Source organism: Cololabis saira, chromosome 10, assembly GCF_033807715.1.
Source record: "Cololabis saira isolate AMF1-May2022 chromosome 10, fColSai1.1, whole genome shotgun sequence".
Taxonomy (NCBI): domain Eukaryota; kingdom Metazoa; phylum Chordata; class Actinopteri; order Beloniformes; family Belonidae; genus Cololabis; species Cololabis saira.
In genome coordinates this window covers 40663636-40782444 of record NC_084596.1, presented here as the reverse complement: position 1 = coordinate 40782444, position 118809 = coordinate 40663636, and the positions used below count along the sequence as shown (strand labels likewise).

At 40.2% G+C, this 118809-nt stretch overlaps 4 protein-coding genes across 5 annotated transcripts; 2 read left to right on the top strand and 2 right to left on the bottom strand.

Annotated features, from left to right (window-relative positions):
- Positions 1-15945: 15945 nt before the first annotated feature.
- On the top strand, positions 15946-18390 carry LOC133452258 (myocilin-like). The gene is made up of 3 exons (XM_061731478.1): positions 15946-16476; positions 16647-16745; positions 17588-18390. Exons 1-3 carry the CDS (start codon positions 16005-16007, stop codon positions 18388-18390), a joined length of 1374 nt encoding a protein of 457 aa, XP_061587462.1. The 5' UTR covers positions 15946-16004.
- An 18470-nt stretch (positions 18391-36860) lies between these two features.
- Positions 36861-43356, bottom strand: LOC133452096 (polyisoprenoid diphosphate/phosphate phosphohydrolase PLPP6-like). Its single transcript, XM_061731294.1, has 2 exons — positions 42867-43356; positions 36861-38680 (listed from the first exon to the last, which is right to left on the bottom strand). Exons 1-2 carry the CDS (start codon positions 43258-43260, stop codon positions 38241-38243), a joined length of 834 nt encoding a protein of 277 aa, XP_061587278.1. The 5' UTR covers positions 43261-43356; the 3' UTR covers positions 36861-38240.
- Positions 43357-44309: 953 nt separating this feature from the next.
- LOC133453065 (peroxiredoxin-6-like) lies at positions 44310-58716 on the top strand. Its single transcript, XM_061732916.1, has 5 exons — positions 44310-44638; positions 46353-46509; positions 48893-49042; positions 54375-54521; positions 56221-58716. Exons 1-5 carry the CDS (start codon positions 44544-44546, stop codon positions 56398-56400), a joined length of 729 nt encoding a protein of 242 aa, XP_061588900.1. The 5' UTR covers positions 44310-44543; the 3' UTR covers positions 56401-58716.
- A 3021-nt stretch (positions 58717-61737) lies between these two features.
- On the bottom strand, positions 61738-115195 carry fggy (FGGY carbohydrate kinase domain containing). 2 transcript variants are annotated; one of them, XM_061732915.1, is made up of 16 exons: positions 115060-115195; positions 112922-113162; positions 108550-108661; positions 105356-105507; positions 103446-103534; positions 98726-98845; positions 96632-96756; positions 92862-92965; positions 90333-90440; positions 83924-83985; positions 70366-70528; positions 68968-69042; positions 68694-68814; positions 65732-65826; positions 63712-63773; positions 61738-61953 (listed from the first exon to the last, which is right to left on the bottom strand). In XM_061732915.1, exons 2-16 carry the CDS (start codon positions 113102-113104, stop codon positions 61872-61874), a joined length of 1653 nt encoding a protein of 550 aa, XP_061588899.1. In that variant the 5' UTR covers positions 113105-113162; positions 115060-115195; the 3' UTR covers positions 61738-61871. The 2 variants fall into 2 exon arrangements, with proteins under 2 accessions (XP_061588899.1, XP_061588898.1); XM_061732914.1 differs by having other exon boundaries at positions 115021-115187.
- Positions 115196-118809: the final 3614 nt, after the last annotated feature.

Sequence of the window (118809 nt, the reverse complement as noted above, 5' to 3'; positions counted from 1 at the left end):
GCGGCTCGGTGGGGGATTGTATGGCAAACTGTTTTAATATTTAACAGCTAGACTGGATATTTGTTGCTGATATCCGCGATTCAATTCTTCCTAGTCAAAAATAGCATTTCAGATATCTACAATTACATTCTTCCTGTCCACAATTGTTATTTCAGATATCCACAACGTCATTCTACCCAGGACAAATGACGTCACTTTTGCCATTCATGTGTTTGGGGTTTCTAATTACAGATATCTACAATTCAGTTGCAGATATTTGCAATGTGAATTACTGATATCTGCAACTGAATTAAGACTAGCTGTAATTCCAGTTTCAGATATCTACAATTTAATTCTGACTAGTCCTAATTCCAGTTCAAGATATCTTTAATTCCCCTCAATTCAAGATATCTAGACCGTCCTTTGTAGATATCTTAAATTAAGTTTTGACTAGTCAGAACCAAGTTGTAGATATCTTGAACTGGAATTATGACTAGTCAAAATGACATTGTAGATATCTCAAACTGGAATTACGGATTGTCATAATTTAATTTTACATATCTATAATCAAGTTATAGATATCTTGAAATTAATTTTAAAATAGAGCTTTGTCAAATTGGAGATATCTTTAACTTCCATTCTGCCTAGTCAAAATGTAATTACAGATTTATAGAATTAGACTTTTGACTAGTCAAAGTGACGTTATAGATATCTTGAATGACGATTCTGACAATGTAATTACGACTAGTCAAAATGCAATTGTAGAAATCTGTAATGTTAATTCCGGATAGTCAAACTTAGCCATGAAATGAAAACAGCTTGCCATAGAACTGTCACTGCAGGCCCAGGCTGGTGCAGGCAGTCATGCAGAAAGGGCGCTGCCACTCCGTCTTACCCTCTCACTGGGTGACATCTGTGCCTGCTGGAGAGGTGTCAGGCTGTTATCTGCAGCTAGATCCTCCACCATTCCTACATAGCGTTGCCAACTCCCTGAAAAATAAATAAGGGACACCTCCTCTGCAGGCCAGCCAACCCGATTGCCTTCACCTTTCCTGGCATGGTGATATTTTTTAATCCCTTTTTTTGAGTGAAACAATTTTTTAACTATTTGACTCGAACCTGAATTGATTTAGATGCATGTTCTTGAATGCCATGAACACATGGAAAACTAATTATTATCCAGCAATTAACTTTAATACAAAATAACAAAATGAACTGAATCAAATAAGTATCTTTCTTACACAGAAATCTGTCCTGATTAACTTAAAATTGTATAAATTAATATAAAACAATAGAAAGAAAGCAAAACGTCCATTCTGTAATAGTGCACATTTTTAGTGCAACAACAAACTGCAAAGTAGAAAATCTGTAAACATATTTGTGCCTCAAAGGCCATGACTGTAGCTACAGTTGTAGTAAAACAGAAAAAAATAACTTATGAACTCAACAGCTCAATGCCATTTTCCATTGGCATTTTAATTCTATTTTTTGACTCTCACAGTAATACGGGACAAAGTGCGTCCCTTTTCAGCTCAATACGGGATGCGTACTTTGGTTTTCTAATACGGGGCGATTCCGTTTTTCAAGGGACGGTTGGCAAACCTATTCCTACAGGAGATCTCTCATTTGGTCTCAAATAGGTTTTGTATGGGAGGATAAAAGGGAGACCTTGTGCACAACAGAGACATAACAAGGACAGTTCTACTCATAAACTGTGACGGGGTCAGAGGCATTTGCCCCTATGAAGACGTTTCCAGAGGGTCGACACATGCTGTCATGAGCACTAGATGGCAGTAACAATCAAAGTAACCAATTGCCCCTAAAGTTAAGGAAACCCACTTTAAAATACCATCAGCTATATATCCTGTTAATGATTTGTTACACAGAAGGTTTAAATTGGAAGTTGATCCTTGCATATTTTGTTCTTCTGAGGCCGAGACCATTGAACATCTTTTTTTCAATTGCTCTTTTACAAAGTCCTTTTGGTCTGACATTCATAATGGGTTATCTTTAAAAATTTATGAAATTCCTGTTTTTACTTACAATGCTGTTCTCTATTATATGGATAACTTGGATCCTAAATATTCAAACATTATCAACCTGGTAATTATTTTGGGTAAATATCGTATTCACACTTGTAAGTGGATATTTTTACTTTTTTTTTTACCAACAACTTTAAATCTATGAAAAAGATTGATAATATGAATAGGGTTGCCAATAAACTGTACTCATCCATAACTCCGTCTTTGCTCTTTTGATTCTATTGTACCTTGCTGTCCTTGTGCTTGTGAGGGCAGAACTGGACCCTCATTAATTTTTTTTTTTTTATTCTCATTAAATCATGGAATCATTTTTCAAAATGTTTCAAAATATGCCTATTTGTGGAAAAATATGTAGTATTTGAGTTACATAAAAGCTTATTTTTTTTCTTCCTAATTGTCCTTGAAATAGTGGTCAAGAACCCCCACACTCCCAACACAAAAATGGTTTGGCCGCTGATCAAAATTTGATGTTATCATTTAATTCAACCATTAGAATGGTCAAAATGTCCGATCAGCACAAGTCCGGTGCCCAGAAAAGAAGAGAAAAGAGAAGAAGAGAAGAAGAAAATAGAGGCCTCAGAGATTCTCTACACAAATATTTTAAAAAGGGGGTGACGGTGAAGCTGGAATTAATAAAGTCAGCGTAGAGCAAGGTAAGAAACAGCCCAGCCAACGTTTACCAACCTTGTAACTTAACCTAACTGGCTAGCTCTAATGTTAACGTCCATTAGCTTGTATAAAAACCTGAAGAGCAGAGGGAGAGGACAGGAAGAGGAGAAGGAGAGATCCGTGCGCAGGGGGGCCCATCTTAGATTATTTTGTCCGGGGCCCCGGCAAGACTGTCAGCTGGCCTGGTGCAGGGGCAGCATGGAAACAAGGAAGTAAACATAGTCAATCCAGAAATCATACCTGTATAGAGATTTAATGGCTTGGGGTATAAAGGACTTGTTTGACGTGTTTTTTACGAACAAGGGGGGGCAATAACGCCAAGCTGATGGCAACAGTTTAAAACTGGAGGTAAGTGGGGGCTTCTCATCAGCCACAATGACATTTGCCTTGTTTGTTACCCGGTCTCTGTATCTGCTTTCAAGCTGGGTAGGGTGGCTGTTGTTACCGTCCTCCTAACAGAGCTCTGTTGTGCCTCAGAGGCAAACCAGCAGATGATGCAGAAAGTTCAAACACTTTCAATAAAAGCACAATAAAACTTGTGGATCATTTTGCCATTAACATTAAAAGACAACAGAGGTGCTCCTCTGGTCCTGGGGGGCCGCTTTCGTGGGGGCGGGTGCACCTGCCTGCGTCGGCGGACAGGGCGGCCCTGTCTCTCCGGGCAGGCTGGCCCCTCGCCGGGTGGGGGTCGTTGGCCTGGGGGGTGAGGGCCTCCTGGAGGGTGAGGGCCTCCTGGCCACGTGTCTGGCCCGGACGGGGTGGCCGTGGATTGCCTGGGTCGCGGTCCGCCACCGCGGGATCCCTGGCTGCTTCTTCCTGTGTCGTGGGGGCCCCGCCCGCGGGCCCCCTCGGCCGCCGCCGGGGGGGGTCCTTGCTGGCGGTGGGTTGCCTCCCACCCTCTTCTCCCCTCCGTGGGATTGCTGGTGGCCTGGGTTCCGGGTTCTTCCTTGTCGGCCTCTGGTCTCTCGGGGGGGGGGGGGGGGGGACCCCCGGTATAGATACACACACACACACGCACACACAGCTACACAGACATACACATCTGCTCGTTCACCTGCATGCTCGCTCTGCAGTTTTGGGGGTCAGACAGTCATGGTAGCCTAGCCTAGCCTAGCCTAGCCTAGCTGTGATTGGGTCCTGGGGACCTGGGATAGTTGCTGCTTGTGTTCACAATTGGAACTGTATATTTCTGTAGAGAAGGGTCTTAACTATTTAATCATGTAAAGGAACAGGTTCTAAATAAAAACACAAAAAAATAAACATGTTTCACTTTAGAACTTGATTTGTGTCAACTCATCAACTCATTTGTGTCAACTCATGTGTCAACACAAGAATCTTGTTCTGAAGTCCTGAAGTATGTCGGTATAGTGTTTAGTTACTCTGATATGTAATAAAATACAATATATAAACTCATGTTGTGATTTCACACTATTCTGAAAACCCAGATATCTAAATGTCTGCATTTTCAATCTTTGTTTTTAATTTTAAAATGAAAAAAATAATTTGTTTAGATAAATAAGACATACGAGGATGTAGGTCAGATGGCCATTCATTACATAAACAACATAGAATAGAATAGAATAGAATAGAATAGAATAGAATAGAATAGAATAGAATAGAATAGAATAGAATAGAATAGAATAGAATAGAATAGCCTTTATTGTCGCTGAGCTGGCGTCCCAGCACAGTGAAATTGAACCAGTACAACCCATCAAGACAACAGACAAAACAATAACAACATGAGACATGAGTCAACTGGCGAAATCAGATCAGAGAAAGGATGACATTGGGGAGGGAAGAGGGAAAAAAAGGCATCTTCATACTGTGTATAAATACACAGTGTGAAAGTGCAAAAAAAACCCACCTCAGCACAGAAAGCAACATAACAATTTAACATCATCATCACAAGACTTGCACATGTGTGTGGAGGGGGTGGATCTAGGGGCGGGGGGATCCCGACACAGTACCCCAAGTGAGCACCGCAGCCATTGGCACAGCTCTCAAACCTGTTGACTGTGTTGGGGGGCTGATAAGAGGGGGGGCCGGGGAAGGCGTTGACTTTAAAGGAAGGTGTATTTATCATTGTGTGTGTGTAAGCGGTAAGTCTGTGAACTTCGCCCCAGAGCTGATCCTCAGCCATTGTCCTTGATGTTATCAGACGGCCCGGTACAGTTCTGGTACAGTCCGCAGGTGTTCTTGGAATGGGGGGGTCTAGGGGGGCAGAGCGTCTTGTTTTCATTCCTACAGGGAGATTGTGACTGGAGCGGCCTGCCAGGCTGCTCTGTCAAGGTCGGATAATAACATCAACAATTGTATTGAAAACAGGCAGATCCCAGTAATTTTCCATCTGCCTTAAGTCTCTGGTTCATCATTGGCGACTCCAAACAGACGAATTATTGATCAATTCCCGCCAAGCCAAGCTTCCAACTTCTCCAAGGTCTTATCCAACGTTAAAGGGAAAGTTCGGTTTTTTACAACCTGGACCTCATTTCTGACATTTTTTATGGTCGTATACTCACCCAGGCAAGTTTGGTGTCATTTGGAGTCCTTCGGAAGATATTAGGGGTTTTTTTGCGAGCCGCTTCTCCATATAATGGTAGCGAACGGGGCACAGCGGGACACAGACGATGCAGCGTCTAAATAACACATGATTGCCGCGAAACTCTTCATTTCTTTTATGAATCACTAGATCTGCTTCCAGGACCTGTTGTAACATTGTGGCGCTGTCTGTGTAATAAATAGAATAAATAAATCAGTTTGTAAACAAGACCTCTGAACTCATGACGTCATCTCTGTGCGCGCACTCTGTCCTCCGTTCAGTGAGCTCTTCAGCCGTATACTCTGGCTCAAAACGGTAAGGACGTCCATCATATTCAAAGTCGTCGTCCACAACCTCAGAATTTGACAAATATTCAGACATGTTTCAAATAACTAACAGTAAACTAACAGTAGCGAACTCCAGCTGTATACGGAGCTGTGTCTGGGACGCGCGCACAGAGATGACGTCATGAGTTCAGAGGTCTTGTTTACAAACTGATTTATTTGTTACACACAGCCCCGGATGTAGACAACAGGTCCTGGAAGCAGATCTAGTGATTCATAAAAGAAATGAAGAGTTTCGCGGCAATCATGTGTTATTTAGACGCTGCATCGTCTGTGTCCCGCTGTGACCCCATGCGCTACCATTATATGGAGAAGCGGCTCGCACAAAACTCCTAATATCTTCTGATGGACTCCAAATGACACTAAACTTGCCTGGGTGAGTATACAACCATAAAAAATGCCAGAAATAAGGTCCAGGTTGTAAAAAAACGAACTTTCCCTTTAAAGTCTGAGTGTTGGTCGCTGTGCTTATCCCCTCAGCAACGTCGATCAGCTTAGAAAGGGCCAGAACAGCTGTCGATGACTTACGCGTTTGTCGATATACCAGGAATCCACCAACTCCAAACAGCAGAAATCCTGTTATCATTAGTCCAATTATGAAGGGCATCTTCAGCGTCCTCGTCGGACAGGATCGACAGACACAAAATCCTCCAATAGGAGTCCATCATGTGTCCGGCGAAAAATGTCCCGTCGGGGCAGGAGGGCTCCCTTGTCTCCTGACTTCCTGTCGCAAAAATTTGGTCAATTGTGCTGAGAGACCAGGTAACCAATTCCATGATTGTAGAGTTTCGGAGGAGTGAAAAGAGAGGCTCTGAAAAGACAAGACAGGACAAAAAGCAGCAGCAGGGCAGATAGGGAGGTGAGGAGCAGAAAAAGCATCCGCCTTCACTGAGAGCCGGAAGAAGAAGGTAGACTGAACAAAGAATAACATTTTTTTTCAAAAATGAACAAAAATATACATATGACGGTGTTGACAAAAAACTGACGGTTATTACTCGGTGCTAGATGCAGAGAGGCATCTAGGACCTCGGAGATAAGTGTGCAGTTTAAGCTGCCACTTTTGATTTATATGCACTAAAATAATGATGCTACAGATTACTTTTGTAATACTGTATTTGACCCGGTCTTTGTACGTTTTGACCGTATAGAAACGTAGAATGAGAGATGTGTATCTGCTGTACTCTACTGCCCTTACTTTTTAACATCTTTTGATTATTATTATTTTACCTCTTTTCTTATCATTTTATTTCATTTTATTTGTTATTTACTGTTTAATTGTGTCTTGCAGCTTTTAATGTTGATGTAAAGCACTTTGAATCACATTGTGTTGAATTGTGCTATACAAATAAACTTGCCTTGCCTTGCCGTAAAATTCCTAATTCCTTCAGTTTTTTTAAATGGTATCATACATTTCAGTAGGAAATGCCCTTCCAAGCTGTGTCTCAGGATCCATTACGCAACACAAAGCTTTAACGTCGTGACAGAGTTTGCGTGTTCAGATGGAAGATTTACTGACATTTCTGAATGTGCACATTAGAGCCACTGGAATCCTGTCAACCTATACTTTAAATCCACATGCCTGCAAGGTGATGCTCTGCGAGGAGGTATTTGTCAGAATTACAATCCACAGGTACGGCTTTATTCTCACGCTCTGTACTTAGATGATGTAATGCCACAAGAGACATGGACGCAACACGAGGCTGGACCAACGTGCCACGTTTCTGGTAAAACGCCAGATATATTTGTCATAATTTCAATCTCAAAAACAACTAAAACTAGATTTGTAAGCGGGAGAGGCTGTAATGAGACAGGATATTACTCAGCTTTGACTTCTGATAACATTTCTTACTCTACATACTTGCCGGTAGCCAAGCTTTAGACATAACTGATTATAGTTTGGGGGTTTTGATGTTGTATATTGTTGAAATCGGCTGGATTTAATGGTTTGACCTCGTTTTTCCTGTGTTCAGTGCCTCTTGTAGAGCTCTGGTTGTGTGTTTAGTCACCATTAGCCTCAGTACCTTCTTCCACTTTACATTTGCTGTTAATTTATTACATTGCTGCTTAAGGGAGTTTTAACCTGCCATTGTTTATTTAATAATTGCTCAAGGGGTCATGCTCTGGGTCTCTGGAAAGTGCCTAGAGACAACTTGTATAATAATAAACGCTATATAAATAACATTGAATTGAATTATTTTGTAGAACTTGCTTAACCTTCTGTATTTTATCTCAGATCTTATACCTCCAAAAATATTGGCCATAAAAACCTCTGAGGGTCAAAACTGAAATGTCATGACTCATAATTTTGAGGAAAATTGCTTCATCACAATTCTCTTATTAACTTTTCATCAGTGTTACGTGAAGATGATTAATGGCAAATTTTATGACAACTTCATGTCCTCTTAGATGAGTTTGTTCTGCCAGTTTTTTAATGATTTCTTTTTTGTTTTCACTGCATGAACCATTAAGAAATTGTAAATGTGACTGGAGCAAATAAATTGGACCTGGGAAGGATTCAGGGGCATTGAGTCTTGAACGTACGAATCCACTTTGGTTTTTCTACAATGTATTGTATTTTCTGCCCAAACACTTTCAGGGCAGAAAAAAAAGTAATGTACAATAATCCTTACAAAAGCCAAAGGTTTCCAGACCCTTCCCTTCTTGGACCTCCTTGTTACACTGCAAAAACTCAAAATCTTAACAAGAATATTTGTCTTATTTCTAGTTAAAATGTCTCATTTTTAGTCAAATAAATCTCATTATACTTCAAACAAGACTCATCACTGGAAAAAACAACAATTTTCACCTGTTTCAAGTAGATTTTCACTTAAAATAAGTAGAAAAATCTGCCAGTGGAACAAGATTTTTTTGCTTGTAATGAGAAGATAAATCTTGTCCCACTGGCAGATTTTTTACTTATTTCAAGTGAAAATTTACTTGAAACAGGTGAAAATGGTCAAAATTATTTTTCTGGTAATGACTCTTGTTTTAAGTGTAATGAGATTTTTTGACAAAAAATTTGACATTTTAACTAGAAATAAGACAAATATTCCTGGTAAGATTTTGAGTTTTTGCAGCGTACTGAACAGTCGTGTCAGTCAGAGAACTGAGGTGTGTTGAAATAGAGCCATGGCCTGTACTGAGGTGAAAGTCTCTGCTCATGGTTGATAAATCAACGACAGCCTGCTTCATGTCAGCATTATAGCTTCCATCAGTGTCGGGGAACATTTTTAGCTCAATATTTCCACAGTTAAAGATGCAAATTGGATGTTTTGGTTGAAATATGTGCTAAGTTTACCAGCCTGGTTATGTCATTCCTTTTTTTCAAAAACTAATGGTGAGATAAACATTTGCTCAATTTCACAAGTTTGTGTGACAGCTTTTTATTTATTAGCACTGATCATTTTGGGATGCTGGAATTTCTTTGCAGACATATTATTATAGAAAACGCTTCTCCCCTTCATCATGTCAACTTCTAGTTTGTGCTTGCTTGGAAGAAAAATGTCTTGATGTTGTCTTTAAACATAGCGACGTTCAGGTAACTGAATCGATACCGATGATCAATCACAGACTTAAGTCTCAACCTCCTGCATCAACTGTTTCATTTTCTGAAGCATTGATTCCAGTCGGGGTTCCAGGAGCGATGCTGACCTGTATGGCAAGCTGTTTTAACATGTAATGGCTAAGTTTGACTATCCGGAATTAACATTGCAGATATCTACAACTGCATTTTGACTAGTCAGAATTGTCATTCAAGATATCTATAATGTCATTTTGACTAGGTAGAATGGAAGTTTAAGATATCTCCAATTTGAGATCATTCTAATTAGAATTCATTTCAAAATATCTAGAACTTGATTATAGATATCTAAAAATTAAATTATGACTATCCGTAATTCCAGTTTGAGATATCTACAACGTCACTTTCACTAGTCATAATTCCAGTTCAAGATATCTACAACTTCGCTCTGACTAGTCAAAACTTAATTAAGATATCTAAGAAGTACGATGTAGATATCTTGGATTGGGGGGAATTGAAGATATCTTGAACTGGAATTATGAATAGTCAGAATTATATTGTAGATATCTGAAACTGGAATTACAGTTAGTCTTAATTCAGTTGCAGATATCCGTAATTCACATTGCAAATACTGTATCTGTAACTGAATTGTAGATATCTGTCATTAGAAACCCCATACACATGAATGGCAAAAGTGACGTACCGTATTTTCCACACTATAAGGTGCACCGCATTATAAGGCGCACCTTCAATGAATGACGCATTTTAAAACATTTTCCATATATAAGGTGCACCGCATTATAAGGCGCACTAAATATCTGGTAAAATACCGTACTATAGTGGCTGGGGTTGAGTTACGTATCTACCTGATGGAGCTGCGCTACAGGAAATGCTACAAAATCCTACAGCAAATGCAAAAAAAAAAACAAGAAGAAAAGTACCGTATGTCAAACTTTATTAACAAAATAAAAACCAGCTTTGCTCCGTCTCGTCAAAGTCTCCATGATGCGAGTCAGCGTCGCTGCTGTTGTCTTGAACGTCTGTGACGATTCCTGACTTTTTTAGCACCGTTACTTCGGCGACTCCAACTACACTAGCTACAATCCCCCTGACTACAGTAACAGAAATTACCATAATGATCATCAATCAATCAATGTTTATTTATAAAGCCCTTTACAACACACAGGGTGACCAAAGTGCTTTCTATTAAAATCCACATTAAAACAAAACAATTTAAAAACGACATAATGAAACCATTAAAATTAAATGAAGAATATTTCACATCAATACTGTGTATTACAGTAAAAGCCAGTCAATCATATATAAGGCGCACTGCCAGTTTTTGAGAAAATTAAAGGCTTTTAGGTGCGCGTTATTGTGCGGAAAATACGGTAATTTGTCCCAGGCAGAATGACGTTGTGGATATCTGAAATGACAATTGTAGACAGGAAGAATGTAATTGTAGATATCTGAAATGCTCTTTTTGACTAGGAAGAATTGAATTGGAACGCTGGTCCGGTCTAAACTAAGACCAGAACCTGGTCTTTGCTGTGGTGGTCATTATATGGCAGTATGAAGTATAGATTTTGTTTTCAGTTGTTTCTTTTATTTAAATAAAGGTTTGGGTTGTATCATTTGTTTTATGTAAAGAGGACTGGATTTGGATATAGACCCATATGTTGTGTTTTCCATCAACTAGTGAGACTCGCCTCCACTTCACCCCTGGAAATGCATGCATGTTCAGTGCCGAGCGCCGTTCAACCGTGCAGTCACCACTTTAACAACTACAAGAAAGTCATTACGAGAGGAGAAACACATCACTTCATTTCCCAACACACCTACTTTTCTTCTCTTTCACATGAATCAAACTGCGTCTGAGGAGCAGAGTATTTTTATTTTCCACATTTCCTCTCGATTCTGCAACAAACTTGAAACTGTTTTGTTTGTATTCTGTAGCGTTGACAACCAAACTGCCCTCCTCTCTCTTTTCCTGTTGCACGAAATTATATAATTCCTATTCAAACAGATGTTACAAAAAAAAAAATCTTCTGAAATGAATACTGGAAATCAAGCGCTGCCAAGGATTGTGGGATTGTGGGATTTTAAAGGCCTTTAGAAATAACTGCCAACATTCCTCTGTTTTTCCCCTTCCTCTATCAAATGTCCTGCATTAAGCATTTGTTATTCATTACACTGTAATTTCTACTGACAGCTGAGACCAGGTTGTTTTGATAAAAGCTGCACATCGTAGTTCCCAAAATATCTCACTGTTCCCTTAAGACATGCTTCATGCTGAAGTTATATCCCTTTACTGTCCGAAGTCACGAGGGAAAATGCATGCAATCTGAAACCCTAACCCTAACCCTAACCCTAACTCAGAGTAAGAGTAATGAACTTCTTTTCAGTACTGTACATGTGTTCTTCTCTGAACGCCAGCCTGATGAGCATTTCAGCAGACAAACACTCGGCTCCTGGAGGAGCTGTCTGCTGGAAAAAGTTATGCACTCCGTCCGATCCTGTCAACGCCAACGGAGGGTCTGGCTCTTGGATTTTACAGGATTCCTGAGATGCGATGTTGCGTAAGAAACACACATCTGTTGCAAAGCATTTCGCAATCTTACTGTCTTTCCACTCACTGTAAAATAGACTAATTGACTGGACAGCAGACTGATATGGAGGAAACTAAACATAGATGTGCACCTAAAGCTGTTGCTTGTCTGGGAGTTCAAACGAGAACTGGAGAAAAACTGAGGAACAGCCGTTAGCTTATCATCGAAACCTGAGAGACAAAGATTCCGGTTTTCCTCCTCCCGAATAAGTCCCAGATTCATCACGTCCCTTCTCTTGACCCAGACATTTTAGCTAATTATAGACCAATTTCCAACCTTCCATTTGTATCCAAAATTATGGAAAAGGCCGTTTCAAGCCAGTTATGTGACTATTTGTATAGAAATGATCTGTTTGAAGTCTTTCAGTCAGGGTTCAGAATGCATCATAGCACAGAGACAGCACTGGTTCGAGTCACGAATGACCTTCTTATGACCTCAGATAAGGGACTAGTGTCCATACTGGTTCTACTGGACCTCAGATAAGGGACTAGTGTCCATACTGGTTCTACTGGACCTCAGATAAGGGACTAGTGTCCATACTGGTTCTACTGGACCTCAGTGCTGCTTTTGACACTGTAGATCAGCATTTTACTGCACAGGTTAGAGCATGTTGTTGGGATTAAAGGGACAGCTCTACGTTGGTTTAAATCATATCTATCTGACAGGTTCCAGTTTGACCATAGGTGAGGGTAGGTGCGTAGATTGACCGGTAAATGTTGGATACTGCCAACATTTCAAACCAAAAAAAGATCACAGTCCACAAAGAGAGACCACAGGAGACACTGGAGTTCTGAATCCCAGGAGACGGTCCGGTTCAAAACATTCATGTTCGCGAGACGTCCGGCAGAAATGACAGTTTCACTCTTCACTTTCATTTCTGGACGACCGAACTTTGGGTAGTGACCGAAAGAACAAGATCGCGGATACAAGTGGCCGAGATGAGTTTCCTCCGCAGGGTGGCTGGACGCTCCCTTAGAGATAGGGTGAGGAGTTCGGTCACCCGGGAGGAGCTCGGCGTCGAGCCGCTGCTCCTTCACATTGAGAGGAGTCAGCTGAGGTGGCTTGGGCATCTGTACCGGATCCTCCTGGACGCTTCCCTAGGGAGGTGTTCATGTCCCTCCGGGAGGAGACCCCGGGGAAGACCCAGGACACACTGGAGAGACTATGTCTCTCAGCTGGCCTGGGAACGCCTCGGACTCCCCCCGGAAGAGCTGGAGGAAGAGCTGGAGGAAGAGCAGGAGGAAGTGTCTGGGGTGAAGGAAGTCTGGGCATCTCTGCTGAGGCTGCTGCCCCCGCGACCCGGGAACAGATAAGCGGAAGAAGATGGATGGATGGATGGAGGTTCCAGTTTGTTCATGTACACGAAGTTTCTTCAGAACAGTCGAGGGTCTGTTATGGTGTTCTGCAGGGTTCAGTGCTAGGGCCAATCTTGTTCAGTTTATACATGCAGCCGTTGGGAAGTATAATCCAGAATCACGGCATACACTTTCATTGTTATGCTGATGATACGCAGCTCTACTTGTCTATGAAGCCGGATGAAACAGAACCGTTAGTTAAACTTCAGACATGTCTTAGCGACATCAAGGACTGGATGTCCGGACATTTTTTGCCTCTAAATTCAGATAAAACAGAGGTTATTGGTCCAGAGCATGGTGCTGTTATCGACCAGGATTTGTCGTTTAAACCATATCTTAATCATTTTTCCATCTCCGTAATATTGCAAAGTATGAACGTAAAGATTGGTGGAGTCATTTTGGTGCTAAAACGATTGTTTTTTTCAGCACCAGAGGTGTCAAGTAACGAAGAACAAATACTTCGTTACCTTTAAGTAGAAATTTTGGTTATCTATACTTCACTGGAGTAATTATTTTTCAGACGACTTTTTACTTTTACTCCTTACATTTTCACGCAATTATCTGTACTTTTTACTCCTTACATTTTAAAAACAGCCTCGTTACTCTATTTCATTTCGGCCTTTAAATAAAAACTATCCAGTTAAATTGCTCCATCCGGATAGAGTGAATTTGGTTGTGGTTGGATGAGAAGTATAAACATAATACCATTCCGACACCCTATTGGTTTGTACACGCCTGCTCTCTGAAACACATGTTAATGCTCAATAGTACACAAATATGGTTCTTTAATATATTTGCATTATACTAAGATGCATTCATTTTCAATGGCTTTTGTCCTTAATTGCTTTTTTCCCCCTTACATTACTTTTACTTTTATACTTTAAGTAGTTTTGAAACCAGTACTTTTATACTTTTACTTGAGTAAAAAACTTGAGTTGACACTTCAACTTCTACAGGAGTATTTTTAAACTCTAGTATCTATACTTCTACCTGAGTAATGAATGTGAATACTGAAGACACCTCTGTTCAGCACCGTCTACGCTGCAGCTTCACAGAACTACAACGTATTCCTGTAGTTTGTTTAAAACACTGCATCACTGTTTCCAGCCGGACTGCCTCCTGCGCCAGACATCCTGCCCGGCTGTTCTAGCTGCCGTAAGTGCAGCAGCATGTTCCCAGGTCTGGTGCACCAGCACGCCTTGATGTTGATCATGTCCTTCCCCTCAAGCCCCTGTTTCACCTGGCGCCGAGGTCATAAACCGGGTTTATAGTCAATCACACGGCGGTTTATTGGGAAGGAAATAAACAGACGTACAGCGGAGAGCCACCAGACACATTAGGAGATGCTGTCCAGTCAAAACAACCTGCACAGATTGCTTTTAAATGTTTCTTACTCACTTCATGTTCAAGCACGCTGCATCGCCTTGTGCATGAAATGTGCTGCACAGATAACTCGCCTCATTTCAGCTCATGAAAAATGAGAACGCAAGGTGGGTAGAGTAGCCAAAAATTGTACTCAAGTAAAAGTACTGTTACTTCAGAATAATATGACTCAAGTAGAAGTAAAAAGTAGTCATCCAAATAATTACTTGAGTAAAAGTAAAAAAGTACTTGGTGAAAAAACTACTCAAGTACTGAGTAACTGTTGAGTAACGTCTGATTTATTTTTTTAACACAACCATTCAAACAGACAAAAGTACAAAATAATCATCTTCAGGCAAATTAAATCAATAAACTAATAAAATAAATTAAAATTAATTTTAAAAAAAATCATCTTCAGGGAAATAAAAAAATAAAATAAAAGTAATAAAAATAAAAAATAGCTTAAATTAAAATAATCTTAAAGTAAATTCAAGTACTTTAATAAATAATAAAATAATAACAGAATTAAAAAAATAAATGAAGCACAAGTAGCACAACATTTCAAGCCTTTGTACTTTTCTTTTTTAACCAGAACTAGAACAAGCACATAAATTCATAGAAACTCTGTGTGTGTTTGAGTCTGTGTAAATGTGAGAAAACATCTAAAAATCAACATTTTTCCCAAAGAATCCCTGAGTGATGTGATGAGATTGACGCGTACGCGGATAAAAGGGATAAAAGAAAAGTAACAGCTCAATAGCCTAATGTAGCGGAGTAAGAGTAACAATTTCTTCTTCACAAATCTACTCAAGTAAAAGTAAAAAGTATAGTGATTCAAAACTACTCCTAAAAGTACAAAATTTCCCAAAACTTACTCAAGTAAATGTAACGGAGTAAATGTAACTCGTTACTACCCACCTCTGTAGATATATGAATACTTTTACCATGGATCTAAAACATTCAAACTGTTTTAATTCAAATTACAATGTCAGGGTGAGGAATTTGAGGAGAAAGTAAAAAATAAAATAAAAAAACCCAGCTTGCCTTGATGTTGATCATGTCCTCCCTCCACAGCGCTTCCCCTCAAGCCCCCGTTTGTTTCACCTGGCGCCGAGGTCATAAACCGGGTTTATAGTCAATCACACGGCGGTTTAATGGGAAGGAAACAAACAGACGTACAGCGGAGACACATTAGAGATGCTGTCCAGTCACAACAACCTGCACAGACATTCCTACTGCTGACATACGATGGAGGAATTTATGCGACAGACAACAAACAGTTTATTTTTCCACTCATAACGTGTGGTTTCCACAGTGTCTGTTTACCAGCGCGCCTCGCTCCCCCGGCAGCAGTAGACCACATGGAGACCTTTACATAAGCAGTCTTTGCCCTCCGGCGGTACCATCCCCTCCCTCCCCCTGACAGTTACCTGTATAAATATCTCCCTTAGAGCTCCGCTGGCATTCAGATCTGACCTGTGCTGACCAGATTTATATGAGAATAGACAAGCTGAAGGTTGTAAGAAGAAAAATTCGTGTTTTTTTTACTCAAATCAGTTCAGTTTCTGCAGTCAGGTGGTCCAGAATGTGGCCCGGAGTGTCCCTCCTCTGTTTGACGCTGCTGTCGTGTTTGTGCCACGGCCGTGGCCAGGAGCAGGCTTCCCTCAGCAAGGTCAGCGACCCCGCCGGCCACTGCCTCTACACCTTCACCGTGGCCCGTCCGGAGGAGGCCAGCTGCCCCGGGGGCAGCAGCTCCGGAGAGGAGACGGAGAAGGTGCTGGCCCGCCTCACGCTGCTGGAAGCCGTGGTCAGCGGGCTCGTAGCGGCCGGGGCCAAAGCCGGGGACGTAGGGACAGAGGGTCTCCAGGAGGCGCACGCCCGCGTGACGAGGGAGAGGAATCAGATGCAAGAGGAGCAGAAACGCATGAACCGGCAGGTCCAGGAGCTGCAGAGCAAGCTGCTCCAGCTCAGCCAGGAGGCCGACGGCCTCAGGACCAGTCGCTGCCCGCAGACCGGGAGTACAGGGGGAGGCCAGAATGACAACAGACCCATCAGTGGTAGGTGCATGCAATTGGAAAGAAAAGAAGGAATTCATGGCAGAGACTCCTCTCTAAATCTTCTGACAGACTTTTATAGTTGGTTAGTAGCTGTGGGAGTTGCTTCTTCATCGCATTCCTGCTCAAACACAATTCTTTAGGCGGTTTCTTGTGTATTCTGTCTCTCCCAGACCCTGCGTACGACCCAGGCACCTACCGTGAGATGAAGGCTGAAGTGGTGACGGTTTCATCAGCTCAGCTCAGTCCTGAAGGGAATCTCAGCCTGGCAGGTAAGCAGTAACAAGTGTCTTGGACGTTGACGCAGCTGCTAATGAATGAGTGTGAGTGTGTGAATGAACTGAATTGAATTGAATTGGATTGTTATTTTGAACATGAAACAGTAGTGAAAACAAAACAAAACAATAATAATCAATAATAAATAAATGTAAATAAGAAAACTAAAAGACAAATATATAAATAAAAACATGCATCCGTCATAATTAACATGTTCGAAAAGGAGTAGGAAGAAGTAAAAACATGTTAAATCCTACCCCCTAAACTCTATTTCATTATAATCAAAATACATTTAATTTCTATACAAAAAACAAAAGATATATATATATATATATATATATATATATATATATATATATATATATATATATATATATATATATATATATATATATATATATAGATATATATAGATATATATAGAGATATATATATATAGATACATATAGATATAGATATATATATAGATACACATATAACACATTACAGTACACAGTATATATATATATATATATATATATATATATATATACACAGATATACACATACATAATAATCATCAATCATCAATAATAACACATCTTCACACCTATATATACTGATATAAATATACCCATTTATAAATTAATATATCAGTATCAACAATATACATAAAAGAAAAAAAAACAAACAAAAAAACAACTCATAACGGCAGAGCCCCCCCCCAAAAGCAACCAAGCCCCCTCAAGCCCCCTCCTCCCTGTATCTTGTAAAAATCATGTGTTTCTATTAGTTTTTAAACTGGTTGATGCTTGGACCAGTTTGTGAAAGGTGAAGTTTCCTCCCTGTCCTCCTGCAGGTTGTGGGGAGCTGGTGTCGGTGGAGGATCCCGTGCTGCACCGCACGGCCGACAGCATCACGGGGAAGTACGGGGTGTGGCTGCAGGACCCCGAGCCTCAGGGCCCCGTCTACACCAACAGGACCGTGTGGCGCCTGGACGCCGTCAGCAGAGACGTGCGGCAGCTCTTCGCGTACGAGGACCTGGACCAGTTCTCCAGAGGGTCCTTCATGAAGCTGCTGGTCCTGCCGGAGCCTGTGGAGAGCACGGGGGCCACCCTTTACCGGGGCTCCTTGTACTACCAGCGCCGGCGCAGTCGCACCCTGCTCCGCTACGACCTGTCCTCCGAGAGGGTGGCGGCGCGCCGCGACCTCCCCCACGCGGGCTTCCACGGCCAGCACCCCTACTCCTGGGGGGGCTACACGGACATCGACCTGGCCGCCGACGAGCGCGGCCTGTGGGCCATCTACAGCACGGAGAAAGCTAAGGGGGCCATTGTGATCTCCCTGCTGGACCCCCGGAGCCTGGAGGTGAGGCGGAGCTGGGAGACCAGGATCAGGAAGAACACGGTGGCCAACGCCTTCATGGCGTGCGGACGCTTGTACACGGTGGCCAGCTACGCCGCGGCCAACACCACCATCAACTACACGTTTGACACGGCCACCGGCGAGGGCCGAGCCGTCGCCGTGCCCTTCAAGAACAAGTACCAGTACAACAGCATGGTGGACTACAACCACGCCCAGAGGAGGCTGTTCGCCTGGGACCACTTCCACATGGTCACCTACGACGTCAGGCTGGGCGGGGCCGGCGCCGGCGCCAGCTGAGACGGACACGGGGGGGGTGGAGGAGTGTTAGGGCCAGGCAGGAGAAAAATATTTGAGAGGGGAAGATTTTTTTTATTGTGCACTTCGAGAAAAAAGTCAAAAATGTCGAGAAAAAAGTCGAAATGTTGAGATTAATGTTAAATATTAATAATATAATAATAATTGTACTTCGACATTATTCTCGACATTTCGATTTTTTTTCTCAACAATTCAACTTTTTTCTCAACATTTTGACTTTTTTCTCGAAATTGTACTTCGACATTTTTCTCGAAATTGTACTTCGACATTATTCTCGACATTTCGATTTTTTTCTCAACATTTCAACTTTTTTCTTAACATTTTGACTTTTTTCTTGAAATTTTGACTTTTTTCTCAACATTTCGACTTTTTTCTCGAAATTGTGCTTCAACATTATTCTCGACATTTTGATTTTTTTCTCAACATTTCAACTTTTTTCTCGACATATCGACTTTTTTCTCAAAATTTCAACTTTTTTCTCAACATTTTGACTTTTTTCTCGAAATTGTGCTTCAACATTATTCTCGACATTTTGATTTTTTTTTCAACATTTCAACTTTTTTCTCGACATTTCGACTTTTTTCTCGAAATTTCAACTTTTTTCTCAACATTTTGACTTTTTTCTCGAAATTGTACTTCGACATTATTATCGACATTTCAATTTTTTTCTCAACATTTCAACTTTTTCTCAACATTTTGACTTTTTTTCGAAATTTCGACTTTTTTCTCAACATTTCAACTTTTTCTCGACATTTTGACTTTTTTCTCGAAATTGTACTTCAACATTAATCTTGACATTTCGACTTTTATTTCGACATTTCGACTTTTTTCTCTCATAATGAAAAAAAAATCTTCCTCCTCCAAAATATTATTTTTATTTTTCTCCTGCTGGCCCTAATACTCTTCCGTAGGGGCTCTGGTTGAAGGGTGTTTTTTATTAAAATTGTGAATAAGATGTTGTTACAACAAAGAGAACCTGTGTAACTCTGTGAGTCATGATAACGCTGAAACACCGGGGTCTGTTACATAAAGACTACGCTCTTTGAATGTTGCTGTCATCAGTTTTGGGGATTCAAAAAAAAAGAATCCTTTTTGTATATATTTGTAACAAATAAACAGCTATTAAACGCCACATAAGATATTGTATTCTTCCATGATGTATAAATAGTAAAAATACACAGTTCCAGAGTTTGAATCTGCCCCTGCAGACCAATTATCTCCCAAACAACTTTGCATTTTCTTGCTTGTACATTTTTTGTATTATTTTATTTTACTCCCAGAGAACTGCAGGTCAACATCAGGGATAAAAGTGTCTGTGTTTGCTGTCGTTACTCCCCACGCTGCACTGCAACTTTCATCGTGTGAATTCATCTGTACTCTTCTAGTTGAGCTTTTGCTGTTTAATCCAAATAGTTGTTTTAATTTTCATTCATCATTACTTTTAAATGTGTCTTTCTTACGTCATGTTCAAGCACGATGAATGGCCTTGTGCATGAAATGTGCTGCACAGATAACTTGCCTTGCCTCATTTCAGCTCATGAAAAATGAGAAGAGCAAGTAGATATATGAATACTTTTACCGTGGATCTAAAACATTCAAACTGTTTCAATTCAGATTACAATGTCAGGCAGGGGAATTTGAGGAGAAAGTAAAACATAAAACAAAATTTGCAGCCTCAGAATGTTGCACAAATGAAGCACAGAGCATTTTCAGGTCTGGTAACAAGCAGGATATGGCTCAGTGAACCGCTGTCCCAAAGAGCGGCGGCCTCTGACTGAATATGGCCAGATTTTAAACACACGAGTGAGACGCTGTGATCTAGAAGACGATGAGGACATAGAAAGATGAGTAAGACATAGCCTACACAAACGTTGTTGTGGTGTAATGAGACCAACCTTCTCAGCTTGCTTGTGTTTCCGCCCCCACTGCTCTTGTGGTAAAGTAGCATCGTACCTGTAACATGTTTGTTCTGCCAACTCGCTTGAGGTTTGTGTAGGCGTCTGCAGTCTAAGAGAGCGACCCGTCACCTCAGAAACGCAGGGTCTTAGAACAGAAACTGTAAAACTTAATTAGCTCACAGAAACTCTCGACCCTGGACTCGCTGAACTTGCAACGCCGCGATGGACGGTTGGGTTTGTACTGGCGGATCTGTAACCGCAGGCCTGAAGCCCTGAGGTCAGCATAAGGTCATAATAGACGATAGCCCAGTACAGGTGTCTATGCAGGAAACCTTCAGGGGCATTAAATGTATGTATGGGTGTATGGGTGTATGGGTGTGTATGTGTATGTATATGTATATATGTGTGTATATGTGTGTATGTAGATATATATAGATATAGAGCAGACAGAGTTAATATAGAGATAGTATGGTGTAAATAATTCAATTCAATTCAATTCAATTCAATTTTATTTATATAGCGTCTAATACAACAAAAATTGTCTCTAGACGCTTTCCAGACACCCAGAACATAAACCCCCGAGCAGTTATTACATAAACAATGGCAGGTAAAAACTCCCCTAGTGGGAGAAAAACCTTAAACCAAACAGTGGCAAGAAAAACTCCCCTTTAGGAGGGAAGAAACCTTGAGCAGGACCAGGATCATAAGGGGGGACCCTCCTGCCGAGGGCCAGACTGGGGGTCAGGGACGGCAACAACACAGCAGGCAGGTGGAAGCAGCAACGGGATGACTGGTGGTGGGGTCCACAGGCCAGCATGCAGCTCCCGAAGCTCCGGCCCAATCAGCAAGTCCCAGGTTGGGGTGCAGGGTCGGGGAAAGGTTGAGAAGGGGCAGGGCCAGGGAGAGGAGTCTTGACGGACAAATCTCTCCCCCGCCTGCCCGGGCCGTTACCCTGCCCCTCTCACTCCCACGCTGCAGGATCCGGTGTTGTGCATTCAGAGATGCTCTTCGCCACCGGCAGAGGATGTTGCACCATGAACAAAAGAGAAAAAAAAGAAGAGAAGGGGGGGCCAGCACAAGAAACTAAAGGAGCGACTCTAACACACTAGAGTTTACACTACCTAGAGATTTACCAACACCAACTAGAGGTTTACTAAACACTAACTATAGGCTTTACTAAAGAGAAATGTTTTAAGTTTAGTTTTAAAGGTGGAGGTGGTGTCAGCCTCCTTAACCCAGATTGGAAGTTGGTTCCATAGTAATGGTGCCTGATAGCAGAACGCCCGCCCTCCAAATCTACATTTAGATACTCTAGGAACTACGAGTAAACCTGCACTCTGAGAACGGAGAGCTCTGCCAGGAACATAAGGCACTATCAGGCCTTGCAAATAATGCGGAGCTAAGCCGTTTTGGGCTTATACGCAAGTAATAACATTTTAAATTGGATTCTGAATTTTACGGGTAACCAATGGAGCGACGCTAACACTGGAGAGACGTGGTCTCTCCTGCTAATTCCTGTCGGCACTCGTGATGCTGCATTTTGAATCAGCTGGGGCCTATTCAGCAAATTACTTGGACATCCTGCTAATAACACATTACAGTAATCTAGTCTAGAAGATACAAATGCATGAACTAGTTTTTCTGCATCACTCTGCGAGAGGATTTTCCTAATCTTTGCAATATTACGGAGATGGAAAAATGCTATTTTACAAACCTGATTAACATATGGTTTAAACGACAAATCCTGATCCAAAACAACACCAAGGTTTCTCACAGTTGCACTGGAAGCCATATTGCAACTGTATATAAATAAGTATATTTATATATGGGCATGTGTGTACAAATATATAGAAATATTCAACTATGTGTATGTATGTATAGGTAAGTGTGTGAGTACAGTGTGTGAGTATAATTATAGTATAGTTAGTTATTATAAATACGTGTTAATAAATGATTAGTGAATGGGGGTAGGATTAAATAAGTTTACACTTCTTCCTACTCCTTTTTGCACATGTAAATCAAGATATTTAAGTGTTAAATGATGAAATTCTTTGTATTTTTTTGTTTTGTTTTGTTTTGTTTTGTTTTGATTTGTTTTCTTATCTTCTCTTTTAATTGTTGTCTTTTTACATGTACAAAATCAATCAAATCAATCAATCAATCAATCAATCAACATGCTAGCTGCTCTGGCCGGCCACCTCAGCAACTGCAGGTTGAGAAGTGATGCATCAGTACTTACTAGTAGTAAGTATCCAGAGCCTGAAATACACAAACTGGTGGTTCATTTCTAATTCCAGCAGTAATAATCAACCCAGTCTCACACAAAAACGTGCCCTGCCTACGTTGGTCCAAAGCGCAAAAACGTAGAGGGGCTACAATATTAGCCCTTGAAATGTATAACTGTTACGTTTTTTAGCCCTTAAAACGTATAACTGTTACATTTTTCTGCCGATTCGTTTTGCGCCCAAGTCACGTGACTTTTAAGATTCTGGCTGTGATACCAACAAATACGGTGGACATTTTTCCTTTTTGAGTGAAGAAAATCAATATTTTGAGTTAGTTTCTGCATAGAAATGCGTTTTGATTACATTTCTAGCAATACATATTTCACTTTCATAATATTCACTCAGTAAATGTATATATTCTCTTGCTTGCTCGTGGTTGCAAGGTTTTTTCAGATCTCGTCAGAATAATGTAAATCTGGAACGTTTTAAAAACGTGAAATGGTTACATTTTTGGTTGCTGTACACACTGTGAAGAAAATCAATATTTTGAGTTAGTTTCTGCATAGAAATGCGTTTTGATTACATTTCTAGCAATACATATTTCACTTTCATAATATTCACTCAGTAAATGTATATAATATCTTGCTTGCTCGTGGTTGCAAGGTTTTTTCAGATCTCGTCAGAATAATGTAAATCTGGAACGTTTTAAAAACGTGAAATGGTTACATTTTTGGTTGCTGTACACGCTGTGAAGAAAATCAATATTTTGAGTTAGTTTCTGCATAGAAATGCGTTTTGATTACATTTCTAGCAATACATATTTCACTTTCATAATATTCACTCAGTAAATGTATATAATCTCTTGCTTGCTCGTGGTTGCAAGGTTTTTTCAGATCTCGTCAGAATAATGTAAATCTGGAACGTTTTAAAAACGTGAAATGGTTACATTTTTGGTTGCTGTACACGCTGTGAAGAAAATCAATATTTTGAGTTAGTTTCTGCATAGAAATGCGTTTTGATTACATTTCTAGCAATACATATTTCACTTTCATAATATTCACTCAGTAAATGTATATAATCTCTTGCTTGCTCGTGGTTGCAAGGTTTTTTCAGATCTCGTCAGAATAATGTAAATCTGGAACGTTTTAAAAACGTGAAATGGTTACATTTTTGGTTGCTGTACACGCTGTGAAGAAAATCAATATTTTGAGTTAGTTTCTGCATAGAAATGCGTTTTGATTACATTTCTAGCAATACATATTTCACTTTCATAATATTCACTCAGTAAATGTATATAATATCTTGCTTGCTCGTGGTTGCAAGGTTTTTTCAGATCTCGTCAGAATAATGTAAATCTGGAACGTTTTAAAAACGTGAAATGGTTACATTTTTGGTTGCTGTACACGCTGTGAAGAAAATCAATATTTTGAGTTAGTTTCTGCATAGAAATGCGTTTTGATTACATTTCTAGCAATACATATTTCACTTTCATAATATTCACTAAGTAAATGTATATAATCTCTTGCTTGCTCGTGGTTGCAAGGTTTTTTCAGATCTCGTCAGAATAATGTAAATCTGGAACGTTTTAATAACGTGTAATGGTTACATTTTTGGTTGCTGGACACGCTGGGAATAAAATCACTATTGTGAGTTAGTTTCTGCATAGAAATGCGTTTTGATTATATTTCTAGCAATACATATTTCACTTTGATAATATTCACTCAATAAATGTACACAATCTCTTGCTTGCTCGTGGTTGCAAGGTTTTTTCAGATCTCGTCAGAATAATGTAAATCTGGAACGTTTTAAAAACGTGAAATGGTTACATTTTTGGTTGCTGTACACGCTGTGAAGAAAATTAATATTTTGAGTTAGTTTCTGCATAGAAATGCGTTTTGATTACATTTCTAGCAATACATATTTCACTTTCATAATATTCACTCAGTAAATGTATATAATCTCTTGCTTGCTCGTGGTTGCAAGGTTTTTTCAGATCTCGTCAGAATAATGTAAATCTGGAACGTTTTAAAAACGTGAAATGGTTACATTTTTGGTTGCTGTACACGCTGTGAAGAAAATCAATATTTTGAGTTAGTTTCTGCATAGAAATGCGTTTTGATTACATTTCTAGCAATACATATTTCACTTTCATAATATTCACTCAGTAAATGTATATAATATCTTGCTTGCTCGTGGTTGCAAGGTTTTTTCAGATCTCGTCAGAATAATGTAAATCTGGAACGTTTTAAAAACGTGAAATGGTTACATTTTTGGTTGCTGTACACGCTGTGAAGAAAATCAATATTTTGAGTTAGTTTCTGCATAGAAATGCGTTTTGATTACATTTCTAGCAATACATATTTCACTTTCATAATATTCACTCAGTAAATGTATATAATCTCTTGCTTGCTCGTGGTTGCAAGGTTTTTTCAGATCTCGTCAGAATAATGTAAATCTGGAACGTTTTAATAACGTGTAATGGTTACATTTTTTGTTGCTGGACACGCTGGGAATAAAATCAATATTGGGAGTTAGTTTCTGCATAGAAATGCGTTTTGATTATATTTCTAGCAATACATATTTCACTTTGATAATATTCACTCAATAAATGTACACAATCTCTTGCTTGCTCTGGTTGCAAGGTTTTTTCAGATCTCGTCAGAATAATGTAAAACTGGAACTTTTTAATAACGTGAAATCGTTACGTTTTTGGTTGCTGGACAGTGCTGTGAAAAAAAAAAATCAATATCTTGAGTTAGTTTCTGCATAGAAATGTGTTTTGATTACATTTCTAGCAATACATATTTCACTTTCATAATATTCACTCAATAAATGTACATAATCTCTTGCTTGCTCTGGTTGCAAGGTTTTTTTCAGATCTCATCAGAATAATGTAAATCTGGAACGTTTGAATAACGTGAAATCGTTACGTTTTTGGTTGCTGGACACGCTGGGAAAAAAATCAATATCTTGAGTTAGTTTCTGCATAGAAATGCATTTTGATTACATTTCTAGCAATACATATTTCAATTTCATAATATTCACTCAATAAATGTACATAATCTCTTGCTTGCTCTGGTTGCAAGGTTTTTCAGATCTCGTCAGAATACCCTGGCTACGTTGGTCCAAATGCAAAAACGTAGAGGGGTTACAATATTAGCCCTTGAAATGTATAACTGTTACATTTTTCTAGCCCTTGAAATGTATAACTGTTACATTTTTCTGCCTATTCGTTTTGCGTCCAAGTCACGTGACTTTTAAGATTCTGGCCGTGATACCAACAAACATGGTGGACATTTTTCATTTTTGAGTGAAAAAAATCTATATTTTGAGTTAACAAACACGGTGGACATTTTTCAGTTTTGAGTGAAAAAAATCTATATTTTGAGTTAGTTTCTGCATAGAAATGCGATTTGATTACATTTATAGCAATATATAAATGTAGATAATCTCTTGCTTGCTCTGGTTGCAAGGTTTTTTCAGATCTCGTCAGAATAATGTAAAACTGGAACTTTTTAATAACGTGAAATCGTTACGTTTTTGGTTGCTGGACAGTGCTGTGAAAAAAAATCAATACCTTGAGTTAGTTTTTGCATAGAAATGCGTTTTGATTACATTTCTAGCAATACATATTTCAATTTCATAATATTCACTCAATAAATGTACATAATCTCTTGCTTGCTCTGGTTGCAAGGTTTTTTCAGATTTCGTCAGAATACCCTGGCTACGGTGGTCCAAAGTGCAAAAACGTAGAGGGGTTACAATATTCAACCCAGTCTCACAGGAAAACGTGGTACAGGCTACGTTGGTCCACATTGCAAAACGTGGCCAATGTTACGATTTGCCCTCCTAAAACGTGAGATGTGAAACCGTTCCGTGGCTCATTCATTTTAATAGGTTTTGTTAGGTTTCGTTTCTGTCAGGTGACTTTCAAGTTTTCGGCTGTGGAGGAAAAATAAAATTGCTGCCATTTCTTTGATTCTCGGTCTAAATTGCAATATTTTAAGATAGTTTCGCCATGAAAAGCAGATTTTATCATATTCATAGCAAGAAATATATTTTGGTTATTTTACCCTCATTTAATGGATCTTATTGACGGAAATGTATGAACCATGTGCTTGTTTTACTTCCTTTGAGTAATAAAACCACCAATTCTCTTGCATGGCCCCGTTATTAAAATATATGCCAGGCCCCGTGCTTAATTTCTAAAGTGGGAGGTCCCGGAGCGCAGACGATGAGTGGCTCCGGTGCGAGAGAAAAAAAAAAACACACACACACACACACACTGTTGAACTGTCCGTTTTGACGTTAACGGCGATTTTCACAATGATATCTGCAACATTTCTTAAGGCAGAAACACCACTGTATCATTGTTAATTACACAACATTAGTGGGTTAATTTCCTGCACACCAATTTTCATGTTTTTCCCTTCGATTGTGAGAAAAAAAAGAGTTGTTTCACGCTGAGAGCATCATGCCAGCCAATCAGAATCCTGGAAAAAACATCAACAAATGACACGTGTAACTTCCAGGCTGATTTATGGTTCCGCGTTACACCAACGCAGAGCCTACGGCGGAAGTGATACTAGTAGCTGATTGGCCGATATGTGATCATCATCATCATCATCATCATCATCATCATCATCATCATCGCTACCACCATCATCATCATCACCATCACCATCACCATCATCATCATCATCATCATCAGTCAAGTCAAATTGCACGTGCGAGGTCCCGTTCATCGCTGCTTGCAGCTTTAATTTATATATAACTATTTTAACATTTCTAAACACAAAAACATGAAAGTGTCCTTGATAATTCAATAATACAATAGGTTCATGTTAAGGACATCCGTTTTAATTAGTTCTCCTTCGATTATGAGATGTTATTAATGCTCAGTAGACACAGGAGGTTTGTTATGTATTGTTATGAGGCCTATTTCGTGTCTATTTTTGAACAGTTCACTAATGCTTTGAGCTAGGAAGCTGAAATTCTAGACTCTGTATCAAGAGGTGACTTTCATCCACTGTGCGGATTTTCAGATCTGTGTGACCTTCGGAAGTGTCAAAGGTCACCCCGTCTGTTGCTTTTCGGCCTGCTAAGACTATTTCGTGTCTTTTTTTGCATAGTTCACTAACGCTTTGAGCTAGGAAGCTGAAATTCTAGACTCTGTATCAGGAGGTGACTTTCATCCACTGTGCGGATTTTCAGATCTCTGTGACCTTCGGAAGTGTCAAAGGTCACCGCGTCTGTTGCTTTTCGGCCTGCTAAGACTATTTTGTGTCTTTTTCTGCATAGTTCACTAACGCTTTGAGCTAGGAAGCTGAAATTCTACACTCTGTATCAGGAGGTGACTCTCATCCACTGTGCCGAGGTCCAGACCCGTGCGACCTTCGGAAGTGCCAAAGGTCACCGTGTGTGGTGCCTTTTTCGTGCCTTCTTTGTGTGTTTTTTGAATAATTCACTAACGCTTTGAGCTGGGAGGCTGATTTTTGACTATGTTGCAATGCAGAAGGCCCTTTGCTAGGATCTTTTGGTCTTGTGGCTGTACGACTTCCACAGAGCTAGTTGGCATTGCAGAGGGTTTACAGAGTTGAGACTTGGCAAGCCCAATTTAAGCCCCATATGGAGGCCACAGGTCAAGTTTTACTTGGTTTGGTCAAATATTGTGGCAACGGTGTCCGTTCGAATGTTGGAAAAGGTGACGTTTCAAAGCCCCGCCCATCGAAAAGTACAGGTCTGATCTCCACCAAACTAACGTCTGTCTGATCAGGGGATGCCCCCAAACAACATATAAAAAATTCAGATTTCTATGACTTCTGCAACAGTGTTTCCTCTAAAACGTTCTGGCTGGATAGGAGGGTGTAGAAACCTCTAGCTCTGAGAGCCTCCTGACTAATGGAACAGGGCCTATTTTGTGTCTTTTTTTGCATAGTTCACTAACGCCTTTAGCTAGGAGTCTGAATTTTTTATATGTTGTTTGGGGGCATACCCTGATCAGACAGACGTTAGTTTGGTGCAGATCAGACCTGTACTTTTCGATGGGCGGGGCTTTGAAACGTCACCTTTTCCAACATTCGAACGGACACCGTTGCCACAATATTTGACCAAACCAAGTAAAACTTGACCTGTGGCCTCCATATGGGGCTTAAATTGGGCTTGCCAAGTCTCAACTCTGTAAATCCTCTGCAATGCCAACTAGCTCTGCGGAAGTCGTACAGCCACAAGACCAAAAGATCCTAGCAAAGGGCCTTCTGCATTGCAACATAGTCAAAAATCAGCCTCCCAGCTCAAAGCGTTAGTGAATTATTCAAAAAACACACAAAAAAGGCACGAAAAAGGCACCACACACGGTGACCTTTGGCACTTCCGAAGGTCGCACGGGTCTGGACCTCGGCACAGTGGATGAGAGTCACCTCCTGATACAGAGTGTAGAATTTCAGCTTCCTAGCTCAAAGCGTTAGTGAACTATGCAAAAAAAGACACGAAATAGTCTTAGCAGGCCGAAAAGCAACAGACGGGGTGACCTTTGACACTTCCGAAGGTCACACAGATCTGAAAATCCGCACAGTGGATGAAAGTCACCTCTTGATACAGAGTCTAGAATTTCAGCTTCCTAGCTCAAAGCATTAGTGAACTGTTCAAAAATAGACACGAAATAGGCCTCATAACAATACATAACAAACCTCCTGTGTCTACTGAGCATTAATAACATCTCATAATCGAAGGAGAACTAATTAAAACGGATGTCCTTAACATGAACCTATTGTATTATTGAATTATCAAGGACACTTTCATGTTTTTGTGTTTAGAAATGTTAAAATAGTTATATATAAATTAAAGCTGCAAGCAGCGATGAACGGGACCTCGCACGTGCAATTTGACTTGACTGATGATGATGATGGTGATGGTGATGATGATGATGGTGGTAGCGATGATGATGATGATGGTGATGATGATGAGGATGATGATGATGAAGGTGATGATGATGATGGTGGTGATGATGGTGATGATGATGATGATGATGATGATGATGATCACATATCGGCCAATCAGCTACTAGTATCACTTCCGCCGTAGGCTCTGCGTTGGTGTAACGCGGAACCATAAATCAGCCTGGAAGTTACACGTGTCATTTGTTGATGTTTTTTCCAGGATTCTGATTGGCTGGCATGATGCTCTCAGCGTGAAACAACTCTTTTTTTTCTCACAATCGAAGGGAAAAACATGAAAATTGGTGTGCAGGAAATTAACCCACTAATGTTGTGTAATTAGCAATGATACAGTGGTGTTTCTGCCTTAAGAAATGTTGCAGATATCATTGTGAAAATCGCCGTTAACGTCAAAACGGACAGTTCAACAGTGTGTGTGTGTGTGTGTGTGTGTTTTTTTTTTCTCTCGCACCGGAGCCACTCATCGTCTGCGCTCCGGGACCTCCCACTTTAGAAATTAAGCACGGGGCCTGGCATATATTTTAATAACGGGGCCATGCAAGAGAATTGGTGGTTTTATTACTCAAAGGAAGTAAAACAAGCACATGGTTCATACATTTCCGTCAATAAGATCCATTAAATGAGGGTAAAATAACCAAAATATATTTCTTGCTATGAATATGATAAAATCTGCTTTTCATGGCGAAACTATCTTAAAATATTGCAATTTAGACCGAGAATCAAAGAAATGGCAGCAATTTTATTTTTCCTCCACAGCCGAAAACTTGAAAGTCACGTGACAGAAACGAAACCTAACGAAACCTATTAAAATGAATGAGCCACGGAACGGTTTCACATCTCACGTTTTAGGAGGGCAAATCGTAACATTGGCCACGTTTTGCAATGTGGACCAACGTAGCCTGTACCACGTTTTCCTGTGAGACTGGGTTGAATATTGTAACCCCTCTACGTTTTTGCACTTTGGACCACCGTAGCCAGGGTATTCTGACGAAATCTGAAAAAACCTTGCAACCAGAGCAAGCAAGAGATTATGTACATTTATTGAGTGAATATTATGAAATTGAAATATGTATTGCTAGAAATGTAATCAAAACGCATTTCTATGCAAAAACTAACTCAAGGTATTGATTTTTTTTTCACAGCACTGTCCAGCAACCAAAAACGTAACGATTTCACGTTATTAAAAAGTTCCAGTTTTACATTATTCTGACGAGATCTGAAAAAACCTTGCAACCAGAGCAAGCAAGAGATTATCTACATTTATATATTGCTATAAATGTAATCAAATCGCATTTCTATGCAGAAACTAACTCAAAATATAGATTTTTTTCACTCAAAACTGAAAAATGTCCACCGTGTTTGTTAACTCAAAATATAGATTTTTTTCACTCAAAAATGAAAAATGTCCACCATGTTTGTTGGTATCACGGCCAGAATCTTAAAAGTCACGTGACTTGGACGCAAAACGAATAGGCAGAAAAATGTAACAGTTATACATTTCAAGGGCTAGAAAAATGTAACAGTTATACATTTCAAGGGCTAATATTGTAACCCCTCTACGTTTTTGCATTTGGACCAACGTAGCCAGGGTATTCTGACGAGATCTGAAAAACCTTGCAACCAGAGCAAGCAAGAGATTATGTACATTTATTGAGTGAATATTATGAAATTGAAATATGTATTGCTAGAAATGTAATCAAAATGCATTTCTATGCAGAAACTAACTCAAGATATTGATTTTTTTCCCAGCGTGTCCAGCAACCAAAAACGTAACGATTTCACGTTATTCAAACGTTCCAGATTTACATTATTCTGATGAGATCTGAAAAAAACCTTGCAACCAGAGCAAGCAAGAGATTATGTACATTTATTGAGTGAATATTATGAAAGTGAAATATGTATTGCTAGAAATGTAATCAAAACACATTTCTATGCAGAAACTAACTCAAGATATTGATTTTTTTTTTCACAGCACTGTCCAGCAACCAAAAATGTAACGATTTCACGTTATTAAAAAGTTCCAGTTTTACATTATTCTGACGAGATCTGAAAAAACCTTGCAACCAGAGCAAGCAAGAGATTGTGTACATTTATTGAGTGAATATTATCAAAGTGAAATATGTATTGCTAGAAATATAATCAAAACGCATTTCTATGCAGAAACTAACTCACAATATTGATTTTATTCCCAGCGTGTCCAGCAACCAAAAATGTAACCATTACACGTTATTAAAACGTTCCAGTTTTACATTATTCTGACGATTTCTGAAAAAACCTTGCAACCACGAGAAAGCAAGAGATTATATACATTTACTGAGTGAATATTATGAAAGTGAAATATGTATTGCTAGAAATGTAATCAAAACGCATTTCTATGCAGAAACTAACTCAAAATATTGATTTTTTTCCACAGCGTGTCCAGCAACCAAAAATGTAACCATTTCACGTTATTAAAAGGTTCCAGTTTTACATTATTCTGACGAGATCTGAAAAAACCTTGCAACCACGAGCAAGCAAGAGATTATATACATTTACTGAGTGAATATTATGAAAGTGAAATATGTATTGCTAGAAATGTAATCAAAGCGCATTTCTATGCAGAAACTAACTCAAAATATTGATTTTCTTCACAGCGTGTACAGCAACCAAAAATGTAACCATTTCACGTTTTTAAAACGTTCCAGTTTTACATTATTCTGACGATTTCTGAAAAAACCTTGCAACCACGAGAAAGCAAGAGATTATATACATTTACTGAGTGAATATTATGAAAGTGAAATATGTATTGCTAGAAATGTAATCAAAACGCATTTCTATGCAGAAACTAACTCAAAATATTGATTTTTTTCCACAGCGTGTCCAGCAACCAAAAATGTAACCATTTCACGTTATTAAAAGGTTCCAGTTTTACATTATTCTGACGAGATCTGAAAAAACCTTGCAACCACGAGCAAGCAAGAGATTATATACATTTACTGAGTGAATATTATGAAAGTGAAATATGTATTGCTAGAAATGTAATCAAAGCGCATTTCTATGCAGAAACTAACTCAAAATATTGATTTTCTTCACAGCGTGTACAGCAACCAAAAATGTAACCATTTCACGTTTTTAAAACGTTCCAGATTTACATTATTCTGACGAGATCTGAAAAAACCTTGCAACCACGAGCAAGCAAGAGATTATATACATTTACTGAGTGAATATTATGAAAGTGAAATATGTATTGCTAGAAATGTAATCAAAACGCATTTCTATGCAGAAACTAACTCAAAATATTGATTTTCTTCACAGCGTGTACAGCAACCAAAAATGTAACCATTTCACGTTTTTAAAACGTTCCAGATTTACATTATTCTGACGAGATCTGAAAAAACCTTGCAACCACGAGCAAGCAAGATATTATATACATTTACTGAGTGAATATTATGAAAGTGAAATATGTATTGCTAGAAATGTAATCAAAACGCATTTCTATGCAGAAACTAACTCAAAATATAGATTTTCTTCACAGCGTGTACAGCAACCAAAAATGTAACCATTTCACGTTTTTAAAACGTTCCAGATTTACATTATTCTGACGAGATCTGAAAAAACCTTGCAACCACGAGCAAGCAAGAGATTATATACATTTACTGAGTGAATATTATGAAAGTGAAATATGTATTGCTAGAAATGTAATCAAAACGCATTTCTATGCAGAACCTAACTCAAAATATTGATTTTCTTCACAGCGTGTACAGCAACCAAAAATGTAACCATTTCACGTTTTTAAAACGTTCCAGATTTACATTATTCTGACGAGATCTGAAAAAACCTTGCAACCACGAGCAAGCAAGAGATTATATACATTTACTGAGTGAATATTATGAAAGTGAAATATGTATTGCTAGAAATGTAATCAAAACGCATTTCTATGCAGAAACTAACTCAAAATATTGATTTTCTTCACAGCGTGTACAGCAACCAAAAATGTAACCATTTCACGTTTTTAAAACGTTCCAGATTTACATTATTCTGACGAGATCTGAAAAAACCTTGCAACCACGAGCAAGCAAGATATTATATACATTTACTGAGTGAATATTATGAAAGTGAAATATGTATTGCTAGAAATGTAATCAAAACGCATTTCTATGCAGAAACTAACTCAAAATATTGATTTTCTTCACAGCGTGTACAGCAACCAAAAATGTAACCATTTCACGTTTTTAAAACGTTCCAGATTTACATTATTCTGACGAGATCTGAAAAAACCTTGCAACCACGAGCAAGCAAGATATTATATACATTTACTGAGTGAATATTATGAAAGTGAAATATGTATTGCTAGAAATGTAATCAAAACGCATTTTATATGCAGAAACTAACTCAAAATATTGATTTTCTTCACTCAAAAATGAAAAATGTCCACCGTATTTGTTGGTATCACGGCCAGAATCTTAAAAGTCACGTAACTTGGGCGCAAAACGAATCGGCAGAAAAATGTAACAGTTATACGTTTTAAGGGCTAAAAAAACGTAACAGTTATACATTTCAAGGGCTAATATTGTAGCCCCTCTACGTTTTTGCGCTTTGGACCAACGTAGGCAGGGCACGTTTTTGTGTGAGACTGGGTTGTAATAATTGGATCTTATACATGACGTTACGATTAGGTTTACTTTACGTGATCATTTTACCCCGCCCACTGACACTGGTTGTGGCAGAGTTTTAGAATCATGTTTATTGGCATACAAGAGAATGCTCTGCAGGTTTTCTGCTCTTTATTAAAAGGTCCAGACCTCTATTGTGTGCACATTAAGTGACACACGTGTGCAAATATTTAGACGCTTATGGGAGGGGGGGCGCGGCTTCCAGATTAGACATATCAGCATATAATCAAAAAATTATCTTTACCTGGTTTTGAAATGTAGTGACCTCAGATAATCAGCAGCAAGTGTCTGCAACTCCATACAAGCTAAAATGTTTCCTGGTCTCTGTCAGCATGTTGAATATAAAAGTTGGTGACAGAACCACTGCATAGGAAAAGACTGCACGAGTATGATTTCTATGGGAAGTTTGACAGAATACCCCTTTTCTTTTAAAAGAACTTGATAGCAAAGATTAGGTTTACAAAGTTGTATCTCCACAAACCTGAAAACTACAATGCCCGTAGACGAGGCCGAAGGTAAGATGTTTGGGGCAGATACACGCCGACACATTTGCTGAAAGCCAAACAGAACAGATCAGCACAGGCATCTCACACGAACCGGCAACAAGCATGTCGGCGAGGATTTGGACTTGCTTTGCAGTCACAGGATGTGGGCAACGTTGCAGTCCTCGAGTCAAAGTATGAACTTCTCGGCACACCAGTCTACAGTTGAAAGTGAAGCTGTGTCTGAAAAACATTAACCTCAGCTAAAACTGTGTCATGCAACAGGACAAGGACCCCGAACACACCAACCAGTCTACAACAGAATCAAAACAGAACCACATTCACGTGCTGCCACGGTCCACTCCAAGTCCAGGCCTCAAAAATGTTGAGATTTACTAGCAGGACTATAAGAGAGTATAAATGAATGCTGGCAAAACTCAATGAACTTAAAGACATTAATTCCTCCACAAAACACACCAATAAGGATGTTTTTCCTGCTTACGATGGCGGTAAGTTTGTGGTAAATAACTAATGATACAGTGGGAAATGTCATGCTTTCTATACAGAGGTCAAGTAACAAAGTACAAATACTTTGTTACCTTACTTAAGTAGAAATTTTGGTTATCTATACTTCACTGGAGTAATTATTTTTCAGACGACTTTTTACTTTTACTCCTTACATTTTCACACAATTATCTGTACTTTTTACTCCTTACATTTTAAAAACAGCCTCGTTACTCTATTTCATTTCGGCCTTAAAAAAAAAACTATCCAGTTAAATTGCTCCATCCGGATAGAGTGAATTTGGTTGTGGTTGTTTCAGATGTTCTTGTCCAGTTTTGTTCTTACATCCGTTCCCTCAGATTCCTGCAACTAAACTTGGATGTACATTCCAATAAAGGTTAGGATAAATGATAACATGCCTCTGAAGTTTGACTTTTTGCACCATAACAATACTTATAGGCAACTAGTCATCATATCTCCTGCTCTCTGAAACACATGTTAATGCTCAATAGTACACATATATGGTTCTTTAATATATTTGCATTATACTAAGATACATTCATTTTCAATGGATTTTGTCCTTAATGGCTTTTTTCCCCCTTACATTACTTTTACTTTTATACTTTAAGTAGTTTTGAAACCAGTACTTTTATACTTTTACTCGAGTAAAAAACTTGAGATGATACTTTAACTTCTACAGGAGTATTTTTAAACTTTAGTATCTATACCTCTACCTGAATAATGAATGTGAATACTTTTGACATCTCTATTTCTATATGTACACTGCCCTGTTTTCTGCAGCAGCGACTCGTTTTCACCTGCAGCCACATTCCAAGTGCTGAGGTGCAGCGCCCTCCACAGGCAGCTGGCTGCCCCTGCACGTTACTGCCACATCTCCCAGCTTTACAGACAAGTTTCATGTTTTACAGTAAAGTTCCAGCACGACTGCACTTTGAATGTGCTTTTTTTCAAACTCTTTAGCATGTTGAATCTAAATCGTGTCGAGTTCTGGCAAAAAATGTGGAAGTTGCATTGGCAAGTTATAAAGGCAGCGAGAGGACGCCGCGTATCAACACTGTAAAATGAGATGATTAAAGTAATCATACTCAGATGACTCGGCAGCTGATGGAAACGTTGGCGAGTCTTACTGTAGCTGACTTACCACCAGCAGTGTTCGCACATGTACCCTTCCCCATGTGGTTTTTGACATCTCAGTGTGAAACCTCAAAAGATGTATTAAAAAAAAAGAGAAAAAAAGCTGAAGAACCCAAGACGTACCCAGGAAGTACTGGCATATTCTTGTTAATCTTTTAAAGCTCTCACATGCAACCAAAACCTCTAAAGTACACAAGATATGTAGACAGTACAACATTTCTTTTTATTCATTTATTTATTCATATAGGATATGTTTTTTTCTTTTCTTGTACTTGAAAGCACATTTATTCTGTGTCTGAAATAACTACCAGCTCAAAATCTTTCAGTTCACGTTTCAGTTCAGTCTCAGACTTGCAGGGATCTGTGACATCACAGACCAAGATGGGAGCAGCATTATCCTCTTTAAGTATTTAATATCTTTAAGCATTGTTTCACATCATTTTGCTTTTGCTGCCGCTGATAGCACAAAACCGCAGCAGCAGTAGCTTCAACGGAGGCTTTTATTATATATATTTATATATATTATTTTATCCGAACAGAAGAAGGGGTGGAATTACTGTGCCGACTGTGCCCCCCAAAACCAGCCACTATGAAGAAAACTGGTAAGACATCATGAAAAAGGGTGTTTTTGTACCGTATCTCTGGTTTCAATTGAAAACAGAATAAAATCTTAGAAAATTCTGTAAATTTTGGAGAAGAAAATTTAATATTCTGTCTCTTCTAACAAAAAAAGGCTCTGAATGGTACAAACAAGCTGCATTTGCCACATATTGGAAGTAGTAACTTACTACCCAAGTATACTGTCAGTACATCCACTTCAGGTTTTTGCACATAAAGAAATGGATACATTAAAGTGATACAGATACATGAAATATAAGTGGAGAGAGTAACTTTTATCAAACAGTAAATAAAGTGTTGTAGTGATTTTCTGAAGTAGTTCATGCTGCACATTTCCCTCCTCCCTTGAGGTGACAAACACACACTTTAAGCAGACCTAATGTTTCCAGTAGTGATGGGGGAAAAAAAATCGATATTTCAATATATTGCTCTCTGTGGCAATAAATAATCGATAAATTGACAGCAAATATCGATATTATTATTATTATTACAACACACATGATGGATTTACGCGGTTGTCACCGCACTAATGTTCATGCACTTTAATTTGTCCAGCTGTTCAGTGTCTACATTTACAAGACTAGGAGACAGTGAGGCTCGATACAAATGCACTTTCTTTATACATTGTATGACGTTTTGGCATTGAATAAATGCATAACTACAGACATTTTCCTTTTTATGGGTATTTTTTCTTTTTCAGTCACATATATCGTGATATATCGTTGATGAAATCTCTTACAATATATCGAATATCGTAGATACCGTATTGTCCCGAATATAAGACGACCCCGATTATAAGACGACCCCCTCTTTTTCAAGACTCAAGTTTGAAAAAAGACTTTTTGAACACTAAATTCAATTTTTATACAGAAAATATTTACAGTACATTTGAAACAAATGATTATAACAATATATTCGAGAGAAAAAGCATGTTATTTTGACTATTTGAAATCATTATCTTGAATTTTGCATCATAACTTCTCCTCAGCTGCCGGTTTACCTGCCGAACTTCCACCCACTTTTCTCCAGATTGTCGCTACGTTTCTCCACTTTCTGTTATCTCTTCTCTTATTTTCTTCTCTTTTCTTTCTTATAGTATTTTTTTATTTTTCTTCTTCGTGACAGGGCCTGGGGAGTTAAGTTCAGCATTCGCTTTAAAGATATCTAGCGCCATCTAGTGTTGTGAATGGGTATAACGTCTAGACCCCGAATGTAAGACGACCCCCACTTTTTCAGTCTTATTTCAATGCAAAAAACACCGTCTTATATTCAGGCCAATACGGTATTGTGTATCGTGATATTATCGTTATGGCCACATATCTCCACAGTATTGAATCATGAGTTACCCGTATCGTCCCACCCCTAGTTTCCAGGCCACGGCCCAGAGGTCGCTGTAGGCTCTGTCCAGGCTCCCTCGGACTCGCACCAGCAGCAGGTCCCGCAGGCAGTCCCAGGTGACCCACAGCCGCTCCACCAGGCCGTACTGGAGGTAGCCCTGGGCCAGGCCGAAGCCCACGTCCGTCACGTAGTGTCTGGAGAGCAGCAGCTGGGACAGGCCGAGCAGGGCGGCCCAGCTCACCACCAGCACCCGCACGGAGGCCGTGTCCACCAGCCGGGCCGCGCAGAAGCGGGCGCACAGGGCCGCCCGCGAGGCGTGGCCCGAGGGGAAGGAGCAGCGCTCCACGAAGAGGGTGGAGAGGAGGTCGGCGCGGTTCTGGGCCGGCCTTCGCCGTCTCACCACAGTCCTCACGGCTCTGACCGTCAGCAGGTCCAGAATCAGAGCTGAGAGGAGGAAAGGACAGGCAGCGGTCATTTCAGTCCCCTTCACGCCCTCATCTTAGCTGCTGCACAACACACGCTCTCAGAGGTCATTATTCACTGACAAAAATAAAGACACACTATGGTAAAAGAACAGTGATGTACAGAGCTACGTCTGCATGGAACCCACTTCCCAAACACCCAAACTATTAACATAAAAGAATTCAAATTGTTAGTAAAGAAACATCTCCTGAATAGATACATATAAAACTTATTTAATTATTATTACATAAATAAATAATGTTGACAATATATGGGTTTTTGTGTGTGTATATATATATATATATATATATATATATATATATATATATATATATATATATATATATATATATATATATATATATATATATATATATATATATATATATATATATATATATAAATATAAAAATAAATAAATATTTATTAAAAATGGTTATTGGTGGAAACTATGATAACTATACATGCTTTGAATTGTTGATGTTATAAAATGTATGAAAATGTACGGAATAAACGGAATGACTTTTTAATGTTAAACGGAATGACTTTTTATTTTTTTCTTTATTTTCTGTTTTTCCTTTCTTTTTTTATGCTACCTCTTTAGGTTTGCTTTTAATTTTTGTTGTAATGTACTGTGTATTATGTGTCGGACCCCAGGAAGAATAGCAGAAGTTTTGCTGTAGCTAATGGGGATCCAAATAAATACTATAAAAAAAGTAGTATAGTTGAAAAGTTAAAAAAACATGTTTCTTACATCATATCTTAAGATTTAATAAGTATATAAAGTATCAATAAAGTATTTTGCAAATACATAGATGGCTCCATCAAATGTTAGTAAGTTTCTTGTCTGACCTTTATTTGCTAAAAGGAAATTAAAACAGGTTTGTTTTAAAATATCTTCCATCTTTGTCATTGATCCACAAGTTTCTGACTGCAATAGTAAATTTGCTAACTAAGTTATCAATAAAATTGACCGGAATCCTTTTTTAAAAAAGTGCCTGAAAGCACATATTTAGGTATTTGAAGTGATTACCAGCTCCAAAACTCCATCATAAACATAAAACGTGCTGCTGTTTTGATAGCCACCTTTGTCTTCCAGATCTGCCGGATGCTGAGACGCCTCAGACCCCGGTCAGAGTAGAACTACCCAGCTCCCCCATCTTTATCTCAGTCTTTACAGGACGCTGGACTTCAGAAGTGGGAGGCGCAAAGATGTGACACGTCATCTACGAGGGGCTAGAGTTAAGATGTTGACCCCATCCCCAAAAGGTGTAAAGCTTAAAAGGACAATTTTGAACTGTTTCCTGTGGTGTTTTTACCAAAGACATGCCGTTAAGACGCCTGAAAATTCACACCTGGAAGTCCCCTTTAATAGTTCACCTTATTGATGAATTAAGGGTATGATATGCTGATATTTATCAGATATTTAATTAATGATGTTTAATTCATAAAAATGAATTATAAAATCCATGTCTTGTTTGACCTGACTTGGCCAAATAAACATGATTCTGATTCTAATAACTGTTGTCATCATCATTAGTTCATGTTTTTACAGACACCATAATTTAATTATGTATTTGCCATTTATTTTGACAATTACAAAGCATTTTATGACACAATAAGTGTTCTGCAACACAATGCCGATTTTTATTTTAAAACTCCTCTACATTCAAGTCAGGTAAACTCAAATAAAAGCATATGCCCTACAATTTCCTTTCCTGCCACAAATGACTATTACATAACTAACCATTATTTAACATAATGGTTGACCTCCTCCTTGTGTCTTTTCGCTCTACAACAATAAGCACAGGTCTACAAGCTGCAGCGTTTCAAAAATACACCTGTCCTAAAGCGGCGACAACGTGCCAAGAATAGCTCTGGTATTTCACTGCAGCCCAACACTTGCACTTAAACCCACCGGTCAATAAATAGGCAATAACCTGCGCGTGCAAAGCTGCAATCAGCTGTGAAGCCGTGGGAACAGGAAAGGAAAACTTTCCATCAGACTTTTCCAATGCTGTTTTCCCTGAGTCGGAGGTCACGGGTATATCTGACCTCTGGATGGATTGGTGCACCTTTGGCCTGTAGTGTTACATCAGGGATGTCAGTTACAACCGTCCTCGGGGGAGCGCAACAGCGGCCTTGCGTTGTTATTGGATTGGCACAGTTGTGCGTAATTGCGCACAAACTTTTTTTTCCTAATGTGATAATAAATATCAAGGTGCCCAGATAACATACTGATATCTACGAGTATTGGGGCCATGCAGGAGAAAAATTAAAATAATATTTTAGAGGAGGAAGATTTTTTTTTCATTATGCACTTCGAGAAAAAAGTCGAAATGTCGAGAAAAAAGTCGAAAAGTCGAGATTAATGTTGAAGTAGAATTTCGAGAAAAAAGTCAAAATGTTGAGAAAAAAGTCGAAATGTTGAGAAAAAAGTCGAAATGTTGAGAAAAAAAGTCAGAATTTTGTGAATAAAGTCAAAATGTTGAGAATAAAGTCGAAATTTCGAGAAAAAAGTCGAAAAGTCGAGATTAATGTTGAAGTAGAATTTCGAGAAAAGTCAAAATTTCGTGAATAAAGTCGAAATGTTGAGAAAAAAAGTCTAAATGTCGAGAAAAAAGTCGAAATGTTGAGAAAAAAGTCGAAATTTTAAGAAAAAAATCGAAATGTCGAGAAAAAAGTCTAAAAGTCGAGATTAATGTTGAAATACAATTTTGAGAAAAAAGTCGAAATGTTGAGAAAAAAAATTTCGACTTTATTCACGAAATTTCGACTTTTTTCTCGAAATTGTATTTCAACATTAATCTCGACATTCCGACTTTTTTATCGACATTTCGTCTTTTTTCTGAAGTGCACAAAAATCTTCCATTCTCAAATTTGTTTTCTCTTGCCTGGCCCTAATACTCCTCCGTAGATATCGGATTGTGATTTTGCAGTTGTCAAATTCCACATATGTCACCTGTAGCCTATAGCCTACTCAGTTATTTGGAAATAAATAAATAAATATGTTTGGCAAAGAGTTAGGGAGATGTTAAAGGAGACCTATTATGGCATTTAATGTATATTTTAAACAGGCCTTGAATGTCTTAAAAACAATCTAAAGCTTGTTTTTTCTACATAAATCATAAATCCAGCCTGTGGGCCCTGTCACTAGTTTTACCGCTTCTAACCTCTTTTTCTGCGCCTCATTTTTAGGGAAGGGGGGGGTATGATAATGAGGCTCTGTGCTGATTGGCTCCCTGAATGACGTGTAGCAGGGGAGGAGAATAAACCTGCTCCGCCAGAGCAGCCCAAGCCTGAAAATTATCACAACACTGAATTTTCACAAATGGAAACTTTATTGTTAAAAAAATAAAATATGAGTTGTATATAAATAACATTTATGCACTATTTAAGCCGGATCTGCCCGGCAGATGCTGAACGCTGGCCCCGGAGCCACGCCGGGCGCCCGGGAGCAGCGCTGCTGGAGGAGCGCGCATCACCGCGGCTTTAACGGGGGAATCTGACCGGTTCCGACCGGCCGGGACCGCATGAACCGGCCTGGACTGATAGCAGGGACTCCCGGGGACCGACCAGCGCAATTTCAGCCGGATCTGCCCGGCGGATTCTGCGTGACGGGCGCCGCATCCCCACGGCGGGCACATATCGGCTCCGGAGCGCATCCGCGGCGCATCTCCCGTTACCGGGGATCAAACCGACAGATTTGGCTGAAAATCTCGGAGAGTGAAGCTGGTCCAGCCTGGGACAGACCCCCGAGGACCCAGCTCCCAAACCACCCGGGAACCTGGATGATTTAACCCGGATCCGCGGCGCCTTGACTGGCTGAAGGAACCACCGCTCCAGCAGCGGAGAGAGCTGGTTGTGGGCGTGGTTTCAGCAGCGGAGGCCGAACCTATGGACATGAGCGCCTATGGTGACGTCACCCTAGGCGCAGATTCAGAATGGCTCAAAAAAAGGTCACGTGACACTGGGGGACTCTGGCCGGCGGGGGTCAGAGACCCTGCAGAATTTCATGGTATTTTGTCCCCCCTGTGCTGGCAGGGTGAGGGGAGACCACTTTATATATGTTAAAACAAGAAAAAACGTGTTTTTCATAATAGGTCCCCTTTAAGTCCAGAAAGCCAAATCAACGTCACGTGGGACCTTTTTTACATGCATCACTTACCCAGGGTCAAGTTCAGCATGATCTCCTTCTCCGCCACGCTGTCCCCGCGCAGCAGCGTGTACAGGGAGCCGGCCAGCCACGGGAGGACGTGTCCGGAGAGCTCCACCAGGCGCACCAGCGGCCGGATGCTGCCCCACGCAGACTCCTCCGAGGCGCACACCCCGAGCTGCTTGGACAGCCACAGATCCACGGCCAGGAACAGACGCAGCGTGATGGCGAGCAGGGACTGGCTCAGGCGGACGGAGAGGTTCTCCTCGCCCTGCGCCCCGGAGGAGGAGGAGAGGAGCGCGCAGCTGGAGGAGCCCCTGCGCCGGACGGGAGGACACTCGGGGGCCGCCCGGCTCCCGCCGGCACCTCCGCGGCAACTGTTGCGTCTGGGGGTGTTTGAAGACATCTTAAATTCTCCAGAAAAAGTCGCCAGGAATCTAGTCCGTCTTCCTAAAACCCAAACCCCACTGGCTGCTCTCAAACGCAAGCCATCCTGCAAGGGCTGGGGGATCCACGCAGGGGCGCCTCCAAAAATGTTTCATAGGGGGGGCCAGATGGGGAACTTGAATTCTTGGGGTGGAACCAAAACTAAAATCCATCATTACAGGATTTTATTATAGTATACAGGCTCAGAAATACTTCTTGTAATTCTAACTTGTCTGCATATTAATGGTTAATACCATGTTGGTAAAAACCTAAGGCATATATATATATATATATATATATATATATATATATATATATATATATATATATATATATATATATATATTTCATTTCTTATTTATTTATTTTTTATTATTAGGCTCAGAAATACTTTTTTTTTTACTTTCTAAATTGTCTGCATATATAAAAAACCTAAGGTATATATATATATATATATATATATATATATATATTTTATATACCTTATATATATATATATATATATATATATATATATATATATATATATATATATATATATATATATATATATATATATATATATATATATATATATATATACCTTATATACCTTATATATATATAAATATATATTTATTTTAATAATATATATATACAGTATATATATATATTATTTTATTTTATTAATATTTTTTTCTTCTTATTTATTTATTTTATTATTAGGCTCAGAAATACAGAAACGCAGACTGATATGCATTTGGACCAAATGATTTGGTCCAAATGCGGCAAGTGTTTGTTTTATTTTGTTTCTTGAGACCAGTGGGGGGGGGCAGCAAATTTGTAGGGGGGGCATGGCCACCAGTGGCCCTCCCCCTGGTGGCGCCACTGGATCCACGGGGGCTGAAGTGAGTTTAGACCTGGACTACTTCTGTCACGTGACTAAATAGCGGCTACTGCGCAAAGTTATACAACTCTCTGACAGGAATTAATTAATTATTTTATAATAAACTGCTCTAATAAATTACATAAAAACATTGCTGGATCAGTCCGTGTGTTGTGGAGCCTTTTGAAAACGCGTGCCGGCTGTGCGCCTTTACGCATCCTGGATGCATCACTCTTCGTGGACGTGTTTAATGCGCCGTCTCCTCTGCGGTTCACAGTGATGCTTGAACTGCCGACTTAGAGGTGGCAGTTTAAGGATTTCCGCCTCCACATTCACACGGTCATCTGTCACCAGTCACCACCGCAGTTGCAGGGCGCGCCATCGCCTCCACGCTTCACATGATGCCGGGACTTTTACTCGGAGACGTGATTCCTAACTTCGAGGCAGAGACCACTGTTGGGAAAATCAAACTGCACGAGTTTCTCGGTGATTCGTGAGTACATATGCATGTTTGTGGATTGAGAATGATTTGACATGCGTGGGAGGAGGTGTGAAGAAGTGTGTTTGCAGTTCCTGTAAAAGGACTTCTGCTTTAAATCATCTCAGTTCAAATTATCTAAAGAAATTAACTTTGTCGGTTCATTGAAACTTTGGCACTCAATCCTGATGAGTTTAAACAGATTGTCTGCTAGGGGCAGATATAATTCAGTGGATGTGATGGCTGTCCAGTGTGTGGGTCCTTTGACTTCGTGCTTGATGCTTAGGTCCTGCAAACATTTCTGAACCATGACCCCTCCACCACTGTGCTTCATAGGTGGACATGAGGTGGTTCTATATAAATGCTTTTCTGCTTTTTGCTAAAAGTGAGGCTAGGTTGTGATCAAAGGCATTAAAAACACCAGAACTGTTTCCATCTTCCTTTAAGAGACTTGTGCTGGTGTGTTATTAACATGCTATTATGTTATTAACATGCAGCATGCACGGTTAAAAGTTCACTCTCAATCTCTTGGATATTAGAAGTATATTCACATTAAAAGCAGAAGTAGGCTGCGACTGTCAAAACCTCAAGCTGTTCAGTTGCTGTAGTTCCTGTGACTGTGTTGTCACAGGAAGATATTAATTAATTTATTGTGCAACCAGACAGAGCATATACTGTAATCACACACAATCGAACTTACTGTTCTACTTTGGATTCTGCAGTTCCGCGACTCTGAAAACCCACTTCTTTTCACTGGCTTTTAACAAAGTTTAATTTGACATCCATGTTACTTGTATATGGTTTTTATCCATATACATGTTGGTATGTATATTGATGGTTTTAAAAGAAAGCCATATTCATTCATTCATTGTGCAACAGAGTGCATCATCACCACTTTAGATCCTGCAGTTCAGGGATTCTGTTCACTGGCTTTTAAAGAAGTTTAATTTGACATCCATGTTACATGTATGTGGTTTTTATCTTAAAGGGATAGTTTTGTATAAATCTTTCATGTTATCTTGTACCTTGTTTTATTGTTGTTATGCATGTCATTGTTTAAATGTACTTTATAGTTTATAGTTTATAGTTTTATTTGGATCCCCATTAGCTACAGCAAAACTGCAGCTATTCTTCCTGGGGGCCCACACATAATATACAGTACATTACAACAAAAAATTAAAAGCAAACCTAAAGAGGTAGAATATAAAAAAGAAAAGAAAAACAGAAAATAAAGAAAAAACTAAAAAGTATTTCCGTTTAACATTTAGATATAAATAAAATCAATACTCTTACCTTTTATAACATCAACAAATTCAAACCATGTCTATAGTTATAGTTTGCACCAATAACCATTTTTAATAAATATGTATTTATTGATATTATATATATATATATATATATATATATATATATATATATATATATATATATAAATATATATATATATATATATATAAATATATATATATATATATATATATATATAAATATATATATATATATATATATATATATATATATATATATATATATATATATATATATATATATATATATATATATATATATATATTCATTCAGGAGATTTTTCTTTACTAACAATTTGAATCATTTTATGTTAATAGTTTATATTATAGATAGTCCTGATGGCGATGATGATGAAAGCACCTGCAGGGTGATGAGAGGAAAGCGAGTAACGTGGAGTTAAATCTTCTGGCCCCCTGTGCAGATGGGGGATCCTGTTCTCCCACCCCAGAGACTACACACCGGTGTGCACCACCGAGCTGGGTCGAGCCACCAGACTCTGCAGCAAGTTCAGCGAGCGCGGTGTGAAGCTGATCGCCCTGTCCCTGGACACCCTGGAGGACCACCACGGCTGGAGCAAGGTGCTGTCACGCAGCCGGGAGGTTTAGTCAGCAGGGGTCGGGGTTTTCAGAGCTCCACCTGCACCAGAGGCTGCAAATGCATGATAGCTATCAGCCTAATGTGGATTTTAAGGGTTTGCTTTTTAATTTTTCCTCATCAGAGGTCTCAAGCAATAAAGCTTGTAGAATCATTTCATTATGATTCTCTTTTTTATGTCTTGGAGATAAAAACCCAGCATATACAGTACATTGTAGTGGCTATTTTGTGGTTTGCGCATTTAGGGGTTGGCAGACAGGTGAGGCAGGCACCTGGGAGGGCAGAGGGGTTTTTATTTTATATAAAAAAGCAAAAAAAACAACTCAAAAGTATCAAACTATAATAAACTGAATCAAATCAAACGGCCACTGAGACACTTAGGAGTGAATTTACGCAGGATATAACAAAGTCCATTGTCCAGGCAAAAAATAAAGTTTTTTTAGGTTTAATTGCACTGGCAAATGATCAAACAAAGAACAATGGCCCTCTCTTGCCCTGGTAACAGCCATCTGCCCTCCCAGGTGCCCTTCAGCTACCCAGTACCTTCAAAATAAAAGCATGGTTAAGTACCAAAATAAACTTAATCAAAAATATCATAAACAAAACTAATCCTATCTACGATCCAGGCGTCACCATTACAAGTTCATTTATGTGTTGGCTGTTATCTTAAGAACTAATAGGGCTCTGAATTTCTTCACTTAAATTTTTCCTGTCATTTTTACAAAACTAAAAGTGAAAGTAAAATACGAGTCTGAGGTATTTCAAGTGATTTTCATCAAAATATTTTAAAGAAATCTTAATGAGATGATCAATCTCAAAGTTCGTACCGATCAAATGTGTTACTCTTTTGCCTGTGTCTTGTGTTGTAATTATCCAAAGCTAACAAAGCTCAGTACTGCCCATTGGTACTGGTGAAGGTGCTCCACATTTAATGCTAATGATTACATGAAGGGCCACAACACACACCTGCCGATATATGATCATCTGTGGAGATACATGTCTGAAATGTGTTATTCTTATACAAGGCTGCTATTGCAGGACTTTTGAAAATCGCTTTCAGATAACGAAAGGACTAATATTCACAAACCTGAAAGAAAACTTCATGCACTTGTTCATAACGCTCTGTGCAAAGGGTGCAAAATCTAACACACATTCGCCAGTAGGGGGCGCCGTTTCCTCGGAAAAATGGTACAGTGTATCATTTATTTCCTCATCTTCTGAGATTTACGGGTGAAACTAAAACTTAACGTCCTCCTTCTCCTTATTTTTCATAAACAGGTGAAAGAAAACAAATTCCTCCAAAGGACTTCCTACGATCGCTGTGGATCGTCTCTAAACAGCACTTGCAATAATATTTCTCTTTTTTCTTTCTTTCTTTCTTTATCCTTTATTTCATTCATTAAAAGAAAAACTAAACAGTTCAATATAATTACAACAAATCTCTTTCCTTGAATGAAAGGGAACAGAAAGAAGATTAAGCTTATTATATCCGTCCCTTTTTCCTAAGAAATCAAATTTAAATTAATGTAATAATTAAAAAAAAAAACAATTAAAAATGACGCAATATAAAAAACACTTTCCAATAAATGTAATTAAAAAACAACAAACAAACAAAAAACAAAACTACAACTAAGTTATAAAATAACACAAAATAGCTGTCGTCAAACACAGATAGTCGTATTCTTTTTTGATTCAAATAAAAAAAATATGACAGTGGTGCTAAAAAGAGAGAGAGAGAAAAAAAGAAAACCCATCAAAATTTAATATCTTAAATATATTGTGATGTATCAAACTATTTTAAAGATACAGACCAGACGGATAAAGACCTGAGTCTTAAAGGCTTTTGGGGTGATACTTTCTGCTGTACAAGTTTGAACTTCAGCTTCGTTAAGCTTTTCCTGATGTCAAACTCAGTAAAATGACCTCCACCATCATTTGTTTCCGCTGCAGATCTCCTTGATGATTGCGGCTTGCAGCTGTTCTAATTTAACTTTGAGGAAACTTGAGCAAATCTTCCTTCCTGTTTGAGACGCTTTAGTATGCAAGCTATTGTTTCACAACTTCAAACTTTACCCCATATGGCTCAACGGGTCGATCATTAAAACCTCTGGCAGGTGACGTATTGTTCTGATTGTAAAACCATCAAGCATCCATCCTCTCGCACTTGTCCAGGTCCAGGTCAGGTCAGGTCAGGGGGGCAGCAATCTAACCAATCCACACAATGCACTGAAGACGTTTATTGTTGTACGGAGGCCAACTTTAGCCAGGTTAAGGATAAAAATAAATGTACCTCATAGGTATGTATGTCATGGTGGCTGCAGCTTAAGACAGCTTACCGAGGCCTTGTTTCTCCTCCTGTGTGACCAGGACATCCTGGCCTACAACTGTGAGGAGTCGGGCTGCTGCTCGCTGCCCTTCCCCATCATCGCGGACAGCAGACGGGAGCTGGCAGTCGCCCTCGGCATGCTGGACCCGGATGAGCGGGACAAGGACGGAATGCCACTCACTGCCCGCTGTGTTAGTCTCTCTCTCTTTCTCACACACACACACACACACACACACACACACACACACACACACACACACACACACACGCAATCAGACATTTCAGTTTAGTTTAGTTTATTTCTGTCTTGACATCATAAAAAAAAAGAATAAAAATGACAACAAGAAAACGAATACACTGTTCAAAGAAAACATTATAAAAAATGTCCAATATACAAATACCATCTAGACCAGGGGTCGGCAACCCGCGGCTCCAGAGGCTCTTTAGCACCGCCCTAGTGGCTCCTGGAGCTTTTTCAAAAATGTTTGACCTTTTTTTTTCCTTTTTTTCTTCTTTTTTTTCCTTTTTTTTTCTTTTTTTCTTTTTTATTTCTTTTTTTTCTACTTTTTTTCTCTTTTTATTTCTTTTTTCTTCTTTTTTTCTTATTTTCCTCTTTTCTTTTTTTCCTTTTTTTCTCTTTTATTCTTCCTTTTTCCTTTCCTTTTTAATCTCGACATTTGGACTTTTTTCTCGAAATTTGGGCTTTTTTCTCGACATTTGGACTTTTTTCTCAACATTTCGACTTTTTTCTCAAGATTGTACTTCAACATTAATCTTGAAATTTCAACTTTTTTCTCGATATATCAACTTTTTGCTCGGCATTTCAACTTTTCTCTAAATTTTGACTTTTTTCTCAACATTTCGACTTTTTTCTCGAGATTGTACTTCAACATTAATTTCGACTTTTTTCATGAAAGTTTGACTATTTCCTCGACATTTAGACTTTTTTCTCAACATTTTGATTTTTTTCTCGAAGTGCATAATGAAAAAAAAACTCTTCCCCCAATAATAACTAATATAGCTACATGCAGCATGTGTTGCCTTCATTCTAAGGCTGATACAAGAATTTTCATTGTTTGCGGCTCCAGACATATTTGTTTTTTGTGTTTTTGGTCCAATATGTCAATTTCAACATTTTGGGTTGCCGACCCCTGATCTAGATCGAGAAAGGTGTAGGCTGAAGCAAAGCTTATTATTTGCCTACCCTCAAAAAGATTAATTAAAGTAATGAGATGAAAGCAAGAAGTAAGAGAAAAGACTGACAGTAAAACAAATTGCCTCCATGGGGATAACAAAAATTCCTCAAGAAATAAAAAAAAATTAAAAATAAAGGTACATGTTACCTTCATCCTTAAAAAAACTAATCAAATCACTAATTAAATAAATACCCAACTCAACATAGCAAGCATCACCACTCATTAATTTGATATAAAGAAATCATCCTGCTTTTCAATGTTTTTTTAAATAAAATAAATAACATTACTTGCATAGCACTTTTCATGCAACTAAATGTAGCACAAAGTCATATACAGACTGAAAATGAAAAATCATTCAATCAATCTTTATTGTCACATCATATTACTGAGTAACATGGGTAAAAATCTTGTCTGTGCAGGTTCATCATTGCAGTTAAAAAGATAGAGATACATACAAACAAAGTGCATAGTGCATGAATAATCTACATAAAAACAGTATGTGGAATAAAAAGATAGAAAAATAATAAATAGTCTTGGGCCTGTGTGTATAATATCAAAATCTCTATTAGCAAGAGACAAGTTCAGTCCAGTCTTCCACCAGAACTAGGTCTTATTCAGCAGATAGAAGCTGTTCAGGAATCTGGTGGTGAAAAAACATCAGTCCAGCAGAACCGTGAAAAAAAAAACAGATTTGTAATGAAGTTATTCAAATAAACAAGATAAAATACGTTTAAAGCTACATCTCATTTATGGGATACACACAAATAAATTAAACTCTTGAGCCAACTGTATGTAGATAGTAAATAGGTATGTGTACATATATATATATATATATATATATATATATATATATATATATATATATATATATATATATATATATATATATATATATATATATATATATATATATATATATATATATATATATATATATATATGTATGTATATATATAATATAAATAAATGAATATTTATTAAAAATGGTTATTGGTGCAAACTATGATAACTATTCATTGTTTGAATTTGTTGATGTTATAAAATGTATGAACATGTATTGTTTTTATTTACAGTATATCTAAATGTTAAACGGAATGACTTTTTATTTTTTCTTTATTTTCTGTTTTTCCTTTCTTTTTTATCTCTTTAGGTTTGCTTTTCATTTTTTTTTGTAATGTACTGTGTATTATGTGTCGGACCCCAGGAAGAATAGCTGCGGTTTTGCTGTAGCTAATGGTGATCCAAATAAATACTATAAACTAATATAGCGATAATAAAGCAGCGTTTCATTCATGTTCCACATCCCCTTCAACCGTCTCCAGGGTCAGGGGAGGGCTGGAGCTGATCCCAGCTGTCACTGGGCCAGACGCGGGGCGTCCCGGTGGCCAGTCAGTCACAGAAATAACCTGCTTAACAAAGGAAATGCGTTTCCGTTTAGGACTCGACTCCAAGTACGCTCAAATAGATGCAAGCACGCCCGCCGATAGGGGGGGACAAACGGGTCTGTTGTACCGGGCCCAGGGTAGAGGGGGGGGCCCAGAACTGGGCCCTCATTATTTATTTATTTTTTTAATTCTCATTAGAGTATGGAATCATTTTTCAAAATGTTTCAAAATATGCCTATTTGTGGAACAAATATGTAGCATTTGAGTTACATAAAAGCTTGTTATTTGTTTTCTTCCTAATTGTCCTTGTGGTGAAGAACCCCCAACACAAAAATGGTTTGGCCGCTGATCAAAATTTGATGTTATCATTTAATTCAACCGTTAGAATGGTCTAAATGTCCGATCAGCACAAGTCCGGTGCTCAGAAAAGAAGAGAAAAGAGAAGAAGAGAAGAAGAAAATAGAGGCCTCAGAGATTCTCTACACAAATATTTTAAAAAGGGGGTGACGATGAAGCTGGAATTAATAAAGTCAGCGTAGAGCAAGGTAAGAAACAGCGCAGCCAACGTTTACCAACCTTGTAACTTAACCTAACTGGCTAGCTCTAATGTTAACGTCCATTAGCTTGTATAAAAACCTGAAGAGCAGAGGAAGAGGACAGGAAGAGGGAGAAGGAGAGATCCGGGCGCAGGGGGGCCATCTTAGATTATTTTGTCCGCCGCCCCGGCAAGACTGTCAGCTGGCCTGGATGCAAGTTTCAAGAAGCGAAAAATGGCTGAAAATAATTACAAACGTAATCACAAAAATCAGTTAAAAGCCATGCAGGTGAAAAACGGTAGGTCCAGAGTTCATCCTTGACATCAACGCAGACGTGTTGTCATGAGAAGAGGACATGGTTTTGATTGTTACTTTTTTCAACCAGTTTAAGAGTAAAGAACAAAAAGAAAACCTTAATATGCAGACCAATGCAGACTTTAAAGGGGACCTATTATGAAAAACATGTTTTTTCTTGCTTTAACATATATAAAGTGGTCTCCCCTCAGCCTGCCAACTCAGAGAAGGAGGAAAGCAACCAAATTCTGCAGTGTCTGTACAGCCGCCCAGATGAGCCGTCCAGTGTGATGTGGATCTACGAGCCGTTCAGATTCAGCGCATTTTCGTTACGTAACCAAAATACAAACCACGCCCACAACTAAACACGTGTCATAACTGCATGCGAGCGTCCGACTATCACGTCGCACTGCGTGACATCAGACGCTCTCTGTCCATCTCCCTCCAGCAGCTGCCACTTTATTGAGGTTTTTGTAGTGAAATGAGGAGGAATCATAGAGATAACTTCTCATCTCAACTAACTGAATCAGCCGTTTCTCATCCATGACTGTTTCCTACAGCGCTTTCAACCGGCTTTCAACGCGAGAGACAGGAAGAAAATAGAAGCAGGGCGTCCAACAAATGTTCAGCTCAAAACGCTGCGTCGCTGCGTCCAGTTAGGACAGTCCAATGGAAAATAAAGCAATGGAATTGATTTTGTCGCTTACGCTCGCTCGCATCGCATGCAGTTAGGACACGGTGTAAAGGCTGAATTATGGTTCTACGCTGTACCCTATGGCGTAGGGTCTGCATCGATTTAATGCAGAACCATAATTCAGGCTTAACTCCGCCGGCCGGAGCTTCCGCCATTTTTTCGTAGCGGTGTATCGCGTCATTCAGGCAGCCAATCAGCACAGAGCCTCATTATCATAGCCCCGCCCACTCAGAATCCTGCATAGATAACGAGGTTAAAAACGGTAAAGATAAAGACGTGGCCCAGAGGCTGAATTTCTAATTTATGTAGAAAAAACTATCAAAAGCTTGTTTTAAAGACATTCAAGGCCTGTTTAAAATATACATTAAATGCCATTATAGGCCCCCTTTAAAGTCTGTGTAACATGAACGTTCTTCCTGGTCTTAGTCAACGATTGTGCTGCTCAACTGTGCAGTTTTTCAGCAGTTTTAGCTGAGATCTGCTGGTCTCAGTGACAACAGGTAATGACAGCAGCTGATCCTGCAGGCCGTGCAAGCGTTCAACAGCCTGCCTGCACTCTGGCAATAGCTGTCAGGTAGCAGAATGCTTTAACTGCAGCTCCTCCTTTAAACTTGTCCTGAACTGGGAAGTACAGAAGAGTATTAGGGCCAGGCAGGATAAAAATAAAAATAATATTTTGGAGGAGGAAGATTTTTTTTTTCATTATGCACTTCGAGAAAAAAGTCGAAATGTCGAGAAAAAAGTCGAAATGTTGAGAAAAAAGTTGAAATGTTGAGAAAAAAGTCGAAATGTCGAGATTAATGTTGAAATTTCAACTTTATTCTTGAAATTGTATTTCAACATTTCGACTTTTTTCTCAAAGCGCACAATAAAAAAAATCTTCCCCTCTCAAATATTTTTTCTCCTGCATGGCCCTAATACTCTTCTGTAAAATACTTAGGACCGGTTGAGATTTTTGTTTTTATTTTTTAATAAATTTGATTTATATAAATAAATAAATAAAAATGAAATAAATAAAAGTGAAATGAAATTTAAAATAAAAAAAGGCGAAATTTCGACTTTATTCAAAAAAGTCAATTTCGAGAAAAAAGTCGAAATGTTGAGAAAAAAGTCCAAATTTCGTGAATAAAGTTGAAATGTTGAAAAAAAGGCGAAATTTCAACTTTATTCAAGAAATTTCGACTTTATTCTTAAAATTGTATTTCAACATTAATCTCGACATTTCGACTTTTTTCTCGACGTGCACAATAAAAAAAATCTTCCCCTCTCAAATATTTTTTCTCCTGCCTGCTCCTAATACTCTTCCGTAGGGAAGAGTCAGGTCAACACATCTAAATTACACAGAACTTTATTGTTTTCACGAGCAGTCCTCAGCACCATGTAAAGTGCTCCTTTTTGTCCCTCTCCTTCCTCTGTAGGTGTTTATCATCGGCCCAGATAAAAGGCTGAAGCTGTCCCTGCTGTACCCGGCCAGCACGGGGCGTAACTTCGATGAGATCCTGCGAGTGGTGGACTCCCTGCAGCTCACGGCCACCAGACGAGTGGCCACGCCTGTCGACTGGAAGGTACGCCTCATAGCCACAATGAAATCTTTTTCAAATCGCCATGACCTGAGCTGTTCCCGCTCTAATCAGCTGGAGATTAGACTATTGCAGGGGTCGGCAAACCAAAAAGTTTGAAAGAGCCGTATTGGACCAAAAACACAAAAAACAAATATGTCTGGAGCCGCAAAAAATGAAAAGTCTTGTATAAGCCTTAGAATGAAGACAACACATGCTACATGTATCTATATATTCCTTTATATATTTTTTTTTTTTTTCATTATGCACTTCAAGAAAAAAGTCGAAGTGTCGAGAAAAAAGTTGAAATTTCGAGAAAAAAGTCGAAATGTCGAGATTAATGTTGATGTACAATCTTGAGAAAAAAGTTGAAATGTCGAGAAAAGTCGAAATGTCAAGAAAAGTCAAAATGTGGAGAAAAAAGTCAAAATTTCGAGAAAAAGTCGAAATGTTGAGAAAAAAGTAAAGATTTCGAGACAAAAGTCGAAATGTCAAGATTAATGTTGATGTACAATCTTGAAAAAAATCTGAAATGTCGAGAAAAGTCAAAATGTTAAGAAAAAAGTCGAAATGTCAAGAAAAAATCTAAATGTTGAGGAAAAAAGTCGAAATGTCGAGAAAAAAGTCAAGTCAAGTATCTTGTGAAAAAATATACTCAAGTATCAAAAGTAAAAGTACAAGTATTTTATAGTACGCATGAAAAGAAGCAACACAACCAAAAATTATCCTTCCCTTGTTTTTTTTATTTCACTTTCAGGTGAATGAAATGTGGTGTAGAATACAACACCAAAAATAAACTGTCTTTCTTTCAAAATATAATTCTTTGATTATTTTAAATTGTAACGAGTAACGAGGTGGCAAATGTCAAAGTAATGAAGTAAAAGTATATTTTTTAACTTTTAAATGTAGTGAAGTAAAAGCAAAAGTCCTGATAAAAAAAAAAAAAACTACTTAAGTAATGTAACGAACGGATCTACTTTGTTACTATACACCACTATCTCTGATCTGGGCCTTATTAAATCAAGGCTTAAAACCTATTTATTTAAAATGACTTTTAATACCCAGTAGTGTGGTGACACTTTTTATTCTTTTTTTATTCTATTTTTTTTGTTGTTTTTTTGCTCTGTCTTATGATTGTATGTATGTTGTATTTCTGTATGTTTTATTCTGTAAAGCACTTTGGCTCACCTAGAGGTGGCTGTAAAGGGCTACAGGACTGTCTCAGAAAATTAGAATATTGTGATAAAGTTCTTTATTTTCTGTAATACAATTTAAAAAAAATGTCATAAATTCTGGATTCATTACAAATCAACTGAAATATTGCAAGCCTTTTATTATTTTAATATTGCTTATTATGGCTTACAGTTTAAGATTAGGATTCCCAGAATATTCAAAAATTTTTGAGATAGGATATTTGAGTTTTCTTAAACTGTAAACCATGATCAGCAATATTAAAATGATAAAAGGCTTGCAATATTTCAATTGATTTGTAATGAATCCAGAATGTATGACATTTTTGTTTTTTTAATTGCACTACAGAAAATCACAATATTCTATTTTCTGAGAAAGTCCTGTATATAAATAAAGTATATTTACATTTACATTTACATGTCAGGCTTTTACGAATGACCTCGGTCGGTCGGTCCCGGTCATCTCAACAGGAGAAACAGAAGTTTGCCTCATTGCTTTTTTGTCTCTCCTCCAGCCTGGAGAGTGCGTGATGGTTCCCCCAGCTCTGTCCGAGGAGGAGGCCGCCTCTCTGTTCCCAGCCGGGGTCTACACCAAAGACCTGCCCTCCGGCAGGAAATACCTCCGCTACACCCCCCAGCATCAAGAGCCGGAGGACTGCACCGATGCTGATGCCCAACACTCGTGTCTGGACTGAACCGCTGAAGATGCTGGTCGGTCCCGAGGCCCAGAGGGCGGCTCGTTTCCCTGCACACGTGGAGATGAGATCCTGCAGCCCTGCAGGAGTTAACACCCCCTTTTGAGGTGTAAAGACCCAGCAGTCATAGCAAAGTCTTAATACTAAGCAAGAACAACCTCAGCGAGGTTGATGTATAACTAGATATCGCAGTACCTGTTTTTTCTCTGTGCCATTATTTACAGATTCAACATGAAAACTTTGCACAAGTGGAAGCTATTCAAGACAGTTGCCTATGTACATCAAATCAAATATAAAATTCAGGACAGCACAGCTGGAAGAGTTTCATTCAATAATACTCCATTAACCCCTGAAGAGTAGGGCTGGGCGATTTTGGACAAAAATAAAATCCAGATTTTTTTCTCTGAAAACCCGATTTTCGATTTTTTTGGTAAAACTACCAAAGACAATGGAATAAATTGTTTAAAATATTTTATCTTTATTTTTAAAGTAAAATAGCAAACAAATTTCCCTATTGGGAATGAAGTGCAATTGAAAGATACTGTAAATCCTCCTTGAGTTTAGTAAAGTGACAACATTTACAATTTTCTTGACCAAACAAAGATGACTAGACGAGAGCAGCCTGTAATGCAGCCAGCTGCAAAAAAGGAAAATTTTCCGATTTTCCTTTTTTTAACATCGTGTTGATTAATAAATCCGATTTAGATTTAAAATCGATTAATCGCACAGCCCTACTGAAGAGAAACCACATCATATCATTGATACGAAGTATCATTGATATCGTGGGTGCAGATCCCGGGGGGGACGGGGGGGACATGTCCCCCCCAATTTCTGAAAAACATGAATTGCCCCCCCCAATAAAAATACCCTACATTATTAAAAATTGAACAAATGTATTTTCAGACTTAAAGGTTGAATATGTAGAATATTTATTAAATATTTCAAAAAAAATAATACATCCACGGTGCGTTTTGAGGTGTACAGAATAAAAGTATTGCTACTCCATTTTATTACTACGTCTATTAAGATACAGGATCTCTTCTTCCAGGGAGTCCTGGAAAATGACAGATGAAAACGAACATGGACATTTATGTAAATAAATTTGATGTTGGGTCAACTTGTGCTGTGTTTATTGTGCTCTTAGCAATGGGTCCTTTTTTTTTTTTTAGAACCGTTTACCACCATAACTGTGTTAAAACATGATCAGTTAGTTTAAACAACTTGTTTAGGGCTCCATATTTCATCCATATATCCATTGATCGTGCATAAAGTAGTCCCATAGGATAGAAGGAAGATGGTGAGAAGAATTTGAGATGAGTAGACACTACATGCCCAAAACCCTTAAAATTATGATTTACGACTATAACAGTTAAGTAAGCAGTGACACACACTGTTGGCTGTTTAGGACAAATAAACAAGAAACGTAAGCACAATAAATGATTCCCTGTGCAGTATTTTTTGGCGAGCCTTTACCAATTTATGGCATGGTATGAGTTGCATATTGGTAAAAAATTAAAAATTAAAATCACATGGGTGTCCCCCCCAATCCTGACATCGGATCTGCACCCCTGATTGATATGAAGGCACGGCAGTGGCAGAGTGATGACTGGGGTTGTTTTCTGCGGCCACACGTCCTGGAGAATGTGCAGTAAATCAGCTGATCATGAGCTCAAATGTGGGATCCTCTGTCTGACAGGTGTAGTTTGGTCTAAATTGGGTCATGCAGCAGGAAATGAAATGTGGAAAAAAAAGGTTTAGAGCACGAAAACCTCAAGTAAAGTCTCGAAGAAGAGAAGAATAGGACAAAACTCCACAACGATGTGAAAGGCTGATAAAAGTCATGAGGGACACAACTGCTTCATGTTATTGCTGCGAAAAGTGGATTTAAACCTGCTGAATAATGTGAGTATTCGGTATTTTTTAATTCATCTTCGTTAAATAAATAATGGCACAATGAAAGAAAAGTGATGCAGTCTGATGTTACATTAGCCTGAACCTACTAGCCACTATAATCAGAGGATTATTATCATTTTACACAACACACACAGGATTAAAATCCTCCATGTGCTATACAGTACATGGAGGATTGTTCTCATGTAAAAACCTCATGCTACAGCAGCTTCAGCACCGTTTGGAGAGATGCAGAGCTCAGATGGGATTAAGGAACATCTTATCTGTGGTGTTTCCTTTGTTTAGCAGGGGTATAAATAATACATTATTTACTGCTCACTCATTTCCTCTTTATGATGGTATTCATGGAGAGAGAGGAAACAAAGCTGTTGCAATGACTTTCATCCAACTTTCTCAAATAAAACCCATTATGGCCTCTTTTAAAAAGCTATTTCTTGAAGTCTCAATTTGACGCCTGTAAAATAAGTTGCTGATTTTACAACCAGGGCTGGGGATCGATTCAAATGTCAAGAATCGATTCGATTCCGATTCTTAAGATTCAGAATCGATTATCAAGATTTGATTAGATTCCGATATTGATTTGGGTTAGTGTTATTAAAACTGTTTTTTGAGCTGTTGCATGAATTATATGACTGTAGTTCTGCAACATATTACTACTAGTATTATATTGAGATTAAACAGCAAGTATTAGCAGCTAATGATGCTGTAAGGACCAATTAGCTCCCAGAATGCTGATAGAACTGCTTTAGGAAACATCGTGGGTCAGAATTACCAAACAGATCCAGGGAGGAAACAGAGACGAATGAAATCGCTTTTATTTTTTCCATTTTCCTCTTTTGGTTTAAAATTTTTGAGAATTTGGTTTTTAGCATTTTATACAAATGTAACCCCAAGACAGTATACAAAGTAATGAAATATAGACAATTTATGCAATTATAACTGCAAACGTAAATGTTTTCATACCTTTCAACATATTTAAACTCAAAAACATGGCACCAGTTATTCTCGTGTCCAACAAAACCTTTTTTAAACAAAAAATACCTAAAGTTGTAATGTAATGATGAAAGAAAAATTGACCTTTAGTCATACAAATTGATTTTTAGGAATTAATATGAGAATCGATAGTAGATTTTTTTCAACACAGGCCTAATTACAACAACAGGTCCATGTTTGCAGCTCTGACTGGAGCTGGTTGGAGGGTCGCTCTGCTCCGCTCTGCTCCCTCCTCTAAAAGACTGCTTTGCCATCAGTAGTACAGCTCTGTGAATCCCACTTCAGACGTGTAGTGAAAGCCAGAGGATGTGAAGTTCAGGGGAGACGGAGCAACGTAACTGTTAATCCTCATCTGCAGCCCGGATCCTGAATGTAGACTACAAGCGGCATGAAACCTCAAACAATTCAGAGGTCAAGCGCCATCGGCGGCTCGCTTCTTCACTTCAAGCACGTCAATTTGAAAAAAAAAGTGTTAAAATTATGAAAAGAAAACATCAACTGATGAAGATCTTGTTTTTACTGACTAAAAAGGAAGAAAACAATATGATGGGTACATCCCATTTTGAGGATGAGAGAAGTTGGCGAGTTCAACTGCTTCAAGATGTAAAGTACTTCAGGATGTCTAGACAGCCTGAACAACTGTTGCCACGGTTACTTTTAATCATTTAATTACATTTAATTTAAGAGATGAGCATTATGAGAGGATGTCTTTTTCATTCACAATTTAAAAGCCCCATGATTTGTAAGAAGCTACGTGTTGATTCACTCGTTCGTCTGATGAGCCACGTTGAAGCTTTTACGCCTGGACTGGAACCAACCTGTACTCACAGAAATGAAACTGAAGTCTGTCGTCGGTGTAAAGGCCAGTAAATGATGTCGCAGGATCTCCTTGACTGCTGGATGCTACAGAAGAGTTTGCTTTCATTATGCACTTCGAGAAAAAAGTCAAAATGTCGAGAAAAAAGTTGAAATGTCAAGAATATTTTGTGAGTATTAGTATAATGAGTATTAGGGCCAGGCAGGAGAAAAATAAAAATAATATTTTAGAGGAGGGAGATCTTTTTTTTCATTATGCACTTTATGCACTTTTTATTTTATTATGAGGAAAAAGTCGAAATGTCGAGAAAAAAGTCAAAATGTCAAGATCAATGTTGAAGTACAATTTCGCGAAAAAAGTTGAAAGTTGAGATTAATGTTGAAATACAATTTCAAGAATAAAGTCGAAATTTCTTGAAGAAAGTTGAAATTTCGCCTTTTTTTCTCAACATTTCAACTTTATTCACGAAATTTTGACTTTTTTCTCAACATTTCGACTTTTTTCTCGACATTGACTTTTTTGAATAAAGTCGAAATTTCGCCTTTTTTTATTTTAAATTTCATTTCACTTTTATTTATTTCATTTTTATTTATTTATTTAAATAAATCAAATTTATTAAAAAATAAAAACTGAAATGTCACACGGTCCTAAGTATTCTATGGAAGAGTATGCATGCAGGAGACAAAAATATTTGAGAGGGGAAGATTTTTTTTATTGTGCACTTTGAGAAAAAAGTCGAAATGTCAAGATTAATGTTGTGAGTATTAGTATAATGAGTATTAGGGCCAGGCAGGAGAAAAATAAAAAGAATATTTTAGAGGAGGGAGATCTTTTTTTTCACTATGCACTTCGAGAGAAAAGTCGAAATGTCGAGAAAAAAGTCGAAATGTATTTCAACTTTATTCCCGAAATTTCGACTTTATTCACGAAATTTCAACTTTATTCTTGAAATTGTATTTCAACATTATTCTCGACATTTCGACTTTTCTCTCGAAGTGCACAATAAAAAAAAATTTCCCCTCTGAAATTTTTTTATTTTTTCTCCTGCCTGGCCCTAATACTCTTCCGTAGGAAGCAGCTTTGCAGGGTCTCCTAAGAGATTGTTATTTTTATCTTCATTATGCGTGGCCTGTTTGCAGTATTAACTCAGCTATGCAGGACTCTGTGCTCCCCCAAACTCCCCCCCAGGGTCATTCAAAGGCATCCGCCAAGAGCTTATCAACTTAGACCTCTCTGTCGGCCGCAGGCAGCACAGTCTAAGGACAGCAGAGGTGTCGATCGCATCAAACGGAAGAAGGATCCGTTTTAAAAGTGATTTGTCAGCATTTGTCAACATGTTTCCAGGATATTACCGCTGCACGGCAGTGACTGTTCACATGTCCCCGTTAGGGATGCTTTTAGAAGACAGCAGAGGGTGATGAGATGTGACTTCGAATGGCATGAAGTCAACGCATGCAACCGTGGCAGATGTCAACGCCTCACGCTTTGGGCACGAATGCAGCGGTGAATCGAGAGGAGCCGGCACGAGGCAAAGATCTTTATCTATACCCAAATGCTTGGTGTGTTTGAGCTAAAACCATCAACCAGATCTGTAAACCACATGACAGAAACCCAACTGAGGAGGCAGTTTCCTTTAAGGGGTGCTGACATGATAACAAAAGTAGATTATTTTGCAGGGTTGAGATGTCTGGCACGGTTTTTCCCAGGGGGCAGCTTGTCACCCTTCTACGGTCTCGGATCTCCAGCGCCGTCATCTCTGCTCCATGAGGGCCTCGTACTCCCTCTGATGGGAGAACAGCTGCAGGAACACCTTGTACTTTCTTTCGTAGAAGCTAAAGAAGGGAATAAAACGCAGAAAACAGTCCAATAAATGTCATCTATCGTTTGCATTTCAGGTTTCACTGTGATAACTTACATGAGAATTAACCTCGACTGCAACAACACTTAAAAAAACTTCATTTCAGTTAGGGAGATGTATTACGTCCTCTTTTCACACGTTGACCTGATTTTCTGAAGCTTTTTTGAAATGTCAGGGACACGTTTTGGTGAAAGTAGGACAGAGAAACAGAACGACTGCTCTGTCTTCAGGCACATCCGCCCACAGGAGGCCGAGTCAGTGTTTTAACAGAGCCACCTCTCATCTGAGGTGTGCATTGCTTAAAAATCTACATTTCAGCTTTGTGCTTCCCACTTCCAAGAAGAAACAAGTGCAGCAAGATTTGAAATGGGGGAGAACCTGATGTCTGAAAATCTGAGCCGCTGACTGGAGGATGTGTTTTAGTGACAGGGTTATGTTATCTAAAGGTCATTGGTAGTCAATCCTGACACCCAAATAGAGGGAATGACGTCACAGATGAGACTTCACAGCGGGTTACGTCAGAAAGACTGAGTGTCAGAAAGACTGAGTGTCAGAAAGACTGAGTGGCAGAAAGACTGAGTGGCAGAAAGACTGAGTGGCAGAAAGACTGAGTGTCAGAAAGACTGAGTGGCAGCGTAAACTTTCAGTTTGAGCAACTGGAAAACATCTAAAATGGGAAATATGGAGCCAAATCAAGGCCAAAAGTTTTGCTAATTTGAAAATAAAATATGATCCTGAAAATTCTTTTTTACAGTTTCAATCTTTTTTTTTTTCAGTTTCAGAACTTTTTATTTCAGTTTCAGTTTTCTGGCGTGGGGGGTGTGGCATCATGAGTGACAGCATAACAGAGAAGGCGGGGGACGTTCCTCACTCATGTTGCCTTCAGGAAACGTAGGCCAGATCGGGGCCAAAAGTCCGAAACTGAAAAAAAAATTTGAAAATGAAAAAAAAAGATCTGATACTGAAAAAAAACATTGAAACTGTAAAAAAGAATTTTCAGGTTCAAATTTTATTTTCAAATTAGCAAAACTTTTGGCCTTGATTTGGCTCCATAGGAAAGAGCTGTTGTGGGATCGACTGTACTCATAGATTTAGCAAGAAATCAGAGTTATCGTTTTACAAACTGTCGAAAAATAAGCTTAAGAGAGACAAATGGATCGCTGCAATTCACAGAAACAACTGGATTCCAGGCACCGAAACGTGGATTTGCGGTTCCCATTTTGTATCAGGTAATGTTGGATTTTTGGGTAGCTAACGTTAAATGGTCAAATCATAAAGTTCGGTGTCCTCATCACTTTAATTTCACCAACAAATCCTGCCTTGAAGTCGGACCAAGCGTCAAGACTTTTGTATTCCTTCAATCTTTTCTTCTCGTATTTCCCCGGTGTAGAAATTAAGTTCATATAAATATCAGGAAACTGGATTTGTGGCCAAATATTAATGTCCATGGACCACTGGTTCTTGGGGTAACTGTACGGGTCACTGTCAAGTCCAACTGCCTTTAATTTAAGCTGATAATCAGCTGTTATCCCGTCTTCTCCACTAGTTGCAGCTGTTTTTACCACTCAGTGTGAGTAAGGGGGCTGGTCCAGTGGGAATGTGACTTCAATGCAAACCCTTTATATAAGCTTTCAGGCTTTGACTTTAACATTCACGTCTCCTTTGAATAAAATCAAACAATAGAAGGTCAAATATTAATGAACATGAGTTTATGAGAGCATCTTTGCCTCACCTCTGGAGTTCATGGTCAGGCTGCACAACCCCCCCTACTTTGGCCATTTTCTCCATGGCTTCCTACAGGGGGAAAAAAGAAATCCCACACACAGACAAACACCTCTGAATAATTTATGTTACACACGTTCAGCTCCACATCAGCAGTGACCTACTTTAGTCTCAACGCCGTCGTCCCGGGGCCGTTTTAAAGTGACAGGGGCTTCTGATTAATGCATGGCAGGGCCTCCGCTGTCTAAACCTACAAAATCCAGGAGGTTGCGTGCGTGCGGCCGAGAGGATCAGACTCAACAACTGTCCACCGTATTTATAGCTGACAACAAGGGGAAGGTTCAGCACGGTCGGAATAAGTCTTATTTTTAGTAGGTCTGGCTTAAAAGGCAAATGTGAGCTCGGAATTCTTGAAACGCAGCGCAGAAAGCGGCAGAACCACAAACGGACGGCTCCGTGTTCAGGTTTCACCCAGCAGATGGAGGCACCGGCAGAGGTTTGAGGATGTGTCCTGCTTTACGCCGGCACACGGAGGTGTCTCGGACTTACAGATGAAAGAAAGAAAACGCAACTGGATTTAATGTAGCAAACACACAAGAGACTCCTAAAAACATGATGCGACTCTGGACTAGGGTTGACAACTCCCTGAAAAATAAATAAGGGACTCCTCATCGGCCAACCCAGTTGTCTTCACCCATCCTGGGGGGGTGAATTTTTTAGCGCCTTTTTTTGTGAGTGAAACGATTTTTTTAACTATTTGACTCGAACCTGAATTGAATTAGATGCATATTTTTGAATGCCATAAACACATGAAAAAAAACAAATTATTATCCAGCAATTCACTTTAATACAAAATAACAAAATTAACTGAATAAAATAAGTATCTTTCTTAAAACGGAAACCTGTCCTGCTTAACTTAAAATTGTATAAATGAATACAAAACAATAGAAAGGAAGCAGAACATCCATTATGTAATAGTTCACATTTTTAGTGCAATAACAAAAGTTGAAACAGAAAGTCTGTAGAAAACTTGTAAACATATTTGTGCCTCAAAGGCAGAGGTGTCAAAAGTCTGGGTAGAAGTATAGATACTAGAGTTTCAAAATACTCCTGTAGAAGTTGAAGTATCAACTCAAGTTTTTTACTCAAGTAAAAGTATAAAAGTACTGGTTTCAAAACTACTTAAAAGTATAAAAGTAAAAGTAATGTAAGGGGGAAAAAAAGACATTAAGTACAAAAGCCATTGAAAATTAATGCATCTTCGTATAATGTAAATATATTAAAGAACCATATATGTGTACTATTGAGCATTAACATGTGTTTCAGAGACAAACCAATAGGGTGTCGGAATGGTATTATGTTTATACTTCTCATCCAACCACAACCAAATTCACTCTATCCGGATGGAGCAATTTAACTGGATAGTTTTTATTTAAAGGCCGAAATGAAATAGAGTAACGAGGCTGTTTTTAAAATGTAAGGAGTAAAAAGTACAGATAATTGCGTGAAAATGTAAGGAGTAAAAGTAAAAAGTCGTCTGAAAAATAATTACTCCAGTGAAGTATAGATAACCAAAATTTCTACTTAAGTAAGGTAACAAAGTATTTGTACTTTGTTACTTGACACCTCTGCTCAAAGGCCATGACTGTAGCTACAGTTGTAGTAAAACAGAAAAAAATAACTTATGAACTCAACAGTTCAATGCCATTTTCCATTGGCATTTTAATTCTATTTTTTGACTCTCACAGTAATACGGGACAAAGTGTGTCGCTTTTCAGCTCAATACGGGACGCGTAATTTGGTTTATAAATACGGGACGATTCCGTTTTTCAAGGGGCGGTTGGCAACCCTAGTCTGGACAGAGATGCGTCCTTTACCCAGCGGTGAGAAGCGAGCAGCATCCAGGTGGGCTGCTTAGGGCTCAGGCCTGTTAACAGGACCTTCAACGTGCAGCTTCTCCTGAATGCAAGCAACAACTCTTGTTTATGCAGCACGGTTTTGAGCAAATGTGCATTTTTGTGCCACCGTACCTGTATGGTTCCGTAGTCCCGTGATGCACACGCACCCAGGACGGCTGCTCCCACCAAAACCGCCTCCGTCTGGTCTGGCAGCACCACCGGCAGACCTGGGAGAGAAGGCGCAGGGGCCTCTTTTATAAAGCTTGCTTGCGCACAAAACAGGGCTTGAAAGATGCGCAAGCCACCTTCTACGCAAAGGTTGGGATTTAAAAAGAAAAAACTAACCGAGAAATCTGCGTATCTCTACGCCAACCCTGACCCTCCCGTAGGAACTTACTTAAGATATGGGGAACTGGCGACGCAGGCGGTGAGGTGGTGAAATGAAGCCAGATTCATGTCATACTCTTAATAATGTCATCACATATCAGACTTATAATATAATAGCGTTGATCGTGTCCCTCTGTGTTTGAAGCACAGCGTCAGTCAGGACTCTGGTGCTGATGCAGCCGCGGTGCAGGACACGCCCTGCGGCTCTACCGAGCCCCTAAAGGGACTCAGATTTTTTTTTATATATAATGAGTCTTGCACGCACGTGAAACCTTAAATTGCCTAAATTATGGTTCTGCGTTAAAACGACGCAGAGCCTACGCCGTAGGCTCTGTGTTGGTGTGACGCGGAACCATAAATCAGCCTTGAGCTGATGATTTGCAATTACAGGCTGAGCCCACCGTTAGTTTTTAAACTGTAAAAAGTGGGGGGGACAAAAACATGATTTTGAAAAGTGGGGGGTCATGTCCCCCCTGTTCCCAGTGGAAATTGCGCCGTGGCACTCACGGCGTTTAGCGCAGCAACGACGTGCTGCCACTCACTCGCTTTATTTTATAGCCTACTATTTATATACTTTTTCTACTTTTACTGTGACCACCAAATAATGTGGTTTTCCTGTCCTCCACCTCATCCACAACATCTCCATCTCAGTCTCCGTGAAATTTAGTGTCACGGTGGCTCGACACGTCTCATTCATCCTAACGCAGCAGAAACAGGCTGCAAGAAGCCGCTGCGCATGCTCAGCAGGCTCATTCATATGCAAATACAGTCATGAACTACTTTGCATTGAACATTTATGGTATGAAGTGGGCGTGTAGAGGGCGGGATATGAGCCGAATTCAGCTGCGCAGCCTTCCAGCTGGACTGTGATTTATAAAGAGAACATTGCGTGCAAGTGTGTGTGCACACGATTTTATAAATCCGGATTTTTTTTTGCGCCCGCCATTTTCGGCTTTTGAGTTTACGTGCACTTTTAGTATGAATCCTACACACTCTTTTATAAATGAGGTCCCAGGTGGGTCTCGGTTCTCCGTGTTCTCCGTGTTCTCTGTGTTAGGAGTCTGCTTGGATGCTTCTCCTCTGAGATCACGTTCTTCACTTCCTGCATATTCATCCTGCTCATGTGAAGAAGGCTTTCGTACAGGTGCTCTATCCTTTTCTTTAATTGTATTTCCTCTCTATCCTACGGAAGAGTTTTAGGGCCATGCAGGAGAAAAATAAAAATAATATTTTTAGGAGGAAGATCTTTTTTTATTCATTATTTTTTTCATTTTTTCATTTCATTTTCATTATAAAGTCGAAATGTTGAGAAAAAAGTCGAAATTTCGACTTTATTCTTGAAATTGTATTTCAACATTAATCTCAACATTTCGACTTTTTTCTGTGCACAATAAAAAAAATCTTCCCCTCTCAAATATCTTTTCTCCTGCCTGGCCCTAATACTCTTCCTCTCTATCCTGATCGGTCCCTCCGCCGCTGTTGGTAAAAATAAACACGTGAACATACATCCCCTCAGAATGATGCTGCAGATTTGTTACTGCAGGGATAATAAGGTGATGCTTGACGCTTGGCATCCCTGGCATCGTGGGTAGAGTTGTTTGCAGAGAAGGTCAACAGATCGATCCATAGTGGAGCACTGTTGAGCAGGACACTAAAGGATCACAAGCTGGTGTTGACACGGTGGAGGGACTGTCTTTTGCAAGGTTATCCTAACGCTACAAAGGAAGTCTTGATATCATTTATCGTCTCGGTTTACCCATCTCACCTTAACGTTGACTAATCAGTTTGTGCAGCAGGAAGCTTCAGGAAGTCAGTGTTCTGTGTGCTTGTGCACATTAAACGCTGCAGAATCCTTGACATGTCATTCTCATGGACAGGTATCAACTTAGGGACAGGTGTCAACTCCAATCAAGTGGAAGAGTCGTAGAAAAGTCTTTCATAAGAAAGAATTAAAACTGATCTTTGTTTGGGGGGTACGCTGGACTGAAAATGAAGGAAAACCCTTCTGACAGGAGTTTGGACACAGACACATTGACTACGTTTACATGCAGTCAAAATTCGGGTTATTGCTAATATTCCGGTTACTGAAACATTCGGAATATTCCGTTTCCATGCGTGACCAAACAGGGTTATCCCTGTTTACATGGTAATTCATCATTTGGGATATCTGGATCAAACTAGCGAGGCGCAGAGAATGTGATGACGCAATTAGCGTCATTTCTGCTTCTTCTTCCTGTATCCAAATTCAAAACAAATGCTGCTTAGCGCAACTTCTCTCTCACCTTCTTGTAAATCTGACTATCCCGGAACTTTCTACCGTCTACAAATGCAGAAATGTTCATATCCTTCATTACATTTATGAAGTGATTAGTCTCCTCCTGGTCTTGTGTTTCTCCGTGTTTATAAGAACTTCCTGGACTCAAAAGACCAGGATTCCTTGTGAACAGCATGTGCAGAAAACAAATTCCTGTTCCATTTGATGGGGATATTCCGTTTGGCGTTTACATGACCAAATATTCAGGTTTTAAAAGGAGTAACCCAGGGCTCATATTCAGGTTTTGAAAAACCTGAATATGAGCAAATTCGGGTTATTCAAAGGGGTTATTGGTGTTTACATGGCCGTGCAAATTCGGGTTATTGCCAATATTCGGGTTTTAAAAGGGTTATTGATGCATGTAAACGCAGTCATTGTCCCTCAGCTCCGTACCTGCAGCGTTGGCATGAACCTGCACAAACAGGCTGTTCTTGCTCAGGCCTCCACACAGGAAGAGGGTGCTGACGTCATGTCCTGCTTCCGTCATGGCCTCCAGAATGTGACGTGTGCCAAGCTGAAATAAAAGACGCCACACGGGTCGGGTTAGGAAATGACAAGCTTCCTTTCTTAACCCGACACTACCAGTGCCAAGACGGAGGAAACGGTCTGAACCGACGAGCGCAATGGTGCTACACCGGCGCTACGCTGGCGCTACACCGGCGCTTACAGCGAGGGCTTGAACGGTGGCTAAATAAAGCAGAGCCAAGTCATCCAGGGTCTGGGAGAGGGAGAGTCCAGTCACCTGCAAACAAACACACAAAAAATCAGTGGTGAACACAAATCAGATTCAGATTCAGATAACTTTATTAAGTCAGAAGAAGTGGACAGCATGTGAGTTAAATATGAGTGTCACAGCAAAGGGTCTGAATACTACGGAAGAGTATTAGGGCCAGGCAGGAGAAAAATAAAAATAATATTTTAGAGGAGGAAGATTTTTTTTTTCATTATGCACTTTGAGAAAAAAGTCGAAATGTCGAGAATAATGTTGAAGTACAATTTAAAGAAAAAAGTCAAAATTTCATGAAATTTCGACTTTATTCAAAAAAGTCAATGTCGAGAAAAAAGTCGATATGTTGAGAAAGTCAAAATGTTGAGATTAATGTTGAAGTACAATTTCGAGAAAAAAGTTGAAATGTTGAGAAAAGTAAAAATTCTGTGAATAAAGTTGAAATGTTGAGAAAAAAGGCGAAATTTCGACTTTATTAGGGCCCGAGCACTTACAGTGCGAAGGCCCTATTGTATCTGTAGGAATTCTTTCTTTCTTTCTTTCTTTCTTTCTTTCTTTCTTTCTTTCTTTCTTTCTTTCTTTCTTTCTTTCTTTCTTTCTTTCTTTCTTTCTTTCTTTCTTTCTTTCTTTCTTTCTTTCTTTCTTTCTTTCTTTCTTTCTTCTGACAAAAGGAGGGCCTTTTTTCCCCCTAAACGTGCCCCAAAAGTCACCAAATTTTGCATGCAAGCCATGCCTGGCGTAAAATTTGATATTTAATGGTTTGCATTAATGGGCGTGGCAAAATGGCTCAACAGCGCCCCCTAGAAAACTGTGTGTCCAGAAAAAAGTCAAGATGTATTTCAACTTTATTCTCAAAATTTGGACTTTATTTATGAAATTTTGACTTTATTCACGAAATTTCGACTTTATGCTTGAAATTGTATTTCAACATTAATCTCGACATTTCAACTTTTTTCTCAACATTTCGACTTTTTTCTCCAAGTACACAATAAAAAAAAAATCTTCCCATCTCAAATATTTTTTCTTCTGCATGGCCCTAATACTTTTTTTTTTAAAATACATTTGCAAGGTTGTTTACTGTTTTTTTCTGTCAAGATGGGGTGCTGAGTTTACATTAATGAGAAATAAAATTAACTTTCTTGATTTGAGCAAATGACTGCAATGAAACACGGAGGGAAACATTTCAAGGGGTCTAAATACTTTCACTGTATGTGACTTTCTTCATAAAATGTTAACTTGTTTTGGTTTCTGTTCTCATAGTTCAGAAAAAAAAAAGACATTTCAAAGAACAAAATAAGCCATAAACTGTGAGGACTTTTTGTCCCGAGCGGCCCTCACCATGCCCTTCAGCGTGGGGTCGGCGAGGGGAGACCTGTTCCCGTGGAAGTCTGGCCACACGTGCAGACTGGAGGCCAGCAGATCCACGGCCGAGCCCCCGTCAGACATCTCACTCAAGTGGCTGTTCAGGTACGTGTAGATGTTCTCCCCGGTGAAGGGGACTCTGGGACAGCAGAGTAAAAACACACAAACCTTTTGGAGGATGGTGATGCAATATATCTCACTAAGTATTTCCGCCCCGCTTCCTCTAAGCCCTTAAATTGTGTGTGGTTTTTTTTAACTTAGTTTTCATTTCAGTATCAGTAACTTATACATTCCTTTACATACACATTGTCTACCATTTTCCATTTATTCGTCTGTACCCACAGACTAGTTTGCACCATTTAATTAGCAAAGCAATAAAGATAAGAGTGAGACACAGAAGGAGAGGAAAATAAAAATAAATAAATTAATAGATAAATAAATAAATAAATAAATGAAAAGGGGGTGGAGTGGGGGAGGGTCTTATGTATTACCGTATTTTCCACACTATAAGGTCCACCTAAAAGCCTTTAATTTTCTCAAAAACCGGCAGTGCGCCTTATAATGCAGTGTGCCTTATATATGATCATTACGGTAATTTCTGTTACTGTAGTCAGGGGGATTGTGGCTAATGTAGTTGGTGTCGCCGAAGTAACGGTGCTAAAAACGTCAGGAATCGTCACAGACGGGGGGGTCACGTGACCGGCCGGACAAGATGGCAGCTTAGGCTCTTCGCGCTTGCCCTAACCTCCCCGTTTTTACCTAGTTTATCCCTTTAAGTCTATTTTTACCCGGATATTTGTGACGTTTTTAATTGCTTGTGACAAAATGACGGAGGCTGGGAAGAAGAACAGTACAGGTGGAGGCTCTACGAAGTCGAACAAAGGAGCTCGTGTTTCCGAACAGGAAGCTATGGCAGACATGCTAATGGAGAGACAACGTGAATATCTAGAGCCGCGGTTCGTACAACTCAACGAGACGGCTAAATCCACAGAGGACAAGCTGGACACGATTCAATCTGAGCTGACCTCACTATCGGCCAGTATTGGTGTGGTGAAAGCGGATATTTTGACTCTGAAAAGCACCGTCAATGATAACTCGAGGACGGTTGCAAACCACGAGGCGGCGCTGGGCGCACTGGAACTCAAGATGGCGGACATGGAGGACAGGAATAGACGCTGCAACATACGCATCATCGGCTTGAAAGAGGGTGTCGAGGGATCGAACGGCGTGCAATACCTGAACCGCACACTCCCGAAGTGGTTCCCGTCTCTTCAGCCTGGGCAACCGGAGATCATGCGGGCCCACCGCATATACAATGGACGTCCTGCAGGAGACCGGCCCCGCACTCTCATCTTCAACGTACTCCGCTACACGACACGGCAGGATATTCTCCGGGCGGCGAGGAAAGACCCGGTCACCATTGACGGCAGGAGAGTGAGATTTGCCGCCGATTATAGTAATTACACAGTCAAGCGGCGTCAGGCTTTCACCCAGGCGATGGACACCGCACGCGAGAGAGGGGTTGAATTTTTCCTCCTCTATCCAGCGACCCTCAAAGTCAAGGATGGTTGGGATTATCGTGTCTTCAACAACCCCAGAGAAGCGGAGGATTTCCTCAACTCTCAGCCGAGAACGACGCAGGAGAGGTCCCCTCGGGCTCTGGCTGGCGGGGCTGTGAGCCGACACACGCGGGCCGGCGCCGCGCAGGCGGCGGCGGCGGAGGATCCATAGCGTCCCCGTCACATCGCCTGGATGGATGTGGGACTCATCAGCTGATAATATTCCTGAACGATGTATGCCGCAACGGATCACGGTGAATGGACATCTCTTTTTCTTTCACGCTTCATATTCCATTTAACTTTATGCACTTGCTCTAGTGGTGGAACAAGGTAATTCGCATATAAGACTTTATTTCTGCATTTTGAACATTCTTAAAGTGACTGTTTAGTTTAAAGACTGGATTTCTCCAGATGCGGGTTTAATCCCTCTTATATATATTTTTTTTTTCTACTGCTCTTATTGACAGTCTGAGTTGCTCTAATATTTTAATTTATTTTATTTATTTTTAATTGATTGATTTATTTATTTTTTCTTTCTAAAGTGTCAGTCACTGCTGTCATAGTTATAAGTTGGCGTCGTATATGCTCAGCATTTTGAACTTTCTTGAAGGGACTGTTTAGCTTCAAGGCTGGACATTTTTTTTTTTTTTAATTGATTTATTTATTTATTTATTTTTTTTTTAATTGATTTATTAATTTTTTCTTTCTAAAATGTCACTCACTGCTGTCATAGTTATAAGTTGGCGACGTATATGCTCAGCATTTTGAACTTTCTTGAAGGGACTGTTTAGCTTCAAGGCTGGACATTTTTATTTATTTTTATTTTATTTTATTTATTTTTTTTAAATTGATTGATTTATTTATTTATTTTTTTTTTTTTTTTTTATTAATTTATTTTTTTTTTTCTTTCTAAAATGTCAGTCACTGCTGTCATAGTTATAAGTTGGCGACGTATATGCTCAACATTTTGAACATTCTTAAAGTGACTGTTTAGCTTCAAGACTGGATAGATTTTTTTTTTTTTTTTTTTTTCTCTTTCTCTCTCTTCTAATAATATCAGTCACTGCTGTCATGGTTATGTACAATGTCAACAACTTTGATCTTCATGAGTGTTATAAGTTACCGTTGTCACCACAGAATTCCTGCTGGATTTGATTTATCTTTAGTTTTATGGTATATTGCAGCCTTAGCAGAGGGGCATTTCTGTTTTTACACGCTCAAGAGATTTTCTCACATCAGGGGGTAGATCTCAGTTTTGCCCTTGGTGTAGCCAACACTTTAATGGTAAGGCAGCTACCTCAGTCTTATAGTTTTAATTATGGCTATTGTGTTGTATCTCATGCATCATAAATAGGTCGGTACATTTTTACACGCAGCTCCTTGTGCACGGTTCATGCATGTAGTTCTAAGTATTGAAGGGATGACTTCTTTGACATGTTTTTCGTTATTGATACAGTCTGGGAGGGGAGGGGCTGGCTGCTGCTGCCCTACTGCTGCCCTATTTCCGACTATGGTCACGGAATCAAGTATTAGGGAAGGTTTGTTAGTTAGGGCATATTTCTGGCCCTTTCGGGGGGTGGGTTGGGTGGGGGGTGGGTTTAAACGTTTATTTTATTTTTTCACTATTTGTTTTGATGTGGAGCGGCTCACATCGTGGATTTTGTGTTCACATTCTGTTTGTGTGGTGGGAGAGAGGCTTGACTGTTTTAAGTTATACTCACATCTGCTTGGGTTCATCATTTCAGAGGGTCGCAGGGGCTGTTTTCATGTCTCTGTCCGCATCCGCTATAGAGGCTTCATTCTAAATTATGCCTGAACTTAATATTTTGAGCTGGAACGCGGGCGGCCTGAATAGCCCTCACAAGAGGATTAGCACCTTGAGTTTATTTCGCAGAAGGAGAATAGATGTTGCATTGGTACAGGAGACGCATCTCTTGGCTGCTGATGTCAGACGCCTGGCAGATAAACATTATCATGTGATAGCTTCCTCCTCGTCTGGTACGAAGACCAAGGGTGTGGCGGTTGTTGCCAGACGTAACTTTAAAGTTAAAATCCATGACACATGCTCTGACAAGGAGGGCAGGCTGGCAATTGTGAAGACAGAAATTAGCAGCAGGAAAGTTGCCTTCATATCGGTGTATGCGCCAAACTGTTTTGATAGGGTCTTTTACGAAAACTTGACAAATAGTATGCTGGAACTGAATGATTATTTGTTAGTGGTGGGGGGAGACTTTAACGCTGTTTGGAGTGCAGCCAATGACAGGTCAAGTAAATCCGAGACAAGGGATCAGAAACTAGCGTCCACAGCTTTACAGACGTGGGCTAGCAGCTTGGGGCTCACAGATCTGTGGCGTTCGACTAATCCATCAATCAAAGACTACTCCTTTTTCTCTGCTCGACACAAATCTTGCTCAAGAATTGACTACATATTTGCGTCCCCTAAACTCTTCTCTAATATTCACAGTGTTTCTCTGCTTCCCATGGCCCTCTCCGATCATAAAGGTGTGCTTTGTTCATCGGTGCTCATTAACGCTTCCCCTCGTGCACCAAAATGGCGCCTTAACACGACCCTGTTAAGACAAGAAGAGTTTGGGGCACAATTTACAGAAAAACTTAAGGAATTCTTGGAGTTCAATGTTGGTTCAGTCGACGATCCTAGAATACTTTGGGACTCAATTAAAGGTTTTATCAGGGGTAATGCCACATGGTTTTCCTCCAACCAGCGCAAGATGCAAATTTCTAAATTACATGAATTGGAAAACAAACTTGCAAAACTAGAATCCGCGTTGTCTGCTAATTACTCAGAACAGATAGTCTTGCAGCGTGAGGTGATCAAAAAAGAAATCAATGCCATCCTCAGACGCCGATCAGAATTCTTAATCCACAGGACTAGGCAGCGTTATTATTTTCATGGGTCAAGGCCCAGCCACCTTTTGGCGATGAAGATTAGGTCAAATGAGCAGTTTTCAGATATCTCCTCTATCAAATTACAGTCAGGAGCTATTACCACCGACCCAATGCAGATTAATGACTCTTTTCGCAGTTTTTACTCTGACCTGTATGAATCAGACATACTTTTCGACAAAGATAAATGTGACGATTATTTGGCCCAATTAAAGTTACCTCGTCTTGTGGTGGAGGCGGCAAATGAGTTGGCAAAACCCTTTTCTCTTGAAGAACTTAAGAGGGCTGTGCTCAGTATGCAAAGGGGCAAATCACCGGGTCTCGATGGCATTCCGCCAGAATTTTACGCGGCCTTCTGGGACCTTCTTGGCCCGCTGCTTCTCAGTATGATCCATTTTTCGATGGAGAAGGGCTTTTTCTAGGGATGTGAATACAGCTGTAATCACCTTACTACTGAAAAAGGATAAAAACCCGACGGAATGTGGTAATTACAGGCCCCTTAGTCTGTTGAACGCCGACGTAAAAATTTATGCCAAGGCTCTCTCTCGACGTCTGCAACCGCATATCTCGTCACTGGTTCACTGTGACCAGACAGGCTTTATGAAATCGCGTCTAGCCCCTGACAATGTCCGCCGACTGTTGCACGTAATCGACGCCGCAACAGACATCAAACATCCGGCAGCTGTTTTATCCCTTGACGCGATGAAGGCGTTCGATCGCCTTGAGTGGTCCTTTTTGTGGTCGGTGTTGGGGGTGATGGGTTTTGGAGACGATTTTGTGAAAATGGTACAGCTATTATACTCAAACCCCTCTGCAATGGTTCTTACAGGTAACATTTGCTCCACTCTGTTCCCAGTAACTAGATCATCTCGTCAGGGCTGTCCTTTGAGCCCGACGCTGTTTGCTCTGTCTCTTGAACCCCTAGCGCAGATGATCCGATTATCACCGGTTATTAAGCCCATAACTGTTCATAACACACTCCACCACCTGGCGCTTTACGCTGACGATATTTTAATCTTTCTTGGCGACCCGTTACAGTCTGCCCCCCACCTCTTATCAATGTTGGATGAATTTGGCTCGCTATCAGGGTTCAAAATTAATTGGTCGAAGTCGGCTCTGCTGCCATTGAACAAAGTGACTAGGGACTCTGTTTTACCTCCTAATATTCCCTCGGTTCCACATTTCAAATATTTGGGCATTGAGATATTTCCCTCTTTACACCTTATTGTGAAGCACAATTATACTGAGGTACTGAATAAGGTCTTGAGTGATTTGGAGAGATGGTCCAGCCTGCCCAACTCACTTCAGGCTCGCATTTCTATTGTCAAAATGAATGTATTGCCCAGAATAAACTTTGTTAGCTCTATGGTCCCCCTCCCTCCCCCTACTGGATACTGGGGTAAACTGCAGGCGGCTGTTTCAAGATTTATCTGGAATGGCAAGAGACCCCGCCTCAGATCTGCCACTGTCCAGCGCAAGAGATTAGATGGAGGTTTAGCAGTTCCCAACTTCAAATTTTATCATTGGTCTTTCTCTCTCAGACCCCTGGTCACATGGTTTGACTCTCAGACGTCGGTTTCCTGGCGCACGATGGAAGAAAGAATGGTGCACCCTTGGTCTTTGGCAGATGTTTTATTTGCGAATATCTCTGTGAGGCAGTGTCAGCTGCGCTGCGGCCCCATTGTGTCCCATCTGATTCGGGTTTGGCGCTCTGTAGAAAGGGTTTGTAATATATCTTGTAGATGGCACCTACAATCACCAATTTTCAATAATAAGGACTTGCTGATCGGGGGGAGACCTATCACCTATTCTCAGTGGGAAAGGGGAGGTGTACAGTTTTTGGGTGATATATTCAGCTTAGATGGTTTACGCTCTTTTCAGGACATTAAGAATAACTTCAATTTACCAGGCACTTCCTTTTTTTTTTATTTGCAGCTGAGAGCTTCTCTTAAAGCACACGGTGTACCTTGGCAGCACCCGCTACCTACACATCCACTTCACGAGTTGATCATTACTAATAGACCCTTGAGGGGAATGGTATCCACTTTGTATTTGTACATGCTTGAGGCCTCCTACAAAACGCTTCCAGTAGACAGGTTGTGGAGGGGTGATGTCCCCGGACTGGTTCAGGATTTTGACTGGGACGAGGTGTGGGCCAATATCAAACTTGCCTCTCGAAATCCTGACCATCAACAGATCCATCATAATTTTGTGCATAGGACCTACCTGACCCCTCGTAGGCTACATTTTATGAAATGAGTGATCCCTCATGCACCCTGTGTACATTAAAAACTCCTGGCACTTTTCTCCACATGGTGTGGGAGTGCCCCCCCGTCGCTCGGTTTTGGCAGGGCGTGGCCGCTGAGCTGACGACACTCATATCAGAGACATTACCTGTGACCATACCAGTGTTATTACTGAATGATCTTTACGCACTTCCAGTCCCTGAACGTCAGAAACGGGTCATATTAGCAGGTCTAACAGCTGCTAAGAAAATGATAGCAGTACGTTGGAAGCCCCCTCATACTTTGTCCATCAAACAATGGATCTTGACTTTTCTTGATGTTACTTACATGGAGTTATCGACAGCCCGTATAAATGGGGCCAAAGAGGCGAATGTGAATATGTGGCTCACCACAGCTGAAGCACTGAAGCGCTTGCTTTGATCCTCGTGTCTTTTTTTTTTGTTGTGTATTTGACTTAACTTGCTTAGCACCGTGAGGTTCTATATTCACTGTTTCACAAATCCGCGACTCTCTCTCTTTTTTTTTTTTTTTTTTGTTGCTTGCTTTAGCCGCCCTGTCTCGATTTTATTTTGATTTCATATACAGACGTCAGATAATTGTCCTGGTCTGTAATAGTTTATTTCATTTTATGTGTGTCCGGGTGGGTAGGGTGGGGGTGGGGGGATTGATGTAACATATTCAGTGCCTGTACATCATTGATTGTTGGTTTTCTGTTTGAGTGAAAATAAAATAAAAATTTGATAAAAAAAAAAAAAAGGAATCGTCACAGACGTTCCAGACAACAGCAGCGACGCTGACTCGCATAATGGCAACTTTGAGGAGACGGAGCAAAGCTGGTTTTTATTTTGTTAATAAAGTTTGACATACTGTACTTTTCTTCTTGTTTTTTTTTTTGCATTTGCTGTAGGATTTTGTAGCATTTCCTGTAGCGCAGCTCCATCAGGTAGATACGTAACTAACCCCAGCCACTATAGTACGGTATTTTACCATATATTTAGTGCACCTTATAATGGGGTGCGCCTTATATATGGAAAAAGTTTTAAAATACGTCATTCATTGAAGGTGCGCCTTATAATGCAGTGCACCTTATAGTGCAGAAAATACTCAGAATGTGTAGGAGAGTCTATTAATTGCGTTAACAGAACCATAACAGGGCTCCACCTTTTAAAGGAGCATGAGGCTCCTTTTAAGAAATGAGACTCTCTAGCGCCACCCTTCACCACGACGGCCGTTGGGGGTACTGCAGCCAACAGTGAAGCCGGCACGGGAGAACGGGAGAACGTGCATGCAGCGTCATGTGACGTCACATCCGCAGCCCAGCGCGGGAAATTCCGGCCCGGAATTGCAGCACATTTTGCAGCACACAGCCTGTTCAAGGCAACGGAGAGATACGCTAGAGGGCTCATTCTTTTTGGTTTGGAACGCTTCATCTGACATTATTACTTAAACTTAAAACGTATACAAATTTTTTTCATAAATCCTGCCTCAATCCTGCCTCATGCTCCTTTAAGAAAAACGCTTTTCTGGGGTTCTGGGGGTCAGCTTTTAACCACTTAAAGCGACACTACGTAACTTTTCCACCTTAATATCATATTTCCAGAGTCATTGTGATGGTACATCAACTTCCAACAGGTTTAATGAACCTCTGTCATGGTCTGAGGGGTCTGTATCGCCTTCACTGGCACTATGTAACTTTGAGGAGCATGGTAGGAACACTTCCACACTAAAAAACTACAAATCGTTACGACTTTGACTGCTTTACGGCATACGTCACTTCCCCCTCCTTCCCGATTCGCAGTCGAGACGAAAATGGGCGGGGCGTGGAGCGCAGAGCTCAGCAGAAGCTGGTAAGCCTTGGCTCAGTTATGGTTCTGCGTCACACCAACGCAGAGCACACGCCGCAGCCGTGACGCCGTGCTGAACCCTTCAGACTTCTCCGTCTCTCCATTTGGTCGCGGTGCAGTACCCCCCGCGGCCACTAGTTAGCGATCTTTTTCTGAATGGTTTATCCGACTTTTTCCGGTCACAGTAAATCAAAGAAATAAGGACAACTATTGTGCAAAAAACAAAAACAAAAAAAATCACACATAAACGAAGAAAAGAGCCCTGGAAGTTCACTACTGATTCAAACCGGAAACCAGAAATGCTTCGCTTTCAAACGAACCAATCACAGCGCTCTTGGTCTGCGTGTGGTCGGCGTGTCCTCGACGCGTAGTTACAATTTTCAGGAGGTGCACGTCAGTGACGGCGCAGGTGACGGCGTGTCCTCTGCGTCGATCCAAACCACACGCCGTAGGCACGGCGTCATTTTGACGTAGAACCATAACTGAGCCGTTGTGGCTGCAGCAGCTCCACATAACAGACGTGGGGAAAAGATCCTAATGGTTTAACTTTTCAACGGTTTCCTGCTCGGAGGCAGAACCACGCAGGCCAAGTATCTGATATAACAAAGTAAAAGAGTGAAAGAGTCGTCGGCTCGCTTTGGATCGCGGCTGTAACGACCAAACACCGGCTTCCACACAGTAAAGCCTGAATTATGGTTCTGCGTTAAGTCGACGCAGACCTACGGCGTAGGGTACGTGGCGACACGCAACGTACACCACAAACACTCACACAGACGGGTCGGATCAAAACACGGGATTTATTCCCCACTTCTCCAGCTAAACGCAGTTGCTGGCCAGCTCTCTGCGGTGCAATTAACCCCAATCTTCAGATAAAACTAGTTTGTTGAGGAAAAAATATGAACTCTTATTTGTAGCTGCAGAGGAAAAAAATAATCTCACGAGGAAAACAAAAATAATCACGCCTCGGAGCCTCTTCACCATAATATAGCAGTCAAAAAAAAAGAAAAGAGAAGTAAGAGGGATACAAAACATGTACTGTATGTTGTACTATTATACAAATTTATTGAAACACATGGCTCTTCAGTAGGGATTAATTATTATTATAATTAATAATAATTAATAATCATTATTTTCTCCATATACCGCTCCCTGGCTTCCTTGTTTAAGGTATCCCGGTAAATTCCAGTTCCAGTTCCTTTCCAGTTTAACATCTTTTTTTTTGCTTTCTGTCTGTTCACTTGGTGAAACAGAAAAGTGTCCCGTCTCCTCTCATCAAAACAAATGCAGCGACGGGACAGGATCTTTCCGGCAGTACGCGCTGGTGCTCATGGGAAACGTAGTGTTCTTTCTGGTAAAGCACTACCGCTTTTGTCCAAAAGATGCCGCCAAACTCAGAAAAGCTGAAAGTTACGTTGTGCTGCTTTAATAGTGATGCATGTAATTGCTGCTGTCAGTAATATCTGTAAGAGATATTTTTTACCTCTACCCTCAATTCCTTCCGGTATCACCTAGTGTTGCCACCGTTGGATCTTTTATGAAATCTTGATTAAATACTACTGAAAGGGCCCCAATATGTATTTAATTTTGAGCATGTCCAAAATAAAAAATTAAATTGTGTGTTTTGAGTGGCTTACTACAAGCTAGACGATCAATAGCCTCGTGCTGGAAAAGTGTTAAAGAGCATATTGCAGGTTAGAATTTTTTCAAAAATGATACCTGACCTTATGTGAAAATGACTATGTGAGAAGTTAATGTAGGATTTAATATGTTTTACAAGACATAAGGGCACGTATTCAGAGGAAAAAGTGGCTGATTTTAGCCAAGCTCGTACAAACGCTTTTTTTTTCGAACACCGCGTCATATGACGTCACACCAGGGAGCATCTCCACAGCTGCCCCATCTGTATGCCCAGACCCCGTACACACGTAGCCGGGTATCTGCTAAACCGAAGATATTTTCCTACGTTTGGACCTGTCATCCACATGAAAACGCAAATAAACGAATGTTTAAAAAAACTCCGGGCAAAGTGAAGATTTTTGAAAACTCCGTTTATGTACATGCGTGTAGACAGAGACAGAGAGCAGTTCTGCGTTTTCCAACGTCACATTATGCTCCAAAACAACAACAAATCTGCTCTGAGTCCGACGTCTAACGTGCGATCCAGAACTGCAGATGATCCACCATCTGTCCTCCAAGCTATTTATTAAATAAATGGTCTCTGCTCTTGACACCGTTACACCGACGCGGAGCCTACGCCGTAGGGTACGCGGCGACGCGCAGCTGGGCTGCGTCGATTAACGCGGCAGCTCCGCAGCGGACACCGGGGGGACTCCAGCTCGTTACCCGAAAATGAGGCGCCGCTCACGGGGAGCTGCGCCGCAGAGGCGGCCCGGAGGCCGGATGACCGGATGATCTACAGGTTTGGAATGCTTATAAATGTGGTCGAAAACGCAGATCTTCGTTTATGTGTGGAAGGTTTTTTTTTTTTTAACAACGATGTAATGTGGATACTCATTTTTTATAAACAAAGGGGGGGAAATACGGGGAAATATTCGGTTTTAAAAATACCCGGCTATTTCGGATGCTTTTAATCAGAAAAAAGAGAAGATAATAAGCCTGTTTTCTGTTTAGAAAGTACAAACGTAGACAGATTACAAGTACTCACCCGTTTTTAAGGAGTTATTTTCGGAGTTTCTTTCAGGAGCACGGAGCAGGAGTGCTGCAGTGAATAAAGGCTGATTTATGGTTCCGCGTAAAATCGACGGCGTACCCTACGGTGTAGGGTACGCGGCGCACGCAGCGTTCTGTGCGTCGCCGCGTAACCTACGCCGTAGGGTCTGCGTTGGTGTAACGCGGACACATAAATCAGCCTTTTAAAAAGCGAGTTTCAGCTGTCAATCAAAAGAACGTGGGGGGCCTAACGGGTTCGTAATTATAAGGCTGTGGCCCGTCATATTGGTGTGAATACACATTCACAACCTCTTCAGTGTCACAACTAACATTAAGATCCATTATTTTTCCTATTGTTGAATTCACCGCGCTCCCTGATGTCACGTCACTTCCGGTTCAACTTTTTCAGATGCGGAAGTAAAATACTCTCACAAAAACAACTCCGGAGGTCACTGTAGTATATATTTATGCGTATTTCAATGAAAATTCAGTTCCTACATTATTTTCCCACACATTGATTCACGGGGGTCTCCAACCTGCAATATGCTCTTTAAGGGTCCAACCTTAGGCCTCTGGCTGAGACATTAACGTCGTGCCTGGCTCTAGAAAAACTCACCTACTGTTTCAAGAAAAGGCCCCTTGAATGTGATGATATCTGGGGAAAGTTCTTAGCTTTCCTTAAAAAATGGTGATATTGATGAGGCCTTGTAAGCATGAATATACGGTGAGGTGACCTGAAGAGGCATCGTGGAGATCATTTATACTTTATATAAATACTTGCATTTTAATTATGCTTCTTATTTTTATTGTATTTATTTCGTTTTTCTATTTAGTTTGTTATTGTAATTATTATTTCTGTTATGAGCTTGTTTTAATTTTGTTAATGTGTTTCTTTTCTTTTTAATGTCCTTGCCCTCGTCTTGTTTTTGGTTGTGTGTTTTTGCGTTGTGCTGCCAAATGGGGTTTTTGTATTGTTGTGTATTATGTGGAAAATGTAATAAAGACATGTTTCAAAAAAAACACAGAAACGTTTTTCCTCGTCGTGGAAGTAAAGGTACAGACGCTTTATCTCTTGGTGATGTTCCACGTCAGCGGGACAATCAACAAGGCATTTTTAATCTGCACAAATGTTCCTTCAGACAAGAAGGGGAACATGACTAACATGACTCCACCTCATCTTAAAAGGAGCATGAGGCTCCTTTTAAGAACTGAGACTCTCTAGCGCCACCCTTCACCACGACGGCCGTTGGGGGTACTGCAGCCAACAGTGAAGCCGGCACGGGAGAACGGGGAGAACGCACATGCAGCGTCATGTGACGTCACATCCACAGGACAGCGCGGGAAATTCGGGACCGAATTGCAGCACATTTTGCAGCACACAGCCTGTTCAAGGCAACAGAGAGATACACTAGAGGGCTCATTCTTTTTGGTTTGAAATGCTTCATCTGACATTATTACTAGAAAACTTAAAATGTATACGGATTTTTTTCATAAAATCTGCCACAATCCGGCCTCAAGCTCCTTTAACAAAGAGAACTTTGTATCATTAGTGTTGTTTCTGTCAGCCTGTTTCAATTTTAGTTTTAGTCTAGTCTTTGGGTCAAGATATCATTTTAGTTTTAGTTTCAGTCGACTAAAAGTCTGAGCATTTTAGTCTTATTTTAGTCAGAATTGTCCAGGACCATTTTAGTCTAGTTTTAGTCAAAGATTGTATTTATCCAAACCCATTTTACAATTCAAACAAGGTTATCTTATTATTATATTATTGTTACCTTATAGACTCAATAATACATTCATTCCAGATACAGAAGACTCTAATTTGAGTTTATAACATATTTATTTTTCCACATTTCTCCCCATCTTTTTCTTTTTTGACGACACATTGAGTTTTCTTTTCCACGTCTATGTAGGAAAGTCTGTCCAAAGATCTAAAGATTAAACTGGTTGAAAACCAGAGGAAACTACTTAAAAAATGGAGATTAAGGATCTTTGTCAGAACATTTCGTCTCGTTTTGGTCAACCAAAATGGAGATACATTTTAGCAGAGTTTTTTATTTTTTAATTTACATTTTATTCTCGTTTTTATCCGTCTACGATATTGCATTATATATTTAATTATCGTTATCGTCACATGACCAGCATTTTCGTTGCATCTCGTCTCGTTTTCCTCAGGTGATAAAGGTTCGTTGACGACGATATTTAGTCATAATTTCCGTTTACGAAAGCAAATTTAGGTATCATGTGTCCTTGTTCTCAGCGGCTGATGAGGAGCACAGCTGTGGTAAAGACTTATGGGAAGAGCATGACTTACCTGTGGCGAGCCTGTTCCTGGAGCTGGGAATACGCAGCGTGGCCCTTCACCATGTGCTCAATCTGAGGAGGCAGAGCAGCATCTGTGTTCATGTCATAATCCAAACTGAGAAGGGTTTCAGGTGAAATAAAGCCAGTGGTGAAGCGTGAGCACGACCGCTGGGCCTTCACCTCATCACAGAGACAAGAAATCATTGTGGAAAAAAGCAACAGTACAATTAATTGAAAGGGTTTAACAAGTGCAAATTGAATTAACGATGACAAGAATGTAGACAAATAGACCATAACGTCAATAACATTCTCCACAACAAGAAACATTCTCAACATTAACTTTACAAAACTGGAGTCCATTTAGGCTACATGACTACGTTTACATGCACTCAATAACCCTTTTAAAACCCGAATATTGGCAATAACCCGAATTTCTACAGCCATGTAAACACTTTAAATAACCCGAATTTGCTCATATTCCGGTTTTTAAAAACCCGAATATTACCCCTGGGTTACTCCTTTTAAAACCCGAATATTCAGTCATATAAAGGCCAAATGGAATATCCCGACCAAACGGAACAGGAATTTGTTTTCTGTGCATGCTCTGTTCGCAAGGAATCCTGGTCTTTTGAGTCCAGGAAGTTCTTCTAACCAGCCTTTCTCGACCGGGGTGTTGCGGCACCCTGGTGTGTCGTCAAAAAATGACCTATTCTGACATTTCATATATAAATACCGTATTTTCACGACCATTCGGCGTGCTGTGTGGAAAGGCATACCCTCATTTTTGTGTCATTTGTGTAATTAAAACACACACACACGGTGCGCCGTCTACACACGCGCCGCGGAACACGCACACAAGCACGCAAGTGTGCGTTTTTAAAAATAGAGCCGGAGCAAAGCTTATTTTGATTTACTTTATTTCAGTTTTTACATTAATCAACCCCATCGAAGTCTCATCCTCTGTGTCTGCATTAAAGAGCTGCGCTAAATCAGCTGTGCCAGTCCGGATTCCTCGCTGTCAGAGTCTCTTTCCGTGCCGCGCGGCGCCTCGAAATGCTTTTGCAAAAGCTCGCAAAATAGTCCCAGCAGACACCTTAGCCCACGGATCAACAATCCATCTGCAAACTGTGGCATAACTTGCCTGGCGCTGCTTTCCACTCCTGGAGAAACTGTTCCCCCTCAGTCATCCATCTCTCCCACGCCGGTGCAGCCTTAAGGCGGATTTATGGTCCCGCGTTAAACCGACGCAGAGCCTACGCCGTAGGTTACGTAACCTCCGGCGTATGCTCTGCGTCGATTTAACGCGGACCATAAAGGCTTCACTTTGAACGGCCGGTTCACACCGACGTCCAGCGGTTGGAGTTACTTCGTCAGACCTCCCGGAATAACAGCAAGCACAGCGTTCATATTTTTCACTTCTTTTTTTACACTGTCTGTGTGAGATGGGTGCGCATAGAGTCACAGATCAGCAGCGATGGTGATGTGTGGAAAAAACCACCGGGTCGCCGCAAACATACACCTGCCTCAGCCACTCATCATCATCCCTTCATCCATCCAGCCCTTTTTGAACATTTCTGCATTTGTAGACGGTAGAAAGTACAGGGATAGCGAGATTTACATGAAGTTGAGAGAAAAGTTGCGCGAAGCAGCATTTGTTTTGAATTTGGATACAGGAAGAAGAAGCAGAAATGACGGGAATTGCGTCATCACGTTCTCCGCGCGTCGCTGGTTTGATCGGGATATCCCGAATGATTAATTACCATGTAAACAGGGATAACCCTGTTTGCTCACGCATGTAAACTGAATATTCCGAATGACTACGTTGACATGCAGTCAAAATTCGGGTTATTGCTAATATTCCGGTTACTGAAACATTCGGAATATTCAGTTTACATGCGTGAGTAAACAGGGTTATCCCTGTTTACATGGTAATTAATCATTCGGGATATCCCGATCAAACCAGCGACGCGTGGAGAACGTGATGACGCAATTCCCGTCATTTCTGCTTCTTCTTCCTGTATCCAAATTCAAAACAAATGCTGCTTCGCGCAACTTTTCTCTCAACTTCATGTAAATCTCGCTATCCCTGTACTTTCTACCGTCTACAAATGCAGAAATGTTCAAAAAGGGCTGGATGGATGAAGGGATGATGATGAGTGGCTTAGGCAGGTGTATGTTTGCGGCGACCCGGTGGTTTTTTCCACACATCACCATCGCTGCTGATCTGTGACTCTATGCGCACCCATCTCACACAGACAGTGTAAAAAAAGAAGTGAAAAATATGAACGCTGTGCTTGCTGTTATTCCGGGAGGTCTGACAAAGTAACTCCAACCGCTGGACGTCGGTGTGAACCAGCCGTTCAAAGTGAAGCCTTTATGGTTCCGCGTTAAATCGACGCAGAGCCTACGCCGGAGGTTAATGTTTCAGTAACCGGAATATTAGCAATAACCCGAATTTTGATTGCATGTCAACGTAGTCATAGTTGAAATTAAATAAACATACTCTAAAGCTGAAATCTGGAAATATAGAACGAGGTCACCCAGAATGTCACCCAGAATGTCACTGAGACTACGTTCACACTGCAGGCCTTAAAGCTCAATTACGATTTTTTCCCATATCCCATTTTTTTGTGTGGCTGTTCACATTATCTTTTAAAATGTGTCTCAATGTGTTTCATCCAGAATTTCAGGATGTCGAGGGCTACCTTCCAATACATCTGTCAGCGCCTCTCTTCCTCTCTTCCAGGTAAGCGCCACGCTTCTGAGTGACTCCCGCCCCCGCCAGCGCAGTATTATGACAACGGTCGCTCTCAAGTGACGTCAAAGTCGCATTAATTCCGACCTGGCTGTTCACACTGAGGTCGCGTTGCAAAACATCAGACCTGTATCCGATTTAGAACCACATATGGAAGCGACCTGAATCTGATTTGAAAAGATCAGATTCCATGTGACTTGTGCTGTTCACACTGTCATAAACAAATCAGATCTGAGTCACATATGAGCAAAAAATCGGATTTGGGTCACTTGGGAACTGCAGTGTGAACGTAGTCCGAGGGTCATGTCAAAAGCCACCTTGAAAAAGGGGATGCTATCAAACTAGCCACAACGTCACTCTCGTCTTCCACCATTTAACTCCGTCTCTCAACCGTCTCTCACCACTCAGATTTGATGTTCAGACTTCATGAAGGCCTACGAGCTTTTGTTTTATTCCCACCCACTTGAAATCACACCGTGATAGGTGGATTTGCCCGTCACTCTCCACACCAACACACATAGCCTGACCAATGAATGAGCCAGATAACCGGGCCTTAATAGAGACAGACCATTCTGATTGGATAACAGGTTTTCAGGACATGAACTTGACAGGAAACTTAATTTTAGAACATAGCTGAGAGAAAATCTGTTAAATATATTGTATTAAATTAAATCATTATTATTATTATTATTATTATTACATTTATTATTATTTCTTGTTTTTTTTAGGCCTTCTCTGAAGGCGTAGAAGGCCCTGAAGGTTCCCCACTGAATAAAGCCCTGTGAGGACGTTACTACTGGCAACGCATGACTATATACACAACAGAACTGAACCAAAAAAAGGTTCAAGGACACATGTAATGTCCTTTTTATCACAAGGTGACACAATTTATTGGGGTCTTAACTTGTCAAGAAAAAAATCAGTTATTTCAAAGAGGACTCAGTACAGCTCTTGTTTTGTTGGAGGCGGTCTGCATCCGAAAGCCTCCTTGTCACTGGTCCACCCCAGAAACTCAGATCAGAGTACAAATACCCAGCCTCCCCGTCTCTTCCTCCACCCAACCTAACTTCAGGCTGCATTTGTTGCAGCTCTACAAAGCTACAAAAGTAACTTCAGAGGAGATGCACTATTCAGAAAAGTGGGTTGGGTCCCCAGTCTGACTCCACCCCCTTAAAATTAGCCGTTATGAACATGGTTGCAATCAGAGCTTAAAGGAGCTTGAGGCTCCCTTTAAGAAATGAGACTCTCTAGCGCCACCCTTCACCACGACGGCCGTTGGGGGTACTGCAGCCAACAGTGAGGCCGGCACGGGAGAACGGGGAGAACGTGCATGCAGCGTCATGTGACGTCACATCCGCAGGACAGCGCGGGAAATTCGGGACCGAATTGCAGCACATTTTGCAGCACACAGCCTGTTCAAGGCAAAAGAGAGATACACTAGAGGAATCATTCTTTTGGGTTTGGAACGCTTCATCTGACATTATTACTAGAAAACTTAAAACGTATATGGATTTTATTCATAAATCCTGCCTCAATCCTGCCTCATGCTCCTTTAAGAGCTGAACGCCTGTGGGGGTTTTTTGATCCAAACTTGTCGGACATTACATCAAGATCTGGAAACTACGTCGACTTAATCCGTCTTCTTCATGGGCTACAGGACTGTCTCAGAAAATTAGAATATTGTGATTGATGATCTGTAATGCAATTACTAAAACAAAAATGTCATACATTCTGGATTCATTAGAAATCAACTGAAATATTGCAAACCTTTTATTATTTTAATAGTGCTGATCATGGTTTACAGCTTAAGAAAACTCAAATATCCTATCTCAAAAAATTTGAATATTCTGTGAATCTTAATCTTAAACTGTAAGCCATAATCAGCAATATTAAAATAATAAAAGGCTTGCAATATTTCAGTTGATTTGTAATGAATCCAGAATGTATGACTTTTTTTTTTTTTTTTTTTTTTTTTTTTTAAATTGCATTACAGAAAATAAAGAACTTCATCACAATATTCTAATTTTCTGAGATAGTCCTGTATACATACTGGCTATACAGGTTTATGCTGTTATCTAAAAGTCCAAATTGGGATAGAAATACTTGACTGGTAAAGTTATCCTCAAATACTTATATTTCTAGTTTCCAGGCCGCTCCAGGCCAGTAGGTAATCCCTCATTTAAACACAAAGCTGTTGAGAGCCGTGTATTAAACTGGACCATAGGGCTGGGGATCGATTCAAATGTCAATAATCGATTCGATTCCGATTCTTAAGATTCAGAATCAATTATCAAGATTTGATTCGATCCAATTAGATTCAGACATTGATTTGGGTTAGTGTTATTAAAACTGTTTTTTGAGCTGTTGCATGAATTATATGACTGTAGTTATGTAACATATTACTACTAGTATTATATTGAGATTCAACAGCAAGTATTGGCAGCTAATGATGCTGTAAGGACCAATCAGCTCCCAGAATGCTGATAGAACTGATTTCAGAAACATCGTGGGTCAGAATTACCAAACAGATCCAGGAAACAGAGACGGATGAAATCAGTTTTACTTTTTCCCCACATTCTATTTTCGGTCTATTTCGGTTTTTAATTTTTGAGAATTTGGTTTTTAGCATTTTATGCAAAAGGCACCCCAAGACAGTATATGCAAATATAACTGAAAACTTTAATGTTTTCATACCTTTAAACATATTCAAAAAAGGCAAAACAACAAAACATTCCTTTTTTTGGGCATTAACAAAAAAATACCAAAGGTTGTAATGATGGAAAAAATAAATAAATAAATAATTAAAAAAAAAACAGAATCGATCGAAAAATCTTTAGACATACGAACCGATTTTTAGGAATTAATATATGAGAACCGATTTACAATCGGAAAATCTATTTTTTCAACACTGCCCTACTGTTAAAACAGCAAACCACAGAGCTGAAAGCTGAAGTAACGTAACGGCCACAAAAAATAAAAGATTTCCCATCGTAATTCCTTTATCACATCTATGTTCAATTAACTCTGTGATTTATTCGTCAGCTAGTCAATGTAACTGTTTTCTTCGATATTTCAGGAGCTGGACTTGTTGGTCTTTAAAAATACTGCATTCACTGACAAATGGAAACTAAACGTTCAGCTTAGAAATGGTTAAAGAATAAAGTTCCAATAAGAGGTTTGATTTCGCAACGGAGAATACAGTTTATCAGGCCTGGTTTTTAAGTCGATGCTCAGATGGCAAGATTTCAGAGTAGACAAAAATATAATAGTAATCTGTCATTTTTGTATCTAATAAAAGAAGAGATAAAGTGCTGGTAGAGAATCTAATCAGGTGAACGGGGTAAATGCGAGTAAACGGTTGGAGGTGAGGAGGGGGGACAACTCTTCCTTGATCTGTATTTTGTAAAGCAGCAACGTCTGAACAGCCACAAAACAAGAACAAGCACTTATTTATAGCACGTAATTACAGAAAAAGGTGTTTTTTTTCCGTGTAAGTTCCTCTTTTAGCTAAAAAGACCCTTTGATGTGGCCCTGTGTGTTTACCACATCTATCTCACTTTTAACGCATATTGACATCACACATTCCTGCACATTTGTCTATGCAGTTTTTTCTGTTCATATTCAACAGAAAGCAGGTGAAAGCAGGTAATTAAAGCGGACTGACCAGTCTTCCTGTGGCGCTCTGCCCCCCCTCGTTGAGCCACAGGCCCGGCACCATGGCCGACGGGTACGGCCCCCACACCCCCGGCACGAACACTGGCTGCTCGCTCACCTGACGGGGAGCAAAAGGGAATTCTTTAACTCACCTGAGACCAGAAAAGTTGGGATGATGTGGAAACTCTCCCCTACAAAGCAGTGATTCTCACATTTACTTGGATTTTTATTTAAACCCAAAATAATACATGTTTTTTTGGGGTCTTTTGTTCCTTTTCAATACATTTTCACATTTCAGGTTCTGCCACAGATTCCAAAAACGTTGGTATAGGCACAATTCTGTAATACGAATAAGATGAAATGGAGAAAAAAAGAAAAGAAAAGGACGAATGAGTTTCAAACAGCTGATGTCGGTGGGTGATAGATGTCCTAAAAAAACAGGAGCGGCGAGTGTTTGGTCTATGAAGATCCTCTGCCCATCTTTGCTTCTCACTTTGGTGACAAAAGTGGGACAAAAGCATTGAAATGTTTAACCAGAAAGACTTGGCTGGATCTGCACGTTTCCCCCAACACAGCACAATATTAATATCCTTAAATGATTCATTAATCAATAATAAAGCGTTCAGTTATTCTGCTCCTCACCGGTGGAACAAACTTCCTGTAGACCTGAGGTCTGCTGCAACTGTCAGCTCCTTTAAATCAGGATAAAAACATTACTGTTTAAATAAATACTTACCTGCTGTACTCTACTGCCCTTACTTTTTAACCACTTGTGCTTTTTATTATTTTACCTCTTTTCTTATAATTTTATTTCATTTTATTTGTTATTTAACCGTACTCTTTAACTCTTTACTTATGATTTTTGAAAACCGCGCAAAGTTATGGATAAGCCCTGAATGCAGGAATTATGACGTAGAATTGTGAAATTGGTTTGATTCCCTGCACGAATCGGCACAGATTACTTTTGTAATACTGTATTTGACCCGGTCTTTGTACGTTTTGACTGTATAAAAACGTAATTATTAGAAAACCATTTTAAGAATAGTGTACCTGGTGTACACTATTGCCCTTACTTCTTAACAACTTGTGCTTTTTATTATTTTACTTCTTTTCTTATCATGTTATTTAATTTTATTTGTAATTTACTCTTTAATTGTGTCTTGCCTCTTTTAATGTTGATGTAAAGCACTTTGAATTACCTTTAGAAACATTTTGGGATGGCCATGTTCCCCTCAGTGACTAGGGTGGGTTAAAGATATCGATATTTTAATGATATACATGTGTAGGAACGATCGTCGATACATAAATCAAAATTGGTATTGTAACTAGAATATCGATATCGAATCGTACCGGAAACCGTATGGACTTGGGACCTAATGTATCAGAATTGTACCGTATCGGGAGGTCAGTGATGATACCCGGCTCTATCAGTGACGGTCGTGTTGATGCAGAAAAGGGCTCGGAGGTTTTAGAGCGACGCATTTCTCCACAACACACGGCGGTAAAACATCTCAAAAGGCAGAGAAAGAAGACGGTCCGGCTGCCGGACCGACCCGCCTGCATTCCCCACCTGGCCCCAGTAGGGAATATGTGGAAAATGCTGACACCAGAAGAATGTGACGGTGACCTCTGGGCGTGTTCGCGGGAGGTATTTTTGTCCCCCACACCCCCCGCTAAAATACCTCGTAAGTGCCATGAAAAGCGACGGCAACATTGTAAAAGTGGGAAAAACGTTCCCGCCTGGACTTGTTTGGAAAGTACTGCAGGTGTGAAATACCAAAACGGATGCATATCCCTTCAGACGTCTCTCCTGTGCAGTATATCTAAAATACAGGACTGTCTCAGAAAATTAGAGTATTGTGATAAAGTCCTTTATTTTCTGTAATGCAAAAATGTCATACATTCTGGATTCATTACAAATCAACTGAAATATTGCAAGCCTTTTATTATTTTAATATTGCTGATCATGGTTACAGCTTAAGAAAACTCAAATATCCTATCTCAAAAAATTGGAATATTCTAGGAATCTTAATCTTAAACTGTAAGCCATAATCAACAATATTTAAATAATAAAAGGCTTGCAATATTTCAGTTGATTTGTAATGAATCCAGAATGTATGACATTTTTTTTTTTTTTTTTTTTTTTTTAAATTGCATAACAGAAAATAAAGAACTTTACCACAATATTCTAATTTTCTGAGACAGTCCTGTACATCCGCACATCTAAGAAATTTGAAAAGAAAAAAGCACTGGCCTGGTGAATAACCATTTTAAGAGAAAACATATGTGTACATCATCATATGCTCAGGCTCAAAAAAAGACACTTGTATTGTATTGTTCACACTGTGAGCGTGTCAGGAAGTTGTGCAAGCAGAGGTCAGATGGAGTTGAAACATGCTGAGGATGATGAGCAGGGTTTCGTCAAACCTGCGTGCCAGTAAAACAGGAAACTCTGGTGCTAATTTTAAGTGTTTTCCAAGTGTTGGTTCTTCTTCAAAATGTCAACGGTCAGGTGAGCAGCAGCTGTGGAACCACTGACCGCCATGTGACAGGTGGACGTCCCGCAGATCATCGCCACGCGCGCTGTGATTGGCTGCTGCTCGCAGGATAAGCCCCGCCCCTTCACGTCTGCGCCGATCACACCTAGGAGGAGGACAGACACATTTTAACACATCACGCTGCAGCGAGGTCCACATTTTACGGAAGAGTATAAGGGCCATGCAGGAGAAAAAATATTTGAGAGAGGAAGATTTTTTTTTATTGTGAAAAAAGTGGAAAATGGCGAGAAAAAAGTCGAAATGTTGAGATTAATGTTGAAATATAATTTCAAGAATAAAGTCGAAATTTCATGAATAAAGTCGAAATTTCGACTTTTTTCTCAACATTTCAACTTTATTCATGAAATTTGGACTTTTTTCTCAACATTTCGACTTTTTTCTCGAAATTGTATTTCAACATTATTCTCGACATTTTGTCTGTTCGACATTTCGACCTCTAAAATATTATTTTTATTTTTCTCCTGCCTGGCCCTAAAACTCTTCCGTAGGATAGAGAGGAAATACAATTAAAGAAAAGGATTGAAATGTCGAGATTAATGTTGAAATACAATTGTGTGAATAAAGTTGAAATTTCGACAATAAAGTTGAAATACAATTTGGTGAATAAAGTTGAAATGTCTCCTCTGGCCCATCAAATCCAGTTAGGAGAGCGACTGACAGCTCTACAGCAGCAGCCGTAACTAACTAAAGCTGGGCATACACTGAGATATTTTAAATCGTTTGATTCAGCCCCATCTCACACTGCACGACTAGATCGCTGAGTTCAAAAGTTAAGAAGTTCACAGCCCACGATTTATGCTCTCACACTGTACAACCCGATGCTCGGATGACCCGTCTGCTAACACTATACGATCATAATCCTCACGTCGGACTTCTGTTACTGGAACTGCAACGTCAAAAAGAAGTGGAAGTGGAGGAACCCCGAAGTGGGAGACACCGAAGATGCTCAGCAAAAACAAACACCCTGCCTTAAGCCTGAATTATGGTTCCGCGTTAAATCGACGCCGTAGGCTCTAAGTTGGTGTAACGCGGAACCATAAATCAGCCTTTAGCAATTTGTGCCATTCTGTGTGGCGATAAATGAAAAAAGATTAGACAACGTCGTGATTGGACAAGGAATTGGATGGGCAGACGTGAGAAATGCAGTCTTTTTTTTCTGCAATTAAAACATGATTTGTAATGTGAATTTGCAACACTTTAAAAGGAGCATGAGGCAGGATTGAGGCAGGATTTATGAAAAAAATTCGTATACGTTTTAAGTTTTCTAGTAATAATGTCAGATGAAGCGTTCCAAACCAAAAAGAATGAGCCCTCTAGTGTATCTCTCCATTGCTTTGAACAGGCTGTTGCTGCAAAATGTGCTGCAATTCGGAGGCCGCTTTTCCCGCGCTGGGCTGCGGATGTGACGTCACATGACGCTGCATGCGCGTTCTCCCCGTTCTCCCGTGCCGGCTTCACTGTTGGCTGCAGTACCCCCGACGGCCGTCGTGGTGAAGGGTGGCGCTAGAGAGTCTCATTTCTTAAAAGGAGCCTCATGCTCCTTTAAACTACAAATAATAGTTTTTGACGTGACATCAGAGATTGCGCATGCTCTCTGTGAAAGGATGATCCAATCGGGTCGTAGCTGCTTCAACTGTGCGATTCCTTCACGAGGAGCGACCAGGATTTCAAACACGTTTGATTTTCTTGCGAGCACACGATTTGTGTTACTCTCTCGTCGTTACCCCGCGTTTACTGCACGAGGCACGACCAACGATTGGGTAGAAATCTGGCCCGATCCAAAAAATAGTCGCACGACTGGAAAATCAGTTCAAAACGAACCGACAATCGCACAGTGTCTGCCCGGCTTAACTAACTTACATCTTTGGAGTGTAACGTTAAGGGGACGTTTCTGAAGTTATGCAACTGCATATGTGTGATATGTGTTTCAAATCAATATCGTCATCAAATTTGGACTTTTTTCTCTACATTTTGACTTTTTTCTCGAAGTGCATAAAAAAAAAAAATCTTCCTCCTTTTTATTTTTCTCCTGCTTGGCCCTAATACTCTTCCGTAGAATTTGCTTCGTCATCAAGTTTTTTTTGTTTTTTTTTTGTCGAAACCTAATTTACAGTTTCCAAGCTGCTGATTCCCACCAGAAACGTATCACAACAGTCCACAGATCAGAAGCGTTCCCTCTTTTTGAAGTAGCTGTCCAACCTCCACCCGGGCCCCGGCGGCGACACGACTGCTGCAATAATGTTTGTCAAGCTGGTTTCAGTTTAAGGTGGAAGGTTAGTCGCCGTGCGGTGGGTGGGGGGGGTGCAGAGGCTCAGGGCCGACAGCAGAAACGCATGCAGTGTTTTAACCTCTGGCCCGACACAGCCACGGGTGATTGGCAGGGGTCCCGGCCGCAGGTCAGAGGTCAGAGTTCACCAGCAGTTTAGCTCACGGAGCAAAAGCAGATGTTTGGATTTCTGAGCTGGTCTGAGCTGTCCTGGTGATGGAAACAGTAAATAACCCACTGATCCTTTACTAAGGACACTCTGTCTTCCCTCGTTGTAATCTTATGGCGCTTTTACGCTAGTACCTACTCGGCCCGACTTCACTCGCCCTCGTTTCTCTTCAATACCCAGAAGTAGGAGGTTGGAGTGAAGCTGCTGTGACGTATTTGATTGTGTGATCTAAAGGAAGAAGACTCTAACTCTACAACTCTCTCAACACTAAAGATGTAGAACCTGGAGGAGATGATAGATGTGCTGCTGGATCTGTGACTTGTGTTCGATATCAAGTTAAAAAATTAGAGTGAGAGAAGTTTCAAGTAGGGCTGGGCGATTTTGGACAAAAATAAAATCCCGATTTTTTTCTCTAAAAACCCGATTTTCGATTTCGATTTGTTTGGTAAAACTACAAAAGACAATGGAATAAATTGTTTCAAATATTTTATCTTTATCTTTAAAGAAAAATAGCAAACAAATTTCCCTATTGTGAATGAAGTGCAATTGAAAGATGCTGTAAATCCTCCTTGAGTTTAGTAAAGTGACAACATTTACAATTTTCTTGACCAAACAAAGATGACTAGACGAGCTCCGTCTGTAATGCAGCCAGCTGCAAAAAAGGATAATCCATTTTCTGATTTTCCTTTTTTTAACATCGTCTTGATTAATAAATCCGATTTAGATTTAAAATTGATTAATCGCACAGCCCTAGCTTTGAAGCGGAAACGTTTTTTTGTTTTTTTTGGTTTGTTTGTCTGGGTGCTGCTGAAAAGTCAGCTGGAGCCGTGAGCAGCTAATAAGAGACAGAGCTCCTGGTAGATCTGGTCGTTCCTTATCTCCGTCTAGATCTTTTTAATTCTCTCCTCAGCACCAGGTTTATGAACATCTGCACCTCAGAGTTGGATCATGAAACAGACTTTTGCTGCCATTGCCTGTTGAATAAAATGAACAAGAATCTGTCAGAGTCTCTTTCTCTGATTTCCTCCTCCTGACTCAGACGTCTGACTCCAACCCCCCGACCAATCAGTGGTCTGTAGTGTGATGATGTCAGATACAGCCGACTCAGCCGCTTAGAACCTCGGCAGAATAGATACAGAAAAGTATCTGCTCGACACGTTAGACCTCTATTGGGAAAGAACCAAACCGAGGCGAGTTGAGTCGGGATGAGTAGGTAATAGTGGAACAGCGCCATATGCTGCGTAGAGCAGAGAGAGTAAATGAAGTGTCCAGTTCTCTGGTGAATGTGTGTGTGTGTGTGTGTGTGTGTGAGGTACCGAGGCCTCCAGCGTGGGCATCGATGAGCGAGGCCCCGACCGCCGTTCCCGGGGTCAACCCCAGATCTGCCGCTGCCTCCTGAGTCAGGCCGACGCCCAGCGGACTCCCCGGGGGACACGTCTCGCTGCCTGGATGACAACACAAGAAAAAGACAATATGTAGCAGACCTGATTGAAGACAATAGAGAGTCTCGGCTGATGCGTAAGGTTTCTTTATTCAGGTCGCATCCAGAATCATGACGACCTTCTTTCATAAGTCCTTACGACACCGTGAAGACCTCGCTGCGCTCTCCAAAGAATGCAAACAAAGGAACTTCTTTCTTCTCATACGAATAGACGAATAGGTGATTGTCCGTTGGTCACCATCGTATTATAAAGAATGTATGGACTGACCGGGACAGAGCCACAGATTTCAAAGAAGACTCAATCTTATATGAAAGGCCCAGGGAAGTTTTAAGTTGTACACCGGCTGCCATGAAAGCCAGCTGATGATCAAAGCCGCAGGCCCACCGGACCTTTTCAATTCCGGTCAATTAACACACAAATCATATTAAATACATACAAAATACAATATATACGAAAGAAATCACAATTTTAAGACACATCCAAAGAATAACCAACTGACATTATACTCATGACAAATCCAATATTATCATAAAGAAAAAATATATCAACTAAACAAATTATGACTCAATATGGTCCTTTACACAATATCTTAACAGAAATTCCACAGCGAGTGGAAAACTGAATGTTGGTTTGTTTTTAAAGGGGACCTATTATGAAAATCATGTTTTTTCTTGCTTTAACATATATAAAGTGGTCTCTCCTGCCAACTCAGAGAAGGAGGAAAGCAACCAAATTCTGCAGTGTCTGTACAGCCGCCTGGATGAGCCGTCCAGTGTCATGTGACTTCTACGAGCCAATAAGATTCTGCTCCCGTCGTGACGTCATGACAGGAGCAGAGGTTTGGCCTCCGATGCGTGAAACCACAACTATAAAACCGTGTAACTGCATGTGAGCGTCCGACTATCGCGTCGCACTGCGTGACATCAGACGCTCTCTGTCCACACTGAAAGCATCATGGGCCCCCCACGTTATTTTGATTGACAGCTGAAACTTGCTTTATAAGGCTGATTTATGGTTCCGCGTTACATTAACGCAGACCATACGGCGTCGATTTTACGCGGAACCATAAATCAGCCTTTATTCAACGCACTACCCGCCCGTGCGCTCCTGAAAGAAACTCCTAAAAGAGTAAAGAGACAAGTAAAAGATGGGTGAGTACCTGTTATCTTCCTACGTTTGTACTTTCTAAACAGAAAACAAGCTTGATATTGTGATATTTAATCCAGTTAGTTGAAATGAGAAGTTATCTCTATGATTCCTCCTCATTTCACTACAAAACCCTCAATAAAGTGGCAGAAAGAAATATTATCTTATTATTATTATATATTATCTTATTATTATATCTTTTTATCTTATCAGAAACTTCCAGCTCTCTGTCCATCTCCTCCAGCAGCTGCCACTTTATTGAGGTTTTTGTAGTGAAATGAGGAGGAATCATAGAGATAACTTCTCATTTCAACTAACTGGATCAGCCGTTTCTCATCCGTGACTGTTTCCTACAGCTTTCAACTGGCTTTCAACGCGAGCGGCAGGAAGAAAATAGAAGCAGGGCGTCCCGCGTCCGACAAATGTTCAGCTCAAAACGGCGGCCGTGTTGCGCTGCGTCCAGTTAGGACAGTCCAATAGAAAATAAAGCAATGGAATTGATTTTGTCGCTGACGCTCGCTCGCATCGCATGCAGTTAGGACACGGTGTAATAATGACTCCACGCCGGAGCTTTCCCCATTTTTTCGTAGCGGTGTATCACATCATTCAGGCAGCCAATCTGCACATTCCTCATTATCATAGCCCCGCCCACTCAGAATCCTGCATAGATAATGAGGTTAGAGACTGGGAAGATAAAGAAATGGCTCAGAGGTTGAATTTCTAATTTATTTAGCAAAAACAATCAAAAGTTTGTTTTTAAGACATTCAAGGCCTGTTTAAAATAGCTATTAGTTTAAAGGTATTAATCCCCTTTAAATAAACTTGCCTATCTTGGAGAAGTTGTTTTCCAGGAGGTCCTCCAGTCCGATGCTGGTCCAGAATCCGGCGTCCCAGCCCTGCGGGGGACAGTACGTCCACTTGCACACCAGAGTGCACAGAGACCTGTGGAACGGCCCGCAGAGCCACACTTCGGCATTAGCCGGCTCACATTTCATGGCAATCACATTCCGCCTCCATATCTGCACATATTTGTTAAGCTAATCTTGTGAAGGCCACAGTGTCAAAAATATTTTGATACATATTTCGAAGAACCCTGCAGTCTTTTTAAATAAACATTTGATTCAAGGACTGTGCTCCTACAGGATAATAATCCAGTACGTAAACAAACACATTAACAGTAGAAGCAAAGGTTTATAGGTCAGTGGAACATAAGTCTTTCATTGCTACTGAAATGACATTAACAAGGAAAAATGATGCTACCTTTAGAAATTTAGTGGCTTTCTGCACAAATCTTTCATAAAATACGATCTGATCTTCATCCAAGTCATAATAATAGAAATATATAATGTTCTTAAGCTGATAACACAAATAGTTATGACACGCCCACCAAACAAGTAATTTGGACTAATTATTTGAACTAAAGCTCTTTGGAGCCAGTAGTCTGCATATGTGGAGTCCGCTTCCTGAAACGAGTTGGAGGTTTAGACAGACACTTTAGGTGAAGTTAAACTTCTGGGGAAGAGGACTCGGCTCCATGTACGGTGCAAAGTTGGTGCAACATACCGACGTCGAACCATGAACCCAGCAGCCAATCGTGGAGGCGTGAACATCATGGTTTGGGCTCGCTGTACGGGCGAGCAATTAAGTCCCAGGTTTGTCAAAATGTCCTACAAGATCATGTAAGCTCTGTATGTTCTGGGTCTCTGGAAAGATCCCAGAGACAACTTCTGTTGTAATAGACGCTATATAAATAACATTGATTTGAATTGAATTGCGGAGGCGGTTTGAGGTCGAGTGCGACGCGTCAGGGATGAGAATCAGCACCTCCAAGACCGAGGCCATGGTTCTCCACCGGGAAAGAGTGGCGTGCCTTCTCCGGGTGGGTGGAGAAGTCCTGCCTCAGGTGGAGGAGTTCAAGTATCTCGGGGTCTTGTTCACGAGTGAGGGAACAATGGAGCGTGAGATTGACAGACGGATCGGTGCAGCGTCCGCAGTTATGCGGTCGATGTACTGGACCGTCGTGGTGAAGAAGGAGCTGAGTCGAAAGGCGAAGCTCTCGATTTACCGGTCAATCTACGCCCCTACCCTCACCTATGGTCATGAACTTTGGGTAGTGACCGAAAGGACAAGATCGCGGATACAAGCGGCCGAGATGAGTTTCCTCCGCAGGGTGGCTGGATGCTCCCTTAGAGATGAGTTTCCTCCGCAGGGTGGCTGGACGCTCCCTTAGAGATAGGGTGAGGAGTTCGGTCACCCGGGAGGAGCTCGGAGTCAAGCTGCTACTCCTTCACATTGAGAGGAGTCAGCTGAGGTGGCTTGGGCATCTGTACCGGATCCTCCTGGACGCCTCCCTAGGGAGGTGTTCCAGGCATGTCCCTCCTCCCTAGGGAGGTGTTCCAGGCATGTCCCTCCTCCCTAGGGAGGTGTTCCAGGCATGTCCCTCCTCCCTAGGGAGGTGTTCCAGGCATGTCCCTCCTCCCTAGGGAGGTGTTCCAGGCATGTCCCTCCGGGAGGAGACCCCGGGGAAGACCCAGGACACGCTGGAGAGACTATTGGCCCTTTCGCACTAGTGCCGCTTCACCTCGGTTCTACCCGCCACGGCCCCGTTTTGCGCTTTTGCACTAGGGGCTGAGGCGGGTAGAGCCGCTCCAAGCTGATACTTTTTCTGTAACCATTTCAGCGAGGTTCTAACCGGGCTGAGCCGGGACTATTTCTGACGTCACCACCCTCCACGCCACTGATTGGTCGGGGGGCGGGGCCGTCAGACGATTGAATCAGGAAGCGGGAGTCAGCGCGAGAGCGACTGGCGGCTCGCAGCGATTTTATTATAAAGCGCAAAACGTCTGTTTGGTGATCCAACTCTGAGGTGCAGATGTTCATAAACCTGGTGGCTGTCGAGAAAAAATTAAAAAAGCGATGTAGACGGGCTGTTTTACTCTCAGCCGCTCGCGGCTCCAGCTGATTTCTGATCAGCGCCGACATGAACAAAGCGGTTGCGCAATCGAGTACGTCACAGCAGCTTCACCCCAACCTGCCCACTTCTCCCCTGGATGTGGAAAAACAAACGGGGACAAAACGGGTGGAGGTGGGTAGAGGCGTGACTAGCCGAGTCGGGCCGAGTAAGGACTAGTCCAAAAGGGCCATAAGTCTCTCGGCTGGCCTGGGAACGCCTCGGAAGAGCTGGAGGAAGAGATGGAGGAAGAGATGGAGGAAGAGCTGGAGGAAGAGCTGGAGGAAGAGCTGGAGGAAGAGCTGGAGGAAGAGCTGGAGGAAGAGCTGGAGGAAGAGCTGGAGGAAGAGCTGGAGGAAGAGCTGGAGGAAGAGCTGGAGGAAGAGCTGGAGGAAGAGCTAGAGGAAGAGCTAGAGGAAGAGCTGGAGGAAGAGCTGGAGGAAGAGCTAGAGGAAGAGCTGGAGGAAGAGATGGAGGAAGAGCTGGAGGAAGAGATGGAGGAAGAGCTGGAGGAAGAGCTGGAGGAAGAGCTAGAGGAAGAGCTGGAGGAAGAGCTGGAGGAAGAGCTGGAGGAAGAGCTGGAGGAAGAGATGGAGGAAGAGCTGGAGGAAGAGCTGGAGGAAGAGATGGAGGAAGAGCTGGAGGAAGAGCTGGAGGAAGAGCTGGAGGAAGAGCTGGAGGAAGAGCTGGAGGAAGAGCTGGAGGAAGAGATGGCGGAAGAGATGGCGGAAGAGATGGAGGAAGTGTCTGGGGTGAAGGAAGTCTGGGCATCTCTGTTGAGGCTAATGTCCCCACGACCCGGGAACGGATAAGCGGAAGAAGATGAGTGATGAGCGAGTGAGTGAATTGAATTAAGCTGGAGCTCAGTTGAAGTTGCGCCAAGCGTCAGGATAATAACCCTAAACCTAAGCATGAACATAAATCAACAACAGAATGGTTTCAGGAAGAGAGGAGGTGGTCCAGTCAGAGCAGAGACCTCAGAGCCGCTGAGATGATGTCAGTCATCGGACCAGACGTCCTGCTAACGCATCCGAGCTGCAGCAGGTCACTTCTCTTCCCGAACGTCAAGCATGTTTGGTCCAGAGCTGCCGGGAAGGGTTTGCCTCACGGCGACATTCACTCGCCTTTTCAGATTACATGACTCACCATCTTGTAACTGGGAGTCTTGACATCATTTTTGCGGTTCCCGTTACCCAATCCCCTACACACTCACACACACTTCATGATCTGACAATGACTCACCTGACCGGTCTCTTACATCCACATTTTATCACCAAACCTCAAGTGAGAAATGATGCATAGTCCTGCACAAAACATGCGCTGATTATTTGAAAGTGGTCCCAGTGAGCAAATGGTGGAACCTGTGGTGAGGCAATAGATTAACACGCGCAGGGGGGCGTCTGTGCTGCAGGGAGAGCTGACCGTCAGCAAAAACTAAATGACTGTAATGAGAAAGCACCTGGCTGCTGTATCGTGGCATGGCGCCTGGGCCTGAAACCGTGTAACTTATAAATCCCAGCAGCAGAGGAAAGTTCAACCAGGTATTGGCTGAAGGAGCTCACTCATGCGTTTCCCGTTTAACACTTTGAATGTTAAATGGCTGTTCCGTAAAAAAAACAAGAGACTTTGGGCGTTATCAGCGTGGGTGCTAGGCCTGTGTTGAAAAAATAAATAAAATTTCCCAATTCTAAATCGATTCTCATATTAATTCCTAAAAATCGATTCATATGTCTAAAGATCTTTTTTTTTTTTTTTTTTGGGGGGGGGTTATTTTATTTATTTATTGTTTTTTTTTTCATCATTACATTACAACTTTTGGTTTTGGTATTTTTTTGTTTATCCCCAAAAAAGGAAGGTTTTGTTGGACACGAGAATAACTGGTGCCATGTTTTTGCCTTTAAATATGTTTAAAAGGTATGAAAACATTAGGTTATAATTGCATAAATATTTCATTACTTTATATACTGTCTTGGGGTTACATTTGCAAAAAATGCTAAAAACCAAATGCTCAAAAATTAAAAACCAAAATAGACCGAAAATGGAACAAATAAAAACGGAATGTGGGAAAAAATAAAACTCGATTTCATCTCTGTTTGCCCTGGATCTGTTTGGTAATTCTGCCACATGATGTTTCTGAAAGCAGTTCTATCAGCATTCTGGGAGGTGATTGGTCCTTACAGCATCATTAGCTGCAATACTTGCTGTTGAATCTCAATATAATACTAGTATTAATATTTTGCAGAACTACAGTCATATAATTCATGCAACAGCTCAAAAAACAGTTTTAATAACACTAACCCAAATCAATATCGGAATCAAATCGGATCAAATCTTGATAATCGATTCTGAATCTTAAGAATCGGAATCGATTCTTGACATTTGAGTCGATCCCCAGCCCTAGTGGGGGCAGTGCGTTTGTCTTCGACTGTGACTTGGATGATGATCAGATCATTTTATGCCTCTCAGAAACACACAAAACCGGTTAATTCTAAGTTGTTCACGTGTTTCTGCTCGCCAGTGTCTATAAATGTACAATAAAGAACCAGGGATTTTTCCCCCACGACCACGGTGGCTACATCCCAGAAGACCCACCTCGTTAAAGAGCCCGTTGCTTTCCAGGACAAGAAGTCTGGCAGGTCGAAGAAGTGAGCGGCTTTGTCCCAACAGCTTTCCTTTAGGTTCTGATGAAGTGAGAGACATGTGGAGGAATGAGTCACCGTCACCAACCTTCTTCTTCTTCTTCTCCTCCTCCTTTCATCTGAACCCTTCAGGGGTCGCCACAGCAAATCATCTGACTCCATCCAACCCTCTCCTCCGTCTCATCTTCTCTCACACCAACTAACTGCATGTCCTCTTATGTCCACACTAGGCCTGTGTTGAAAAGATTGATTTTCCAATTCTAAATCGATTCTCACATTAATTCCTAAAAATCGATTCGTAGGTCTAAAGATCGATTTTTTTTTCATCATTACGTTACAACTTTTGCTATTTTTTTGTTTAAGGAATGTTTTGTTGGACAGGACCATAACTAGTGCCATGTTTTTGCCTTTATATATGTTTAAAGGTATGAAAACATTAAAGTGTTAGGTTATAATAAGTTATAAATTGTCTATATTTATTTGCTTTATATACTGTCTTGGGGTTACATTTGCATAAAATGCTAAAAACCAAATTCTCAAAATGGGGAAAAAATAAACTCGATTTCATCCATCTCTGTTTCCTCCCTGGATCTGTTTGGTAATTCTGATCCATGATGTTTCTGAAAGCAGTTCTATCAGCATTCTGGGAGCTGATTGGTCCTTACAGCATCATTAGCTGCCAATACTTGCTGTTGAATCTCAATATAATGCCAAAGATCTACAGAAGATAGCGCATTACCGTTACTGCCAATGGTATGAAATGGTATCCACTTCCTGTCTCCTAAGTGGGCGTGGCCCTCTCCCCACATCGTTTTGGAACATACAACACTAGATACAGTACAACTTTCTTCCAAAAAGACTTAAATAATAACAATAACAGTATTATTAAGCAAAGAAGCAAGTTTTATTTTAGTTTTAAACTTCATTTTATCCGATTGGAAAACGATGAGAGCCAAATCTCGCGAGAGTGTGTTGCTCAGACAGAGACAGGTCTCAAACAAAGTTCATTTTCTCCTAATCTGTCGGTCTGAAAATTGCCATTTTGGTGTCAGAATGTTCAGAAGGTTTGTGGCTTTTGAAAAATGGGTCCCATATTTACTTAGGTTATTATGGGGCGAAGGAATTGGTAATAATCTGTGCTCACGTTCACTTTTCCCATAGGACTCAATAGACTCAGGACCTGCTTCCGGTCTCCTAAAGGGGCGTGGCAGTCACGTGACACAGATACAGGAAACCCAACCGTAGTGGGCTGTCTCGTTTATTGAACGTCTCTGATAATACTAGTATTAATATGTTGCATAACTACAGTCATATAATTCATGCAACAGCTCAAAAAACAGTTTTAATAACACTAACCCAAATCAATATCGGAATCTAATTGTATCGGATCAAATCAAATCATGATAATCGATTCTTAATCTTAAGAATCGAAATGGATTCTTGACATTTGAATCCATCCCCAGCCCTGGTCCATACATCTCTTTGGTCTTCTTCTTGACATCCCTCCTAGCAGATCTAACGTCCTCCTCCTACAAATATAATCCCCTCGGCTGGACGTGTCCGAAACGATTTTATTCTCATTATATTACAACTTTATTCTCGTAATATTACGACTTTATTCTTGCAACATTATGACTTTATTCTCATAATATTACGACTTTATTCTCATAATATTACGACTTTATTCTCATAATATTACGACTTTATTCTCATAATATTACGACTTTATTCTCATAATTTCCTTTTTTTTGTCTTAGTTTGGCCCTAATACTCCGTGGTAACAGGGCAAGCAGGCAGTTGAGAGAGGAACAGCAGCAGCACAGAGGCCGGTGGTCACGGCGGTGACCCCCGCTCACCTCTCACCTCTTTCAGCCAGAGCAGCTTGGGGGGCTGCATCTCTGGTGACATGACCCCCCCCACCCTGCTCAGGACCCGGTGGCCGCCGCTTGTGATGCGAGTGGCCTGCTCTGCAGCGCGATGGTCCATCCACATCACCACGTTCCTCTGCGTGACACCTGAACAAACAGGACACACACGGAGAAGGTCAGGGATTCCCAACAGCAGAAACTAGACACTGTCAAAGAGTTAACACCAGTACTGGAGTTGAGGGGGGATGAGGGGGGATGGCATCCCCCCCCTGAAATAAAAACGGTCCAAATCATCCCCCTGTAAAACTGCCATCCCCCCTTTCCATCCCTTATGTCATTTCATCAATTAATGTGGTTTTACTGCTATTTCAACATTTAGAGTCATCACCAGAAAAATAACACCAGAAAAATGTGACAATTTTCACCTGTTTCAGGTAAATTTTCACTTGAAATAAGTAGAAAAATCTGCCAGTGGGACAAGATTTATCATCTTATTACAAGCAAAAAAATCTTGTTCCACTGGCAGATTTTTCTACTTATTTCAAGTGAAAATCTACTTGAAACAGGGGAAAATTGTTTTTTCCAGTGATGAGTCTTGTTTTAAGTGGAATTTTAAGACATTTTAACTAGAAATAAGACAAATATTCTTGTTTTTGCAGTGATCCATGTTACTTATCCTGTGAAGGACAGAGTCATATTGATAAGTTCAGAAAACTGTTTTTTATTGTTGTGTTTTGATGTATTTGATGTTTACCAGTGGATATTTAAAGCTTACAGAAGGCTGCATTTAACTGCTGCTATGTCATTCCTGCAGTATTTCTGCAGGTGTTTTGGTCAGTGCTATTATTTGTAATATATTATATTATTAGTAATCAGCACAAATTATCTGTCCCCATATGATAAAATCCACCATCCCCCCTGATTTTTTTTTACAACTCGAGTACTGGTTAACACTGAATAAAACCAAAAAATAAAAAAATCACAAGATTACTCTCCGGAGAGGTGATGCAGGAACCTGTCGGATAGATCCTTTCTAGGCAGGTTATAATAAGCATCTTAACCTGATTACAAGCTGAGCGCTCAGCATCCATCGTGCTTGATTAGAAAAAACATGAATCACCACGTGTTTAAGGTTCACTTAGACCTCTGACCTGGTTGGGGGAAGGGAGGGGTCTTTTCCTTAATAGGATCAATAAAGTATCTCATTACATTACCGAGGAACAAACTGTTCCAGAGATGCTCAACGGCTGGAGCAAAAAATGTCTCACAGGGACACATTTTGAAGAGAATTCACTAGCAGATGTAAAAAGTATCACCACTAAAGGAAACAAACTTCATGATAACAGAGGAAGAGAGGCTGAATATATGGAAGATACAATCCCCCACCTCGGGTTCCGGCCAATGGAGAGAATTTGAGAGTATGATCAGGTTCTTCATCACCCCAGGAATAAAATGTTAAAAAAAATGGCAACAACTCTATGACTGACCATTTACACATATTTTGGAATTACCCGGCAATCCAATCTTATTGGCGAGAAATAACATCAGAAATAAATTCCATAATTGGCTCTAAGATTAAACATAATAATTTCTGTACAATATATCTGGGAAATATACCAACTAAACTAAATACCTCAGACAAATGCCTCCTTAAAATATTACTAGTAGCTTCCAAGAAAATAATAACGAGGAAATGGCTAAACAAAGAGCCACGAACAAAAAGAGAGTGGGTGACAATTGTAAAGGAGATGTCATGGAAAGGCTGACATTTTCTCTCAGACTCTGCACAGATAATTTTGACAAGTATTGGTACAAATGGGTGAAGCACATGAATGTTGTAAAAGAAGACCTTTTATGTTAACATATTATGAACATTTTCTTTCTTTCCTTTAACAATTACTACAACATGCACCTCATTATTATTATTTCTTTGTCACCTATCTATCAGATATCAAGGTAAATTCTCTATGTGCTCAAGAGTAATATGGACTAAAGATGATATGGACTTAATTCAAATCCCACTCGGGAGCTACTGAAGCTCCTGTCACCTTTACTCTCGGTGGAAATGTTGGAAAAGTAACCCAGAAAACCAGAAATTAACTCAGAAAAGACAAACTGTATTGTGCCGACCCTGGTATCCTGTCTGTTCATGTGTTCATCAGCATGTAGATCCGTGTTATTAGGGCCCAAGCACTTACAGTGCGAAGGCCCTATTGTATCTGTAGGAATTTTTTTCCTATTTTTTTTTTTTGTTTTCCCAATGAAATGAGGGCCTTTTTGCCCCCCTAAACGTGCCCCAAAAGTCACCAAATTTTGCACGCAAGCCAGCCTGGTGAAAAATGTGATATTTAATGGTTTGCATTAATGGCCGTGGCCTAATGGCTCAACAGCGCCCCCTAGAAAACTTTGTGCCTCAAGCCCCACAATACGGTTTGACGTACATGTAGGAAAATCGGGACACACCTGTATCATGTCGCAACTTAAAGAAAAGTCTCTTGGCGCCATGGCCGAAACCGAACAGGAAGTCGGGCCATTTTGAATTAATCCTGTAATTTTGCCGCAATTTATGCCATTTGTTCGACTGTTTCTTCGCCCCCGAACCGTAACGTACACCCAGGTGTGTTATACATCAAAATGTGCGTCTACATCCTGCGACGACACGCATTAATTTTCTCAGTCAAAAGCGTTACCGTGGCGACGCTAGACGCGAAAAAGTGCGCCCCCCCCCCACTTCATCTGATTGGTCCATATTTGATAGTTCCTACTTTCTGCCATAACTTTTGAATGGTTTGACATAAAGACTGGTGGGTGGTGTCATCGGACTCTGTTTTGAGTCCTTGAACATAATTGCTTTAAATTAGCCCCGCCCCTTCATCTGATTGGTCGATATCTGATAGTTCCTACTTTCTGCCATAACTTGAATGGTTTGATACAGAGAGTTGTGGGTGGTTTCCTCCGCTAAATGTCCAGGCCTGAAGAATCTACATCAAGTCATACAAGCTCTTCCACTGCAGCCTGAACGTGCACAAGGGTGCGAGGGCCCATTCATCGCTGCTTGCAGCTTTAATATTTATTTTGTATTTTAGTTTTTACAGTAACACAAAGTTTGAAAAAAAAAGTATCACCACTATAAAGTGTGCTGAAGGGCACAGAAATGAGAGCGAGCGTGCGATGACAAAAGTCCCTCACCATCCCGATCCACGGCCACGGGCTGGAAGCTTTTGTCCAGAACCACAAGAGAGCAGGTGGCATCAAAACCGATCCCCCGGACCTGGACGCTGGGCACACCCTGGATGACGCTCTGCAACAAACACAAATGTGTCAGGTTTAGCTCTTCAGTCTAAAACATCCCACCGGTTCAGCTCGTTCTCATGTAATGACGGTAATACAGTGAGATAGCTTGTGAGTAGGGCTGGGGATCCATTCAAATGTCAAGAATAGATTCTGATTCTTAAGATTCTGAATCGATTATCAAGATTTGGTTCTGATATTGATTTGGGTTAGTTATTAAAACAGTTTTTTGAGCTGTTGCATGAATTATATGACTGTGTAGTTATGCAACATATTAATACTATTATATTAAGATTCAACAGCAAGTATTGGCAGCTAATGATGCTGTAAGGACCAATCAGCTCCCAGAATGCTGATAGAACTGCTTTCAGAAACATCGTGGGGCAGAATTACCAAACAGATCCAGGGCAGCAAACAGATGCATGAAATCGCTTTTATTTTTTCCCATTTATGAGAATTTGGTTTTTAGTATTTTATGTAAATGTAACCCCAAGGCAGTATATAAAGCAAAGAAATATAGACAATTTATGCAATTATAACTGAAAACTTTAATGTTTTCATACCTTTAAACATATTTAAAGGCAATAACATGGCAGTTATTCTCGTGTCCGACAAGACATTCCTTTTTTGGGTATGAACAAAAAAATAGCAAAAGTTAAAAAAAAAATGAAAAAAATCGATCTTTAGACATATGAATCGATTTTTAGGAATTAATATGAGAATCAATTTAGAATCAGAAAATTGATCTTTTCAACACAGGCCTACTTGTGAGAGACTATAAACGGGTTCATTAGTAGGCTTCCCCGAGACCCGAAACACCACATGATCCCAGGATACATCACAGTACGTTTACATGCAGCAAAGGAATCGGATTTCTGATCGTATCAGATAAAGACATCCAGAAGACCCAATCACTTGTCTGAGTTTACATACTGTTCAGAGAATCGGATAAATGTCCAGAGCATGGCTGACTCTGTGGCGCTATGTGGCGCTGTAACTAGGGCTGTTCGATTTTGCCCAAAAATAAAATCTCGATTTTTTTCTCTCAAAATCCGATTTTCGGTTACGATTACGATTATTTTGTGAATTGACAAAAGGCAAAGAAATGATTTCAAATATGCTGTTTTTTTATTGAACATTTGCCCCATTGGGCTTTAAGTGCAAACTTTGCTCTTATTAAACCAAAAATGAATGAATAAAGTGCAAAACTCTGTAAAATAAGTTGAAAAAAAGTTTTAAGAAATATAATAAAATATAAAGTTTTATCTCTGAAAAAAAAAATCAGCAAATCAGCACTTGCAAACATACAGTAAGTTATATTTCCAATTAAATAAAACAAGACATTTCCTAATTAAACTAAACTGGGTCTTTGCATGCTAAATAATAATGCAACCCATGAAGGAGGTAGAGGTGTGTAATGTCAGTCATTACATTTGCTATTCACATTTGCAAGTTTTTTGCAAGGAACACGAGCCGGTCTACCGCATCTGGCTTGAGGGATGCCCGGTGGCATGTTACAACGCCCCCTCCTACACTAAAGAGCCTCTCCGATGGGGCACTTGTCGCAGGTATTGAGAGGTATTTCCATCAATCATTAATATGGTATCAATCATTAATATGTGTGCAGACAAAAAAAAAAAAAAAAAGTAAAAAATCGATTTTACGATTTTCACGTTTTAACATCGTTCTAATTACATAATTACGATTTAAAATTGATTAAAATCGATTTAAAATCGATTAATCGAACAGCCCTAGCTGTAACCATGGTGATGTTAAAAATGTAGAAGTTTCCCGCGATCCGAGACATCTGCTGCAGCCACTCAGAAAATATCAAACTTCACAATTTTAACAAAGAAGCCAAAATAGCTCAAAAATACTGAAATTTGTTTTTTTCTTTCATAGTTCTTTTTATTGATTTTCACTTTCACATAAACAAAACCTTAAACTCCCCCCCACAGAGAACTTCCCTTACCCCTGCTGTCACTCGATGAAGTTAGGCTTAACAAAAATAACCAGAGTGACAAACCGATTGCTACAAGGCACTTAGTGAAACACAGTATAGTTGAAAACTAAAACGGATTGTAGAAGCAGCATGACAAGGCCTGGGTCAGCAACCAAATACGGGTTAGAGTCAAAAATTAACTACTACACTTGTGTGGAGGATTTAAGGTCAAAAAAGGTCTGCACACTTTAAAAAAAAACTTATTTTCAGAGCCCAGTAGTGTATACCTGATTTTCTCCAGGTTCTGAAAATGTGTTTTTTTATGTTTAATGTGAAAAAGAAAAGACTTTTCTGTGCTTTAATTCTTTTGTTTGGGAGGTGAGCACCAAAACTCAGACATAATTAATCATACACGGATCCATAACACAACTCTTTTCTCATTTCCCTTTTGAGTATTTGCTTAAACGCGTTGTCTTTAGTTACAACAACACCATTTTATATATTGCTTATTTTACCTTAATCATCCACCTCAAATATCTTAACCATTCTCCAAAGTCTGTTCTTGAACAGCTTTTAGTTGGGAAATGATCCATAACTATAATCCACCAATAAGACGTGAACTAAGCTTCTTCCTACGTTTGGTCGACACGCCCCGCTTCACTTCAGCTGCCGCCCATCTGACTCTGGATCCCACACACTAAGTTCAGTCGCCTCTCACACAATCAAGGCCAGGAAATGAAAGACACATGAGGAAAAAAAAAGACATTATGCAAAATAACAGTGTAGGAGCTGTAAGTCTCCTCTGCTTTTATGTTCATGGTCTCGTATTGCACCTGCACATTTCATTGACACTTTGGGTGGTGGGCGTGTTCACCGGGGCATGGGCGGTACCAGCAACAATAGTATTTCATTCATTCCCTTCACCTGGTCAGGGTTTGACAGAGAGGGGGTGAGCTCGAGGAGGTGATATTTTTCTGTTGACCGCACTCACGCACGCAAATGTCTCGGTAACTGGTACCTGAAGTATTTTAACGTGGTTGCAAGGGAAGAATAAATGTTCAGACGCATCATTGGAGTGGAACTGAATTCTTTTAACTATATGCGCGTCACAGTGTTTCCTCCCCTGCTCGTAATAATGTAATAATGTTTGTAACAGTTTTTTATTATTTACATGTCATTGTGCTTTTACATTAAATCATTCATATCTGAGCATGGTTCCACTTTTCTATGATTTATTCTTTATTCTGGTGTTCTTGTCTGGGACTCAAATCAGTCAACGGGGCTCAGTCTCTGCTGCAGCTGAACAGCTGGACATGTGTGCTGGTGTCTCTGTTTGGATGTAGTGAGGTCTGGCTTTGTCTGCTTCTCCTCAGAGCTGGACACCCACGGGTGCCTGACCCCCCCCTACCTGTCCACCACGGGTGCCTGACCCCACCCTACCAGGTAGGAATGGGTGATATTTTACCGTTCATGATAAACCGTCAAAAAATTCCCCACAGTAAGAATTTGTCATCTCGCGGTAAAAACGATAAATTCCCGTAGATGACGTTTTTGTGTAAATCTGATTTATGATTCTGTGTTAAATCAACGCCCAATGTACGTGAAGGAAGGAAGGAAGGAAGGAAGGAAGGAAGGAAGGAAGGAAGGAAGGAAGGAAGGAAGGAAGGAAGGAAGGAAGGAAGGAAGGAAGGAAGGAAGGAAGGAAGGAAGGAAGGAAGGAAGGAAATGAGCCTGAAAGAAAGAAAGAAAGAAAGAAAGAAAGAAATGAGCCAGAAAGAAAGAAAGAAAGAAAGATATGAGCCAGAAAGAAAGAAAGAAAGAAAGAAAGAAAGAAAGAAAGAAAGAAAGAAAGAAAGATATGACCCAGAAAGAAAGAAAGAAAGAAAGAAAGAAAGAAAGAAAGAAAGAAAGAAAGAAAGAAAGAAAGAAAGAAAGATATGACCCAGAAAGAAAGAAAGAAAGAAAGAAAGAAAGAAAGAAAGAAAGAAAGAAAGAAAGAAATGAGCCAGAAAGAAAGAAAGAAAGAAAGAAAGAAAGAAAGAAAGAAAGAAAGAAAGAATTCAATTGGTGTCGTTTAGTAGTATTTAGTATTCTTTTAGAGCAGTGTTTTGGGGGCTCCAGACTGAATGTGGTGATAGATTTATAGTTACAAAGGTGGAGTTGAATTGGTATTTTTCTATCGTCATTTTAATTGTTATCGGGATAAATGCCAGAAATGATCGTGATACATTTTTTAGTCCATACCGCCCATCCCCCCTACCTGTCCACCCCGGGTGCCTGACCCCCCCCCCCCCTACCTGTCCACCCCGGGTGTCTGACCCCCCCTACCTGCACGGCGCTGCAGCAGCTCTCCCAGATCTGTGCAGAGGACTGGACGTGGTGCTGGGCCTGCGGCTCCCAGATGCTGATGGGCTGCTGGGCGGTGCGGCGGACCACGCCGTCCCGGGTCACCAGCGACGCCCTCACGCTGGCGGTGCCCACGTCCACGCCCACGAAGTACAGCTCAGCCATGGACCCCGCGGGTGACCGTTAACCGGGCTGGACCGTGCACGTTAGGGTTGCCAACTCCCTGAAAAATAAATAAAGGGACACGTCATCTGCAAGGGCCTTCACCTTTAGCCCCTTTTTTTGTGAGTGAAACGATTTTTTAACTGTTTGACTCGAACCTGAATTGAATTAGATGCATATTTTTGAATGCCATGAACACATGGAAAACAAATTATTATCCAGCAATTCACTTTAATACAAAATAACAAAATTAACTGAATAAAATAAGTATCTTTCTTAAACAGAAACCTGTCCTGCTTAACTTAAAATTGTATACATTCATATAAAACAATAGAAAGAAAGCAGAACATCCATTCTGTAATAGTGCACATTTTTAGTGCAATAACAAAAGTGCAAACAGAAAGTCTGTAGAAAACTTGTAAACATATTTGTGCCTTAAAGGCCATGACTGTAGCTACAGTTGTAGTAAAACAGAACAAAATAACTTATGAACTCAACAGCAGCGCGAGTTCTGACTCAGACTAGAAGGAGAGCACACATTAGGCCCATTTTAAAATCCTTACACTGGCTACCTGTTAGTTTTCGTGTTGATTTTAAAGTTCTTTTATTAGTTTATAAAGCGTTACATGGGCTTGCACCAGAGTATATTTCAGAGATGTTTTTATTCTATGAACCAGGAAGGAACTCAGATCCTCTGGCTCTTCCTCTTTAGCTGTTTCCACAGAGTAGAACTCAAACATTTGCTGCTTTTAACCACTAATATGCTCCAAAACTGTGGAACAGCCTACCGGAGGATCTGAGAGGAGCTAGAAATGTGGACATTTTTAAACGTAGACTAAAAACTCATCTCTTTGGTAGCATCAAATGTTATAGTTTTATTCTGTTTAACATTTTTTAGAGGTATTTGTTTTATTTATTTATCTATTTCTTGTAATGTTTTTATTATTGTTATATTTTATTGTTGTGGACTGATTCTTTTTTAGCCTTAATTCTTGAACTTTTATCATTATTTCCTTTTAATTAACTATTTTGTAGGCTATGTCAGTGTGCATTGGTTTCCCCATTTTAATTTTATTTTTGTATTTATTTATTTGTCAAAATGTAAAGCACTTTGTATTTCATGTACCTGGATGAAAGGTGCTATATAAATAAAATTTGATTGATTGATTGATTGATTGATTGATTGATTAGCTCAATGCCATTTTCCATTGGCATTTTATGACTATTTTTTGACTCTCACAGTAATACTGGACAAAGTGCGTCCCTTTTCAGCTCCATATATACAGGACTGTCTCAGAAAATTAGAATATTGTGATTTTCTGTAATGCAATTACAAAAACAAAAATGTCATACATTCTGGATTCATTACAAATCAACTGAAATTTTGCAAGCCTTTTATTATTTTAATATTGCTGATCATGGTTTACAGCTTAAGAAAACTCAAATATCCTATCTCAAAAAATTCAAATATTCTGGCAATCTTAATCTTAAACTGTAAACCATAATCAGCAATATTAAAATAATAAAAGGCTTGTAATATTTCAGTTGATTTGTAATGAATCCATAATGTATAACATTTTTTTTTTTTTTTTTTTTTTTTTTAAATTGCATTACAGAAAATAAAGAACTTTATCACAATATTCTAATTGTCTGAGACAGTCCTGTATGTGTATATATATATATATATATATATATATATATATATATATATATATATATATATATATATATATATATATATATAAAATAGGGGACGATTCCGTAAACGCCTGATCATTTAAAAACATATTTCATATCTTTTTTCACTCGTGCTCTCGGGGGTAAAAACAAAAGCAACGTGCACAGACAAGTTCAGCACGAGTGATCTGCAGAGATTAGCTCTGGAAAAACACATGAACACATTCCCAACAGAAACTCACATATATGTGTTTAAACTGTCCCAACGTGCTCGAACTCACCCGACAATCTAAATCACTTTAATCCCCTGATCAACTGAATGCTCTGCACTTCATTTTTCCAGCCGGTGGACTTTGAAAACAGGACATTTGGACCGAGTGCACTACTCTACGTACGGTGCGTGTACGGAACGCGAGAGCGGTCAAAAAGGACGCTCTCGCGTTGGAGGAGAAGGAAAACTTTACCACCAGATGACGTTTAATTGAAACCATGAGTTTACATATGCAGCATAAAAGGGCACGTAACCTTGTTTTTCTCACTGCCTGATATTAAATCAAACCTGTTCTGTTTTTGGTTACGTTAGAATTACCAAAATGATAACTATTTACTAAATCCCTAAATCCCCGTCTGATCTTCAGCAGGAGGATCCCCCCAGGTCCAGGTCCAGGTCCAGGTCCAGGTCCAGGTCCAGGTCCAGGTCCTGGTCCAGGTCCAGATCCAGGTCCAGGTCCAGGTCCAGGTCCAGGTCCAGGTCCAGGTCCAGGTCCAGGTCCAGGTCCAGATCCAGGTCCAGGTCCAGGTCCAGGTCCAGGTCCAGGTTCAGGTCCAGATCCAGATCCAGGTCCAGATCCAGGTCCAGGTCCAGGTCCTGGTCCAGGTCCAGATCCAGGTCCTGCAGGTCCTGGGACTTTTTCCTGCCATTTAATGTTTCTCTCCCACTAGGGGAGTTTTTACCTGCCATTGTTATACCCCTGTAAAGGGGGGGGGGGTGAAACCATGGATGTATTAAATTAACAGACACACAGACACAATGCTCGTTAATCAGCGTCCAGTTCTGTATTGGCTTTTTTTAAACATATATTTCTTAAACATCACATTTTTCAAACATATTTCTTAAACATCACATTTTTCAAACATATTTCTTAAACATCACATTTTTTCAAACATATTTCTTAAACATCACATTTTTCAAACATATTTCTTAAACATCACATTTTTCATAACAGGATAAAACATGTCTAATGGCAAATCTCTTTTGACACACCACACACACACACACACACACACACACACACACACACACACACACACACACACACACACACACACACACACACACACACAGCCAGTAAAAGTCTGCAGGTAAATAAAATCTCACTCTCACTCTTAAAACTCACTCTCAAAGTCATTACAACTATACTATATATATTAAAGCAGCACAACGTAACTTTCAGCTTTTCTGAGTTTGGCGGCATCTTTTGGACAAAAGCGGTAGTGTTTTACCAGAAAGAACACTACGTTTCCCATGAGCACCAGCGCGTACTGCCGGAAAACTCCTGTCCCGTCGCGTGCATTTGTTTTGAGAGAAGACGGGACGCTTTTCTGTTTCACCAAGTGAACAGACGGAACGCAAAAAAAAAGATGTTAAACTGCTGGAAAGGAACTGGAATTTACCGGGATACCTTAAACAAGGAAGCCAGGGAGCAGTATATGGAGAAAATAATGATTATTAACGGTTTGGGTCCATATGAAATCCCTATCAAAGAGTGGAGCTCCGATGAGGATTTACTGCCGCAGTTCTGCAGAACCCACGTCTTAGGCTACCTTGTTTAGGAGTGTTTGGCAGCTGCTTTGGTAAATGTTTGACTCGCCATGTGTTTCAATAAATTAGTATAATAGTACAACATACAATACATGTTTTGTATCACTCTTACTTCTCTTTTCTTTTTTTTGACTGCTATATTATGCTGAAGAGGCTCCGAGGCGTGAGCAATATTTTTGTTTTCCTTGTCAGATTATTTTTTTCCTCTGCAGCTACAAATAGAGTTAATATCTTTTCCTCAACAAACTAGTTTTATCTGAAGATTGGGGTTAATTGCACCGCAGAGAGCTGGCCGGCAACTGCGTTTAGCTGGAGAAGAATCGGGAATTAAACCCGTGTTTTGATCCGACCCCGGTCTGTGTGAGTGTTTGTTTGTGGTTTACTGTGGAAGGTTATGTTTGGTCGTTACAGCCGCGATCCAACCGAGCCGACGACTCTTTGTTATCTCAGATACTCGGCATCCTTGGTTCTGCCTCCAAGCAGGAAACCGGTGAAAAGTTAAACCATTAGCGATCTTTTCCCCACGTCTGTTGTGTGGAGCTGCTGCAGCCACAACACAGCAACGGGTTACCAGCTTCTCCTGAGCTCTGCGCTCCACGCCCCGCCCATTTTCGTCTCGACTACGAATCGGGAAGGAGGGGGAAGTGACGTATGCCGTAAAGCAGTCAAAGCCGTAAAAATGTGTAGTTTTTTAGTGTGGCAGGGTTCCTACCATGCTCCTCAAAGTTACATAGTGCCAGTGAAGGCGATACAGACCCCTCAGACCATGACAGAGGTTTCATTAAACCTGTTGGAAGTTGATGTACCATCACAATGACTCTGGAAATATTATATTAAGGTGGAAAAGTTACATAGTGCTGCTTTAACTGTTGCCTGTATTCTTACAAATAAAAAGTATATATACACAGTGCTGAATAATATAAATTTCTTACCTGTAAAGGGGGGTGTGAAACAGACACACAGACATGATGCTCGTTAATCAGCGTACAGTTCTGTATTGACTGAATAACGGACACCGCGTCTCCCCTCTAACGGTAAGTGCAGGCACAACCAATCAAAACCCGTTCGGTGAGCAAAACAACGGCTAGACATTTCTTAACAAATGATGAGCAAAACGACATTTAAACATTATTTACAAAGTGATGGATTATGATATTAGTTCGTTTTTTTCTGTTACAATATCATGAATCCAAAGGCTTTTACAAATCAGAACTAATAGGCATTTCATTACCATTACACAATCGTTTATGTAATAATTCCTGGGGGTCATGTTCTGGTCTCTGGAAAGATCCTAGAGACAACTTATGTTGTAGTATATAAATAAAACTGAATTGAATTGAATTATATGCCAGAGTAATGAGAGAGAACATTTCTTTGAGAGTGTTTGGTCACTTTCTTAAAAGTCAGAGGTTTACATACATTTTTTTACTATCTATTTACTGCTGGATTCATTTTAGACTGTATGATCTGGATCAAACATTTTGGATATCCTTCCACAAGCTTCTCACAATGATTTGCTGTGAGGACACGTGTCTTTTTATGAAGCACATGTACGCTTCTGGTTCCAACTGTGCATATGCAAGCCAAGCTGATAACAAATTATTTGGTCTTAGTCTGTTTTATATAAAAAGAAAAAAAGTGTCTATAGTTCAGATTTGAGCTCTCGAGCCACTGGGACCAATAACGTCATACTTTCCTTACGGACTGTTGAGCCACATCAGCATTACGGAGAGTGACGAAGGGGGGATTGTAAAGCAACTGCAAGACCCCTTAAAAAACATCATCTTAATTCTATTTCATTTTATTTATACATTTACTGTAAAGCATTACATAACTGCTTCTGCTTTAAACTCTTAGTAATTGTTATAAATGAATTACTATTGTAGAGGCATGGCAGACACTTGATGGACAAATTGGCCTTCAGGCCATTGAAAATATACTGTCTTATCTCCATAAGGCGCAGATAGGTTTTTGCTTCACTTTTCTCGTTAACTGTCATCTCTTCTCCAACCACAAACCTGTTACAGGAAACAGGTTCACTTGAGAAACTTTTACTCAGTGGGTAGATGCAGAGGTGTCAAAAGTATTCACATCCATTACTCAGGTAGAAGTATAGATACTAGAGTTTAAAAATACTCCTGTAGAAGTTGAAGTATCAACTCAAGTTTTTTACTCAAGTAAAAGTATAAAAGGACTGGTTTCAAAACTA

Coding starts and splice junctions, on each gene's coding strand:
- LOC133453065 (XM_061732916.1), top strand. CDS start 44,544: ATGATGCCGGGACTTTTACTCGGAGACGTGATTCCTAACTTCGAGGCA. Junction 44,639..46,352: donor CACGAGTTTCTCGGTGATTC/GTGAGTACATAT, acceptor CCCCCTGTGCAG/ATGGGGGATCCTGTTCTCCC. Junction 46,510..48,892: donor ACCACCACGGCTGGAGCAAG/GTGCTGTCACGC, acceptor CTGTGTGACCAG/GACATCCTGGCCTACAACTG.
- LOC133452096 (XM_061731294.1), bottom strand. CDS start 43,260: ATGTCTTCAAACACCCCCAGACGCAACAGTTGCCGCGGAGGTGCCGGC. Junction 38,681..42,866: donor CATGCTGAACTTGACCCTGG/GTAAGTGATGCA, acceptor TCCTCCTCTCAG/CTCTGATTCTGGACCTGCTG.
- LOC133452258 (XM_061731478.1), top strand. CDS start 16,005: ATGTGGCCCGGAGTGTCCCTCCTCTGTTTGACGCTGCTGTCGTGTTTG. Junction 16,477..16,646: donor TGACAACAGACCCATCAGTG/GTAGGTGCATGC, acceptor TGTCTCTCCCAG/ACCCTGCGTACGACCCAGGC. Junction 16,746..17,587: donor AGGGAATCTCAGCCTGGCAG/GTAAGCAGTAAC, acceptor GTCCTCCTGCAG/GTTGTGGGGAGCTGGTGTCG.
- fggy (XM_061732915.1), bottom strand. CDS start 113,104: ATGGCTGAGCTGTACTTCGTGGGCGTGGACGTGGGCACCGCCAGCGTG. Junction 108,662..112,921: donor GCTGCTGCAGCGCCGTGCAG/GTAGGGGGGGTC, acceptor TGTTTGTTGCAG/AGCGTCATCCAGGGTGTGCC. Junction 90,441..92,861: donor CGTCCACCTGTCACATGGCG/GTCAGTGGTTCC, acceptor GCTCCCCGTCAG/GTGAGCGAGCAGCCAGTGTT.